Genomic DNA, 144,179 nt, shown 5'->3' on the forward strand with positions numbered 1-144,179 from the left:
GTATGTGTAACAGTAGTAGTGTGCAAGGTCAGCCCTACTGTACAGTATGTGTAACAGTAGTAGTGTGCAAGGCCAGCCCTACTGTACAGTATGTGTAACAGTAGTAGTGTGCAGGACCAGCCCTACTGTACAGTATGTGTAACAGTAGTAGTGTGCAAGGCCAGCCCTACTGTACAGTATGTGTAACAGTAGTAGTGTGCAGGACCAGCCCTACTGTACAGTATGTGTAACAGTAGTAGTGTGCAGGACCAGCCCTACTGTACAGTATGTGTAACAGTAGTAGTGTGCAAGGCCAGCCCTACTGTACAGTATGTGTAACAGTAGTAGTGTGCAAGGCCAGCCCTACTGTACAGTATGTGTAACAGTAGTAGTGTGCAAGGCCAGCCCTACTGTACAGTATGTGTAACAGTAGTAGTGTGCAAGGCCAGCCCTACTGTACAGTATGTGTAACAGTAGTAGTGTGCAAGGCCAGCCCTACTGTACAGTGTGTGTAACAGTAGTAGTGTGCAGGACCAGCCCTACTGTACAGTGTGTGTAACAGTAGTAGTGTGCAGGACCAGCCCTACTGTACAATATGTGTAACAGTAGTAGTGTGCAAGGCCAGCCCTACTGTACAGTGTGTGTAACAGTAGTAGTGTGCAAGGCCAGCCCTACTGTACAGTATGTGTAACAGTAGTAGTGTGCAAGGCCAGCCCTACTGTACAGTATGTGTAACAGTAGTAGTGTGCAGGACCAGCCCTACTGTACAGTATGTGTACAGTAGTAGTGTGCAAGGCCAGCCCTACTGTACAGTATGTGTAACAGTAGTAATGTGCAAGGCCAGCCCTACTATACAGTATGTGTAACAGTAGTAGTGTGCAAGGCCAGCCCTACTGTACAGTATGTGTAACAGTAGTCGTGTGCAGGACCAGCCCTACTGTACAGTATGTGTAACAGTAGTAGTGTGCAGGACCAGCCCTACTGTACAGTATGTGTAACAGTAGTAGTGTGCAGGACCAGCCCTGCTGTATTTGTAATAGTAGTAGTATTGTACCTGTAGAGAGAAGGTGAGCTGAAGGTCTGTCTCTGTCAGTCCCGCTGAAGACAACAAGATCTCATTGGACCTCAGGATACGCTTAGAACCCTGGGGGGGGAAGAGAAAGAAAGAAAGAAAGAGGGAGGGAGGGGAAGGGAGGGGAGGGAGGGAGGGAGGATCTGGTTAAAGATGATCATTGACGTACCACAGAGTCCAAACAAAATCAGCCTTTATCAACAGAGACAGACGGGGTGGATGGATGAGAGGGGAAAAGGATGGGGAAGGGAGAGACCAGGGGAGTGAGAGGGGAAGGACAGAGTATAAGAAGAACAAGAGACGAGTGATGGAGAGTAGAGGAGGGAGAGATGGAATTGAGGAATGCCGGGCATTGAACAGAAGAAGAGAAGAGGTGGGCGGGGAGAGAGACGGGTCGAATTCAATGAAAACCGTGCACGATAGGGATCTCGGGTCAGGCGGCACCTGTAGTTTGACAGCGATGACCACAGACGTCAGGTCTTTGTCCAGCTCCTTCAGCATGATCAGCTTTTTCAGGGTCAGGTTGAACAGCCTGGAATAAGACAGGAGAGAGAGAGAGAGAGACTGAGAAAAAATGCACCGCAAAGAACATTCTAGGTTATTCGAGAAGACACGGTCGCTACAAGGAAGGTACCGTACAGAAAACCACATTACATAACCTATACGTTCAATTAACCATTATGGTAATGACACATTGTAGCTGACTAGTCGATTTGTATTTATTTTTCCCGCTGACTAGAGAAGGACGGGACCTTTTCTTCGCATTTCCAATTGCTGTTACAGTCGATCACAGCTGAACAACAAAAAAAAAAATCACAAAGGGTAAATCAATAGTCCTTCAAATTGAATCCACCTCAGACACATGCATTGTGGGATGCTTACAGAAATCCCCCCAGAAACTACAGCACAGCTCAGACACAACCGCACCCACTGCTTCCAGAATATTACGTTAAAGACTGAAAATGGAGACTAGACCTCACCCTCGACCCACCCCTTCCCCGCTCCCCTCTGTTCCCCCACCTCCTTCCACCAACAGAACAGTCCAACCAGAAGGTCAGTGTGTTGAATTATTCACGTCCGGGGCCTCAGACACAACTTAAAACTAAAATAGGCCCGGGCAGAGAGATGTAGGGAGGGAGAGGGGATGGGAGTGAGGCAGGGGGAGAAAAAGAGAGATAATAGAGAGAGATAGAGAGAGATAAAGACAGACAGACAGCAGGGCTAATCGCTGCTCTGCTAATGTGGCCTGGACACAGCAGGGTAATGACTGCCATAAAGAACTAGTTAGTGGACAGGACAGACACCAACATCGGCTCCATTCCGGGGTAAAACTATGCCCCTTGGGGGTAAGGGGTAAATCTAGCACCTTGGGGGTAAGATTTTCATACCGTTTCTGTACCATATCGGGATATACGGCATTACCGGAAGTGCACACAGAGGGCACTATTACATTTTTTTTTTTTTAAACGCACAAAACTATTTAGGCAACAGGGATCTTGATCCAGGAGGGGATTGAATATCTCTGCAGTAACCAAGAAGCTTGATCTTGACATCTAGCCACTTAGCTAACAAGTTACAAACCTAAAGCATAGCTGGAGCCCTGAGCTGCATAGAATGACACATCTTAGATTTCTTATAGTTATACTCAACTTACTGTATAGTTATAAGCAGTGGCGTATTGAAAATCATACCGCTGGTATATCGAAATACCCCGGTATAGGAGACTGGTCATAAACGGTCTTGGGTGGATTTGGGAACTGGTTACAGAAGGGCTGGGGCCTTCCATTAGTGAGGTAGTAATGCTGATATGGACAGGAGGTTTGGATTTAGCGCGGATATTCCAGAAGAGAGAAATGTCTGAGTAAAAAAACATGACCCGGCCCTTAACGCCAGACGTTCGTTGTGCTGAATGGTGATGCTCCGTGTGTTAAAGTGCATATTCAACTTTTATTAAAGAAACGTGATGATGGATTAAGGATGACAAGGTAGGTCGTCAAGGACATGATCCTACCTGTTAATTGTTTTATTTATAAGTCCATATTTCCATACAGGAATTTGATACATACTGTGAATCTTCATAATCAATTTAGGAGTATCATGAAACATTTCCATTAATTGCTAATATAAAGTACCTCCAACACCTACATTTTTAGACCGTTCGAAACAAAAACATTAGTAAGCCAAATTCATAATAAAGTCTCTTGAATGGAGAGCAAGTCTACCGGACTGTCCAGTGCCTGACTGTATTCACAAAGTGTCTGAGTACAGTAGGAATGCTGATCTCGGATCAGGTCCTCTCTGTCCGTATCATCTTATTCATTTATGATTTTAAAAGGATAAACTGATCCCAGATCAGCACTCCTACTCAGAGTTACTTTGTGAATACAGGCCCAGTAACCTTCACTACCACAGCTCTCTCCTGCTCTGTGCTAGGCTGAGATAAAGTCTACCTCTCTCATGGACTGCCTGTCTCTTTATGAGGCCTCGACCTTAGAGACATCACTCACTGCTATCATAAACCCCCAGCTATAAACTGCCCCCCCCCCCCTCTCGGTCTCTCACAATTCAATTCAAGGGCTTTATTGGCATGGGAAACACATTTTAATATTGCCAGAGCAAATGAGGTAGATAATAAACAAAAAGTGAAATAATTTTTATTGTTTAACAGTCAACATTACACTCACAGAAGTTCCAAAAGAATATAGAACTTTCAAAATGTCATATTATGTCTATATACGGTGTTGTAACGATGGGCAAATAAATTACAAAAGGGAAAATAAATAAACATATGGGTTGTATTTACAATGGTCTGTCTCTCTCTGTGTCTCTCTACCTTCCTCTCACTTTTTCATGCTCTCTCTCTCTCACCCTCTCCACACAAGGGTCAGACAAGACTTGTAAAAACACAAAGAATCCCTGTCTGTCATAAAATGGTACCAATCAGTGTGAGTGTGTCAGGAGTGTTAGTCACTCGGCAAACATTTAGCCCCCTGCCTGTTGAAATACCACAGGAAAGAAAATACCATGGCGCCTTGACAAATACCATAATAAAAATGGTGACACATACTATAGTAGAGCCTACTATTCCAAAACACCCAACAGCTAAATGTATGCTAATCCAATTGCTCCTCTCACTGACATGTATTCTTAAGTCTTCGTCATCTGTCTGCAACAGCATAAATCACCTATTTTGACGTTCGAAGCGCGTGTCACTATGATCTAGTGCCGGCAGTGAAATGGGGCTTGCCAACTACGATACAACGCCTTTGCGTTCCTCACCATGGCTTCCAGTAGAGAAAGGAATGAATATGGGACGAAAATGTGATGTTTACGCACCAGGCTGTTGGAGGGGATTTCAAATCGCTGACTGCAGCTTTAAGAGGCAGTTGCAATTACGGTTCCCTTGGTAACAGAGACCATCATGGGACTTGTAACCTTGCTGTGTCATACAAGCTAGCTGTGTCCAAGACACATGATCACGCACCTCCCCACCTTTCAACTTCCCTCTTGTGCATTTTCTGAATCGTTCTAGCTGACCTTCAGGAAACCTCCCCCCTCCCTCCCCGTTTCTCCTCCTAGGTAGTGGTTCGGTGATCAGTAGTAAGGCAGGGAGAGTCATTGTCAGTAAGAGATAGTCCCCCACTCCTTTAACACATTCCCTCTCCCCTCTAGCTCTTCTTTGACATTCCCTCTCTCTCTTCCCCAGCTTATCATCTCTCTCTCACACACACACACCTCATTACTACCAGGCACTCACACACACAGCTATTCTATACCACGGACCGAAAAGAATAATCAACTGCACAAACACACACACACTGCTTTCAACCAGCAGATTCGTAACAAACATCACTGCGTGTCTGTCTGTCTGTATGGCGGCAAGCCAGCCTTCTATACAGTGTCTAGTTATTTATCACCTATCCCGAGTCACTTAATACTCTCAATCCAAAATGGTAACCTATTCCCTTTATACAGTATGGATGTATTGTTACACTCAGGCTTCAAACTCAACTACTACCCTCAGACTAGAGGTCGACTGATTAAATCGGCATGGCCGAGTTCAAGTTTTCATAACAAATTGGTAATCGGCATTTTTGGATGCCGATTATATTGCAATCCACGAGGAGACTGCGTGGCAGGCTGACCACCTGTTATGCGAGTGCAGAAAGGAGCCAAGTTAAGTTGCTAGCTAGCATTAAAACTTATCTTATTAAAAAACAATCAATCTTAACATAATCACTAGTTAACTACACATGGTTGATGATATTACTAGTTTATCTAGCTTGTCCTGCTTTGCATATAATCAATGCGGTGCCTGTTAATATATCATCAAATCACAGCCTACTTCGCCAAACGGGTGATGATTTAACAAAAGCACATTCGCGAAAAAAGCACATTCGCTGCACCAACGTACCTAACCATAAACATCAAAGCCTTTCTTAAAATCAATACACAAGTATATATTTTTTAAACCTGCATATTTAGTTAAAGGAAATTCATGTTAGCAGGCAATATTAACTAGGGAAATTGTGTCACTTCTCTTGCGTTCAGTGCAAGCAGAGTCAGGGTATATGCAGCAGTTTGGGCCGCCTGGCTCGTTTCGAACTGTGTGAAGACCATTTCTTCCTATAAAGAACGTAATTAATTTGCCAGAATTTTACATAATTATGACATAACGCGAAAGGTTGTGCAATGTAACAGCAAAATTTAGACTTAGGGTTGTCACCCGTTCGATAAAATACGGAACGGTTCTGTATTTCACTGAAGGAATTAGTTTTTTCCCAAAATGATAGTTGACCATATTAATGACCCAAGGCTCGTATTTCTGTGTGTTTATTAAATTATAATTAAGTCTAAGATTTGATATAGCAGTCTGACTGAGCGGCGGTAGGCAGCAGCAGGCCCGTAAGCATTCTTTCAAACAGCACTTTCCTGCGTTTGCCGGCAGCTCTTCGCAATGCTTGAAGCACAGCGCTGTTTATGACTTCAAGCCTATCCACTCCCAAGATTAGGCTGGCAATACTATAGTGCCTATAAGAACATCCAATAGTCAAAGGATATATGAAATACAAATTATATAGTGAGAAATAGTCCTATAATAACTACAACCTAAAACTTCTTACCTGGGAATATTGAAGACTCATGTTAAAAGGAACCACCAGCTTTCATATGTTCTCATGTTCTGAGCAAGGAACTTAAACGTTTGCTTTTTTACATGGCACATATTGCACTTTTACTTTCTTCTCCAACACTGTGTTTTTTATTAGTTCAACCAAATTGAACATGTTTCATTATTTGAGAATAGATTTTATTTATGTATTATTTTAAAAGGTAAAATAAAAGTGTTCATTCAGTATTGTTGTAATTGTCATTATTACAAATATATATATCGTCCGATTAATCAACATAGGCTTTTTTTGGTCCTCTTATAAATCAGTATCGGCGTTGAAAAATCAGAATCGGTCGACCTCTACCTCGGACGCACCAATCTCTGACCTCTGACTCGTGGTCGTGTGCTGGTGTACCGTCGCCTGGTTCCTTTGGTGTGGCCCCCTAAAGGGGTAGAGCTTACCCAAATACCTCTTTGGGGGTTGGGGGTTCAAATATCAAAAGGGCACCATGTGAGGATTTAAGCTATCAGTTCCCCCCAACACCCTTCACACACATCGACACACATCTTACAGTAAGGCTCCTTCAATCGGCATGGGGGAGGGTGGGAGGGAGGGAGATAAGAGAAAGGATGAGAAAGAGGGGGAGAGCGGAAAGAGGACATTAAAAAAAGTATTTATATAGCCCTGGTTCTGAGCCATTTCAAAGGGAAACTGACAGTCTTAAAATAGAACCGTTGGAGTGTAGAGTGACCAACGACTATCAAGGGAGACACACTGTGGAGATGAACGTCTATGTTGTTGTTAAGACAACAGTATAAACCTCGGCATAACCACAATGTTACACGTGTTTTCCTGTAAGGGCACAACAGATTGTATATTTAGTACAAGTACAGTACATGTCCAACTGAATTCTCATTTATTCTGGGATTCGTCAAATGAAAGGCAGATGAACTCAGTTTAGACAAAGACGTCATCACTGGTTGTGTTGCAATTCCGTTTAGACCCGGTTGGTCGTGATTGGTTGTGTTGTGGTCAAACAGAAACCGGGACCATCTTCGCTAGATGTACAGTCGAACAGAGAGAAACTGTCATCACTGGTTATGTTACGGTTGAGATGGAGTTTCCGTTGGCCGGGAATAGACGGCCTTTGGCCCATTTATTTTTTAAGCCGATAAATAAAATTGGCACCGGCCAATTGTCCAGGAGAAGAAGAATAAATCCCATTGCGAAAATAATGCTTTGTAATTTTGCAAGAGTGTACAGTATATTCGTTATGTATCTTATTTATCATGCGTACAGCATACAGATACAGAGCCATTGAGCGTAAAATCTGTCAGACAGCGCGTGAGCTGCTGCAACAGCATCTCAAACAGCAAATGCATAGGCAACGGAAGGCATGCTTCATCAACGGAAGGCATGCTTCATCAACGGAAGGCAGGCTTCATCAACGGAAGGCAGGCTTCATCAACGGAAGGCAGGCTTCATCAACGGAAGGCAGGCTTCACACACACCACTTCAAATCAAATTTTATTTGTCACATGCGCCGAACACAACAGGTGTAGCACCTTACAGTGAAATGCTTACTTTACGAGCCCCTAACCAACAATGGAGTTAAAAAAATACATCTAAAACTATAAGAATTAAAAGTAACAAGTAATTAAAGAGCAGCAGTAAAATAACAATAGTGAGACTATATAAAGGGGGGTACCGGTACAGAGTCAATGTGCGGGGGCACCGGTTAGTTGAGGTAATATGCACATGTAGGTTGAGTTATTGAAGTGACTATGCATAGATGATAACAGAGTAGCAGCGGTGTAACACCTTCCTCTGCAACTGGATCCTGGACTTCCTGACGGGCTGCCCCCAGGTGGTAAGGGTAGGTAACAACACATCCCCCACGCTGATCCTCAACACGGGGGCCCCTCAGGGGTGCGTGCTCAGTCCCCTCCTGTACTCCCTGTTCACTCATGACTGCACGGCCAGGCGCGACACCAACACCATCATTAAGTTTGCCGATGACACAACAGATGACACAACAACCAGACAGCCTATAGGGAGGAGGTCAGAGACCTGACCGTGTGGTGCAAGGACAACAACCTCTCCCTCAACGTGATCAAGACAAAGGACCGAGCATGCCCCCATTCTCATCGACAGGGCTGCAGTGGAGCAGGTTGTGAGCTTCAAGTTCCTTGGTGTCCACATCATCAACAAACTAACATGGTCCAAGCACACCATGACAGTTGTGAAGCGGGCACGGCAAAACCTATTCCCCCTCAGGAGACTGAGAAGATTTGGCATGGGTCCTCAGATCCTCAAAAGGTTTTACAGCTGCACCATCAAGAGCATCCTGACTGGTTGCATCACTGCCTGGTATGGCAACTGCTCGGCCTCCGACCGCAAGGCACTACAGAGGGTATTGTGAAAGGCCCAGTACATCACCGAGGACAAGCTTCCTGCCATCCAGGACCTCTATACCAGCCTGTGTCAGAGGAAGGCCCTAAAAATTGTCAAAGACTCCAGCCACCCTAGTCATAGAAAGCTCATTCAGTGCGGTCTTAGTGCCAGCATCAGTCTGTGGTGGTATGTAGACAGCTACGAAAAATAGATGAAAACTCTAGGTCGATAGTGTGGTCTACAGCTTATCATGAGATACTCTACCACAGGTGAGCAAAACCTCAAGACTTCCTTAGATATCGTGAACCAGCTGTTATTGACAAAAATACAGTCAGTCGCCCCTTGTCTTACCAGACGCCGCTGATCTCTCCTCTCGATACAGCGTATAGCCATCCAGCTGTATGTTGATAATGTTGTCGCTCAGCCACGACTCCGTGAAGCATAAGATATCACAGTTTTGAATGTCCCGTTGGTAGTTTAATCTTCCGTGTAGGTCATCAATTATATTTTCCAAAGACTGCACGTTTGCTAGCAGAACGGAAGGAAATGGGCGTTTATTCGATCGCCTACGAATTCTCAGAAGGCAGCCCGCCCTCTGGACCCTTTTTCGGGGATCTGGGCCTGTTCCCAGGAAAGCAGTATATCATTCACGTCGGGCTCGCCGGACTCGTTAAAAGGTAAAAAAGGATTCTGCCAGTCCCCGGTGAGTAATTGCAGTTCTGATACCCAGAAGATATTTTCGGTCATAAGAGACGATGGCAGCAACAATATGTACAAAGTTATAAAAATAAGTTACAAACAATGCAACAAAAAAACAAACAGAAAAAACACAATCGGTTAGGAATACGTAAAATGTCAGCCTTGTTCTCCGGCGCCATCTTGTTCACTTTGCATAGCGCTGGAGGCCGTATGCATTTTGAAAACATATACTTAATTGTTTGAAACCTGAAAGTTACTACACATTATGAGGCATTTCGAACCTTGCTTCAAAGTAGCCTAGCCAAAATCAGACCATATCCGGAGGCAATTATTTTATATAAACTTTATTTCATTGTCCAGTAGCCAAAGGCACAATCCTTGTCATAGTAGCAACCCATGGTAATTGTTGCATATTAGACCTCTCCTCTTTACAAATTCGAACGGATATTTTCATCTCTGTCGCTTGCATGTGCGGTGCGCTTTTGACAATGGTGTTTTCCCACTAGTTGCATTGTGGAACGAACTTTGTGCATAACCTACTGCCTTTGTGCGCATTGTTGGGCTTATAATGTGAAGAAATAATAGTTTATCAACATTTTAAGCTAAACGTTCTATAGTGTTGCATCAGACTCAGTGGGTCAACGTTTTTACATGTTTCATGTGGCTTAGGTTTACTGGTTGTACGAATTTGGGATCGATCATCCCACAACTGTCCTGAATCTGTTTGGAAAAGGCCATTTCTTTCTCGACATGCTGACCAATAGGTCTACTACTAATAGGTTAGTGATTTTGATGTTCGTTACTCTTCTTTTTTGAAGGTGGAAAAGTAAACGTGGACAGTTACTCTAACATCTTCAGAGTGCGCATCACAATTAGGACACCGCACATCATTGCATCCTGGACTTCCATGTTCTGTCCATATGAATTACCATAATCTAATAATCTGAGTTCTGTCATTCTGAGCACCGTGGTTGGGCGCCCTTATCAGGTCACGCACCCAATGCATTTTGGGTTCGGTGAATTTCTCAAATGTCCGGTAAATTGAAGTGCTGCTGCCGGTCAAATGTCCCGTGCCAAATTTTCCTAACAGAAACCCTGGGTTGAGGGAAACCAGCACAGTCACTCATCAATGGGTTGTTATTTTCGACCGAGTAGGTATCGGGGATTAGTAATAGCTCTTCACACTGTCTGTTGTAACTAGGACAGAGAAGCTGTGTGTGTGTGTGTGTGTGTGTGTGTGTGTGTGTGTGTCTGACTGGAATTGGGATTATGTGTGTGTGTGTGTATTTATTACGTGCACACTGTGTGTGGGGGGGTTGGTTCTGCTATCGTTGTGGGGACCTAAAATCCCCAAATGGATTTTAAAGAACAGTAAAATAAGAAAAATTCTCCCTCGTGGGGACTTTTCCCACATCCCCATGAGGACAAAGGATATTTTAAGCTTAGTGGTTAGGTTTAGGGTGGCAATTGGTTAGGTTTAGAAGTTAGGTTTAGGGTTATGGTTAGGTTTAGGGAAAATAGGATTTTAAATGGAAGTTAATTGTAGGTCCCAACAAGGATAGAAAAACATTACGTGTGTATGTGTGTTAGAGCTGGAAAGATTAACCAAAAATGATTGATACCGACAATACTGATCACCTACCGCAGGCTTTTTTCTGATATCGTTCATTACGACAAGTAGCCTATACTAGAATAATTTGACGTTTGAAAGGAAATACGTTTGTTAATGGGATAAATGACGGCAACAACCATCAAACTAGTAGTAGGAGTAGTTTAAAGGATAATAAAAAAAAAAAATGAGTTATGGTGGAGCACATTAATGTTTAACTTATCGCTCTATTTATCGTATCAATTCAGGCAATTTATCATCCAGCTCTAGAGTGTGTGTGTGTGCGTGTGCGTGTGCGTGTGCGTGTGCGTGTGCGTGCGTGCGTGCGTGCGTGCGTGCGTGCGTGCGTGCGTGCGTGCGTGTGTGTGGCGTCCTGCTGGCAGGGTTTTAGAGATTAGCATGCGTCTCACAGCCGCAGTCAGACACACAAACAGCTAGACTACAGAGGGACTAGGGATCTATCCGTACATTATAACACGCGCTTGTAAGCATTCGTAACACACCTATGAGCATTGATAGATTCTACTCAACTACTACTATAAGCATTCACACCACTTCATAGCAGACTTGACCAACCAATAACACACACATGCTCTAAAATGTATTATAAAATGTCTCATAGTAAATGTTGCTGATGTAGCATTAGTAGCGTTAGCGGTTAGCCTAACACACCACTTCATAGCAGACTTGACCAACCAATAACACACACATGCTCTAAAATGTATTATAAAATGTCTCATAGTAAATGTTGCTGATGTAGCATTAGTAGCGTTAGCGGTTAGCCTAACACACCACTTCATAGCAGACTTGACCAACCAATAACACACACATGCTCTAAAATGTATTATAAAATGTCTCATAGTAAATGTTGCTGATGTAGCATTAGTAGCGTTAGCGGTTAGCCTAGCAGCAGGTGGGCTGTGGAGATGGGCAGGCCCTGGCGATTGGGATCTTATCCATGTTTGTCTAACACCTGCAGTGTCAGACACAACAGACTTAACTATGGAAGGATTTACAGTACCAGTTGAAAGTTTGGACACAACTACTCATTCAAGTGTTTTTCTTTATTTTTACTATTTTCTACTTTGTAGAATAATAGTGAAGACATCAAAACTATGAAATAACACATATGGAATCATATAGTAAACAAAAAAAGTTTTAAACAAATGATATATTCTTCAAAGTAAGTAGCTACACTTTGCCTTGACAGCTTTGCACACTCTTGGCATTCTCTCAACCAGCTTCACCTGGAATGCTTCTCCAACAGTCTTGAAGGACTTCCCACATATGCTGAGCACTTGTTGGCTGCTTTTCCTTCACTTTGCGGTAAAACTCGTCCCAAACCATTTCATTGGGTTGAGGTTGAGTGATTGTGGAGGCCAGGTCATCTGATGTAGAACTCCATCACTATCCTTCTTGGTCAAATAGCCCTTACACAGCCTGGAGGTGTGTTGGTTAATTTTCCTTTTGATGAACAAATGATAGTTCCATTAAGCGCAAACCAGATGGGATGGCGTATCGCTTCAGAATGCTGTGGTTGCCATGCTGGTTAAGTGTGCCTTGAATTCTAAATAACTCACATAGTGTCACCAGCAAAGCACCCCCCCCACCCCCACCCCACCAACACACTTCCTCCTCCATGCTTCACGGTGGGAACCACACATGCGGGGAGATCATCCGTTCACCTACTCTGCGTCTCACAAAGACACAGAATTTGGAACCAAAAATTTCAAGTTTAAACTCCAGACCAAAGGACAGATTTCCACCGGTCTAATGTCCATTGCTCGTGTTGGCCCATGTAAGACTCTTCTTCTTATTGGTGTCCTTTAGTAGAGGTTTCTTTGCAGCAATTCGGCAATGAAGGCCTGATTCACGCAGTCTCCTCTAAACAGTTGATGTTGAGATGTGTCTGTTACTTGAACTCTGTGAAGCATTTATTTGACCTGAAATTTCTGAGTCTGGTAACTCTAATGAACTTATCCTCTGCAGCAGAGGTAACTCTGGGTCTTCCTTTCCTGTGGCAGCCCTCAGAGCCAGTTTCATCATAGCGCTTGACGGTTTTTGCGACTGCACTTGACTTGACCTCCATGTCTTAAAGTAATGATGGATTGTCGTTTCTCTTTGCTTATTTGAGCTGTTCTTGCAATAATATGGAATATGGTATTTGACCAAATAGGGCTATCTTCTGTATACCACCCCTACCTTGTCACATCACAAGTGATTGGCTCAAGCGCAATAAGGAAAGAAATTCCATAAATACGGTTAACAAAGTACACCTGTTAATTGAAATGCATTCCACGTGACGAGCTCATGAAGCTGGTTGAGAGAATGCCAAGAGTGTGCAAAGCTGTCCTCATGGCAAAGGGTGACTACTTGGAAGAATCTCAAATATACAATATATTTTGATTCGTTTAACACTTTTTTGGTTACTACATGATTCCACGCGTGTTCTTTCAGAGTTGTGATGTCGTCACTGTTATTCTACAATGTAGAAAATCGTCATAAAGAAAGAACAACCCTGGAGTGAGTAGGTGTGTCCCAAACCTTTGACTGGTACTGTATGGAAAGATAGTGTCTGCTCCCTCTCTGCTTCGTATGGATCGCTGCAAGCCGATAAATGAACACAGAGACACACCACACACACCAAGCAGATAATGACAGCGGTGCTGATCAGTATGCAAGTACGCTTGGCTGCACCCAGACTGGGTTGCGACTCTGCTGTTAGCCCCCGTTCGCCAGTGAGAGACGGAGGAATAGATGGAGCGCGGGAGAGACGGGTGGGAAAGACGGAGAGAGGGGAGAACGAGATGGGAGAGAACGCGGAGAGAAAGATAGAGAGCTTGAGAGAGAGAGAGGATAGAGAGAAAGGAGAATGAGACAGAGAGGGAGATGGAGGAGAGAGAGGGAGGGATACAGAAATACAGGGAGAGAGAAAGAGCGAGACAGGGAGAGAGAAAGATAACCACAGAAAGACAGACAAAGATATGGAAAGAAAGAGAGATGGAGAAAGAGGCAGACACAAAGAGGAGAAAGAGAGAGATGGGAAACAGACAACGAGATGAAGAGTGAGAGCTGGAGAGAGAACAGCAGCTTATAAACAGTCAGTCAGTATTGATCTGATCAGAGCCGATTCTCATTAGTTTTAACAGAGACACTGCTGAGTCCACTCACTATACTGCTCGTCTGAGTGTCCTTCTGCCGGTCTATAGTCGCTCAAGTCTGTTGACCTGTCAGCCTCTACTGAGCCTGCCTGCCTGCAGTGACTGATTTTGAGGTCCTTTTTTAATCTGCTCTAACGCACCCAGTTCCCCTAAAATGATCCCGAAGCTTCTGAAAACTTAATGCCGAGTGAGTGCATGTTCCTGTTCTGTCGGCCTGGCTTTCTGTTTGCCCCCCCCCCCCCCCCCTCTGTCTGTACGAGCGTACCGCCGTTCACAGATCCTGACATGGTTAACCCACAGCCTGAATAAAAATCGAGTAATCCCCAAAACGCAGAATGACATCACTTCAATATATAATATGATGAAAAGTCTCCGATGTCATTCTGGGGAAAGTATCTTCCTCTGTGTCATCCTAAATCGTCTTGTCTGACGGTCGAACCATTATTCTGTATTTTTTTTTACAGGGTGCTTGGAGCGCTATGCACGACAAGTGCCTTATGGGTTATTGCTCCCATTAAATCAGCTGGTGTACGGGCTTGGTGTATTCTCGCCGTGGATATTGCAATCTTTTCTGTCCTATTCTACGACAAAAGAGACATCATAGTACGCTCGGCCAAGGGAGATTAGGCGCCAAAATGAAGACGTCCGATCTGCCAGTCTCTCTTCCTCCGTGGCATTTCGCTTCTCCATTTTGTGTGTCTTTGTGTAACGGCCCGGCAGCTTGAGGCCCAGCAGCAGTGTCCATACTGTGTGTGGCTGGCTTCATGTCTCCTCCTATTGTCTCGTCGGGTGTCATTGTCTGCTCATGTTTCTCCATTTCCCTAATTCTTATCGCCAACGCAACATGAGCCGGGGATCACTGCCTCCGCATGTCAATCTATCTTCCTCCCCAGCCTCTCCCCTGTTCCCCTGTGCGTTCTCTCTCCCTCCCTCTCCCCTGCCCTCTCCCTCCCTCCTTCCTTCTCCCACCTCTCCTCTCCCCCCTCTCAACTTCTCTCTCCAATGCTGTCTCACTCCTCTCACCGCTCTCTCATCTTCCCCCATCTCCCCAACTTTCTCCCCCCAAGGCTCTCCTCCCCATTTTTCCCGCTCTCTATCTCGCACCCATCTCTCCCGCTCTCTCCTTCCCACGCTCTCTCCCTCCCCTACCCTCTACCCCCCCATCTCCACCGCTCTCTCTCCCCCATATCTCCCCAACTCTCTCCCCCCAGGTCTCTCTCTCTCCTCCCCATCTCCCCCTGCTCCCCCCCATCTCCACCGCTCTCTTTCCCCCATCTACCATGCTCTCCTCCCCCATCTCCCCCTCCCCTCTCTCATGCCCTCTCCTCTCCTATGCCCTCAACTTCTCTCTCTCCCCTGCTGTCTCACACCTCTCCCCGCTCTCTCCCTCTCCCCAGGTCTCTCTCCCCCATTTTCCCCGCTCTCCCCCCTGCCCTCTCTCTCCCCCCATTTTCCCCGCTCTCTCCCTCCTCCCCCTCCCCTCTCTCATGCTCACTCTCCTCTCCCCCCTCTCAACTTCTCTCTCCCCTGCTGTCTCACTCTTCTCCCCGCTCTCTCATTCCCTCCCTCTCCCCAGGTCTCTCTCCCCCCATTTTCCACGCTCTCTCTCCCCCACCAATCTCCCCCACTCTCTCTCCCTCCTGCTCTCCCTTCTCCCTCCTGCTCTCCCCCGCTCCTTCTCCCCCACTTTCTTCACCCTCTCCCCATCCTCTCCCTTCACCTCCTGCTCTCCCCCGCTCCTTCTCCCCATCCTCTCCCTTCCCCCTCCTGCTCTCTCCCCCCCTCCCCTGCTTTTTCCACCCTCCCCCCTGCTCGCTCCGCCCTCGCTCCGCCCTGCTCTCTCCACCCCCTCCCCTGCTCTCTCCACCCCCCCACTTCCACCGCTCTCTCCGCCCTCTCCCGATCCACCGATCTCTCCAACCCATCCCCGCTCTCTCATTCCCTTCCTCTCCCCAGGTCTCTCTCTCCCCCCATTTTTCCCCGCTCTCTCTCCCCCACCCATCTCCCCCACTCTCTCTCCCTCCTGCTCTCCCTTCTCCCTCCTGCTCTCCCCCGCTCCTTCTCCCCATCCTCTCCCTTCCCCCTCCTGCTCTCCCCCGCTCCTTCTCCCCTGCTCTCTCCCCCCCTCCCCTGCTTTTTCACCCTCCCCCCTGCTCGCTCCACCCTCGCTCCGCCCTGCTCTCTCCACCCCCTCCCCTGCTCTCTCCACCCCCTCCCCTGCTCTCTCCACCCCCCCCCCCCTCCACCGCTCTCTCCGCCCTGCTCTCCCTTCTGCTCTCCCCCGCTCCTTCTCCCCCACTTTCTTCACCCTCTCCCCATCCTCTCCCTTCCCCTCCTGCTCTCCCCCGCTCCTTCTCCCCATCCTCTCCCTTCCCCCTCCTGCTCTCTCCCCCCCTCCCCTGCTTTTTCCACCCTCCCCCCTGCTCGCTCCGCCCTCGCTCCGCCCTGCTCTCTCCACCCCCTCCCCTGCTCTCTCCACCCCCCCCCCCCCTGCTCTCTCCACCCCCCCCCCCCTCCACCGCTCTCTCCGCCCTCTCCCGATCCACCGATCTCTCCAACCCCTCCCCTCTCCCTCCGTGTCTGTGACTGAGTGTATGAACTAGCTCTCAATCACATCAAACTGCCAGCGCATTCCTTTTAAAGTCCCTGGATGCTTCTATCAGTGTGTGTGTGTGGGGAGGGGGAGATTGGTCAAAGTGGGTTATAAGTAATATGTATTCATGTGCACTTTCCACAATATGAATGCATGACTGAGTGTGTGTGTGTGTGTGTGTGTGTGTGTGTGTGTGTGTGTGTTCTGGCTCATAGTTAATCTGAAGGCAGTGCAGAAGCACGTCCTCCGCGATGTGCGTTTCTATGGGTTTCTCCCTCCGCTACAGCAAGTCTAACAAAGGTCATGACAAAACTCCGTTTCTCTTCCTGTGCTCGTCACAGACAGTCAGTAGAGAAACTGTGGTAGTTGAGAGAGAGAGCGAGAGAGAGAGAGAGAGAGGGGTTCCTGGGGGAGGAAGTTACAGTCTGTACAGTACATGTGGCTGTACACTCCACTTCTGGAGAAAGACAGAGCTCTTATCCAATTCTAATTTCGGTGGGAAATTCTCATTTAAAAATGTCCCGACCTCAACACAACCGAAACTTCCTAGACCTTAAAAACACTGTGGGACTGGATCAACAGTGAAGAGTGAAAAGAAATACCAAAAGATAGGTTTGAGTGGATTATTCCTTTCACTTTTCAAAATATCAATTACATAGCAACAGTGTGAGAACGATGCAAATACATTTAATACAGACCGGTTCCGTTTTTATCCTTCCTAAGGAAGAGAAAACATCTAGTGAAAAGGCGGTGTCCATAGTCAAGCGGTGCTCTGTCCAAACGGCACCTCTGACAAGAGGCAGAGAAACCCTTTAAAATGGCCGCTTCAAAACTTCTTAGCCAAGCTGAAATGGGTTTGGTTTTTGTCCCCCACGACGAAAATCGGACAGTGGACTATGGATCTGTCCGTTCATACGTACGCACGTTAGTACGTGCGTACGTCACACGAGATATCTCAAAAACAACTGGCCCGATTCTGACTAAACTTGGGTGAATGATGCGCCATGCCATAGAGATCTGGCATTTACAAAATGACACTGATTGGCTGAAGGGGGATGCTATCGCAATCAACTGAAATTCCAAACTGAGCTTGAATTGTTGCCACTAATTGGCCCAAAGGTGGGAGGAGGGGGGGGGGGGGCATGTTTACTGTTGCCTTGTTTAACATGAACACCTTTTACATACTTTGTTATTGAATTCCATTTCTCTCCACGACTGTTTGACTATACTCTGTAACCTTTCACTGCTTCCCTCCTGGTTTAACACGTAGCGAGACAAAGCAGCTTCAGAATAGCCTACTTTGCCTTGTGCAGTAGTGGCGGCGAGAGGTGTTATGCTGCCCGTGGCAATAACAACGAGGGCTGTGGTGGCAGCAGCAGGTGTGCGACAGAGAGCAGGCAAAAAAATAAATAGGTGCTGCTTTCTGAGCTACTAGTCGACAGAGAGAAAAAACCTTCCCTCCCTCCCACTTTCTCTGCAGGGAGATAGAAAAAGCAATAATCGGCCTCCCACACTCTCTACAACCCCCACCCCACCCAATCTTTTCCTCCGCCCTCCGTTGCCCCGCATATGCTCAATCTGTTGGGCGCAGTCAGTCGCCTGGCGACATGCGCCGACACCTGCAGTAGGAACACACACCGGTAACACACGGGCTCTCTCCAACCACTGATATTAAAAAGGCAGGATGACATGCCTTCGAAATATGTATTGCATTGCAGGTCCTTCACTCGTAGATGTCAACTCCGTGAATGGCCAGACACTAGCAAGGTCAATAGGAGCAGTCTCTCTCGCTCTCTCTCCGTAGACATGAACAGATGCAGACACGTGCACGGATAGGTGAAATAAAATAGCCGATTGAAGAATATTGTCTCTCCCTCTCTCTCCCCCTCTAAAACGCACGCACGCCCCTCTGTAAGTGTTGGGCATGTCTCTCACTAAATTAAAGTTAGAACATTTTTCAGAAGCAGCACAAAAGCTAACCACAGGACCAGTCGAACGTTTGAGCAGTCATTCCGGGGTTGATTATTTATTTTTTACTATTTTCTGCATTGTAGAATAATAGTCAAGACATCAAAAACTATGAAATAACACATGGAAATCACGTAGTAACCAAAAAAAGTGAAACAAATCAAAATATATTTTCTATTTGAGATTCTTCAAAGCAGCCACCCTTTGCCTTTGACAGCTTTGCACACGCTTGGCATTCTCTCAACCAGCTTCATGAGGTAGTCACCTGGAATGCATTTTAATTAACAGGTCTGTCTTCTTGAAAGTTTCGTCAAGAACAGTCGCAAAAACAATCAAGCGCTATGATCAAACTGGCTCTCATGAGGACCGCCACAGGAAAGGAAGACCCAGAGTTACTTCTGCTGCAGAGGATAAGTTCATTAAAGTTACCAGCCTCAGAAATTGCAGCCCAAATAAATGCTTCAGAGTTCAAGTAACAGACACATCTCAACATCAACTGTTCAGACGAGACTGCGTGAATCAGGCCTTCATGCTCAAATTGCTGCAAAGAAACCACTACTAAAGGACACCAATAAGAAGAAGAGACTTGCTTGGGCCAAGAAACACGAGCAATGGACATTAGACCTGTGGAAATCTGTCCTTTGGTCTGAGGAGTCCAAATCGCCGTGTCTTTGTGAGACACATAGTAGGTGAATGGGTGATCTACCATCCCATCTGGTTTTCGCTTAGTGGGACTATCATTTGTTTTTCAACAGGAAAATTACCCAACACACCTCCAGGCTGTGTAAGGGCTATTTGGCCAAGAAGGAGAGTGATTGAGTGCTGCATCAGATGACCTGGCCTCCACAATCACCTAACCACAACTCAATTGAGATGGTTTGGGATGAGTTGGACTGGCAGAGTGAAGGAAAAGCAGCCAACAAGTGCTCAGCATATGTGGGACTGTTGGAAAAGCATTCCAGGTGAAGCTGGTTGAGAGAATGCCAAGAGTGTGCAAATCGGTCATCAAGGCAAAGGGTGGCTACTTTGAATCTCAAATATATTTTGATTTGTTGAAAGAAAATTGGTTTCTACATGATTCCATGTGTGTTACTTCATAGTCGATGTCTTCACTATTATTCTACAATGTAGAAATTTGTATAAAAAAAAAGAAAAACCCTTGAATGAGTAGGCCTGTCCAAACTTTTGACTAGTACTGTACGTCATAGAATTTATCGGACATCACAACTTTGCTAAGTGGCGCTCTCGTGCGTTGGCGCCCGGTTATCCAACCCAGGACCTTGCTCCCTCACCCCTTGTTCTGGAGACACCATGTTACTTCATGTGTGGTACAGAGATAAGGGGAGGAGAGCGAGACAGAAAGAGAAAGATTCTGGCCCTTCATTAAAGCGATTAGAGATTAATGTCCAAAGCACACATCTAATCCTGTTTAGGGCTGCACTGTGTCTGTGTGTCTGTGTGTCTGTGTGTCTGTGTGTGTGTGTGTGTGTGTGTGTTGTATATCATGCCGGAGAGTTAGTGTAACAACTCAGTCCCCTCAGACTGTGTCACAGTGCTTCTTCTTCAGTGTCACTACTACTTAGTGTGTCAGTATCCCACTGTGTCGAGGTCAACCCCTATCAGCATCATAACAAAAACAATACAAATGGAGGGGCCTCCCGAGCGGCGCAGCGGTCTAAGGCACTGTGTCGCAGTGCTAGAGGCGTCACCACAGATCCGGGTTCGATCCCGGGCCGTGTCGCAGCCGACCGGGAGGCGGCGCACAAATTGGCCCAGTTTCGTCCCGGGCTTTGGGGATGGTTCCTAATGTTTTGTACACTCAGTGTGTTTCACAGTGTCCGTGGCCATAGCAGGATGTCTATCCTCTTTTCCACGTACACACTATAATACACACATCCCAGTGTTGGTCCTCTGCCAGATGCGAGGATAGGATTCCACAGCTATGAGATTGATGTCAGGGACAATTAACTGTGTGAACACACACACACACAAGACTCTGGTGAGGACAAGAACAGAAGTGATCTGCCACAAAACACCCTATATTGACAACCCAACATCTCAGGATTCAGCAGCATTACGATCCACATTCAACAAAGTCACCCAGACAGTCTCCTATCGCAATACTACTGTTCTCTAGGAGGCAGAAGACAGAGAGTAGAGACACGGTCCTGTTCTCCATCCTAGGTGTGTACACTTGTTCACTACCCCTCATAGATGTACTGAAACGCATTGAATTGGTGTCAGCCAGGGCTAGGGAGTCCATTCATTTTACATCCCATGAGTGGGGAGTGAACAAGTGCACACGCCGAGAAGAAGCGTAGAGAGTGTGGGCACGCGAGAAGGGTCGAGAACGGGGTCCCTCCATCCCTCCCTCCTGCTCTAGCTCGCTCTGTCTGCCATCACTTCTCCTGGCAGTGGGGCGCGAAGGGAAACTTCAGACCTCCCAGCCATTCAACTGAGCGGAAGAGTGAGCAGTGGCCCGATCCACGTGCCAGTCCTTCTTAAATTGGGTGTGTGTGTGTGTGTGTGTGTGTGTGTGTGTGTGTGTGTGTGTGTGTGTGTGTGTGTGTAGAGGGCAGGTTAGGCAAGGACAGACTATGTGGTATAGTGTAGCAGTGTGACAACCTAGTGTGGTGCGGATTGATTAAAAGCACAAGAGAGCAGCATACAGCATACAATCTGTGGGCTTCCTTCAGTCATAGCTAGTATTTCACATTAAGGAGGTGTATATCACTGCGATAGACTAACGTCCTGTCCAGTGGGAGTACGTGTACATCAAGCTGCCTCAGGCTCCAGCCCCATGGGCCGTTCTGGCTCGAGCGAGGTTACTGTATCACTCGTCATACACAGTGACAACCCAGACCTACTCAAGGCCCCGGCCCCGGCCAAGGCCCCGGCCAAGGCCCAAGCCCCGGCCAAGGCCCAAGCCCCGGCCAAGGCCCAAGCCCCGGCCAAGGCCCAAGCCCCGGCCAAGGCCCAAGCCCCGGCCAAGGCCCAAGCCCCGGCCAAGGCCCAAGCCCCGGCCAAGGCCCAAGCCCCGGCCAAGGCCCAAGCCACAACCAGGGACAAAGCCACAACCAGGGACAAAGCCACAACCAGGGACAAAGCCACAACCAGGGACAAAGCCACAACCAGGGACAGAGTTCAGTATAGCTCAGCATTAGAACTTATTTAACCGTACGTTCCATCCCATTCCTCTAGCCTAGAGTCACAGGACTTGAGTTTGGTTCCTGCCAGAGCCTCAAGCTCCAACAACGCAGTCAGCAGGAGCAGGAATTCCAACCCTCCCTTTCTGTCAACTCTCAGGGTGTCTCCCAAAAGGACCTCTACGACCTATATAGTGCACTACTTTTGTCCAGGGCCCATACTGTCAACCATTTAACACACCAACGTTCCACACGACTCCCAAGACTGACTCCAACTGACTAAGAAGCTTAGTAATGGGAATGTTTAATTATTTAAAATGCCACATACAGCAGAATTATATTAGCAGCAATATTTAATGGGAGGTAGTGATCAGATGATATGCATTGCAGATTGGAAATAAGTCTCATACATCGCATTCAGAAAGTATTCAGGACCCTTCCTGTATTCTACAATTTATTTTCTTTTTTTATCATCTTCAATCTACACACAATAACCCATAATTACGAAGTGAAAACAGTTTAGCAATGTTTGAGCAATTATTAAATATTTAAAAAACAGAAATACCTGATTGACATAAGTATTCAGACCCTTTGCTAAGAGACTTGAAATTGAGCTCAAGAGCATCCTGTTTCCATTGATCAGTCCACCTGTGGTAAATTCAATTGATTGGACAGGATTTGGAATGGCACACACCTGTCTATATAAGGTCCCTCAGTTGACAGTGCATGTCAGAGCAAAGCCCAAGCAATGAGGTCGAGGGAATTGGCTGTAGAGCTCCAAGACAGTATTGTGTTGAGGCACAGACCTGGGTAATGGTACCAAAAAATGTCTGCAGCATTTTCTGGGAAGTGACCAAGAACCCGATGGTCACTCTGAAAGAGCTCCAGAGTTCCTCTGTGGAGATGGGAGAACCTTCAAGAAGGACAACTATCTCTGCAGCACTCCACTATTCAGTAAAGCCACTCCTTGGTAAAAAAGGCACGACAGCTCACTTGATGTTCGCCAAAAGCCACCGAAAGGACTCTCAGTGCTCTGAGCATGTGCTGACCAACTGGCAAGTGTCTTCACTGACATTTTCAACCTCTCCCTGTCTGAGTCTGTAATACCAACATGTTTCAAGCAGACCACCATAGTGTTCTTGGGCACAGGGACTAAGGTAACCTGCCTAAATGACTACCGACCCGTAGTACTCACGTCTGTAACCATGAAGTGCTTTGAAAGGCTGGTCATGGCTCACAACACCATTACCCCAGAAACCCTAGACCCACTCCAATTTGCATACCGCACCAACAGCTCATAAGATGACGCAATCTCTATTGCACTCCAGGCTGCCCTTTCCCACCTGGACAAAAGGAACACCTATGTGAGAATGCTATTAATTGACGACAGCTCACCGTTCAACACCCTAGTGCCCTCAAAGCTCATCACTAAGCTAAGGACCCTGGGACTAAACACCTGCCTCTGCAACTGGATTCTGGACTTCCTGACGGGCCGCCCCCAGGTGGTAAGGGTAGGTAACAACACATCTGCCACTCTGATCCTCAACACGGGGGCCCCTCAGGGGTGCGTGCTCAGTCCCCTCCTGTACTCCCTGTTCATGCATGACTGCACGGCCAGGCACGACTCCAAAACCCTCATTAAGTTTGCTGACGACACAGTGGTAGGCCTGATCACCAACAACGAGGAGACAGCCTTTAGCAAGTAGGTCAGAGACTTGACCGTGTGGTGCAAGGGCAACAACCTCTCCCCCAACGTGATCAAGACAAAGCAGATGATTGTAGACTATAGAAAAAGGAGGACAGAGCACGCCCCCATTCTCATTGATGGGGCTGTAGTGGAGCAGGTTGAGAGCTTCAAGTTCCTTGTTGTCCACATCACCAACAAACTAACATGGTCTAAGCACACCAAGACAGTCGTGAAAAGGGCACAACAAAACCTAATCCACCTCAGGAGACTGAGAAGATTTGGCATGGGTCCTCAGATCCTCAAAAGGTTCTACAGCTGCACTATCGAGAGCATCCTGACGGGTTGCATCACTGCCTGGTATGGCAACTGCTCGGCCTCCGACCGCAAGGCACTACAGAGGTAGTGTGTACGGCCCAGTACAGCACCTCTATACCAGGCGGTGTCAGAGGAAGGCCCTAAAAATTGTCAAACACTCCAGACACCCTAGTCATAGACTGTTCTCTCTGCTACGGAGCGCAAAGTCTAGGTCCATGAGGCTTCTAAGCAGCTTATACCCCTGAACAGCTAAATCAAATGGCTACCCAGACTATTTGTCTTGTCCCCCCCCCCCCCCACTGCTGCTACTCTGTTATTATCGATGGATTGACACTTTAATAACTCTACCTACATGTACATGATTACCTCAATTACCTCGACACCAATGCCCCGCGCACATTGACACATTGTACCGGTACCCCCTGTATATAGCCCCGCTATTGTTATTTACTGCTGCTCTTTAATTATTTGTTATTCTTACAGTATCTCTTACTTTTTAGGAATTTTCTTAAAACTGCATTGTTGGTTAAGGGCTTGTTAGTAAGCATTTCACTTTAAGGTCTACACCTGTTGTATACAGCGCATGTGACAAATAAAATTTTATTTGAATGACCTTGAGTGGCCCATCCAGCGCCCGGGCGGGAACCCTGTTAAACATCTCTGGAGAGACCTGAAAATAGCTGTTCAGCGACGCTCCCCATCCACCCTGACAGAGCTTGAGAGGATCTGCAGAGAAGAATGGGAGAAACTCCCCAAATACAGGTGTGCCAAGCTTTGTAGCGACTCGAGGCTGTAATCGCTGCTAAAGGTGCTTCAACAAAATACTAAGTAAAGGGTCTGAATACTTATGTAAATGTGATATTTCCAGGGGAGTTTATTTACATTTTCAAAAATGTAGGGAAAAAAACTGTTCTTGCTTTGTCATTATGGGGTATTGTGTAGATTGATGAGTAAAAAAATGTATTTAATCAATTTTAGAATAACGCTGTAACATAACAAAATGTAGAAAAAGTCAAGGCATCTGAATAGTTTTACCGAATGCACTTTATAGAGCTTTTGAAGACACTTTATAACAGACCCCAAAACAGGTAGCCTGCTGGTGTCACTGGGATTATTTAGCTTGGGATTTAAAAAAAAATATTTTGTTAAAACATAAGTCAATGAAGCAAAAAAGCTGTGAGAACGAGATGGTTGGTGATGACGCTGCAGAAACATGGCAAATTGGAGAAAGTAGGTTACTGCATACTGATAGTTTCCCGCCCACAGAATAGTTAATGAAGGTCAAGTGTCCATAAGAACTGACCTTACAGAGGCACTCTCACTCTATGTAAACAACACACCAACAGCATTGTGGGTAGACGGGAAGTAGAAGAGGTTACAGCTACAAACCTCTACTGGGTGGGTGTTCACATGTCGACTTCCTGCAACAATAACAATAATAAGACACCCTGGGGCTGTTGGAATCCTACCCAGCAGCCATCACAATGTCTTGAGACACAGGTGAGGGCTGGGCAGGATACTTTGAAAATAAATCCCTCCTCACCTCCTCCCTTCCTTCAAGTGATCACATCTGACCCGATTGGACAGGTGAAACTCTGGGTTCTATAACACAGTCTAACAATCTACGTGGTGTCAGATCAGTGATTGCCTCCAGGAAGGAAGGCTGGATTTCTCAGCATTCTGGTTGGTTCTCCGTTTCTCTGCTGTGAAATGGAAGAAGGGGTGATGGACCGTGGCTTCTGCTAAAGCCCTGAAACTGTGCAGATCCAGCAAGGTGACACCCCCCCCCCCCCAAAAAAAACAAAAACAATTGAGACATTTCTATTCTTAGTAATCAGAGACAGGACGTCAAAGTAACGGAGATCTGAGTCCAGAACACAGACGAGATATTTTTAGAGCACAACTCATCTACTACAAAGCACTTGACAAAAATACTAAAAAGCATGTGTCAAAACACACTCAAAGGCTTTAGTACCAAACAGGCCAAGCTCTAAAGCTTTTTGAAAAGGAGCAGAAGTACAGGACTAAAGCCCATATGATGCGTTTACCCACCTTCTCATACAGTGGCATCTATATTCAGTGATTCTATAGTATGGTTATGATATGATTATTTTAATAATAATAATGTCATTCATTTACAAAGCGTGGTAGTAGCACTATTTCTTTAGGTAAGGGAGTGTAACTGTTTAACTTTAGTCTGTCCCCTCGCCCCGACCCGGGCGCGAACCAGGGACCCTCTGCACACATCAACAACAGTCGCCCACGAAGCATCGTTACCCATCACTCCACAAAAGCCGCGGCCCTTGCAGAGCAAGGGGAACCACTACTTCAAGGTCTCAGAGCAAGTGACGTCACCGATTGAAAGGCTATTAGCACGCACCACCGCTAACTAGCTAGCCATTTCAGATCCGTTAGAGCACAAAGAAAAATGTAAATGACGTCCGAATTTCCACAAAGTGTGTGCCAACAGATTAAGCCAATCATTATAGACTATGCATAAGAAAATGCATCCTCCAAATGCAACATCTGCCTATGCTCACAGTCATTTTTCTTTTGACGTGAACCTATTTTTAATACCCTCAAACCCCAAGTTAGGGATAGACTACCTCAATTCAAAAATAGGCCATCGCCACCGTTAATGGTGAATGATAATTCTTCATGTTTTACCGGTGAAAAGTCCCAGCTGCATCTCCACGGCGATCATTTGATTGATCACAATCAGTTTTGGCGGGAATATGCGTTTAGGTCTTCTTGAACTGTTCTGTGAGCGTATTAGAGAAGATCGGGTTAAACTATTAGCCTTTCTTGTGTTTCGTTTCAATCAAAGCGTCCATCTTTGACAATTCGGCTTCAGCTAACCATCCTAAAATCTCATTAGAAATGAGGTGTTTTTTGTGTAGCAGTAACGTTAAAGCCCCACTATGCTATTATATTCGGTTCTGTTACGTAACATGCAAATTAATCATTATATGATCTGGAAAAGACATTGATAACTTTTTCTAAACAAGCACCATTGTGAGAAGGATAATCTTCTATTTGTAATAAGAACAATAATAAGTGATGAGTATGACTACTATTATAGGCGACAGATCTTGATGAAATGTTATTTTAAGCGACAGGACATTTTAAGAGAACAGTGCCGAAATGACAGCGCCGGGATCGCGCAATGATGTTAATTAAAGAAGTTGAACCAACTTGTGGTGATAAAGGACAGTTGAAGGATAGCTCTGCCATTCGGCCAATTCAGGAACAAACAAGAATCATTTGCAGTAGGACTGTAACCTAATAGGTTACCACTGTGGTATAGCTGTTTTTGTAGGCTATAGCCGAATATACATACATATAGCTTAATATCATTGAACTGTTCGTGATTAGCTTGAACACACGGTGACGATATACCCTAATACAGGATAAAATAAAACAGAAGTGAACTATCAATTCATAGAATTTATGTGCATAGATTAAAAAATGTTATCAAATCAATTGCAGTGAACATAAACCATCACGGTGGCCACGAATGGTTTAGGTGTCCTGGGTAAAACGGCGTCGCCATAACCAAGTGGTCACATGTCGTTCTGTGTTCCACTGTGCACGAGGGCTCCGTGGAGTTTCGTGAACATCCTCAAGGACAAATTCTACGTTCTGATTGGCCAAAGTGGTCAGGACTCGGACAGGCCTCCGCAGTGCACACAGGTAGCCTAATAGTGCTTCATCAGTCTTGCGACAGCCAGAGAGAAGAAACCACCATTTACCTCTAGGTTGCTATAAATATTTATTTGGTTCGTCATTGAATTATTGTTGTAATTAAACATCAGTTATCAGAACCCATTTGACAGAAATAGTATCACAGCTCAGTGTATTCTCGAGTCAAATTGGAAAAAAAGTTAGGGAGCACCAGTCCTCCGGCTTCACTACACCCGTTTACTATGATACTTCTACAGGTGAATGTTGCATTAATATAGTACTGAAATAGTGCTGAGGTATCTATCGCTATTTGGATGGGGGGGAAGGTATACAGTGCATTTGGAAAGTATTCTGACGCCTTGACTTTTTCCACGTTGTTACGTTACAGCCTTATTAAAAAATATTTTTTCCCCCCTCAATCCACACAACAACCCACAATGACAAAGCAAAAACAAGTTAGTATACATTTTAGAAAATGGCCTCCCGAGTGGCGCAATGGTCTAAGGCTGTGCTACTAGAGATTCTGGGTTCGATTCCAGGCTCTGTCGCAGCCTGCTGTGACCGGGAGACCCATGGGGCGGCGCACAATTGGCCCAGCGTCGTCCGGGTTCGGGGAGGGTTTGTCCCATTGCGCACTAGCGGCTCCTGTGACCGGCCGGGCGCAGTGCACGCTGACAGTGGCCTGGTGTACAGTGTTTCCTCTGACACATTGGTGCAGCTGGTTTCTGGGTTAAGTGGGCATTGTGTCAAGAAGCAGTGCGGCTTGTTTGGGTTGCGTTTCGGAGGATGCGCGGCTTTCGACCTTCGCCTCTCGAGTCTTTACGGGAGTTGCAGCGATGAGGCAATTGGATACCACGAAATTGGGGAGAAAAAGTGGCAAAAAAACTCCCCCGGAAATATCACATTTACATAAGTATTCAGACCCTCTACTCACTACTTTGTTGAAGCACCTTGGGCAGCGAATAAAGCCTCGAGTCTTCTTGGGTATGACGCTACAAGCTTGGCACACCTGTATTTGGGGAGTTTCTCCCATTCTTCTCTGCAGATCCTCTCAAGCTCTGTCAGGTTGGATGGGGAGCATTGCTGAACAGCTATTTTCAGGTCTCTCCAGAGATGTTCGATCGGGTTCAAGTCCGGGCCACTCAAGGACATTGAGATTTGTCCAGAAGCCACTCCTCCGCGTTGACTTGGCTGTGTGCTTAGGGTCATTGTGCTGTTGGAAGGTGAACCGTCACCCAAGTCTGAGGTCCTGAGCAGGTTGTCATCAAGGAGCTCTCTGTACTTTGCTCTGTTCATCTTTTCCTCGATCCTGACTAGCCTCCCAGTCCCTGAAAAACATCCCCACAGCATGATGCTGCCACCACCATGCGTCCCCGTAGGGATGGTGCCAGGTTTCCTCCAGACCTGACACTTGGCATTCAGGCCAAAGAGTACAATCTTGGTTTTCGTGATCTGAGTCCTTTAGGTGCCTTTTGGCAAACTCCAAGCAAGCTGTCATGTGTCTTTTACTGAGAAGTGGCTTCAGTCTGGCCAATCTATCATAAAAGCCTGATTTTCCAGACTGCTGCAGAGACGGTTGTGCTTCTGGAAGGTTCTCCCACCTCCACAGAGGAACTCTGGAGCTCTGTCAGAGTGACCATGGGGTCTTGGTCACCTCCCTGACAAAGGCCCCTCTCATCCGATTGCGCAGTTTGGCCGGGCGGCCAGGTTTAGGAAGAGTATTGGTGGTTCCAAACTTCTTCCATTTAAGAATTATGGTTGCCACTGTGTTCCTGGGGACCTTCAATGCTGCAGACATGTTTTGGTACCCTTACCAGATCTGTGCCTCGACACAATCCTGTCTCGGAGATCTACGGACAATTCCTTTGACCCCATGGCTTGGTTTTTGCTCTGACATGCGCTGTCAACTGTGAGACCTTATATAGACAGGCGTGTGCCTTTCCAAATCATGTCCAATCAATTGAATTTACCACAGGTGGACTCCAGTCATGTTGTAGAAACCTCTCAAGGATGATCAATGGAAAAAGAATGCACCTGAGCTCAATTTCGAGTCTCATCGCAAAGGGTCTGAATACTTACGCAAATAAGGTATATGTTTTTTATATTCAATACATTTGCAAAAATCTCTCAAAGCCTGTTTTCTCTTTGTCATTACAGGGTATTGTGTGTAGATTGATGAGAAAAAATGTAATCCATTTTAGAATAAGGCTGTAACGTAAAACAAAATGTGGAAAAAGTCAAGGGGTCTGAATACTTTCCGAAAGCACTGTAAATAAACATAGCATAAACACATACAGTATCATATAGCATATGAACATACAGTACATTATAATACAACAGAGAATGGGGGGGAAAGTGGAATAGAACAATAAATACCACTGGCACTAACACACACACTAAGAGGGATCTTGAGAGCCTTTGTTCAGAATGACCATGGATGGGTGTCAGGTGTGAGATTTCCTGGCTACTCTTCCTACTGCTCCATTACATTGGATTAATACACTCCCTTCCAGTTAACTTCTATTACAGCAAATCTAACCTATCAATTGATATGCTAATGACCGTAGGACATTGCTAAAAAAAAACTGGCAACATTGGAAATCAAAATCAAATGATGGATCCTTGAGCTATGGGGAAATCCACCCAGACAGTCTGTTCGGTGGGTGGAACGAACAACTGGTTTCTGTATGCCACAATCTGAACGGCCAGCGGTGCATTTGCTATGATGGGTCTCCCCCCCAAAATACCACCACCGACCGAGAGATAAAATGCTCTATCGGGAAACATAGGCACAGGATACTATCGTGAGGGGTACGTGTACAAGAACGATACAGAAGTTGATTCTGTATTAGAATGTGGTAGACTAGCCAATAGCCTACGTGTCTGGGTTGACCAGATAGACAACAATAAAAGGTTACTGCAAGTTGAGAATGTCTTATTATGCCATTTACCCAGTCCCCTAAAAACAATGCAAACGCTACCTTTTATGTCTGTGTAACGGATGTGAAATGGCTAGCTAGTTAGCGGGTACGCGCTAGTAGCATTTCAATCAGTTACGTCACTTGCTCTGAGACTTAAGTAGTGTTGCCCCTTGCTCTTCAAGGGCCGCGGCTTTTGTGGAGCGATGGGTAACGCTGCTTCGTGGGTGACTGTTGTCGATGTGTGCAGAGGGTCCCTGGTTCGTGCCCGTGTCGGGGCGAGGGGACGACGTAAAGTTATACTTTTACATTGATGCTGTTGACCCGGATCACTGGTTGCTGCGGAAAAGGAGGAGGTTGAAAGGGGGGTGAGTGTAACGGATGTGAAATGGCTAGCTAGTTAGCGGGTACGCGCTAGTAGCATTTCAATCAGTTACGTCACTTGCTCTGAGACTTAAGTAGTGTTGCCCCTTGCTCTTCAAGGGCCGCGGCTTTTGTGGAGCGATGGGTAACGCTGCTTCGTGGGTGACTGTTGTCGATGTGTGCAGAGGGTCCCTGGTTCGTGCCCGTGTCGGGGCGAGGGGACGACGTAAAGTTATACTGTTACATCTGCCACAGTTATGTTAGAGAATTTAAGATCATGTTGGTAGTAAAAATAAACATAGCAAAGTATGACCCGTAAAACCCATTGTGGACGTCTTTAAATGGTCTGCACACAGTACTTATTTGTCTTGAACAAAAACCAGACAAGAACCAACGGATAGAACTAACGTTACTTCCCTTACTCGAAGGCTCTTACCTCGGAACACAGCTTGGTGAAGAGCGGTCCACTTCCCAGGTAGCGTATAGGTTCATGTGGACAGGGCGATTCGAGGTGATCGCGACCGGTTTGGAGGGTTGCAAGTGCGGGGAGGGGGCACCTCCAGTCCGCGGGAGCCCTCCTCGCTCCGACATCCTGGAGGTAGGTTCACTTAAAGGGTTTCAAACGAAGGGGTAGAATAGCCTTTCTTCTTTCCCTTCTGCCTCTTCGTTGCAAAAACCTACGGTGTGCCTGTCTAGGCTACACGTAAAAATGTTCGTCTGTGCAATTAAAAGTGAATCCGTATCTTCTATACAATTGAATAACTATTATTTTGGTCGTACTAAATTGTAACTTTACCGTCAATTTCCTTTCTTTCAGAGAGCACAGCGAGCAAACCCTCTTTCTCGCTCTCAACTTGTCCCTAGCCTGGTGCAGGAAACGGAACATTTCTCCACCAAGGCAAGGCGCACAATCAGAGAAGAGGCAAAGCGAGAGGTTCTACTCCCCCCCCAAAGTCTGCCCACGAAAACAATACCACGAAATGAGGAAATTTTGTATGGAGGTCAATGAGTCTCGAATTTGGTCAACAACAAAATTAATTGCAAATGTTCTACGTGAGGCTTCTTTGACCGAATATACGTTTTGTATTGGTTGGGTTGTTACAAATGCTCTGATATAAGTGGGCCACGTGGCATTTCGACAACTTTGAAAAAAAACGACTTTATATCAGCGTTGTGCCCTGTGATCACACTCGTATCTGCCCTCTCATTGGCTAAAATGGTCACACCTGATCTCGCCTCCTGGCGCCTGTCTTCCATCCTTGAGGACATGTATTTTCATTGTTACAGCAGTCACTCGACTATCTTGTCAATATAATGAAAATCTTGGTCACAATGCATGATCAACGTGCCTCTTGTTAACCCTTTAACTGTCTCTAAAAAAAAAAAAAAATGAAAAAATGTTTGCACCTATTACTAACAACTCAAATAAGAAATGACATTAGTTTATTTTCAACTTGATGTTTATTTGGAAATAACAGAGCTCTACCAGGTAGTTGAGATATTAAAATAAGCTCATACCAGCAATGCCATATTAGAATGGCAATTTCCATAGCATTTTGACTCATTTCAATATTATTTAAAAAATACTTTAGGTCTGCTTCAATTGCCTTTATTGGTAGGTAAGCATTGTTGAAGACTGTTACATGTTAACCTATAATGGTCATTTAGTATGTCCAAACATTAATATTCAGTTACATTGAAATTCATGTGTTTTCAGGTGGGGTATAGTGCAGTCCCTCAAAAAATAGTCCAATTTTTAAAATATATGACAAAGTGACATTCTTTATTACTATTATAGGCATTATTTGTATTAGTTGACCAATCAAGTTCAAGTGAAGATTTTTTTTTCTCATGTTCAGTAGTTCTAAATCCATTGTCAAAACATGCTCTACGAGCCTGTTGAGAATATGGTTGAAGGGTTAAAGAAGATTAATATTATTTTACATGCGAGAGAGTGTGAGATGAGGAAATCATCAAAACAGTGTGACAACATGTGGCCCCTTAATAACATTCTGTTTTTATAAAGGTTAAAAGTTGGTTAATTAAGAAACTATTTCAGGTAAAGTTTATATAAATAAATGGTAGGCTATGCTGTTAGAGATAAACAAACTCAATTGATTAATCAATGAGTCAATCAATGGGAATGGATTTTTACTCATAATCCACCTCATTCCGAGCTCATGCCTCAATTGCACCTCAGAAAGAAACGTCCTTTGGTGTGACTGATGATGCATTCCAGGAATTTCCACAAAGTGACATGATTAGAGGTGATTATTTAATTTTGAGATGTTTAAGTCCATCAGTCAGGACATAGGGGGGGGGGGGGGGGGGGGGGGGGCGTCGGGCGTCTGGCTCAGGTGTTTTGGAATACCATCCATGTTATTGTTGCTGTAACACTACAGGGAATTAATCGGCCCAGGTCAGGTTACTAGCCTACTTGGCTCTGACAGTAGGCGGTCTGTGTTCGGTGTGACTCACCGTCTTCCACCATTTATCTCTCACCCTGAGTAAAGATAGCTTATTAGGATGCAGAGCTGGTCACAGTCAGACGTTTGATTTAGCATATGAGCTCACCTTCGTTGCGTCACACGACCTTGGGGAAATGTTTGACTGTGCACATGTTGACTACGGGTTGCTTTCCCTTTCATTTACAATTGGTCTGCTACTTTCGGTAGTCACAGCCTATAACCGAGTTACTGATTCTTCATGGTGATAGTGATAATTAGGCTTATCGTGGGCGGTAACAATGTGATATGGGCACGTGAATAGGCTACTGCGGTTTGATGTAGGCCCTATGCCAAAAGGAGAAGTGGTGCGCATTTTATAGTCTGGCTACCGTCTGGCTAGAATATGAATCACTCAGATGTTGTCATTTGATAATCACAACACGTCACATGGCCTGAATAAAATACAACCAACGACTGTTTCCTTGTTGAGATTAAATTGGCACATAGCCTACGCGTTCGTGCTTTGTTGCCATTTTAGAGCAACAACAATGTGGAAACAGTCAGTGGTTGTATTTTATTAAAACTGTATTAAAAAGTATGGATTTCAGCAAATAAAGGCATGAAACAACAGACGACAAACATATATACACGGTATGGTTTAACAATGTACATGTTTGAAGTAGGCCTATCGACGCATAGCGACTCGAAGGAGTCAGAGGTTCATTTTTTAAAAACTAGTCTACACTCAATTCCGTGGAGGAGTTGAGTTACTTGGCTAGTGATAATCAATGCATACTTGTCATACATTAGTCATAACCGGCATTCACAGAGCATGTTTCATCTTCCTGGAGGCAACCGTTTATTGAAACAAACACCCTGCGCTCATAGCCGCGGGAAATAGTTTGGGAGTGCTGCGATTTTATTGCTGACTGGGGGAAATAAATTGCAAATGCAACCTATTTCTATGTGGAAGCTGAAATGGTCTATTAATTCATTTTCCATTTTAATAAACACTCTTTTCCAGAACAACTTACAGTAGTGAGTGTATACATTTTTATACTTGTCCCCGTCTCAATGTACACATTTACTGTATTGTGCATTGTTTTTCTTCATGGTGATGGAAAGTCTACAGGTACAAACCTAGATGACCAGCCTATATACAGCAATGTACATTTACATTAAGTGGTTTGTAAGGATGGCAAATTAATACTGCACAAAAATTGGCTGTTTTCCATGTTAGTTGATCAAGAAAAATATTACATTTGATGTGGATGTTTTGTGTTTTTGCCAATAACTTGGCACCCTTTGATGTAAATGTTTGAGGACAGGGTTTTGTTCTTTTGGATTCCATTAGAATGAATCTCAGAGAAAGGGACAGGGCAACAACTCTTACAATTCCAACCATTGAATCCTGCAAGATACTGTTCTTAATTATACAACTACCTTTCTTTTGCCAAAGCGGAGATGCTGAACATTTTCGCTAATACAAGTAAAGGCCCAGTGCACTACTTTTGTGGAAAAAATATTTGTTCAAAACATATATTTTTTTAATTCAGATTTTTCAGGGGGTGCTGCAGCACCCCTACTTCCCGTGGCTATGCCCGCACCTGTGAATAATATGCGTGCAGGCAGGCCATTTTATTTGTCTCAAGCCGCATAAGGTGTTGCTTGCTTCCTCCTTCCCGCCACTGCTGCTTGTTTAACGGATGTGAAATGGTTAGCTAGTTAGCGGGTACGCGCTAATAGCATTTCAATCGGTTACGTCACTTGCTCTGAGACCTGAAGTAGGGTTTCCCCTCGCTCTGCAAGGGCTGCGGCTTTTGTGGAGTGATGGGTAACGACGCTTCGTGGGTGACTGTTGTTGATGTGTGCAGAGGGTCCCTGGTTCGCGCCCGTGTCGGGGCGAGGGGACGGTTTAAAGTTATACTGTTACACTTGTGATGACATCCATGAAGAGATTAGGATGACACAGATTAAATGATGGCCATGGATGGACCCAGGGGTTCTAAACAGTGCTCTGGATCTGCCACGTCTCATTTTGTTCCAAGACGTCAACCCTGAGCCCAAGACGTCAAGGGAAGAAGATATCTTATTCAGACCAGCTATGGTCAAAAAAAATCCAATGTAATTTATGACCTTGTTACCAGTGACGATGCAACTTTTGGCTCGACTGCCAATTAGTGGTAAGGAAACAAGTGGCAAGGAATCAGTGGCTGAATAGATCTTATCAACGAGAACTGAGTATGGAAGACAAGGACATGTCTATTGAAGGGGCCCTTGCGAATCACTGATGATGGTATAATGGCCAAGCCTAGTACTTACAGTTAGGATGACATTCATTCATTAATGTGAGTGGCTTTACCGGTTTCTGAATCTCCCTCACACTGTGTGTGATCCAACTACGTGGTGTCTTCGACCGGATGATTCATGGCAGGGTTTCTCTAGTGTGGGCGGGAAATCATTCATATGCTGTTAAATGATGTCATGCCATCTCCACAACAATAGGCAATGTCTCGAGTCCACTTTGCCTTTCATGAAGATGTTAGCCTCATCACACACAGTAAAATACTTATTTGGTCCATCTCATCTGGGTTTAACACAATAGCTTAACCATATTTGAGAGATAATTAGTGTATATCATATGGTTATGTAGCAGACACCTCTTTTTTTTAAACAGGCTAATAAGCCTAATACATGGAATAGTTATTCTAGTATACAAAGTGGCCGAGAGGTTGTAGTAGGCTGCTATACGCGAGGCTGACAAATCCTGGAATGGTCTTGCAGAAAGCCTGCCAGACAGTGTGGTGCAGAGGGGCCCTCACAGGCATTGTGTTACTGTGTGTGTACTAGTGATCGAGTCAGCATGCGGTTACTGCAGTTATTTAGGTCACAGCGAGTGTTTCCTAGCCTCGTCCTGATCTCGCGAGCTCACATTCTGTTAGGCGAAACGGACTGCAAGCTCGCGAGATCAGGATGGTTCGTATGAGGGTACGTTTCTCAGACGTCAGGTGTCTTTGTCACACTGGGTCCTCTGTCAGCCCTTGGTGGACGAGTTTAGAACTACACCTTGTTAGTACGTCAGTCAGCGCCATGGCTCTAAGAGAGCCTTCTGACTTGGTCAGGGGGTATATTTCGGCGAGGCATGAGACCAGCTCATGGTTTTACATGCAAGGTTTGACTTCATATAGCCATAGGCACGTTGACAATGTTAAAAGGTGTAGATCACTAAAGTAAGGACTATAGCATTGTAGGGCCCAGAGTTTTTCCGCACCGTGTCTTGACTTGTTATTGGCGATCACTAACTAGAGACAATACTTTTCCTGGTCAGGTGACAGGTCACCTGGCCAGGAAAAAACAGTAAACCCTGAAAATATTAACCATATGGATCCATAGATTGGAATTGAGTCGTTTATTTACAAAAACAGAAAAGCAGTTACATGAACAAATAACAGTCACACAGGATAGAATTGATGGGTCTTACAAATGCTGCATACGGAGTAGGAGACCTGGCATTGCTTCTACCGGACACCAGTCTTGGGGTCAATTTCATTTCAATTCAGGAATTACACTGAACATCTAATTCCAATTATCTCCAAAGCTCAATAAGGAACATTGGGAAATGGAATTTGGTTTACTTTATGAATTGACTGGAATTGAAATGGAATTGACCCCAACACCGCCAGACACTTATTTACATTGTAATTTAAAGGAAAATAAAACAGTGATAATTGATGGTTTTGTGGTAGTGAAACAGTCTGGTTCCTTATGGTTTAAAATCTGAGCCCTGTTAGTCTCATTCTTCCTCTCCTCTCTTCCCTTACCATTTCCTCCCTGTGTGATTTTGTTGGTCTAAAACTTGAACTCTTTGTATTTCTTGGCACCACTTCGTGTGTCTTGGGGCTGGGCCTTCCTCTTCTTTTGCTGTGGGAGAGAGAGAAAGAGAAATGAGAGTGCGAGAAAAAAAAATAGGTCGTCAATATTGTCATACAACAGTGAAAACACTACTTTCCCCCCTTCTGCTAACCCCCTATCCCGGCACAACATGTTGACATAGGTCTCTGTGCTAATGAGTACAGAACAGCCGTTATGAGGCAGGAGGGGTTCCGACCCGCACGCACACATATTATCTCTACAGGGCTGATAAGAGGGAGAGCGGAAGGAGGGAGGGAGATAGCTGTGCATGTGCACGCCCCCTTTTCAAACACTGATATTACAGGAGGATGGCCATATTCACAAGCATAGAGATAACATTTTTTTAAAAGCAAGACCTAGCTATATTAGTTATTATGAAAGTAGATTTTAAAAACATTGGATTCCTGGAGCTAAAGTTGTAATAGGGATTTAGGTGTTGAAATCACTCATACTAGTAAAGATCATAAAAATGTCCCTCTAGTCTTCCCATCTAGTGTTTGTTTTTGCTTCCTGTTGAACTGAAAACTGGTAATACAAACACTCTTAACCTCAGCAAGGCTCTAGTGGTCTAATACATTTCGAAAACCGAGAATAAGATTTCCAGTACGCTAGCCTGCAGTTGGCTGCCACCTCTCACCTTCTGTTTGGCGGCGTGCTCGGCCACCATGTCGCTGAAGTCCTCCTTCTCCACCTGGGCCTCCTGGTTCCTGACGTGCTCTTCGTACTTCTGGGTCATGGCCATTGGGTCCAGCTCCAACTCCTCTGGGGCCAGGGCTACCTCCACCCCCTGGGACTCCTGGCCTCCACCCGCCTTACGACCAGCCATCGCCTGGAGGGGGATAAAGAGAGAGCGAGAGGGGGGTTCAAACAAAAGACAATCTGAAATGGCAGTAGCACCCTAATTCCCTAGTGTGTGTGTGTGTGTGTTTGTGTGTGGTACGACTGCGTCCAAATGGTTTGGAGACCTGGCCGAAAGTAGTTCACTATAGATCGGGTGCTGATTCGGGCGCAGTCGTAGTGTGTGTGTGTGTGTGTGTGTGTGCGTATGATCCTGAGGATGGATGTAGATGTGTTGACTACGCAATGCATTAGTGTACAGTATGTATCAAAACTTCCATGAACGCAGACGTGGTTCTTACCCCCGATACGTCGTAGATGTGTGTGGACGCCATCATGGCTGCCCCTCCAGAGCCCGTTCTCCTCTCTGGGAGCACCGTGAACAGCTGAGGAGTCTCATTCCTACACATAATTCCGCAGAAATAAATTGCGAGAAGATACAAACCCACACACTCACAGCCTAGGTAGCACAACGCACACAATAGAGAATACACAGACAGCTTAAGTATGGCCGCCACACACTCACCCGTCCATGGCCTCCTCAATCTTCTTCTTCCTCAGCTCGATGAGCTCTGGAGTCTCCATACCAGCAGGCACTGACGAGAAGCCTCCTGGTGTGATCAGACCACTGGGGGAGAGGCATATACAAAACACACACAGGTTTGGAGTTGGAACACTGATCAAGGTACTCAAGTCAACCAAATGCACATGTCATTTCGTGCGATCAAAGGCCAATTGATCCAACAGTATAAAAGAGACTGGTTCATTTCAAGTCAATGTCAACATGTTGTGTTTAAAACATCCGGGAAACAACATGTGAATGTCTACCTGTCTGCCGGTGTGAAGAAGCCGGTTTCGTCTGGTTTCTCCTCGTCGCTCTCATCTTCCTCCTCTTCCTCTGAAGACTCCTCATCTGAAGGCTCCAGCTCTCCCCACGGCGTACGATCCACCTCCTCCTCCTCAGCCTTAGCCTACACAGAGAGAGAGAGAGACACACACACACACACACACATCAGGGCACCAGTCAATACACCAATAGATTAAAAGCAGACTGGTTGTATGATATAGGCATATGTGGTAGTCAGTGTAGGGAAGTTTGGTGTTTGGTAGATATTAGGGGTATGAGGCAGGATTGTAGGGTATCCATCCGTGTATGAGGAGCATCTTACCTGGAAGTCTCCCGCGTTAGTCCCGAACACATCTCCGTACAGAGGCTTGCCTGTCTCATCTACAGGAGGCTTCCCCCAACCACCAGCATGGTAACCAAACGAACAGCTCTGAGAGGAGGGAGAGAGCGGGAGACAATCGTCTGTAATGAGCTTCACGATACTGCAACATTTCAATACAGTGTTAATACTTTTGGAACAAGTCAGTAAATTGTTAAAGAGCGTGTCTGTGTTAAAGTCGGGCTTTACCTCCGGGATGGGCGAGTTGAGTCCGGGGATCTTGAGGTTGGGATAGGAGGGAGGGGGGCCGTATCTCTGCATGGCGATCAGCCAGGGCGGGGGCACCTTGTGGGAGTTCTACACAGAGAGGGGATGGCGAAGCAATTTTAGTGACAAGACTATTGTGTATCGGTGTCATTCTGCTCTCAAAAAGACGATGATCACCAATACACTTATTTGAGTTCAAATCAAATAAAGCATCACTATAAAGCTGTCCAGCAACAATAAAGTTAGTGGCGCGATAACAATAACACGAGGTAGCGGTGGTGACGAGGATGAAGATTTACTCACCGGTCCAACTGGCATGCCCAGAGCGATACGCAGTTCATCTGACAGATCCCCTGGTTTCTTTTCCTTCAGCCTCGTCTCAAACTCTTTGCCCTGAAAGAGAGAGAGAGAGGTCAGTGTGAGAAATGGAAACCTACCAGAGCCATCGACTGGCGACCAGGATTTCATTCAAGAACAAGGAACTGTTGAAGGAAACCCAAAATCAACCACGTAGGAGAACTGGGCCATGTACACAATAATCCATATCGCGATAAATTCCCTAAATGTATGTGATAATGATAAATCGAGTGGTAAGCTTATAACATTCATGTGCCAGGGAAGTGAATTTGAAATAATATCATGACATTTTTGGGGGGTATCCGGATAGTCGAAAGAGATGGGTTAGCTGACAACGCCACAAAAAAAACCCCGGTGCGCATGCTTCAATGGTGCAGAAGTCCGTGAGTTGTTATGATTCTGGAAGGCCAGACGGCTACCAACAATGATAAGAAACTGCCATGCGGGGGAATCGTAAGTGACTCGTTTCAGCTAGGCCGTCATTGCAAATAAGAATTTGTTCACAACTGACTTACCTAGTTAAATAAAGGTTAAATAAATAATAAATAAATAAAAGCTCATTTCATCTTGTTTTTGATACCATGTCTTGTTCTGAGGTGTTTTGACTGATTTCATGCCAATATGGAAAAAATGTGCTAGCTAGCTAACCAACCACTGTAATGATGTATTTGAGACAAGAAGTGCTCTTTGTGCAAATGTATTTATGTTTTCAATAAACATACAACATAGTTTACATGTTGTCAACAATCTAAGCCAACCCTGTGTGTTTTGCCCCATAGTTGCGCACGCATCGGTTTTGTTGCTAAACAACCAACCTGTCTATACATGTAAAACTAATAAAACTTGGGAATGCTACCTGTGCCCACTGTAAAGTTTGGTGGAGGAGGAATAATGGTCTGAGGCTGTTTTTCATTGTTTGGGCTCGGCTCCTTCGTTCCAGTGAAGTGAAATCTTTACGTGAGAGCATACAATGACATTCTAGACAAACACCATTGGGATGAATTGGTACACAGACTGCGAGCCAGGCCTAATCGCCCAACATCAGTGCCCGACCTCACCAATGCTCTTGGCCGAATGGAAGCAAGTCCCCGCAGCAATGTTACAACATCTAGTAGAAAGTCATCCCAAAAGAGTGGAGGCTGTTATAGCAGCAAAGGGGGGCCAACTCCATATTAATGCCCATGATTTTGGAATGAGATGTTCGACAAGCAGGTGTCCACATACTTTTGGTGTAGTATATCTACCTCGTAGTAGAGGTCTCCATGGATGGAGAGTTTAGGCTTCATCTGCCACTTGAAGAAGGCGTCGTGGAGCTTCTGGTAGTCAATGTCGATCTTGCCCATCTTGGGACGAACCTTCTCCCTCATCTTGGTCTTCATGGTCTTGGCATCCTCCTGTGAACAGGGAACAGTGTTAAAGAGTTTACACAGGATAAAACAGATGCATATTAGATTGTGTCCTACTACAATAGAAATACATCAGGGTTCCCCAACTGGCGGCCAGTGGGCTGAATTTGGCACGCAGGTGATTTTATTTGGCCCCTCGAGTTTATTTTACTTTTTAGGGGGGACTGTAAAAACACTAGCAAATCAGCTCCAAGTGATTTTCATTTTGGAAATCTGTTCCAAAGTATAATAGAGAGATATACTGTATGTGATCAAACGCGGCACGTGCCCCATCAGATTTGTCCTGTTGTTGTTTTTCTGTAATACTACTAGCCACCTAGCAATTTTATAAAGTTGGTTTTAGCTAGCCCAGACAGGTTCCCGATCTCTCAACCTCAATTAGCTACCAAGAAGCCATTCAGGCTATCAATCAAGTTAGAGTAGCTAGCTTGTCTAATTATCTTAGCTGGCATGCCTGCTGGCAAGGTTGGTCAACTTTAGAAAAGCAAGCAATTACTAAATGTACTGAATAAGACTCACATTCCTTTCAAACTTTTACCCCGATTTTGGCAGAGATTCAGATTTAGTTTCTTAAAAAATGAATAACCACCAGTCAGGAGGATACAGACAGCTCAAGAGGTATGCCTAGATGTGCAGATTTTTTTTTTTACGTGATCATATACAAATGCAAGCAAGGTTTGAAATTATTATGTTTTAGTCAAATTTTATATCTGTGCTTCTTGCAGTCAACAAATTTATAATTATGTTCCGGCCCCGACCATCCGCTCAAGAAAAATCTAGTTGATGATCCCCGAAATACATGGTCCTTCCTTACTAAGTAATCACAGATAAAAGCAATGCCCCAACCACATTCTTACACCTATCTAGTCATGATGGATCCTTGTTTACCTCAGAGGAAAGCATTCAAACATGAGTACATCCCAAAATGGATCCACTTATATTGCCACCAGCTTGTGGCCCCCTGTACACACTCAACCCCAACCAGGCACCCACCTTCTCCTGCAGAGCCTCTCTCATCTCCTGGATGCCCGTCCTCTTGATGAACTCTGGCAGCTCAAACGGGGGCTTCTCTATACCCCTCTTGCCCTGAAGGTACTTCCTCTTGAAGCACCAGTGTCGGGGGACGGGGACCGTGTTCCTGGTTGCCTTCAGGTGTACCAGCAGCTTGGGCTCCTGGGCCGTCACATCGTGCATCTCCACCACGTCAGGACGCGCCACCAACTGGAGAGTAGGAGAGAGGGAGGGGGATGACAGGAGAGAAGGGAGCGAAAAAGAAAGGTAATAAAGTTGGGAGGTCACATGCTGACTAGACCTGGGACGCGCATGCGCCATCGCTCGCATGTTGATTTTGTCCATCCACACCAGACACGATCAGGACACGCAGGTTGAAATATCAAAACTAACTCTGAACCAACATATATACATTTGGGGACAGGTCGAAACGCATTAAACATTCATGGCCATTTAGCTAGCTTGCAGTAGCTAGCTTGCAGTTGTAGCTAATTTGTACTGGGATATAAACATTGGGTTGTTATTTCACCTGAAATGCACAAGGTCCTCTACTCCGACAATCCACAGAGAAAAGGGTAAACCTAGTAAGATTCTAGTAATCTCTCATCCTTCAGTCTTAGGAACAGTGGGTTAACTGCCTTGTTCAGGGGCAGAATGACAGAGTTTTACCTTGTCAGCTCGAGGATTCGATCTTGCAACCTTTCGGTTAGAAGTCCAACGCTCTAACCACTAGGCGTTGGACTAGTAACCGAAAGGTTGCAAGGTCGAATCCCCAAGCTGACAAGGTAAAACTCTGTCGTTCTGCCCCTGAACAAGGCAGTTAACCCATCGGGTGGCGCAGTGGTCTAGGGCACTGCATCGCAGTGCTAGCTGTGCCACCAGAGTCTCTGGGTTCGCGCCCAGGCTCTGTCGCAGCCGGCCACGACCGGGAGGTCCGTGGGGCGACGCACAATTGGCATAGCGTTGTCCGGGTTAGGGAGGGTTTGGCCGGTAGGGATATCCTTGTCTCATCGTGCTCCAGCGACTCCTATGGCGGGCCGGGGCGCAGTGCGCGCTAACCGAGGGGGCCAGGTGCACGGTGTTTCCTCCGACACATTGGTGTGGCTGGCTTCCGGGTTGGAGGCGCGCTGTGTTAAGAAGCAGTGCGGCTTGGTTGGGTTGTGCTTCGGAGGACGCATGGCTTTCGACCTTCGTCTCTCCCGAGCCCGTACGGGAGTTGTAGCGATGAGACAAGATAGTAATGACTAGCGATTAGATACAACGAAAATTGGGGAGAAATGGGGATAAAATGTATAAAAAAATAAAAATAAAATTTAAAAATAAAATTTAAAAAAGGCAGTTAGCCCACTGTTCCTAAGACATTCCTGCAGTCAGCATGCCAATTGCATGCTCCCTCAAATCTTGTGATATCTGTGGCATTGTGTTGTGTGACAAAACTGCACATTTTAGAGTGCTGTTATTGTCCCAGCACAAGGTGCACCTTTGTAATGATCATGCTGTTTAATCAGCTTCTTGATATGCCACACCTGTCAGGACAGGTACATTAGAGTGTCTAGTTTAAGAAACAGTTTAAGAAACAGACGCCTCACAAGTCCTCAACTGGCAGCTTCATTAAATAGTAAAATGTTAACAGTGAAGAGGCGACTCCGGAAGTTCTTGAAATTTTCCGGATTGAATTACCTTCATGTCTTAAAGTAATGATGGACTGTCGTTTCTCTTTGCTTATTTGAACTGTTCTTGCCATAATATGGACTTGGTATTTTACCAAATAGGGCTATCTTCTGTATACCAACCCTACCTTGTCACAACAACTGATTGGAACAAATGCATTAAGATTTAAGGAAAGAAAATCCACAAATTAACTTTTAACAAAGCACACCTGCTAATTAAAATGCATTCCAGGTGACTACCCCATGAAGCTGGTTGAGAGAATGCCAAGAGTGTGGAAAGCTGTCATCAAGGCAAAGGCTGGCTACTTTGAAGAATCTCAAATATAAAATATATTTTGATTTGTTTAACACTTTTTTGGTTACTACATGATTCCATGTGTTATTTCATAGTTTTTGATATCTTCACTATTATTCTACAATGTAGAAAACTGTAAAAAAAAAAAAAAAAACTTGAATGAGTAGGTGTGTCCAAACTTTTGACTGTGTGTGTGTGTGTGTGTGTGTGTGTGTGTGTGTGTGTGTGTGTGTGTGTGTGTGTGTGTGTGTGTGTGTGTGTGTGTGTGTGTGTGTGTGTATATATATATAGTCAGCACTTATAACATTAATGATACACGGCATTAATGACACCAGCTAGATCTTATATAACGACTATGTAATAAGAAAGTGGTTTACCTGTTTGAGTTCAGCCACAGTCAGTCTGTTCATCCTTCTCAGCTTCTTCTTAGACAGCTTGGGAACATCTGTTCTGATCTCCTGTACACAGAGAGAGAGAGATGGAGAGAGATCAAGAGATGGAGAAAGAGGACTTCCATGGTCAACAGTCCCAAAGAAGGAGTAATTGACAACAATGCACAGGAAGACACTATCCCCATGTCCCAATCCTCCAACTTTCTCCCTGAAAGTGCACTACTTAGGGCAGTAGGCTAGATAATTGAGACACTGAACAGTCCTGCTCGAGAATTTGTCTTCTTCATCCAAGCAAAGGAATGAAGAAAACATAGGATAGATAAATACTAACATCATCACTGTCATCGCTGTCTTTTGTCTCCTCCTCGAAACCCTTCTTCTTAAACATGGTAGGAGCCTCCTTTTTCTCCGGCTCCTTCTCTTTCTCTTTCTTCACATCGTCAGTCAGCTGAGGGATGAAAAAAAAAAAAACAGTGAGAGGGACGGAGACAAAGCCAGTTAAGTGAAGACATTTACTAAACACTCAAACAGAAAACCAATATCCAAATTGAACACCAATATATTTTATTTCATAAGTGGTCATCAAAACGGTAAATAATAAGGTCAAGAAGATTGCGGACAAATCTGTAGGATGTTTTGACTGATCATTTGTTAATTAAACAAATGATCAAAATGGAGCAGGCTCTCACCTTGAAGGCCTCAAAGATCCTCTTGAAGAAGATGAAGTTAGGATCGTAGATCTCCGGTTCCTCAGTGACGTACTCGATCTCCACCTCTTGCTCTGTCTCCTTCCCTCCATCCTCCTCTTTCTTCTCCACCGCCTGCTCCCTCTTTTCCTGCACACGCCTCTTCTTGTTCTTCTTCTTGCGGTTCCTGCGTTTGCGGTTTTTCTGAGAAGGGACGAGAGAAAATGTCAGGAAATGGCACCATTTCTTAATCCGCACACCAACTCAGTGGCCTTGTGGTTAGAGTGTCCGCCCTAAAATTCTACGCTTGTGAGTTAAATTCCCTGCTGAGTCGCATCCTTCTGAATTCGCATTGAAGAGGCGCCGAGGTTCTTCCCCTCTGTTGCCTTTTGAAAAGGAGGCAAGGAGAGGACGCGAGGAATCACGAAAATACAATTGAGATTCACCCACAGACAGCAGGCGAGAAGTTGTGAATGAGAACAATACTCACATCTTTCTTGGAGAGAGAACCGTCATCCTCTTCCGTCTCAGACAGGACGGGGGCGGAGGTGTTGTGCATCTCCATCTCCTGGCTCTCCTCCTCCTCTTCTTCTTCTGGAACAGGATAGAAAACACAGAACATTCACTGACCAGTTCAAGCTCCTACAAGGCTCTGAAGCCAGATAACAAGAACTAGGACTGCAGTGCTTAGAATAGAAAGATACCATCAGAGTTAGAGGTTTGGTTGATGTTAACTTACTGAAAGATATGCAGAAGCATTCGAGAAATATATTTTCTAAATAGAGTTAGCTTACTTTATTTGTTTAAGTCTTGATTTTGCCATTTGTTTAAGGATTTATGCATAATCCAACTCCAGTGTGTAGTTCCCTGTTCTGACCTGTGGGGGCGGTGCTTAGCTGCTCCTGTCTGATCTCCTTTAGCTGTAGAATCTTCTCCAGGGCCTGGGGGATCTTAGGGCCAATGCCCACCTCCTCTCCCTGCCACACCTGTGAAACACACGCACACTAGATTTTCTTAGGTCGGGTGTCTCCTGATCCTAAACATATCGCAAATCAATTTCTTCTAAATCTTACACCGAGCACTTCTATAGCAGCTGAATTCTTACCCAAGATAACTCGCTAAATGAAAACTTAAGTTGCAAGCATGCCGTTCAATTTACATGGGTGTTAAGTATTCGTCCCTTACGCTTAAGAGCACAAAGTAGACTACGACAAACAATATTTACAAGGAAAATGTCTATTAGTTTGACGTCGAGTCGTACCTCTCTGGCGTCCTCTCCTGGCGGTGGGGGAACTCTGTGTCTCTGGGTATGCATCATGGACATACCAGGAGGGGGTGGGTTCATTCCACCAGTATTTATTCCAGGAGGGGGTGGGTTCATACCTACAACACAACAAGACCCACATTTTGATTTACACCAACAATGTTGATGTACCGCCGTCGTGTTATGTAAGCGCGAAACAGAAGAAAATGAAACAGGGAGGGACTATCTGGAAATGTCCAATAAGAAACGCTTGTTATAATTTTCTGTAGGAAACGACCGATATGGGTTTTGAATGGAGAAAAATAGAAAAATGGCCAATATTTTATGGCGATCATACATATAATTACATTTGAACATTTTAATAATAAATGTTCCCATAGAAAGCCATATATGGCTTCAACAAATCAGTTATACAAGCGTACAATCAATTTGACTTTGTTTTTAACAATATAACTACTTAACATAATGGTACATTTCTTGATAAACTGGGTGAAGCAAGATAGCATAGGCCTACTCACAATACAGGTGAATTCATATTTAAGAGGACTGTCTTCATGGATAGATTTATTGATACTTTTGGGCCTGTTTCAATAGTCTATGGGGCAACAGAAGACAATTTGTTACCCTTTCATTTGAGACCACGTTAGGCCTACTAATCAACACATTTTTTTTTATAGAAGTAGCCCTTTGTCTTTTTAATAAAAAATAAATGTGTTGTCTCTTAAAGAGACATGACACCACTCCTGTGTCATGTAACCAAAGTATGTGAGCAGAACCTAGAGAGGAGCTTGCCGAATTTGACTGGAGCGCAGAGCGAGTTTCCCCAAAGGCTGGAGCAACGGCCTTCTTGCCAGCTCCAGTACCACTTATTTCACGAGATCAGGACATGCATTTGTAATCTACTTGTGTGCTGCTATAGCCCCTTGCTTTTAGCTACGGTCATGGAGTTTGCTAAATATTTTCATAAAGAAACTGAAAAAACACAGGTGCAAAATCAAGGTGACTCACAAAGATGAGGACCAAGAGCAAGAGAGGGAGTACGGTGATGTAGTGTCCAAAACGAAAGAATCATTGTTTAATCTGAAAAGACACGTACCCCGAAAGCATGATGATGTATTACATGCTAACAGAAAGGAACGAGATGGGTAGCTAGCTAAGTGTGCCATTGTATTTAAGTATTCATAAACAAAAAATCTGATCTCGTAAAAGTTTCCTTCATGTTCGTTCTATTATCTATACAATAGGCTATCATTGATTTTGGCTCAATAGGCCTAACATAACACATCTTTCAAGAGGCTTTCTATTTTGATAGGGTTATTTTTCCTAAAAACCTTTACGCCTACATAAAGAAAAACTCATCATCCCTGCCCAGCCTGGCAAGAGTGGGCCGAAGGGTGTTTAGCATCCCGTGGCTCTGCATTCGCGCAGAGGGTATTCTCCACTACTGGCCTACTCTCCAGGCACCATCACATGAGCCTGAAGCCACAGACTCTGGCCAAACTTGTGTTTATAAAAGATTATTCAAAGGCACTGTCATGGAGTTCACTAAATATTTTCAGAAATAAACTGAAAAAGCACACAGGTGCAAAATCAAGGTTAATTACTAAGATGAGGAGCTTAATAATACATTTTCCTTCTTAGGCTACCTGTCTGGCTCCTTGGAAAGGATGTGAACGGGATTTCCGATGCTCAACTCCGCTCACATTCTGCATGTAGTCAGGCAGTTCGGCTCGGACAGGTCGGCTCAGCAAGGGAAAGACAAGTCATTTAGCTTAACTGACTGAATTAACATTTTTGGTAGTGCTGAACAATTAGTGCCTTTTGAGGTCGGTTCAGTTTCGGTTGAATTACTAAAAATAATCTCGGTTTAGATTATTTGGGTTGAATGCTGTAACACCACTGAAAAATGTATTAAATGTACTTTAATAAAATATTTCAGTTGTGTATATTACATTTGTTTTATTGATTACTATTATTTCATTCCAAGTCATCATCAGCTGTTGCCTATGCGGTCTGACAAAATCACTATTTTGTAGTTCTTCAAAGTAAATAAGGCATACTTTTATGACTGCTGAATACCAACTATCAATAAATTTGATCATGTATTTTCAGTTAGAGATACCACGCAAAGCAACCGCTGCTCTCTATATTATTCCTTCACGATCATGCATTCTTGTCTCTTCTGTAGCAGGCGTGAAAAATAAACAGACCGGTCAAGTACACTGAGCATAAATATAAATAAACACAACATTTAAAGTGTTAGTCCCATGTTTCATGAGCTGAAATAAAAGATAACAGACATTTGACATCCCTGTCAGTGAGCATTTCTTCTTTGGCAAGATAATTCATTCACCTGACAGGTGTGGTATATCAAGAAGATGACTAAACAGCATGATAACCTTGTGCTGGGGACATTAAATGCCACTCTAAAATGTGCAGTTTGTTACACAAACACAATGCCACAGATGTCTCAAGTTGCGGGAGCGTACAATTGGCATGCTGACTGCAGGAATGTCCACCAGAGCTGTTGCCAGAGAATTTAATGTTAATTTCTCTACCATAAGCCGCCACCAACGTTGTTTTAGAGAATTTCGCAGTACGTGCAACTGGCCTCACAACCGCAGACCACTTGTATGGAGTCGTGTGGGCGAGCGGTTTTCTGATGTTAATGTTGTGAACAGAGTGCCATATGGTGGTGGGGTTATGGTATGGGCAGGCATAAGCTATGGACAACGAACACAATTGCATTTTACTGATGGCAATTTGAATGCACAAAAATATCGTGACGAGATCCTGAGGCCCACTGTGATGCATATCTGTATTCCCAGTCAGGTGAAATCCATAGATTAGGGCCAAATGTATTTATTTCAATTGACTGATTTCCTCATATGAACTGTAACTGTAAAATCACTGAAATTGTTGAATGATGCGTTTATATTTTTGTTCAGTAGAGATGTGCAATGGATTATGATCATTGTAGTTTAATTACCACATTTTATGCACTAGACTATGTAGAATATTGTTCTATTGGAAACTACAACTCTTAACTACATCACACAGTTCAGGCTGAATATGATTTATCTCTAGAGAAACTGCAATGCGCGCATTGAGCGCACAGAAAAAAAACGAACTAAATGGAATTCAAATAATTGAACCAACTACGCAATTCTTTTTTTTACTGAAAAATAACTTACATTTTGGTTGATCGATCAGCACAAACACAGCTTTATAGTTAGCAGACCTTGCGTTAGGGTTTGCATATTAGCAATCACAAATAAAGTTAGTGTAGTGAATTGACGTTAGCTAGCATCCCATTCTCAACGACGGGGCTGCAGTGGAGCAGGTGGAGAGCTTCAAGTTCCTTGGTGTCCACATCATCAACAAACTAACATGGTCCAAGCACACCAAGACAGTCGTGAAGCGGGCACGACAAAACCTATTCCCCCTCAGGAGACTGAAAAGATTTGGCATGGGTCCTCAGATCCTCAAAAGGTTCTACAGCTGCACCATCGAGAGCATCCTGACTGGTTGCATCACTGCCTGGTATGGCAACTGCTCGGCCTCCGACCACATGGCACTACAGAGGGTAGTGCGAAGGGCCCAGTACATCACTGGGGCCAAGCTTCCTGCCATCCAGGACCTCTATACCAGGCGGTATCAGAGGAAGGCCCTAAAAATGGTCAAAGACTCCAGCCACCCAAGTCATAGACTGTTCTCTCTGCTAACGCACGGCAAGCGGTACCAGAGCACCAAGTCTAGGCCCAAGAGGCTTCTACCACCAAGCCATAAGATTCCCGAACATCTAGTCAAATGGCTACCCCAAATATTTGCCCTTCCCCCCCCACTCTGTTGTCATCTATGCATAGTCACTTTAATAACTCTACCTACATGTACATACTACCTCAACTGACCGGTGCCCCCGCACATTGACTCTGCACCGGCACCCCCCTCTATATATTGTTATTTTTTAATGCTGCTCTTTAATTACTTGTTACCTTTATCTCTTTTTCTTAGCCATATTTTTGTTGTTGAAACTGCACTGTTGGTTAGGGGCTTGTAAGTAAGCATTTCACTAAGGTCTACTACACCTGTTGTATTCGGCGCAAGTGACTAATAAAATTTGATTTGATTAGCTAGCAAAAGTTAGCTCTGTGCTGAATGTTGTTTACCTAGCTAGCTACTGGTATGTTGCTTTCAGGGTTTTCGTAAAAATTCGCCGCCGGACAGTGTGACCGGAAAGATTGTAATTTACCTGAACACTAACGCTTTAGGGTGTCCACCCACGGTGATCAAAATCACATTTAGATGATTGTAATTCATCTTAACTGAATAGAAATGTACCTGTAAAGGTAATAAAACAAAGTAGAACGATGTTCTTATACCAACATGACAGGTTTTATTGAACAGCAAAACATTGCCCGTTGCGTCTTCCTCCCTGCTGTAAATCATAAATGAATATATATAAATTTTAAAAAACATTACGCCTAGAAGAACAAGCCGCCTACACAGTAATAAAACTTCAAAATATAATAATGTGTATAATATAACTTGCGAACGACCTGTCCTACAGACTATTTGTATGAATATTTGTTATTAATAAATAACAAAAACACAGCTGTCTTAAAATACACTCTAGGCCTGAGCATTTTAATTAGGCCTAATAAATAACACAACATGGCAGTCTATGAACACCAGGGCTAGCCCGCCCCACACCCGATGCTAAAGAGGCCACTCTAGGAGGCCATAAAATGAAGAAACTAACAAACTGATATTGGACAATCAAATCCGATATGTAAATAAACAACATTCGTTAAGGCTGGCTCATGGAGAGAAAGCTTATTTTACAATGGTCCTGTAAAACGAGGCCCGCGCCATGCATTTATGAAAGCACCGGTTACCATAACAAAAATGATATCTCTTTTTACACATCTACTGGATGTTAAGAAATGTTATGTTATAATTTGAACTATCGTGGGGTCGTGACTCGTCATGTGTGATATACGTGGCTTATTGATAAACAACTCTGTTTCATACTATATGCCGTCGGCTGGCTAATGATCGCAACTCTCCGATGTGAATTAGTTGGCAACGATGTTTCGTTTCCAAGAGCTACTGAATAAGCTCAAATGAAATGCACCAATTTCATATGATAAGCCTACACATAATTACTCTCCTCTCTCAACCCATTCCAAATCTGTATACTATACATGACACAAGGGCGGGATATGTTGATCTTGCCTAGGGCGGCAGCAGAACTGTTAGGACTGGGCCTGACGAACACAATTTGCCTCTAATTTATTTGCGTTTGCGGTGGACCTTAACATGCTCAAAGTGAACCGCTGCTGTTGGGAAGTCAAAACTGTCCAACTCCTTGGAGCAGCTTGCAATGTGCATCAGCCTCGTTACTTTCTCCTTGAAAAAGCGAGATCTTGAGGCAGTCTTTACTGTTTTGGAGAGAGAATCCCCTCGGTGGGCACACTGAACACAGAGATAATCAACACAATCGTTGCCAATTTTGCCCAGTTGGGGTACACTTATCTGGAGGACCTTGAGTCTTCTGCGTGGGTAAAAATAGAAACACTTCATTTCCAAGCAGCTTGAGGATTTATTAACCTATGAAGTATATTTGACTTTGAAGTTGGAGCACGCCATCAATGAATAAAAAGCATTATATCGCAATCAATTGTTTTTCTTCTACCGGAAACCCCTGGTTGCTTTTTAAGTGCTGCAGCCTGTATAGACATTGTCTTGCCTAAGAGTTAATCAATTATCACCTTAAAAATATCTACATTCCGTGTGGCATTATTAAAGTGTGCAGAATGTTTATGCAGCATGAAAGAACTAGAGTGGGTAGCTAACAAGTAGCCCAGAGGTTCCTCAAGGACAGGCTAACTAGTTAGCAATGGCGCCGGATTGCAGGAGTTTCACACGAGAGGCAAGTGTGTTAACGTGCTATAAAGGGGAAAATCGGCAGTGCCGATACTCAAGGACCGATTGCCGATAACTAAGGGCTAATATCGTCCCGACCAATTACCAGTCGTTCTCTAGCGGTGTGCACTACTGACCTCTCATCATGGGGGGCATCATGCCAGGGGGTCGTGGCCCCGGGTCAGACATCCTGGGCCCTGGTCCCCCATGCTGCATCTTAGCGAGCTCTTGCTGCCTCTCATGCTCCATCATCACTGCCGCCTGACAGAGAGAGGAGATATGAGGAGGAGGGAAGTAAGTGGACAGGGAAGGAAGAGAGGAGGGAAGGAAGGAAAGAAAGAAAGAAGAGCGAGAAGGGAGGGGAGAGATGGATGAAGGGAAGAGCGGTAGGGAAGAGCAAGAATTAGAAGATGTGATATATTTCAAGCAAGTAAAGGGACTGTACCATTACTATGTGATTGGTTGTGAAACAAAACTATTAATAAATTACAGCAAAATCATTTAGATGGGAGAAAGACATGAACAGCCTCCAGTCCTCACCCTCTTCTGCTGCTCCAGAAGCTCCTGCTCCTTCATGTGCTCTTCCATAGCACGGGAATCCCCCTGAACACACTCACAAAATGTCAACTTTTGAAACTATTCATCCCCAACTGAACATCATACCAGAACCCCTCTACAGCCACTGCTTCCTTCCCATCGCAAGAGAATACAGACTACCTTACAACTAGGGCCTAGTGTGTTTCCTAGCCAGGTAAAACTCAGGGGGCCTAGAGAAAACCCTCTCCGGTGGTTTGGTCTTACCTGCTGCTTGGCCCTCTCCTCATGCTGCATCATCATGGCAGCCCTCTGCTGCACCATCTTCAGCTGGTCCTCCTGGGAGAGGCCGGGGGGCATGCCTGGAGGCTCCATTCCCATACGCATCCCTGGTGGAGGGGGTCCACCCGCCATCATGGTCATCGCCTGGAGCATACCCATACCAGGTGGCATGGGCGGCATGGGCATCGGGGGCATGGGGGGGATGCCTGGCATCTGGGGGACAAAGGTAGAGGAGGAGGGAAGGGTGGTTGTTGGTGAGGTTGTTTTTGATTTGGGTAAGTAGTTCTTCCGGCACCATGTGACTTAACCAGGAAAACTCCCCTTAGTTTTTACTGGTCAGGTCACACGGTAAAGGTAAAACTCCTGGTCCTGTTCATGACAGATTGATGACATGCTGCAGAGTGTATGGCTAAATAATCATCGTGATGAAATGTAAGAATGAGAGGAATTAGATTGGACTGTCTAAAAACCTTATAGGGTCGATTGGCGCTGACCTGCGGGGTCATAGGTTTGTCATCACCCCCTTGGTTGGGCTTGCTGAGCATCATTCCAGTCTGAGTGGAAAAACACAGATGCACACAAAGATAAATGGATCACATAAACGCATAAGATGCAATACACTCTTCCACTCTCCCCCTCACTGGCACACACTGACCTGCATCATGTATCCCTTGAGCCTGTCCAGCATCTCCTCTCTGGGGCCTAAGGAAGGAGGAAAAGACAACTGTAAACCAACAATGAACAATACAGCTGGGACAACAACAACATTTCATTACAAATGGATGGAATGAAAGCATCGGAGCATGCGTGACTTGCTATTAGATCATTTATCCCTGACCCGAAAATGTGGTCCGAAGGTTTGGGGGTGCTGCAAAAAAAATTCTTGGAGGGAGGACATTTCCCCCCGTGCTGCAGATGGCTATATCGGTCCTATAATATAGGACTATTAAAGGCCCAGTGCAATACTTTCGTGGAAGAATATATTTCTACCCGTTTTATATTTTTTTTATTCCGTTTTTTTCAGGGGGTGCTGTACCTCAGCAGCCCTTCTTCCCGCGGCTGTGGTCGGGGGTGCCGAATGGATGATGAGACGCAAATGCGTAGCCTCAGGAGACCACATTTTGTAAATATGCGGCGGGCTCAATATAGCTCTGTATTGACCTGATTGGTTGACCGTGGGTATTGTATAAACACAAACATTGACAACTTCCTTCACAACAGTTCTGCGCTGCTGCATGGTCAATCCGATATGTGCATTGGCCGTGCAGCATTTACAGTGATACAGCCTTTACAGAAGTCAGGGAACTCATACGTCTAGCCACTTCGCTGAGCAGCGCAGAGCTGTTGTGAAGAAAGTTGTCAGGGAAGTGAGTTTGTGTTTATACAGGACCTCCCGCCCTCACCTACCCTCAACAAATCATGTCAATGCCGGACCTATATTGAGCCATCCACATCATTACACATTTTGAGAGGGGCAATGCAATACTGAGCTCTGCATGCCTCTGGAGGCTTCGCTATTGCGTCACACTATCCTTAAGGCGCCTCCGACAATATTTTCGGATCAAGCATAAATTGGCTTTAAATGCTGTACAGCAAATGCAAACAGATTGACCATGCAGCGCCTTTTATCAAACAAACACCCAACCAAAACAACAAGTTAAGATTAGCTGTTAGCTATCAACCATGATGACTCACTAACGTTAAGCAAAATACAATGCGTAGAGGTGTTGAACATGAACTTGTAGCTAAAATGTATTGTTTGTGTAGAGAGCGAGTTAGGATAACGTTAGTTTGCACTCTCCATTACTTCCATGAGGGCCTGCTAGCTAACTTTGCCGCGGAAGTACATTAGTATGGATAGCATGTTAGCGGCTAGCTACTGCTACACAATTCATTCAATTCAAAGCTTGCTGCTCATCGGCTTCTAATCATACCCATGTTGGGTGCGCCTAGCTCGCCTAGCTTGGCTTGAAGCTCCGGATTGCTCCATGTATTCAGGGCCGCTACAGAGCTCCCCAAGTCGGAAGGCATGGGTTCAGTCCCCGGCGGTCCGTCGGAAGCCATGTTGAAGTTCTACTGAGCAGTGGGACTCAACAGAAACAACAGACACGAAAACCTGAGAAATCTCGCAAAGAACGATGGGGAAACCGGAAAAAGCAGTTGGAGATATCTGGGTAATGTAGTTTGTGGTAGGAGGATTAATATTATCCATGGGTTTCCAAATTACAACCACTAGGTCGCAGTATTTAAATAAGAAAAACACAATGCTGATTCATTGCCAAATTGACATGCCAATGTGAAGTAAGAGGCAATTTATGCTTGATCCGAGAAATGTGGTCAGAGGCGCTGTTTGGATGGTGTGACACAATTGTGGAGCCTCCAGAGGCCTGCAGAGGCCAAATTGAGCTCCATACAAGGCGCTGTATGGTCAATCTGTCACCTGCATGGGCCTTGCAGCATTTCCCTTACGACAAAAAGATTTCAGTCAGTGGAGTATAACTGCAATTACTGCATCCAAAATACCACAGTCGACTGCAGTTACTGGACTTTTACTGCAGTTTCAAAACGGCAATCTTTTTTTTGTAAGTGTTATGATGATACTGCCTCTGCAGATGTCAGGGCATTCATACTTCTTGTGCTTCGCTGAGCAGCGCAGAGCTGTTGTGAAGCAAGTTGTTAAAGAAGTCAGTTTGTGTTTATACAGGACCTCCCGCCCTCACCTACCGTCAACCAATCATGTCAATGCGGAGCTATATGGAGCCCTCCGCATTGTTACAAAATTTGAGAGGCGCAAGGCGATGCGGTACTGAGCTCAATTTGGCTTCTTTGGGATTGTTGACGGATCGCATCCAATTTTAAGGTGCATACACCACCACCTACTCTACTGGAGTGTGAGGCCATTCACAGCCTACCTACATACATTAAATTATTTGTGATATGGTACTATACAATTGGGGAAAAGGAAAAATGACCCTGCCAACTATTAGCCCTAAAAGAATTGCTCTAAAAGATTATAATAAAAAACGACATCACCCCGTTCCACCATTTGCCCTATCTAATCCTACTCCAGATCAACGGTCTGAGAAGACATAACACTACCACTCAACACCCCCTGCAACTGTTCTGCAATAAAACATCGCAATCTCAAGTATTTGGGTCCTCAGAACCTCAAAAGGTTTTACAGCTGCACCATCGAGAGCATCCTGACGGGTTGCATCAATTCCTGGTATGGCAACTGCTCGGCCTCCGACCGCAAGGTCCCCCCATAATTGGGGGAACATTTGTAACCCCAGCGTTTGAGCCTGCCGCAAACACAATGTGTGTAGGCCCCATGCCCTTACTTGGCATGGTTCGAACCTGTAGTGCAGGGGCCGTAGAGCATATGACACAAGAGAGCATATGCAAGTATGTGGTATAGGCAGGTAGCATACTGGTTAAGAGCGTTGTGCCAGTAACAGAAAGATCACTGGTTCAAATCACCGAGCCGACTGGATGAAAACTCTGCCCGACGTGCCCTTGAGCAAGGCACTGAACCCTAATTGCTCTGGATAAGAGCGTCTGCTAAATTACTGAAATTTAATGCAAAAGCTGTTTTACTATACCTGGAAGGGTAATCATTGCTGACCGCACGTATGTGTGCTGAGACGACCAGCACTTATAGTACAGGAAGGGAGGGGCCGAGGACGCGAAGGACCCACCGTAATAGAGAGAGGAGGGAGCTACTTTTGAGGTTGTCTGACGATTATGGAAATAGCTTATTTTGTGACTATGTCAAGAATAAGAAAATCTTTATTTGACAACCAATAAACAAACAAGTCTCTCCTCCCTTCAACAGAGGGGGAGAGCGTGCAGAGAGGAGGCATAACGACAGAACAGTGGGTCACTGAGTCCTTGACACACTCTCCCGGGTCTCGGGGGCTCCTGTTGTAGAAACCTTGAAGCGCATTCTGCCATGTAGGGGCCGCAACCAGCTATGAGTTGACTGAGGGCTTGGCCGTAGAGGCGGCTGGTGGCGTCAGAGTAGGAGTAGAGGTTTTCACAGGTATGACGACGACGTGCCACCGCTCCAGGTTGGGCCCGCGATGAGGTGGAGGCGTGGGGAGCCGAGTCTCGGTGGGCAGCTACAGCTCTGGCTAGAGGAAGGTGCTAAGACAGCTGTCACATATCTTCCTCCATCTTCTAAAAGCTCTCCATAGCCTCCAATGACGGTGACTCCCAAGACGCTGTCATCAGAGATGGGAGCATTCAGTAGGAGCGTTATGTCAGCTTCTTTGATGGCTGTCAAAGAAAGCCTAAGGTGCCTCTGTGTAACTACAGAGATGGCCATAACTCGTACCGAGCACACAGCCAATGCCTGGTTAAGGTGGAGCACGTCACCAGACAGATGTGACACCTCCTCGACTTCGGCCTTGGAGAAGGATGTCTGACAGGTTGACATTCGGAACAGGGCCGCAGTAAGCAACGTGACGTTGTTAGCTGCTGCCACAGCTTGCCAGCCGAGGGTATAGCTCGTGTCTGTGCCAGTTGCGCAGTGAAGCGGTCTTTGAAGGGGGGCAGGGAAGGCATCTTTGCATTCCATTGGCTGCAACCTGGAACGAAGTGGGCAGCCAGCGTCTTCTCCAGCCGAGGGATACCACTAGTGATGGGTTCTTGCCATCCATCCACTGTGGTAAAGGGCAAATATGATTTTGCCGGTGCCCTTGCCCTTTGTCCCATGAGCACCTGTTGTGGAAATATTGGTTCAATAATATCTCTCAGATACAGGAGCCTGGGAATTCAAATAGACTTTATTACAAAGTAACAAGCAGAGTTGGTCCATGGAGCAACTGCCAGACTCGGTCTCAGCCCACTCCTTTTATACAGTTTCATGCTTATACAAGTTTCATAGTCCCTCCACTTTATGCTAATAACCATATCCCCTTGGCTTTACTCCACCATTGTTTCCAAATCTAAGTTCTTTCCTCTAGGCGAGGTTTCTCCCCCCCTCTAGTTCCTTGACTCAATTATATTGCTGGCGCGCCTATACATTATTTCCCAAAAATAATAAGTAGATTACTACAGGCAATTATAAGATTGCTACATGCTATTATTGGACTATAATATTACTATGGGTCATTATAGAATTAAGTACAGATAACTATAGGACATTATAGAATTATACCAATAAGTACACTCAATCCCAGGATTACACATAGTGCCTTTGCTTTCTTAGTGCTATTCAGGCTTTTAACAAACACATTCTCTTAACAGAAAACACCCATACCCCTTGCATACTTGTCCAGCAAAGTATGGCGGGAGCCATAGGTTCCGCCACTTTCCGTCATTGAGCCCAAGGCCCACCCACCTTCATGTTATGATCTCTGGCCGGGGGTCAGGAGAGGAGGGGGGTTCCAAGGCGTCTGGCAGGTCCCTCAATAAGCCACGGAAAGTCAGGGCATAGGGAAGCTGGCAGAGTGGATGATTGTCCCGAGGAGAGGTCGAAAAACTCTTCCATCTCCTCGTTGTCACCACCCCACTCACCCTCCCCAGAGGGGGAAGGGGGCCCCTGAATTTGTGTCAGTGAAGTCGGCTTTTTGAAAAGAGAGTCCTCCATATCCCCATTGTTGTCCCAATGTCATCATCATCTGGAAGAACCCCCAGAACCAGAGATTGTGGAGATAACGATTTCGAGGGGGATCTCCACACCGGAAAAACGGCAAGCATTCCTGCAAGCGTCCCCGTGGAAGACAGCAGGGCGCAGCTGACACACTGCAGGGTTCCTGGATGCTGTCCCTGGTGTGTTTTGGGCCCAAGCAAACAAAACACGTGTGAGTCCGGAGCCTCCAGCGACGGCCTCCAGTCCGGAGCCTCCAGCGACGGCCTCCAGTCCGGAGGCTCCAGCGACGATCCCCAGTCCCGGAGCCTCCAGCGACGGCCCCCAGTCCGGAGCCTCCAGTGACGATCCCCAGTCCGAAGCCTCCAGCGACGGCCTCCAGTCCGGAGCCTCCAGCGATGGCCTCCAGTCCAGAGCCTCCAGCGACGGTCTCCAGTCCGGGGCCTCCAGCGACGGTCTCCAGTCCGGGGCCTCCAGCGACGGTCTCCAGTCCGGGGCCCCCAGCGAGGGTGCCCAGTCCGGGGCCCCCAGCGAGGGTGCCCAGTCCGGGGCCCACTACGAGGGTCCCCGCACCAGAGGCGCCACCAAAGTGGGGGGAGCCAGAGGTGGAGGGGGATCTACGTCCCGCACCAGAGCCGCCGCCGTAAAGGAAGCCCACCCGGACCCTCCCCTTTAGAGTCAGGTTTTGTGGCCGGAGTACGCACCTTTGGGGGGGCATACTGTCACACCTTGGCCATAGAGAGGCTTTTATTCTCTATTTTGGTTAGGCCAGGGTGTAACTAGGGTGGGCATTCTAGTTTCTTTATTTCTATGTTTTCTATTTCTTTGTGTTTGGCCGGGTGTGGTTCTCAATCAGAGGCAGCTGTCTATCGTTGTCTCTGATTGAGAACCATACTTAGGTAGCCCTTTTTTCCACCTGTCTTTGTGGGAAGTGAACTTTGTTTGATGGCACATAGCCTTAAGCGTCATGGTTTGTTTCTGTATTGTTTATTGTTTTGTCGGCGACATCTACTATTAAAAGTATGTACGCTCACCACGCTGCACCTTGGTCCTCTTCTTCCTTTAACGGCCGTGACAGATACCCTTTGGATTCATCATTTTAGAATGTCAGTGTACTACCTAGTGCAGGTTTTAATCATGACCAGAGGAACCACCTAAGGGCCAAATTATCCTAGGTAGATTTAAAACAGCATAATTCTGCGGTTCTGGTGAGAACTGGCAAAATGTTTCACAAACTCATCCATGTTGAGGGAGCGTGTCCGTCTTGACTCAACACTGAGAATTCCGAGGTGACTTAACCTGTCATCAACCATTGTTGTCCTAAGGTGGGTTTTAATCAGTTTTAAATCTGAGAAGCTTCTCTCGCAAGAAGCACTGCTGACTGGTGTAACAACAAAAACTTACAAAGTCGAAATAGGTCATGGAAGACCTCTTTATAAGGTTCTAGATACACAACAAAGTCAAGGAGAGTAGACGGTCTGTCCCTTCCACTTTTCTCTCTCCTATCAACAAGCCGCTTGGTTTGATGAACCTCGTGTTTGAGGCCCTCTAAATCTGACTCAAAGGTCTGAGCAAAGGCAAATAGAGGCTCCTAATTCAAGAATGTTGTACTCTTTGGGTTGAGAGACTGGACCCCTTGCATTATCTCACAATTCTTCTTTGAAAGATGCCTTTGCAGCTCAGCTGTGAGACTGTCAAGCACCTGATAAAAGATCTTGGAAGCTCTCAAGAGATCTTGGAAGCTCTCAAAGATCTCTTTGGAAGGTCTCAACATCACTTTGGTCCCTATCTGTCCTACAGTGCTCATCATCAATGAGTCATGAAATCCTAAACTTGTTTTAGGCTGTCTTTTACACACTGTTTGTACACTTATTTTGCAGTGCTCTGCAATCTCTTCAACCTCGTTCCAAAGTTCTCCAAAGTAACCCTCACTTCTGTAGTCCTGTAATGTGTCTGCCAAGGCACCTACTAGATCCACAGCTCTTGCTAGGTCAAGAGAGCTTGATTGGAGTATGTCAGAAAGACATTTGGCGTCACCAAGCACTTTACAAAAGGTAACCAAAATCCCTATGAAATGTAAATCTATCTGAGAAAGAAGGCCCCTTGCCTCCACTGATCTATCACCACTATTTTCAAGTGTGATATCCTGTAGCACTCTCAGAACTGCTGGAAGCCTGTCCCTCAGTTTACAGCATGCCATGTATCTGCATGCCCACCTTATATCCGTAAGTCTCTGTAGTTCCCTGGGCTGCTGCTGTGGATACAGCTCTTTCTGAACCGCAAGCCACTTGAGATGAATGTACGAGCCAGATACAAAGTTATGAAGCTTCTGCAGGAGAGCAAAAAAGTTAACTACCTCAGGCACTGATTTTACAGCATCGACAAGAACCAAATTCAAACAATGTGCATTACAGTGCACATAAAATGCTAATATTGCACTGTTTTTATTCCATGCAGACACACCAGAATGCTTTCCGCTCATGACGGACGGATGCACCATCATAGCCTTGCCCCACAATATTATTTGTAGTCCAGACCATGTTTTTCAAGGCAATAAATTATAATTTTTGTGAGACCTGCTGCATCTAAGCTTTCAGCTGACTGAAAGTGTAGAAAGCTTTCGTGGATGGCCCTGTTGTAACAGTACCTCACAACTAAAGACATTTGTTCTTTTTTCTTTAAATCTTTGGTTTCATCTGCAATTACACTAAAAACTTAATTTTCTCTTATTATTTCACGTTGCACCATCTCAGCTAAGCCCTCAAAAACGTTGTTCTAGAATTGGTGGCTTGTGTACTTAGCATTGCCACATGCATTCATCTTTTTCTCTTTGAGAGGGTCATGATTTGCTATTTCTTCTTACCCTTGTTGTGAGAGTCATCAGACTCTCGATGACCTCTCTACGCATTATTTTGAGTGGCTGTTAATAGGAAAGGTATAATTAAGGGATCCACAAGATTAGATACTAACAGCTGCTGACTAAAATGTGTAGTTTAAAGTATAGGCCTGGCCTACCATTGGGTCCTTTTGGAACAGCATATCTGGTGCTTGATGCATTTGGGAGGGGCTCGATGACATCTCCTGGCAGGTCTGGCTCACTGTCTTGCTCACAGCCAAGGGTCTCTGTGTTATCCCATGATTCATCTATTACATTAAAATAACAGAAGAACCATTAGTGTATAATCACAATAAAAATGTGATGAATGAAAACTAGTTAGAAAATTCAAACATTTATTTAATGGAAAATGGTTCTTTCTGGACTGCACCATGCTACCTTGTTGACAAAATGGCCGAGCGCCACAGATTACTGTTCGATTTCAGAATTGCGCTCCTCCCTCCCCGCTTTCGCCCGATGACGTGACGGGTCTTTTCCCGGTGGCCAGCGGCTATGCATAATCGAATCCAACCACTGGTTAAACCCATGCGCTTCACGCTGGGCTGTGGATGGAACGGGGCTAAACATAACGGAATAGAGAACAGAGAGAAAAACATATTGAACCGATAAACAACCACCAAAAGGTAGGACATTTCTTTAACTTTTCTTAAAATAAGTCACACGTGTAACTTCTTTTTACTGATTAGGGCAATTACTAGTTTACTATGAAGAAGGGCGACGTCATTACATTGGAGCTTTCTTCTAAAGACAACCCACAATGCTGCTTAGTACTGTAAAATAATTGTATTTTACTGTAGGTATTTCCCTGTAAATGTACAGCATTATACTGGCACCACAGGCTCCAGCTTAATACTGTAATTAAATGTTCTGCATCTGGCTCGCAATGAGTTTGAGAACATAAGCGGACGTAGTTTTGAAACCATGTAACATCATGTAGTAGTTGGCTGTAGCAAGCAGTGTCGTAACAGTGCTTTGACATCTTCCTATTCCAGTGAGGATTTAATGTGTGTTAGGCTACTTTTATATTTGTTTTAGACCGACCAATTCTTCAGTTTCTTCTGAAGGCAGCGGGTGTTAAGCACATTTCGAATTAATTAACTAAATAGCTTAGCCTCTCTGTCCTCTCAGATACTCAACAAAGAGACTAGTATGGTCGGACTTGTGGCTTGTTTATTAAAAAGCCACAACGAAATCCAAATGGGGTAACTGTCAATTGTGTGAAAGACATGGGCGGCGTGATGAGAGGATATGTTCTTCAACTCTGCTTGTCCAGCTGTTCACTGTCACCTCGATGAGAGCATGCCTTTGACAGCTGGCCAGCCCATCAGTTGTGTTTTGGGGGAAACTTTCCTGACCTTCAGAATTGAGTTTTTCCTATTTGTGTCTGCTTATAGCCTACACTGTAAAACCTTTCCCTGTACATGTACAGCCTTATACTGGCACCACAGCAAGGATGCTGTAATATGTTTTACAGTGAGGAAAATAGTACTGTATACTATATTACAGCATCTCTGCTGTAAAGCAAAATCAGGTATTAAGCTGGTGACTGTGGTGCCAGTATAATGCTGTACATTTATAGGGAAAATCCTACAGTAAAATACAATTATTTTACAGTACTAAGCAGAATTGTAGGTTGTCTTTAGAAGACAGCTCCCTGAAATGTAATATTTTAAGAAAAACAATATGTGTAGGAATATTTATACAGTACCAGTCAAAAGTTTGGACACACCTACTCATTCCAAGGTTTTTCTTTATTTTTACTATTTTCTACATTGTAGAATAATAGTGAAGATATCAAAACTATGAAATAACACACATGGAATCATGTATTAACCAAAAAAGTGTTTAACAAATAGAAATATATTTGAGATTCTTCAAGGTAGCCACCCTTTGCCTTGATGACAGCTTTGCACACTCTTGGCATTCTCTCAACCAGCTTCATGAGGTAGTCACCTGGAATGCATTTCAATTAATAGGTGTGCCTTGTTAAAAGTTAATTTGCTGCATCAGATGACCTGGCCTCCACAATCATCCGACCTCAACCCAATTGAGATGGTTTGGGATGAGTTGGACAGCAGAGTGAAGAAAAAGCAGCCAACAAGGGCTCAGCATATGTGGGAACTCAAGACTGTTGGAAAAGCATTCCTCATGAAGCTAGTTCAGAGAATGCCAAGAATGTGCATAGCTGTCGTTTTTACACCTTTATTTAACTAGGCAAGTCAGTTGAGAACACATTCTTATTTTCAATGATGGCCTAGGAGCGGTGGGTTAACTGCCTTGTTCAGGGGCAGAATGACATATTTTTACCTTGTCAGCTCAGGGATTCAATCTTGCAACCTTACGGTTAACTAGTCCAACGCTCTAACCACCTGTCTTACATTGCACTCCACGAGGAGCCTGCCTGTTACGCGAATGCAGTAAGAAGCAAAGGTAAGTGGCTAGCTAGCATTAAACTTATCTTATAAAAAACAATCAATCAATCAATCATAATCACTAGTTAAATACACATGGTTGATGATATTACTAGTTTATCTAGCGTGTCCTGCGTTGCATATAATCGATGGGGTGCGCATTCACGAAAAAGGACTGTCTTTGCTCCAATGTGTACCTAACCATAAACATCAATGCCTTTCTTAAAATCAATACACAAGTATATATTTTTAAACCTGCATGTTTAGTTAATATTGCCTGCTAACATGAATTTATTTTAACTAGGGAAATTGTGTCACTTCTCTTGCACCAGTCAGGGTATATGCAGCCATTTGGCCGCCTGGCTCGTTGCGAACTGTGGGAAGACTATTTCTTCCTAACAAAGACAGCCAACTTCGCCAAACGGGGGATGATTTAACAAAAGCGCATTTGCGGAAAAAAAGCACAATCGTTGCACGACTGTACCTAACCATAAAAATCAATGCCTTTCTTAAAATCAATACACAGAAGTATATATTTTTAAACCTGTATATTTAGCTAAAAGAAATCCAGGTTAGCAGGCAATATTAACCAGGTGAAATTGTGTCACTTCTCTTGCGTTCATTGCATGCAGAGTCAGGGTATATGCAACAGTTTGGGCCGCCTGGCTCGTTGCGAACTAATTTGCCAGAATTTTACCTAATTATGACATAACATTGAAGGTTGTGCAATGTAACAGGAATATTTAGACTTATGGATGCCACCCGTTAGATAAAATACGTAACGGTTCCGTATTTCACTGAAAGAATGAACGTTTTGTTTTTGAGATGATAGTTTTCGGATTCGACCATATTAATGACCTAAGGCTTGTATTTCTGTGTGTTATTATGTTAGAAGTAAGTCTATGATTTGATAGAGCAGTCTGACTGAGCGATGGTAGGCAGCAGCAGGCTCGTAAGCATTCATTCAAACTGCACTTTCGTGCGTTTTGACAGCAGCTCTTCGCAATGCTTCTAGCATTGCGCTGTTTATGACTTCAAGCCTATCAACTCCCGAGATTAGGCTGGTGTAACCGATGTGAAATAGCTAGCTAGTTAGTGGGGTGTGCGCTAATAGCGTTTCAAACGTCACTCGCTCTGAGACTTGGAGTAGTTATTCCCCTTGCTCTGCATGGGTAACGCTGCTTCGAGGGTGGCTGTTGTCGATGTGTTCCTGGTTCGAGCCCAGGTAGGAGCGAGGAGAGGGACGGAAGCTATACTGTTACACTGGCAATACTAAAGTGCCTATTAGAGCATCCAATAGTCAAAGGTATATGAAATACAAATCGTATAGAGAGAAATAGTCCTATAATTCCTATAATAACTAAAACCTAAAACTTCTTAACTGGGAATATTGAAGACTCATGTTAAAAGGAACCACCAGCTTTCATATGTTCTCATGTTCTGAGCAAGGAACTTAAACGTTAGCTTTCTTACATTGCACATGATACACTTTTACTTTCTTTTCCAACACTTTGTTTTGCATTATTTAAACCAAATTGAACATGTTTCATTATTTATTTGAGGCTAAATTGATTTTATTGATGTATTAAATTAACTTAAAATAAGTGTTCATTCAGTATTGTTGTAATTGTCATTATTACAAATAAATGTAAAAAATCGTAAGATTCGTCGGTATCGGCTTTTTTTGGTCCTCCAATAATCGGTATCGGCGTTGAATAATCATAATCGGTCAACCTCTAGTAGTTACAGTCTTGTCTCATCGCTGCAACTCCCGTACGGACTCGGGAGAGGCGAAGGTCGACCCAACTAAGCCGCACTACTTCTTGACACAATGCCCACTTAACCCGGAGCAAGCCGCACCAATGTGCCGGAGGAAACACCGTACAACTTGCGACACACTCAGTGTGCACTGAGCCTGACCCGCCACAGGAGTCGCTAGTGCGCGATGGGGCCAAACCCTTCCCTAACCCAGACGATGCTGGGTCAATTGTGTGCCACTTCATGGGTCTCCCGGTCGCAGCCAGCGCGACAGAACCTGGACTCTAACCCAGAATTTCTAGTGGCACAGCTAGCACTGCGATGCAGTGCCTTAGACCACTGCGCCACTCGGGAGGCCACCCAACTCTAATGAACTTATCCTCTGTATTAGAGGTAACTCTGGGTCTTCCATTCCTGTGGCGGTCCTCATGAGAGCCAGTTTCATCATAGCGCTTGATGGTTTTTGCGATTGCACTTGAAGAAACTTTCAAAGTTTTCCACATTGACTGACCTTCATGTCTTAAAGTAATGATGGACTGTCGTTTCTCTTTGCTTATATGAGATGTTCTTGCCACAGTATGAAATTGGTATTTTACCAAATAGGGATATCTTCTGTATACCACCCCTACCTTGTCACAACACAACTGATTGCCTCAAATGCATTAAGGAAAGAAATTCCACAAATTAACTTTTAAGAAGGCACACCTGTTAATTGAAATGCATTCCAGGTGACTACCCCACGAAACTGGTTGAGAGAATGCCAAGAGTGTGCAAAGCTGTCATCAAGGCAAAGGGTGGCTACTTTGAAGAATCACAAATATAAAATATAATTCTATTTGTTTACCACTTTTTTGGTTACTACATGATTCCATATGTGTTACTACATAGTTTTGATGTTTTCACTATTATTCTACAATGTAGAAAATAGTCACAATAAAGAAAAACTCTTGAATGAGTAGGTGTGTCCAAACTTTTGACAGGTACTATATATAAAAAGAGCAAACTATTAACACAATAAAGCAACGAATGCGCAAGAATTGGTTGCATTCTGGAGGGCTGAGCACATTCGGGAGAGAGAAGTGCCAACATCTTCGACACACACCCTTCCCCTTCTTCTTGTCTCAATGTGTCTTGAGTGTGATTAGACATTTTTATCTTCACACATATTTTTTTAGATGCATTGCTTTTCACTGCCAGCAGCATCTTAATAATAAACCAGGCCTATTGCCACAGTGCGCAGACCAAATTGCGGGCTTCGTAGCTTGGCATATTAGCCTCCAAGCTTGTGATTTCAAACAATCCACAGATAAAAGAAGCATTTGATTATCTGTGGCTAAGTCATGCTCTCTGGTGAAGTATTTTGAATGATTCTGTAGAGTGTTTTTTGGTCGCTTGGCCTTCGTCAGAGCTTTAAAACGAAATACTTAAACCATCTTTTGATTACTGAATGTGTCTGCACCGGGGTCTCGGGATGTGGCTGCGTTATTTATATCATGTTAATCAGACCTTTTGATTTGAACATGGATTGTTTTAGTTTTGTAGGCTAGGCAACCTATTTCCTTATTTCATTCATGGATCAAGGCTTAGCAGTCTTTCTGATCTTGTTCCCAATGATCAGTGCTTTAGTTTATTGTGTTGCTGTCCTGCATTACTGAATTTGCGATGTACCCAACAGCGGTTCTGAATTTGCGATGTACCCATGTGTTCAGTCCTGTTTAAATAGGATAGATGGGCTACGGTATATGTTGAATGTGATTGTCTGCCTAAAACCAGCCTGAGTAGGCATTGAACTAAATTCCTATTCTATTAATTCCTATTTAGAGAAATTAATTGAATTGGAAATGAGCTATTATCAGGCAAGTTAATGCAATACATGTCTGTTGAATTTGCAAAACTCCACCCGCAGTCGACCCCGCCCCACCTACTCAGCCAGTCAGGAGTTGCTACTGCGTTGCGGCGGTGGCATACAGCATAATTATTTTCTTAACGGTACGTGCTAAATAGTATGGACGATGAGTACATAGTATGTAGTTTAAGTATGTAGTACGCTAGTATGGGTGTTCGGACAGAACCAGAGGGTGGTTGAAATGTGAGCTCCCTGCTATTTGGAAGGCATGCAGAATTGCAGTTTCCAATGCTTTATCACGAATAATGGGGGTTATTAAAACAGAGTAAGGTTACTGTAATATTGTAAACTGTCTCTCTCTGTGTGTGAGTGGCCTATACAGTACAGCAGTGCTTTCAGATGTGGTCTAACTGCCTGTTTGTGGTAAATCCTTTCTTTGTACGAAACAATAGTTAGGCTACACTACACCTTTAGTAAAGCTTTAATTACCGCAATTGATACAGTATTACACTGTCTAGCTGTACACACCGTCCATGTGTGAGTGGTAGGCTGTTTCCAGCACAGGTAGGCTCCAGAGGGGTTTATCTATTATCTCAATTAGTCTTCTCTCTCTGCCTATATAGAGCTCACCAGTTGTAGTTTTAAAAAAAACGTAAATTAAACCTCTGGTTCGTTCAGCCGTTCCTATGGGGGAGATTAATGCGGTTTTGGAGTAAACGCGGAAAATAAGGTCTGAGGTTAACGCAGGTTTAGGAGATCTGATACGTTTTGTTCCGTGAGATAACGTCAGTCAGTTGACATGACCTTTATGAATTGTGAAGCCTTTGTGTGCTTTATGTGGTTATGATGAAGATTATCTGATAGAATAAAATGTATAAAATCTCATAACCTGTGTTTACCACAGACCTTATTCTCTGGGCTTATCCAAAAACGCCATTCGTTTCCCCATAGGCTTTGGCCAACGAGCCATGTCAGTTGGCCTACATTAGTGTCTACAAAAAGATGCCACTACTATTGCTCTCTATATGCAGTAGCAGTTAGCCTGGGGATAAGGTTATCTCCCATGCGCTACAGATGTCAATAGTGACAAATTGTCACTTCATTGCTTAATTGTTTTAAGTTTTAGGCTATTTGATGAGCAGTAATCATACAATAGTGATAGGCTACAGATCAGTAAGAGACAATATGTCTTGAATTGGGCACACCAGTGGGGCCGATCATGATGTGTCTGGACTTCTAATCTGTCATTTCACGTCAGTGAAACTATTTGCAGTGCTATTCGCACACAGAGAAATATTCCACGTGAGGAACATCAAATATTCATTTGAGTTGAAAACCCTACTTGATGAGAAGATTACTGACTACACGCACACTCCCCTGTCTGTCAACCCAACCCACCACAGTCACAGAAATGTGAACGTTCTACCCAGACGATGTGTAGGTAACTGACATGCATGTATAGGGGTTGAGTAGGTATTCGGTACGTGCTGAAACTGTCCCAAAATATGGTATTTTTCTACTAAAAGAGATTTGTTCAATTTCCACTTTGTTCTCTTCCATCTAAGACGGTAGAACTTCATTCCATTATTTTCCCCCCATGGTATTATCCTTCAGACTCTAAAGGAGTGGTGAAAGTCAGTTAGAAAGTCAACTCTGACCAGTGGGAAAAATCTTTGAGTCAGGGAACAACAGGCAATAGCGATGGGTGTGGCAAGAGGAGTGGGTGGCAGCTGTGCCTGACCGGGCTCTCTCTCTGCTCCAATGAGAAACGGACAAGGCTTAGGGTTTGTTTTTACTGACAGTTGAGGGGTAGAACAAGAAGAGAGCTCAGTGTGAATAAGCGTCAGCATTTGTGAGTGAGTGAAAGTGAGAGGCTGAACGAGAGAGAGAAAGAGGTGAGGTAAACTTAACTTCAGAATGTGAGTAAAGGTTTAAAATAGATTGGAAGCAATTGTGTGCCTCAAACTTTCTCTCTCTCATTTTTTTGTTTGTTGTGGGAGAGCATGAGTGGGAAAGCGGGAGAGAGAAAAAATAGAGTGATTGTGATGTGAGGAAACGGGAAAGAAAGAGAGGTTGTGGAACTATGAAAGCAAACTCAAACAGGCAACATCTCCCTTTCCCCCGACTGTGCAGTAGTTACCAGAGAGCCTGAGAGTCTTTTGCATGTTCTTGGCTGTGTTCCCTCCCATTCTGCGCTGTTTACACTGTGTCACACACACACACACACACACACACACACACACACACACACACACACACACACACACACACACACACACACACACACACACACACACACACACACACACACACACACACACACACACACACACACACACACATATACCAGCTACAACTTTACCTTAGTCTCTGCTCATGATTAGTAGCTGTCTCTTCAGTACAAATCAGTGGAGGCTGCTGTGGGGAGGACAGCTCATAATAATGGCTGGAACAGGGTATATGGAATGGCCTTGTTTGATGTATTTGATACCATTCCACTGATTCCGCTCCAGTCATTACCACGAGCCCGTTCTCCCCAATTAAGGTGCCACCAACCAACTGTGGTACAAAGTCCATGCAAAACATTCAGAGAGTTTTACATTTGCAGAATAGAACCCAGATAGCACATTTAGTTTCTTGGAACATTTGGTTCTGGGAATGAAGCCATATATTTTTTTTTTTAACATTTAGAGAACAGAAGTGAAAATTTTGCCTGTTCTGGGAACGTTCCTTTTTTAGGTCGCAGGGAGGTTATGAGAACATTTTACTATGGTTCCTTGAAATTTTTCCTGGGAGGTTTTATAAATGTTCTGAAAACAGAAATGATAGGTTATTTGACGGTAATTAAATACTGTTCTGAGAACGTTTTAATAAGAATTTTAATAACACTGGTAGCTTAGTTTGGGTTAACTGTTTTGAACTCCAAGCACAGATAGGACACACGGAAATTAATTTGCTTAGGCATTAATTATACAAACACATGCATTTTTTTTTTATTCTGGGAGAGATTCAAACCTGTAATGTTCCTTATCCATGGAATTAGTCCACTGCGCCACCAGGAGGAGCTAGCATGGGATGTTTTTTTTTACTCGTACTAAGCTATTTAATTAGTCTATTCAAACCCCATTTCAAAGTTAACAAGCACTCATTAAGATCAGGTGTGGCCAGTTAGTGGGCGCAGACAACACACCTGAACACACTTAACAGGATCGAGAAGAAGAACGTTGTTTCTGAACGTTCTCTGAATGTTTTGAGAACATGACTTGAAATAGAACCATGATGAAACCTGCAGAAAAAACTATGCTGAAATCCTGAAATTCTCACAGGAGAACATTATTTTTGAACGTTCTGAGAACATGACTTGAATAGAACCGTGAGGAAACAAAGAAAACGTTATCATGAGGTAGTGATATTCGTACAGGAAAAACGTTGTTTCTTAATGTTCTCTGAACAATTGGAGAACATAACTTTAAATAGAACCACGAGGAAACCTGTAGGAAACGTTATGCTGAAGTACAAAAATTCACACTGAACAACGTTGTTTCTTAACGTTCTCTGAACGCTCTGAGAACATGACTTTAAATAGAACCGTGAGGAAACCTGTAGAAAGCGTCATCACGAAGTATTGAAATTCCCACAGAGGAACGTTGTTTCTAAACAGTTTCTGAACAATTTGAGAACAGTACTTCAAATAGAACCTAAAGGAAACCTGTAGGAAACGTTATGTTGAAGTACTGTAATTCCCACCTAAGAAACCTATGGTTCTCAGAACGTTATATGCTAGCTGGGACTCCCCAAGACAAGCACTTATGACTCAACTTTGATCACAGTGAGTAACTATGTTATTCACTAGAGAACTGAACTGAAGTCAGTTCGACTATTATTGTGAGTAATCCCAGTGCAATCCTCTGCTAGCTAGCGTGCATGGCGGGTTGACAATTTATAGGAGGCGGGGGGAGGGGGGCAAAGTGCTATTTGCTAACTCTCTCATGCTATGCGTATCTTGTTTCTTTTGTCTGTGCTGCACAGAGCTGTACAGGCTGTATTTGAATGAAGTATACATTCTTGCAGGAGTTAAGCAGATATTTACAAAACACAAAATTGTGTTTTGAATTTCACTAATTTCCTTCTCTCTCTCGCTTTCTTCTCCAGGGGCTTTTGGTGGGACAACAAGGTACAGCCAACTCGCTGAGTCTCACCTCATTCTATTGGCTTCTGAGCCCTGTCTGCTAAAGGAACAGCCAGCCAATCAGTGAATTGTTGCCGTGACTCTGAGATCTGCCTGGTGCTGTGAAGAAGACGTTTTCCTTCTGAGCCCATCCTCCAGTCCCCAGTCTGCCACTTTTTACACGACTAGGACTGTCACTTGCTCTCCATTAAGCCGTCTGCCTGTCACAGCCTATTATCACCAGCTCATCTACAATTTTAACCTCATCATTGGCTGTTGCTGTTCTATGTCTGATTCCGAATTGAACGTCAGCCATTGACCTCCTCCCTGACTGGCTCCCTAGATTAGCTTTGACCTTTGACCACTGCCAAATACGACTACGGCCAGGTGAGAATGGAGCAGGTGTATGCGTCGGGGATGGCCGCCAAGTTGCGCAGCCAGTGGGACCGGGACGAGGGTCTGGGCCAGAACCATAACGCAGTCAAGTTCTTAGGCCAGGACTTTGAGTCGCTGAGGGCCCGGTGCCTCCAGAGCCGCAGCCTGTTTGAGGACAGCCTGTTCCCCTGCGCCTCCTCCTCTCTGGGGTTCAATGAGTTGGGACCACGCTCCTCCAAGACCAAAGGAGTACGCTGGATGAGACCTACGGTGAGATGGGACTGCCTGTTCCTTATACTTACTGAGCCTCTTGTAGTTTTTCCCGACCATGTTACCTGACCAGGAAAAACTCACCTACTGAACCTAGACCATATCTGAGCCTTACTGAGATGAATCTTAGACCCGATCCTTAAAGGCCCCCTATAAGTATTATATAAGACTATTCTCAGATGACTCTGACATAATTATTTGTCTTTGGCAATAGTTTGTGTGTGTGTGTGTGTGTCTTATCCCGCGTGTGTGTGTACTAGCTGGCGTGCCTGTCTATCCTAATGCTCTTCACACTCCGTCTCTCCTCATTCCCTTTCATAATGCATCTCCTCCAGCAACTCGCCCCTCGCAACTGTAATATCGACATCCCTGGAGGGAACACACACCATGCTGCTCTGCTCCTCAGCTCAAAATGCGGAAAGAGCTTTTTATAGCTTAGCTAACTAGCTCTCACGCCGCTCGTGCCTTGAGTTATCTGTGGATGAGCGATGGTTGGGAGTCAGAGAGAGGAGATGCAGTATTCGGTAGTTTTGCATGACTGTCTCAGCCATTTTCGAATGTATTCTACGAGGCACTTGTGTGATTGACGGGGATGCCGTTCGCCATGACAACAAGGACGACAGGCTTTATCAGTGCTGCAGTGTCAACACTGTGGTGAAAGGAAAAGTGAAATGTCAGCCTACCTGTCACTGCTGTGTGTGTGCATGTTTGTGAGCAACAGCAACACCAATCTGGCATATCTTACCTCTCTCTTTCTTCCTCTCTCCCCCTTTCTCTCGCTATCTCTCTTTTTCTTTCTCTCTCCCTCTCTCTCTCTGTCTACAGGAGGTCTGTACCCGACCTCAGTTCATAGTGGATGGAGCCACTCGCACGGATATCTGCCAGGGAGCTTTAGGTGAGTCGAGGTCTCAGAAGGAGGTTTGGTGGAGAGCCTGAGAGCCCGATGGAACAACCACTTAGTCGAGAGAGAGAGATTTGATTGCAATCTTGGTACTCTTGTGTTTTCCTCTAAAAACACTGTGTGGGATGCATAATTTATACTCTGCTCTGCTATCTCACATCTTTAAACAAAGTAACAACCTCCCTCTGGCTGAGATGCACTGGTACTATACCACCACTACAGTAAACATAGGAAAGGTATACACGTTGCCTGGTACTGTATCGCAAACTAACTCTGAGCTGAATGGTCGATTTGAAAGTCTTCTCATCTCTTGGTACTGAATCAAATGGTGCGTGAGCTGGGAGAGAGCTGCCTACCCCTCTCTTAAATACGGGGCACGCCGAGCCCAGAAAGAGGAAGTGGCGTGCTCAACTCTAAAGTGTGTAGTAGCAAAAAGTATTTGGGTGCCGGGCTTAAAAGGCGTACATAAATCCTGCACTCACTGGAGTAGTCTTTAAAGTTTGAATGTATTTTTAGCAGTAGCATACAGCCTTCGTCTGCGTTTGCATAACAATAGGCACTCACCCCTATTTATAGATGATGTCACATTTGTAGTACTGCTTCCCCTTCTTCTTCTTTTTTCAGCATGCCGAACCCAACCGTGGTGTCTTCTGGGGGCTTTTCAGCCTATGCCTCTACCCTGCATGCGCATTGTGTTATATGGCCTCTTCTGTTCGAGTTACAGTAGATCTAGCTATTTAATCAGCATACTGTAGGTCCGGACAGTTCAAATTCGAACACACTCCTTGGAGTTTACATAGGGTCAGGATGAAGTGTGTGTTAACAGATTCTCGGACACCTCTCTCTCGTTACGGTTTCCTTATAAGGCGCATTCCAGTATTACACGGTTTCACCACTCAAGCCTGAAGTAGTCCGTTCCCACAGCAGTGAGAAACAGACCGCAGTATCTGTCTGTAATTAATAAGTCTAACCAGAGCGGGAGAGTTTAGTCAGTTAGCTTCACCTAGCCTTGAGGCTAGAAATTATTCAAAGGATGAACAGTTGGGAACTTTTGAAGAGATGAATGATGAACAGGGCCAGGAGTTTTTTCTTACCGTGTTACCAGATCAGGAAAAACTCTGGGCGTTACTTGTATGCTATGACTAACGGCCAGAGTATTTCCAGGTGGTCAAAACAAAGAATACCGACTAATGAATGTTTGGTGACTTTTTTTAAGGGACTGATACAATGCATTGCTATCATTAACATAGTCTACCTATGACGGATGTAATATGTTGTGTGTGTGCCTGTCTGTGTACTTGTGTGTACGTGTGTGTGTGTGTGTTTCAGGTGACTGCTGGTTGCTGGCAGCCATAGCCTCGTTGACTCTGAACGACAACCTCCTCCACAGAGTGGTGCCTCATGGACAGGACTTCGGAGGCCAGTACGCTGGCATCTTCCACTTCCAGGTCATCACACACTCACTTCCTGTTTCTGATTTGACTGTTTATCCCATCTATACGATAATATATACTAATATACAGTAATACAGATATTCAGCTACTCTTGAGGTGAACTCGAAGTTGTGGCGGGGAGTGAGCTGGCAACCGGAGGCAATCTCAGGTGCCACCTACCGCCGACGTTCCCTCGAGCAAGGAACTTCACCCCCTAAACTGCTCATTGGGTGCAGTATTTGTGGCTGCCCTCTGCTCCAGCACCTCCAACCTAATATGTGTTAGTGTGTATGTATATCGGGAGGGAGGGGTGGATGGATGGGGGGGTGGATGAAAGCGGAAAACACATTTCCATCTCATGTGGGCTAATAAAAACAAAAAATGTATCTTAATTCACTCCCAAGGCACGCTTCCTGCTTCTTGCCAGGCCTTATCACGATGACCTTTGCTTTGTACATAAAACCAATCCTCTGACACACAGACACACCTATCATTCTCTGTATAGGACCTTAAAGCGACACCACAGTTGCCCTCTAAATGGACGTCTCCATGCATGGGCGACCAGGTGGTGCTTGCGTGTCCGTGTCCAGTGCCCACTGTAGCGGCCCTCACTTTCACTCAGCTTTCCTCTCACTGAACCGTTTAATGGCAGCCAGCCGCCCACATTAATAGAGTCCGACTCAGCTGGGTGCCAGGACAGAGACGGAGAGACACACACACAGAGACAGGGGCCAATACGGAGCCTGCTAGCCTAGTGCTGACCACTGCCCAGTCACTCAGAGTAACCATTACTGCTTGCTACACTGAGCAGCAGGCAGCCAAGCTAAATACAGCACATCCACCATGAACACGTTCATTAATGAGAAACGCAGTACTATTACATTTGCATTCCACACAGAAGTAACACTACTAACACACTAACTGGAATGTACACCCCAGCCCTCTGCCAAAAGGAAGTGACTACAGGAAACCCCTATTTAAAAATGATGATTGACTGATTGCAGAAGTATTGCAACATGTTTTCATTGAAACATTTATTTCTACAGTCGTAGCCTACTTATTTATGTCCTAAACAGTTTCCCTGCTGGCATGAGAGGAAATAACATAGCTATGTGTCTATGAACCTACTGGCATATAAACTCATTCATGCCTTAAATACAGTTGAAGTTGGAAGTTTACATAGACTCAGGTTGGAGTCATTAAAACTCATTTTTCAACCAATCCACACATTTCTTGTTAACAAACTACAGTTTTGGCAAGTCGGTTAGGACATCTACTTTGTGCATGACACAAGTCATTTTTCCAACAATTGTTTACAGACAGATTATTTCACTTATAATTCACTGTATCCCAATTCCAGTGGGTCAGAAGTTTACATACAGTAAGTTGACTGTCTTTAAACAGCTTGGAAAATGACAGAAAAGGGTCAGGATGAATAATTTGACATAATTTGAGTCAATTGGATGTGTACCTGTGGATGTATTGCAAGGCCTACCTTCAAACTCAGTGCCTCTTTGCTTGACATCATGGGAAAATCAAAATAAATCAGCCAAGACCTCAGAAAAATAATTGTTGACCTCCACAAGTCTGGTTCATCCTTGGGAGAAATTTCCAAACGCCTGAAGGTACCACGTTCATCTGTACAAACAATAGTACGCAAGTATAAACACCATAGGACCACGCAGCCGTCATACCGCTCAGGAAGGAGACGCGTTCCGTCTCCTAGAGATTTACGTACTTTGGTGCGAAAAGTGCAAATCAATCCCAGAACAACAGCAAAGGACCTTGTGAAGATGCTGGAGGAAACAGGTACAAAAGTATCTATATCCACAGTAAAACGAGTCCTATATCTACATAATCTGAAAAGCCGCTCAGCAAGGAAGAAGCCACTGCTTCAAAACCGCCATAAAAAAAGACAGACTACGGTTTGTAACTGCACATGGGGACAAAGATCGTACTTTTTGGGGAAATGTCCTCTGGTCTGATGAAACAAAAATAGAACTGTTTGGCCATAATGACCATGGTTATGTTTGGAGGAGAAAGGGGGAGGCTTGCAAGCTAAAGAACACCATCCCAACTGTGAAGCACAGGGGTGGCAGCATTATGTTGGCATCATGAAGATGGAAAATTACATGGATATATTGAAGCAACATCTCAAGACATCAGTCAGGAAGTTAAAGCTTGGTTGCAAATGGGTCTTCCAAATGGACAATGACCCCAAGCATACTTCCAAAGTTGTGGCGAAATGGCTTAAGGACAACAAAGTCAAGGTATTGGAGTGGCCATCACAAAGCCCTGACTTCAACCCTAGTGAAAATTGCAGAACTGAAAACGTGTGTGCGAGCAAGGAGGCCTACAAACCTGACTTAGTTACACCAACTATGTCAGGAGGAATGGGCCAAAATTCACCCAACTTATTGTGGAAGGCTAACCAAAATGTTTGACACAAGTTAAACAATTTAAAGGCAATGCTACCAAATACTAATTGAGTTTATGTAGACCCACTGGGAATGTGATAAAAGAAATAAAAGCTGAAATAAATCATTCTCTCTACTATTTTTCTGACATTTCACATTCTTAAAATAAAGTGGTGATCCTAACTGACCTAAGACAGGGAATCTTTACTTGAATTAAATGTCAGGAATTGTGAAAAATTTAGTTTAAATGTATTTGGCTAAGGTGTATGTAAACTTCCGACTTCAACTGTTTGTGCATGTGATCTAATTCACCATATATCCCTTCCTCCATTGTGTGGTCTGTGTGTTAGTTAACAGTTGAAGGTCTAAACCCAATAATACATTGTTCTGTTGAGATCTCCCTCTACACACACACACACACACTTTGTTTTACTATCCTTGTGGGGACCATTCAAAATCCTATTTTCCCTTAATCTAACCTTAACCCTAACCACCCTAAACCTAACACCACCTCCTAAACCTAACCCCTAACGCTAATTCTAACCCTAACCCTGATTGTAACCTTAACCGTAAACCTAACCCTTTAGCCTAGAAATAGCCTTTTACTCTGTGGGGACCCGGCAAAATGTCCTCACATGTCCGAATTTCCCTTGTTCCACTATCCTTGTGAGGACTTCTGGTCCCCACAAAGATACTAAGAACACACACACACACACCGTCTAAACCCAATAATACAGCGAGTGTTCTGTTGAGATCTCCTGATCCTGTGTCAGATCTCGTACGCCTGGGTGACTCATCCTCCGCAAATGTCGTTGGATGTTCTAATTGGTTTAGCCAGACAAAGGGGGAGCTGTGCTGCAGATTCGGGGAATGCGGTATGTAGCTTAGCTAGGTTGCAGAGATGAGCCGTGAGACTCAGCATATCCTGTATTGTAAAACAGCCTTCAGTATCCCTGTAATTTTCATTTTGGAAATCTTTAGGTTGCTGATAGGATATTACTATCAGAAGGCGAAAGGAACTGCACAGTTGAAGTACTGCGGCTCTGGGACAGACGACACTCCCCCGAGCTTGCTACGCAGATGTGGATATTTGGTTTACTTTCCTTGTAGCCAGACACGGGTGTGCTTATCTCAGATATCGTTGTGATAGCGTTGGGGTCAATTTTGGTTCAATCCTCCTGTCCGTTGAACTAGTATGCAATTCAGTTCCAAAATTGATTGGTATTTATACGGAACAGACCTCTGCTAAATAGATAGTGTAAGAGATAGTTATGATAGGGTTGAATAACTTCCACCTACATCAAATGTTCACTTTTTCTCCCATTTGACATCAATGCATGTCTAGGGGAATATTCTACTTAACGTGGAAGTTAGGATTTGCCCCATAAAGGCTAACAGGGTAGACAGCGGCTCATAGTTTGGTTCCCCCTCTGTGTGTGTTGGTGGGGTTAGGGGGTGTTGCGACACTTCTGTGTCAACCCAGACGATCATGTGATCCTGTTCTGCGGTCGACCGCACAGTCCCAGCAGTCACTTTAGCCCTGCGGAGCATGCAAAATTAACCATTTTACTCTCTCTGTCTCTCTCACCCCCCACCCCTCCCCCCCACCCACCCACCCCCACACACACACACACACACACACACACACACAATAACAGCTCAGCTGTGGCTCTCTGCTCTACATCCCCTGCCACTGTTTGCTGGTTTTGACACTTCAGTATTGTTACATTCATGTATCCCATAGCCACATACCTCAAACTCTATGTAATGTTCTGGTGTCCCTGATGTGATTTTGTGGTGGTGGATCTATATTGCCTTGCCGTAGGTCTGCATCAGTTAACTAGGTGCGGCTGAGGAGAATGGTACATACATTATTGGACAGCCTGTATTTGTCCCTCTAAAAGCATACTAACGTCACAGTGGTGTAGGCCGGCTACATGGAACCCATATGTATTGGAAGGACGATAGCGTGATTGCTCAAGATCTTGCCATAAATTCCTGTGGTTGTCAGTCTTAGGTCCTCCCTCTTCCCTGTTGAGCCCTATGATGATCTTGTTCTAATGCCACTTCTGCCCCCTGGTGGTCATTGGATGTAAGTGACTAAACGCTCCGCTCTGGTTAGAAGTTACCCCTGGGCACAGTTCTGCCATCAGCTCACCCTCACCACTAGAGGGGAAATCAGAGCTTGTCTTCAATGTTGAATGTATTCGTTCTTGGTGCTTTGTGCAAAATAAGGCACTACGTGTCAAACTGACATTAAATCAGTGCTTAGCTGCATCTCACTTCATCCTACCCCTATTCAGATTGCAGTGGAGAGTGGGTAACGGTAGTGATATTGAGCTCCCTACTATCTGTGTGTTGTATTTCTACTGTCTGTGTGTTGTAGTTCTACTGTCTGTTTTGTAGTTCTACTGTCTGTGTGTTGTAGTTCTGGTAGTCTCCCTAATATGTGTGTGTTGTATTTCTACTGTCTGTGTGTTGTAGGTCTGCTGTCTGTTTTGTAGTTCAACTGTCTGCGCCTTGTAGTTCTGATAGTCTCCCTACTGTCTGTGTTTTGTAGTTCTGGCAGTACGGGGAGTGGGTGCAGGTGGTGATTGATGACAGGCTGCCGGTGAAGGATGGGAAGCTACTCTTTGTCCACTCTGCCGAGGGAGGAGAATTCTGGAGCGCCCTGCTGGAGAAAGCCTACGCCAAGTAAGGAGGGATGAGGGATGGGAGGAGTTTAGTAAAAGGAGGGAAGAGGGTGGCTAGAAGGATTCAAATGTATACATGGGCTTTGCATTTATTTCACTCTGTACATGTTGGTATGGGTTATGATATCTGTAAGTCGCTCTGAATAAGAGCTTCTGCTAAATGACCAAAATGTAAATACAAAATGATGTACAATGATGTAAAATTCTATGTCTATATGCATATGTCCTGTGTGTGTACATTGTACAGAAATTTAGGTTTTTTAAATAGTCTTTTGACACAGAATTGTCCACCCTCGTTGCAGGCTGCATGGCTGTTACGAGGCCCTGTCGGGAGGCAGCACGTCCGAGGGTTTTGAGGACTTCACAGGAGGGGTAACGGAGATGTATGAGCTGAGGAAAGCGCCCTCTGACCTCTACAGTATCATCAGCCGGGCCGTGGAGAGAGGATCGCTGCTGGGCTGCTCCATAGACGTCAGTACTCAGATTATGTGTTCGATTATGTCATAGAAAACACTGCCTATTTTAATAAGCTTAACGCGGTGCTAAAACCAGGATGTTTCACAGACGTCATCATTTTCACAGACTTTGTCATATCATGTCCCTGACTGGAACACGTAACAGTGTGTCAAGAGTCCCTGCGTGTGTAGCCTCTCAAATCAAATCAAGTCAAAGGTTGCCACGTGCACCCGGATACAGCAGGTGTAAACAGTACAGTGAAACGCTTACTCTGACTTTGTCTTCTGTCCCCAGATCACCGGTAGTCAGGACATGGAGGCTGTGACCTTTAAGAAGCTGGTGAAAGGTCACGCCTACTCAGTGACCGGGGTCGACGAGGTGAGCCAATGACTGCTCTGGTTTGAGTGGCACTAAGGGGTCAGTTCCCCCAATCGCATCATGTGTTGGTGGAGTTCTGAACAGTCGGACACGAAAGACAGCATTAAAACAAATACAAATGTGTCTACCTTTACCTGTACAGCAATCAGATTTGGATTGACAGAAGGGTGGCCATTTTCCCAGCTACTATACATGTGTGTAATGCAGTATCCCTCTCCATCAGGTGGTGTACAGGGGGAATATGACCAAACTGGTCCGCATCCGCAACCCCTGGGGAGAGATAGAGTGGACTGGTGCCTGGAGTGACAAGTAAGAGAAGGAAACACTGTTATACATATATATCTCATATTGCCTATCATATAACTAGTGTGATACTGCAGGTGTCATATTACATATCATACTGTGTAACTAGTGAGAGTGGTTTTCTATCCCTTTTGATATGGAATACAGTCGGTAATGTATTTTCATTTGCAAATATTTTAGCTCCAGAGAGTGGGAGAGCGTGGACCGGTCAGTCAGAGGGCGACTCCAGAACCGCAGCGAGGACGGAGAGTTCTGGTGAGTGTGCGGGAGTGTGTATTTGTGTCACCAAGCCTGATGGCCTCTGGGTATGATACTCGAGAGTATGTGTGAGTTATTGCATCATATACACAACAGACTGTCCCTTCTTCTCCCCTTCTCCCTCCCTTTCCACCTCTCGCTCTCTCCATCCCTCCTCTCAGGATGTCATTCAGCGACTTCCTGCGTGAGTTTACGCGTCTGGAGATCTGTAACCTCACAGCAGACGCCCTGGAGGCCAACCAGCAGAAGAAGTGGAGCTCAGCCGTCTACCAGGGGGAGTGGAGGAGGGGCAGCACGGCCGGGGGCTGCAGGAACTTCCCCGGTAAGGAGGGAGGGAGGATATAAAGAAGTGGTACACAGTTGATTAGAAAATGTCTTCCGATAACTTTCCCCCCCACAATCCTTAGCCACATTCTGGATCAACCCACAATTCAAGATCGCCTTGCAGCACCCCGACACAGCCGGCCAATCAGATTGCAGCTTCCTGGTGGCGCTGATGCAGAAGGACCGGAGAAAGAAACGCAAGGAGGGCAAGGACATGGAGACCATCGGATTCGCCATTTACGAGGTGTTGCGGTGTAATATGTATGAATATGCCTATATAAATTCTTCTCTATCTCCTTTCAGTCCTTTTAAACAACAGTGGGTGATACTGAAATCCTAATTCTACTCTCACATACTCCAGGCTATAGTAAATGGTTCTACTAAACTCAAATATATTTCACACACGGGCCTCACATAGACAACCGCATGCTAGACTTCAATTCCTAATATTATATCTTAAGGGTGTAGAGTAACAGTAATATATTATTGGACGGTAGCGTCACAAAGTAATCTTCTATGGAAATCTCTACAGAACTCAACTTCCTTGTAATACTTTTATTGGTATACTAAGGGCTGTACATTTCCTATACTATCCTATGGTAGAAAAGTGTCACTAACAAATACGTTCAATCTTTTATTCAAGTAACTTCTGTCCTAACTTCCTAACTTTTTATTCCACCATTGGGCCATTACCTAATAAAAAACCCTTTACAGGCCTTTGCAGACATGGCGAGCATCAGTTTGGTTTTATTTGACAGTCAGCCACGTAATGATAATGGTGTACTATTTTAGCCTTTCTATGTTAGCCTTTCCTACCATTATCTAACTTTCAATAAGGTCAGTGGGTGTTGTATCAGTTTTAACTCCATTTCCTCCACTGTCTTCTCATATGCCCATAAAACACAACCTCCTCTCCACCAATTCCACTTAAAAAGCTCCTTAACTATCCTTCTACAAGTAATTATAGGTTCTATTTCAACTAATACAAAATATGTTGAGGGTATTACTAGTTCCTCAGGGTGTAGGGTAATATACGTCTTATAGGTATTATCTTTATCATACCCGCTTTTTCTTATACAATGACAGAACTCCTTCCTGCCGTCCTCACTTCCAAAAATCCCTTTCTTATACTCTTCCTTTATCTATATACTGTTCCTCATCCTCCTCTTTATCAAAAATCCACTTATAACAGCTCTCAGACCAAATAACCAATTCTCGATTCGTTTATCTCCCCATCCACTGCACATTTCACTCACACCAAACAAACACATAAGGACAGACAACAGTTTATTTCTATCTTCCGGGTGCCCCATAGGTTATCGCCTGTTTCAGAACTTTCACGCTAGATACAGCTTCTGCTTGCTAACTACTATTGAGTACCGTTCCGGAAGTTACCCCAGCACCCCCAACACGCAAGAAGGCGAGCTACTGTTCTTAATGCATATAACATATAACACACATTGACATACAACAATTACCACACATTCATTGACTTATACATGCACATTTTAGGTTCCTTTGTTTTTATAATTACAAGAGGGAGGCGGTGCTTTTACATACCAGCGTTGCACTCACTCCCTCCTGGCAAGCTCGGCAAATGTTTGGTTCCGTTTTTCTGTGCTCCATTTTTTACTTAACAAACCAGGAACGCTCAAAATGTGCACTTATAAATCATAACAATTTGAATCAAAATACAGCTGTAGACAGAAGTCAAAGATCAAACATCACACATACAACTGATGTCTCTCCTAAGTTCTGCAAAATAGGAAAAGTCCAAGTTGCTTTTATCATCCTTGTAGTCAACCCCCTGTGATGTCACTGCCTACGTCATTACCTTCTACTCATGAGACCAAGCCCATGCATCCACAGCTATACAAACAAGAGTTTCAGTGTTACCTAAAGGCTCAGCAGTAAATGTCCACTCCCCCAAGTTGATTTATAGTGGCATGTCTGACTAGTCTCTTATCTTTTTCACTCCCCTGCAGGGTTCTGTGTTTATCTTTCAGGCGCTTTTCCCACAGACCCCCTGTTATGACTTCGATAATTCGCACATTTCTCAGACCGTTTCTTTATAAGAGGCAGAGACTAGAAAAGGCTGTGGAACAATATTAAAACCTTATAATGAATATATATTGTTAATCTGTAGTCTAGGACCCTATAAATGTGGAGGGGGAGGGTCTTATAGCCCTTCCCCTTCTATTAATACAACATAAGCATAATCAATTATTATAATACATCAAACATTTGATGCAGCCCCTTTTATGATTATGGCAAGAGACGTTTTCTTCTTTTCCCATATTTTGCAAGGCGGTACGATTGTTCGTCAAGACAGTGTTTTGAGTAACTAGTAATTGACTGTATGTTTCTATCTAACTCTTGTCTTTCTGTGTCTTTCTACAGGTTCCTAATGAGGTATGTCTTTTCTGCTGGCCAGTATTATTTTACATTGTGTTGTGAGGTAACTGTGTAATAATGATAACACTTGTTGGACAGCATAGCTGTATTTGAGAGATATTTAGTGCATTAAAAACCTGTTGGACAGTGTATTAAAAACCTGTTGGACAGTGCATTAAGAACCTGTTGGACAGTGCATTAAGAACCTGTTGGACAGTGCATTAAGAACCTGTTGGACAGTGCATTAAAAACCTGTTGCACAGTGCATTAAAAACCTGTTGGACAGTGCATTAAGAACCTGTTGGACAGTGTATTAAAAACCTGTTGGACAGTGCATTAAGAACCTGTTGGACAGTGCATTAAAAACCTGTTGGACAGTGCATTAAGAACCTGTTGGACAGTGCATTAAGAACCTGTTGGACAGTGTATTAAAAACCTGTTGGACAGTGCATTAAGAACCTGTTGGACAGTGCATTAAGAACCTGTTGGACAGTGCATTAAAAACCTGTTGGACAGTGCATTAAAAACCTGTTGGACAGTGCATTAAAAACCTGTTGGACAGTGCATTAAAAACCTGTTGGACAGTGCATTAAAAACCTGTTGGACAGTGCTTTAAAAACCTGTTGGACAGTGTGTCATAGCTGAAGTGGAATGTAGCCAAAAGGCCTATATTGACCTGCATGTCTCAAAGGTCAATGTAGCTTGTGCTTAGGCTCACAGCCAATTGTCTCATATGGAGACTCATGGTAGCATTCTCCTAATTTCTATGGTAGCATAGACATAAAGTCAGGGATTAGAGGTCAGAGGTGCTTTCCGTTTGTCTCTGTCCTCTCAGTATGTGGGCGGGACAGGGGTTAGAGGTCAAGGGTTAGAGGTCATTAAACAAATTCACACACAGAGCTTTCCCTTCTCGCCATCCTATCAGTACATGGGTTAGGTTCACCTAGTTTAACTAACTCGCTCATACTGCTTTCCCGTGCCCTCTGTCCTTAGTATGTGGGCAGATCAGGGGTTAGAGGTTAGAGTTCAGGGGTTAGTGAGTTCACCTCACAGCATTTTCCCCCTGCTCTCTCTGTCCTCTCAGTACGTGGGTAGATCAGGCATCCACCTGAAGAGAGATTTCTTCCTGACGCACGGTTCCAGCGCCCGCTCTGAGCTCTTCATCAACCTGAGAGAGGTGAGCTCTCGCTTCCAGCTGCCCGCCGGGGAGTACATCATCGTCCCTTCCACCTTCGAACCCCAGAAGGAGGGAGACTTTGTCCTCAGGGTCTTCTCTGAGAAACCAGCTAACTCAGAGTGAGTAATAGGGAAACAGAGTGGTGAACAGGACATATGAGGGGATGGAGATTATGGACGGTAGAAAGGCAATGAATTCAATGTAATGACATTGATACTAGTGTTCTTTTCTGTCTGTAATAGGGAGCTGGATGATGACGTCACAGCTGAACTTCCTGCAGAGGTGAGGAGAAGAGACAAGAGCTGAAATGGCACCCTATTCCCCATATAGTGTGTTACGTTTGACTAGGGCTCTTGTCAAAAGTAGTGCACTATGTGGGGAATAGGGTTCCATTTCAGATGTAGACCATGGAGAACCCTGTTTGATAAACAAGCCCATACTGTAACATGCCAACACCAGTACTACGAACAAGAAAGAAGAGTTGACGTTCCTCTGTATCTCTGTTTCAGTCTCAGCTGGACGAGAGCCAGATTGACGCTGGCTTCAAGAGTCTGTTCAGACAGCTGGCTGGGGAGGTGAGGAGACTAGGGAGGGGAAGTGAGGGGACAGCAGGGCGAATGGGCTGATGGGAAATGTACTATTTCCTCATGTTCTGTTTCTGTGTGTACAGGACATGGAGATCAGTGCCACAGAGCTGCAGACCATACTCAACAGGATCATCAGCAAGCGTGAGTCCCTAGGAATAGAATTAGAACATAGTATTGTGCTTTATACAGCGCATTCGGAAAAGTATTCAGACCTCTTGACTTTTTCCACATTTTGTTACGTTACAGCCTTACTCTAAAATTGATTAAATCGTTTTTTTCTCGTCACGAATCTACACAAAATACCCCATAATGACAAAGGCAAAACAGTTTATTTTTTATTTTTGCACCTAACCCTAAAAACGGAAATATCACATTTACAGACATTCAGAGACTTGTCCTGAAGCCACTCTTGCGTTGTCTTGGCTGTGTGCTTAGGGTTGTTGTCCTGTTGGAAGGTGAACCTTCGCTCCAGTCTGAGGTCCTGAGTGCTCTGGAGCAGGTTTTCATCAAGGGTCTCTCTGTACTTTGCTCCGTTCATCTTTCCCTCGATCCTGACTAGTCTCCCAGTCCCTGCCGCTAAAAAACATCCCCACAGAATGATGCTGCCACCACCTTGCTTTACTGTAGGTATGGTGCCAGGTTTCCTCTAGATGTGATGCTTGGCATTCATGCCAAAGAGTTCAATCTTGGTTTCATCAGACCAGAGAATCGTGTTTCTCATGGTCTGAGAGTATTTAGGTGCCTTTTGGCAAGCTCCAAGTAGGTTGTCATGTGCCTTTTACTGAGGAGTGGCTTTTGTCTGGCCACTCTACCATAAAGGCCTGATTGGTGGAGTGCTGAAGAGATGGTTGTCCTGCAAGGTTCTCCCATCTCCATAGAGGCACTCTGGAGCTCTGTCAGAGTGACCATTTGGTTCTTGGTTCCCTGACCAAGGTCCTTCTTCCCCGATTGCTCAGTTTGGCCGGGCGGCCAGCTCTAGGAAAGCTCTAGGAACAGTCTTGGTGGTTCCAAACTTCTTCCATTTAAGAATGATGGAGGCCACTGTGTTCTTGGGGACCTTCAACGCTGCACACATTTTTTGGTACTCTTCCACAGATCAGTGCCTTGACACAGTCCTGTCTCGGAGCTCTATGGACAATTCCTTCGACCTCATGGTTTGGTTTTCGCTCTGACATGTACTCCCAACTGTGGGACCTTACATAGACAGGTGTGTGCCTTTCCAAATAATGCCCAACCAATTACATTTACCACAGGCGGACAACAATCAAGTTCTAGAAACATCTCAAGGATGATCAATGGAAACAGGATGCGCCTGATGTCAATTTCGAGTCTAATAGCAAAAGGGTCTGAATACTTAGGTTTTTTATCGAACCTTTATTTAACTAGGAAAGGTGTTTTTTTTTATTTGCAAATCATTTATAAACATGTCTGAATACGTTCTGAAAGCACTGTATCTCTGTATATGTGAGTCTACTCGAGATCTTTCACAATCCTTCGACCTGAGACCCACACTGTCAGTCCTTCCAGGCAGATTTGTATTTTACAGATGCGTATAAATCTCTTGTTCTCTGTCTCTCTGTCTCACACACACACACACACACACACACACACACACACACACACACACACACACACACACACACACACACACACACACACACACACACACACACACACACACACACACACACACACACACACACAGACAAAGATCTGAAGACAGATGGATTTGGACCAGAAGCTTGTCGCACTATGATCAACCTGATGGATGTATCCTTGGTGTACTTCAATCAATTCTTTATACAGTACTAGTCCCATCTGTCTGGTCTTTCGGCGTCTGTCTGGTCTCTCTGTCTGGTCTCTCTTTCTCTGTGACTGTCTGTATGAACAGGGTTCCTTGACTGTGTCCTTCAGACTGATGGTAGTGGTAAACTGGGACTGGCCGAGTTCCACGTGCTGTGGGAGAAGATTAAACGATACCTGGTGAGCCGAGCTGAAAATCCTGTTCTCCTATTCACTTACTTCATTCACTTGAACTGAGCCATCGCTCTCGTCATTAGTTCCATGTTCAGTCTCGGTAGAGCATTTCACTCGTTTCTCTCGCAATCTCTGTCCCTCTCTGCCTTTGCCTCTCTCTCTCTCTCTCTGTCTCTCCTTGTCTCGGTCTCTCTCTCCTCGTCTCTCTCTCTCTCTGCCTCATCTCCCTCTCTCGCTCTGTCTCTCTTTCTCTCCTTGTCTCTCTCTCTCTCTGTCTCCATCCCTCCACCAGACTGTATTCCGTCAGTATGACCTGGACAAGTCAGGCACCATGAGTTCCTATGAGATGAGGATGGCCCTGGAGGCGGCAGGTACAGTACCTCTTTCCCTTAACTTCTCTGGGATATGTGGGACAGTAGCGTCCCACCTAACCAACAGCCAGTGAAATTGCAGGGCGCCAAATTCAAAACAACAGAAATCTCATCATTAAAATTCCTCAAACATACAAGTATTATACACCATTTTAAAGATAAACTTCTCGTTAATCCAGCTAAGGTGTCTGATTTCAAAAAGGATTTACGGCGAAAGCACACCTTGCGATTATGTTAGGTCAGTACATAGCCACAGAAAAACACATTTTTCCAGCCAAAGAGAGGAGTAACAAAAAGCAGAAATAGAGTTAAAATGAATCACTAACCTTTGATGATCTTCATCAGATGACACTCATAGGACTTCATGTTGCACAATACATGTATGATTTGTTCGGTAAAGTTCATATTTATATCCCAAAATCTGAGTTTAGGCGGGACGCTACTGTCTCACTTGGCCAAAAGCTAGAGAAAATGCAGCGTGCCAAAATCTAATAAAATACTATAAAAATCAAACTTTCATTAAATCACACATGAAATATACCAAATTAAAGCTATACTGGTTGTGAATCCAGCCAACATGTCAGCATTCAAATAGGCTTTTCGGCGAAAGCAAACAATGCTATTCTCTGAGGATAGCAACATTGTAAACAAAGAGAGAAGCATATTTCAACCCAACACAAAACGCATAAATAAAAATATAATTCATGCCTTACCTTTGACGAGCTTCTGTTGTTGGCACTCCAATATGTCCAATAAACATCACAAATGGTCCTTTTGTTCGATTAATTCCGTCGATATATATCCAAAATGTCCATTTGTTTGGCGCGTTTGATCCAGAAAAACACCGGTTCCAACTTGCTCAAACGTGGCTACAAAATATCTCAAAGGTTACCTGTAAACTTTGACAAAACATTTCAAACTACTTTTGTAATATAACTTTAGGTATTTTTTTACGTAAATAATCTATAAAATTGAAGACGGGATGATCTGTGCTCAATACAGGATTAAAACAAACTGTAGCATGCTTTCTGGTTACGCGCCTCAAATAAAAAGTACACTTCACTCGACTCTTGTTCTGAACAGGGCTACTTCTTCATTACACAAAGGAAAAACCCTCAACCAATTTCTCAAGACTGTTGATGTCCATTGGAAGCGGTAGGAACTGCAAGAAGGTCAATTAGAAATCTGGATTCCCAATGAAAATCCATTGAAAAGAGAGTGACCTCAAAAAAAAAAATTCTGAATGGTTTGTCCTCGGGGTTTCGCCTGCTAAATAAGTTCTGTTATACTCACAGACATGATTCAAACTGTGTTTTCTATCCAAATATACTAATAATATGCATATCTTATCTTCTGGGGATGAGTAGCTGGCAGTTGAATTTGAGTACGCTTTTCATCCAAACGTGAAAATGCTGCCCCCTATCCTAGAGACGTTAAACCTCAATCATTTTTGTTTTGTAGTGCATCATCACTACTTTGATTTAGCCACAGTAAGGACACCGACAATAACTGAGAATAGAAATTCATACGTTTGACCCATTGTTCTCTACGAAAGCATATCTGTCTGGTTTAACCCCTTTTTAAATGGTTCCTGCCTTTGTCATTTTTCTGTCTGTGTCATCAGGTTTCAAGCTGACGAACCACCTGTTCCAGCTGATCATTCTGCGCTACACTGAGGCTGACCTGACAGTTGACTTTGACAACTTTGTTACCTGCCTGGTTCGGCTGGAGACCATGTTCAGTGAGTGCAGTCAAATCAGATCACATCGTATTGGTCACATACACATGGATAGCAGATGTTAATGCGAGTGTAGCGAAATGCTTGTGCTTCTAGTTCTGACAGTGCAATGCAGTAATCTGCAGTAATCTAACAATTCCCCCAAACTGACCTAATACACACAAATCTAAAGGGATGAATGAGAATATGCACATATAAATATATGGATGAGCGATGGCCGAGCGGCATAGGCAAGGTGCAATAGATGGTATAAAATACAGTATACACATATAATATGAGTAATGTAAGATATGTAAACATTATTAAAGTGGCATTATTTAAAGTGGCATTGTTCAAAGTGACTAGTTATCCATTATTTAAGTGGCCAGTGCTAGTGATGGCTGTTTAGCAGTCTGATTGCCTTGAGATAGAAGCTGTTTTTCAGTCACTCGGTCCCAGCTTTCATACACCTGTACTGACCTAGCCTTCTGGATGGTAGCGGGGTGAACGGGCAGTGGCTCAGGTGGTTGTTGTCCTTGATGATCTTTTTGGCCTTCCTGTGACATCGGGTGCTGTAGGTGTCATGGAGGGCAGGTAGTTTGCCCCTGGAGATGCGTTGTGCAGACCGTACCACCCTCTGGAGAGCCTTGCGGTTGAGGGCGGTGCAGTTGCCAAACCAGGCTGTGGTACAGCCCGTCAGGATGTTCTCAATTATGCATCTGTTAAAGTTTGTCAGGGTTTTGAGTGCCAAGCCAAATTTCTTCAGCCTCCTGAGGTTCACCACACTGTCTGTGTGGGTGGACCATTTCAGTTTGTCTGTGATGTGTACGCTGAGGAACTTAAAACTTTCCACCTTCTCCACTCCACTACTGTCCCTTCGATGTGGATAGGGGGGGGGTGCTCCCTCTGCTGTTTCCTGAAGTCCACGATCATCTCCATTGTTTTGTTGACGTTGAGTGAGAGGTTGTTTTCCTTACACCACACTCCGAGTGCCCACACTTCCTCCCTGTAGGCTGTCTCATCATTGTTGGTAATCAAGCCCACTACTGTTGTGTCATCTGCAAACTTGATGATTGAGTTGGAGGCATGTATGGCCGGCCACACAGTCGTGGGTGAACATGAAGTACAGGACGGGGCTGGGCACCCACCCTGGTGGGGCCCCAGTGTTGAGGGTCAATGAAGTAGAGATGTTGTTTCCTACCTTCACCACCTGGGAGCAGCCCGTCAGAAAGTCCAGGACCCAATTGCACAGGGCGGGGTTGAGACCCAGGGCCTCCAGCTTGATGATGAGCTTGGAGGGTACTATGATGTTGAATGGTGAGCTGTAGTCAATGAACAGCATTCTTACATAGGTATTCCTCTTCTCCAGATGGGATAGGGCAGTGTGCAGTGTGATGGCGATTTCATCGTCTGTGGACCTATTAGGGCGGTATGCAAACTGAAGTGAGTCTAGGGTGGCTGGTATGGTGGAGATGATATGATTCTTGACCAGTCTCTCAAAGCACTTCATGATGACAGAAGTGAGTGCTACGGGGTGCTACTAGTCATTTAGTTCTTCCTGTACCCTTCTTGGGGAACAATGGTGGCCATCTTGAAGCATGTGGGGACAGCAGACTGGGATAGGGAGCAATTGAATATGTCCGTAAATACACCAGCCAGCTGATCTGCGCATGCTCTGAGGACGCGGCTAGGGATGCCGTCTGGGCCAGTAGTCTTGAGAGGGTAAACACGTTTAAATGCTTTACATTTACATTTAAGTCATTTAGCAGACGCTCTTATCCAGAGCGACTTACAAGTACATACATTCATACTTTTTTGTACTGGCCCCCCGTGGGAATCGAACCCACAACCCTGGCGTTGCAAGTGCCATGCTCTACCAACTGAGCCACACGGGACCCTTTTATTCATGTCGGCCACGGAGAAGGAGAGGGGGGGGGGGGGGGTGCAGTCCTTGTTATCAGGCCACAACGGTGGCACTGTATTATCCTCAAAGCGGGCAAAGAAGGTGTTTAGTTTGTCTGGAAGCGTGACGTCAGTGTCCGTGACGTGGCTGGTTTTCTTTTTGTAGTCCGTGAGACTACGTCTTGTGTCTGAGCCGTTGAATTGCGACTCCACTTTGTCCCTGTACCGGCATTTCACTTGTTTGATTGCCTTGCGGAGGGAATAACTTCACTGTTTATATTCGGCCATATTCCCAGAACTCTTTCCATGGTTAAATGTGGTGGTTCGGTCCCTCAATTTTGCGCGAATGCCACCATCCATCCACAGTTTCTGGGTAGGGTAGGTTTTAATAGACACAGTGGGTACAACATCTCCAATGCACTTCCTTATAAACTCACTCACCGAGTCAGCGTATAGATCGACGTTATCCATCATCCATACGATGTCCTGTATAAGGTATATTTTACACTGATGTTTCAGATTGGCCAATGATGTATGATCTTGAGCCCAAATGTTCAGAATAGTGAATGTCATATTCATATGGGTGCTTTACATTTTTAACTGACTTTCGTAACACTTCTGTACCTACAGAAACCTTCAAGACGATGGACACAGATTCTGATGGAGTCATAGAACTCAACTTCTTCCAGGTCCATTTCTATCTCTCATCTGTTACGTTTTGTTGTTGTTGTTCAGTTGATCGGAGTATAAGAGTGTTGTCTCAGTCAAAGCTAGCCTACACAGTTGAACGGGGTTGCTTGTTATGCGATTCTTATGTCACTATTCATTATGAGCAAAGTTCTGATGACGTAAAAGTCAAATCAAATCATATCAAATTTTATTTGTCACATGTACCGAATACAACAGGTGTAGCACCTTACAGTGAAATGCTTACTTACGAGCCCCTAACCAACAATGCAGTTTAAAAAAAATACAGATAAGAATAAGAAATAAAAGTAACAAATAATTAAAGAGCAGCAGTAAAATAACAATAGCGAGACTATATACAGGGGGGTACCGGTACAGAGTCAATGTGCGGGGGCACCGGTTAGTTGAGGTAATATGTACATGTAGGTAGAGTTATTAAAGTGACTGTGCTCTCTCCCCCTCTGTACTCTCTCGCTGCATCTCTCTCTACCTCTCCTCCTCCTCTCTGTCTACAGTGGATCACCCTGACCATGTTTGCCTAAAGATGATGGACTCACTGATGTTATTGCACCAGACTACACTAATGTAATTTCAGAAGTGCCTTTCTCTGGCTCTTCCTCTCTGCACTGCAGAGATCCATGGATAAAAAAAAAAACTTGAGTAATGTTTACAACATTTAATATGGGGATCATGTGCCAAAGCATTGCCTGTTACCTTAGAAACAGAGGGAGACAACTCTACTCACATGGCGCCACAACATAGAGGAAGACGGCAGGGAATTTTGATACGGCCTCCTATTGGATAGGAAGGAAACTTCCTAAAGTTTTTGTTTTACATCTTGTGCCAATTTTCACAATTGCCTTGTCATATTTTCAACGTTCCTTTTGGAAGCCATTTTGGGGCCTGTGTTTCAGGAATAGGCAATGGGGGTGTTGGTATGGAGTTTAGGTCGAAAGGATTTTCTCTGCTGAGAAAGAAGGCAAAGTGCTGTTGTAATTTGGAAGTACATCATCATCCTTAGAGGATCGAATCACCAGCATGACATTTTTTTGTAGAAGTCGTATATGTCAGTACTTTTCAGTGGGAAAACCCCCACAATATCCTTGTAATGCCGCATACTCAAAACTTGATATCCTCATTTTTAATGGATGCCAAAGACACTTCAAGGATATCCCAGCTTTTTTTTATTTTATTATTGTTCCAAGGGGAACATGAAACTACCCAGTGGGCACAGACGTCAATTCAACGTTGATGCAACTTAATTTCATTGAAACAACATTGATTCAACCAGTGCGTGCCCAGTGGCTATTTTATTTTTAGTATTTGTGATGTATGTTATTAGCGATGACTGATTTGATTGGAATAGCAGGCATCAACCTGATCGCATGTAATGTCAGATGTATTCATGGATTGAGGGAGGTAAAGTACAGTTGGAGACATTTTGCCAAATAGACTGAGGGAACCAGAAACAGTATGACACTCTTATTGCCATGACATTCAATTCTATAGTTGCCATTTTTCTGTGTAGATTGACAATAAAATGTCTTATATGCATTATGCAATCACGACTGTTGTTTACAGTGCACACTCTGTAATTGTGTTATGCTCTTTCTTATTATGGAATTATGTACCTTCTCCATTTCTATCTATACAAAACTTCAATAAACTTTTCCGGGAACACACGTATATTCATGTGGTTATGTCATCATTTGGGTTTTGAGCAAAGCTAACATCTTTTCTAAAGATCAATATCAGACTCATGGAATGTGTCCCATTGTAAATATATAAACCCATGAAGAATACTCAAGTTTCTTCCTCAAACTTTTCGGGAACTTGTGTGAATTATAAGTGAGTATTAGAGGGGAAAAAGGCGAAGCGAGAGGATTTACTCCACCCCAAATTTGTCTGTGTGAGATAAATAGACCCAAGTGGGGATTTTTGTATGGAGGTCCATGAGAGTGTGTCGATTTACATTAAGCGTATTTGATCGAATAGAAGTTTTATAATGTTTCGGCTGTTACAAATGTACTGATGTAAGTGGTGGCATTCAGGCAACTTTGAGAAAAACTACTGTTGTTCACATGCGTATATGCCCTCTCATTGGCTAGAATGGTCCCACCTGATCTCACCTCCTCCCGCCTGCCTTCCATCTTTGAGGACATTTATTTCCATTGTTAGAGCGGTCATTTGACTATCTTGTCACTATAATAGACGATCTTTGGTATCATTAACCAATAAATCCTCCAATCACAGGAATAAATATAAACTTTAGTAAGCACATTCATATAAAAAAAAAAAACAAGAACAGAAATAATACTTTACGTCAACAGCTAATGTACATTATAGACGGGATACATACGTTAAAAGACATGTACAGCAGATTCATAGCTTTCTCATTGTTAAGTTAAATCAAGACATTTACACATGCAGCTCAATATTAAGTAAACATGATCAACTTATAATAGACAATAATAATAATGATAACATTTTTTGAGACAGCCTGTAGAGGCTCTCATGACAGAAATGTACACCTTCGTCTTGAAAATGGGAAGAATGTTTTAAAAAGAGGGACTGTGAGGGTGAGAGGTCAGCCAGTAAGTGACTGTTCCACACAGCTCTCAGATCAGGCAATGTTGTGTCAAAAGCAGGTCATTGGGTTTCATAACTTCAAGGCGGTCGGTTTCTACTGATCCAGAGCCAGTTTTACCATAGAAATTGAATTCCTAGAATGGGTTTTGCACCTCAGACCAAGGCAATTTCACTTACACTTCATTGGTACACTCAAAATGGCCGCCAGTCCACCCATTGTCTTAAATGGGATTCCCATTGTAGGAACTCTATTTTGATGAGTTTGGTGGTTGGTTCCATTCGTTCATTTAGGCGTTGGTGTTGTTGTATTCCATGCGGGTGACCATGGTAGAGACCAGTTTCTCCAGCTGGATGGCGCGGTGCTGGCCTGTCTCCAGGACTTCCTCATGGTTGGCCTTCTCCTCACTGTCGTAGTCCATCACAGCCTTGTTGGTAATCAGGGATAGGGCGAACACACGCATGCCACAGTGACGCGCCGCGATCACCTCGTGAGCCGTGCTCATGCCTGAGAGAGAGGGAGAGAAAGAATGCTAGACCAGTGCAGACATAGGGAAAATACGTTTGATAACCGCATCAGTTATGTTTCCTCAATATAAGGGAAGATTTTGAGTTCAATCTGTCAAATGCAATGAACGGAGGATTGCGACGGTCTTGTGGTTAAAACTAGGGGAAGGCACGGTGGAGGTGAGACTTACCGACAGCGTCAGCTCCCAGTTTGTGCAGCATGCGACACTCCGCGATGGTCTCGAACGAGGGCCCGCCCAGGACGCAGTATACGCCCTCACGCAGGAAGTCACCGTAGCCTAGTTCCTGTCCCACATCCACAGCCAGCTGCTGCAGCTCTCTGTCGTACGCGTCAGACATACAGGGGAACCGCACACCGAACCTAGGAAAGCAAGAGAGGGAGGGAGGGAGAGATGGTTACACCTCAATGCCACAAAACTAGAGATGCACGGTATATAGGTAAGCATATTGGAATGGGCCGAAATTAGGTAAAAATGCCAACATTGGAATGTTTAGTTTAACGCCAATGTGCAAAACCGATGTCAAAGCTGACGTGCCTACCTTTATAACGTAGGTAGATGAGGTAATGACGCCATGAAAAATACAGCGCTACACGTGTAACACAGCATTCCTAACCTAGCCCACAATGTCTGCTGTGTGGATCTATTTTGGTGTTTCAAAGGAAGATAACAAAAAGGCCATATGCAATGTTTGTGCTGCTATTATTTCCCGAGGAGCGGAGAAAGTGAAATCCTTCAATACCACAAACCTAATTACTCATTTGAAAGTGCATCACCCCCAGACATTCAGCAACTACTTAGAAAAAAAGCAGAATTAAAACAAAGTGCACACTACCAACAACTAAACAAGTTCAAGTCAAGCAGTCATTTGAAAGAGTAAGAACATTTCAGCGAGACAACTCAAAGATGAAATCCATTAACGCCAAGATAATGGGATTCATTGCCCTTGACAGTTTTATTTTTTTTATTTTACCTTTATTTAACCAGGTAGGCTAGTTGAGAACAAGTTCTCATTTGCAACTGCGACCTGGCCAAGATAAAGCATAGCAGTGTGAACAGACAACAACACAGAGTTACACATGGAGTAAACAATAAACAAGTCAATAACATGGTAGGAAAAAAAAGAGAATCTATATACAATGTGTGCAAAAGGCATGAGGTAGGCAATAAATCGAGTAATTACAATTTAGCACATTAACACTGGAGTGATAAATCATCAGATGATCATGTGCAAGAAGAGATACTGGTGTGCAAAAGAGCAGAAAAGTAAATAAATAAAAGCAGTATGGGGGGTGAGGTAGGTAAATTGGGTGGGTAGTTTACAGATGGACTATGTACAGCTGCAGCGATCGGTTAGCTGCTCGGATAGCAGATTTTTAAAGTTGTTGAGGGAGATAAAAGTCTCCAACTTCAGAGATTTTTGCAATTCGTTCCAGTCGCAGGCAGCAGAGAACTGGAAGGAAAGGCGTCCAAATGAGGTTTTGGCTTTAGGGATGATCAGTGAGATACACCTGCTGGAGCGCGTGCTACGGGTGGGTGTAGCCATCGTGACCAGTGAACTGAGATAAGGCGGCACTTTACCTACCATAGCCTTGTAGATGACCTGGAGCCAGTGGGTCTGACGACGAACATGTAGCGAGGGCCAGCCGACTAGGGCATACAGGTCGCAGTGGTGGGTCGTATAAGGTGCTTTAGTAACAAAACGGATGGCACTGTGATAAACTGCATCCAGTTTGCTGAGTAGAGTATTGGAAGCTATATTGTAGATGACATCGCCGAAGTCGAGGATCGGTAGGATAGTCAGTTTTACTAGGGTAAGTTTGGCGGCGTGAGTGAAGGAGGCTTTGTTGCGGAATAGAAAGCCGACTCTAGATTTGATTTTGGATTGGAGATGTTTGATATGAGTCTGGAAGGAGAGTTTGCAGTCTAGCCAGACACCTAGGTACTTATAGATGTCCACATATTCTAGGTCGGAACCGTCCAGGGTGGTGATGCTAGTCGGGCGTGCGGGTGCAGGCAGCGAACGGTTGAAAAGCATGCATTTGGTTTTACTAGCGTTTAAGAGCAGTTGGAGGCCACGGAAGGAGTGTTGTATGGCATTGAAGCTCGTTTGGAGGTTAGATAGCACAGTGTCCAAGGAAGGGCCGGAAGTATACAGAATGGTGTCGTCTGCGTAGAGGTGGATCAGGGATTCGCCCGCAGCAAGAGCAACATCATTGATGTATACAGAGAAAAGAGTCGGCCCGAGAATTGAACCCTGTGGTACCCCCATAGAGACTGCCAGAGGTCCGGACAACATGCCCTCCGATTTGACACACTGAACTCTGTCTGCAAAGTAGTTGGTGAACCAGGCAAGGCAGTCAGTAGAAAAACCGAGGCTACTGAGTCTGCCGATAAGAATATGGTGATTGACAGAGTCAAAAGCCTTGGCCAGGTCGATGAAGACGGCTGCACAGTAATGTCTTTTATCGATGGCGGTTATGACATCGTTTAGTACCTTGAGCGTGGCTGAGGTGCACCCGTGACCGGCTCGGAAACCGGATTGCACAGCGGAGAAGGTACGGTGGGATTCGAGATGGTCAGTGATCTGTTTGTTGACTTGGCTTTCGAAGACCTTAGATAGGCAGGGCAGGATGGATATAGGTCTGTAACAGTTTGGGTCCAGGGTGTCTCCCCCTTTGAAGAGGGGGATGACCGCGGCAGCTTTCCAATCCTTGGGGATCTCAGATGATACGAAGGAGAGGTTGAACAGGCTGGTAATAGGGGGTGCGACAATGGCGGCGGACAGTTTCAGAAATAGGGGGTCCAGATTGTCAAGCCCAGCTGATTTGTATGGGTCCAGGTTTTCCAGCTCTTTCAGAACATCTGCTATCTGGATATGGGTAAAGGAGAAGCTGGGGAGGCTTGGGCGAGTAGCAGCGGGGGGGGCGGGGCTGTTGGCCAAGGTTGGAGTCGCCAGGAGGAAGGCATGGCCAGCCATTGAGAAATGTTTGTTGAAGTTTTCGATTATCACGGACTTATCAGTGGTGACCGTGTTACCTAGCCTCAGTGAAGTGGGCAGCTGGGAGGAGGTGCTCTTGTTTTCCATGGACTTTACAGTTTCCCAGAACTTTTTGGAGTTAGTCAACCGTTCTCTGTCGTGGATGATGTTGGCTTTCGCCGAATAGTCAAGCACCTCGAGACCCGGTACACACTACCAAGTAGCCACTATTTTTCAGATGTTGCCCTACCGGAGTTACACAGTATTGTTAAAACGCACCTCCATGAGCTACTTGCTATGGGCGTCACTGCTATTAGCTTCACGACTGACATTTGGACGAGCGATGTCAGACCCATGAGCATGCTGAGTCTGACAGCACAGTGGGTCAACGAGGATTTCGTACTGAGCAAAGCAGTATTGCATACTCAAGAATGTCCTGGTTCTCATACCTTGTCATTTCAATGGCATTTGAGAACATGTTTGAAACATGAACACACTCCTAGCTCCATTCGAACAACTGACTCGAGAAATAAGCTCATCAACTGCGTCTGCAGCAGACGTGATGTCTTGGCATTGAAACGCCTGCTCAACAAAAGTGCAGACACACCGTGGGGTTAAAACTTGGAAAAGTACTCTACTAGAGGCTGTGATGAAGCGATTAGGTGGCATTCTCTGAGCCTCTTTACTGTGTCGCCACCATGCTCGATGCTAGGTACAAGGACCGCTACTTCGATGCAGACAAGAAACAGGGTTTACGTGAAATGTTAGACACAGCTGGACAAGATGGAAACGGACACAGTGACAGTGCGCACTGAGGAAGAGAGACCACGGACAAACAGAGCTGAAACTTCACTGCTTGACATGTACGATGAAATCCTGGTTGAGAATGAAACGACAGAACAAATGAACAACGAAACAGCACAGCAAGTAAGTGAAAAAAATTGCTTTTGATTATGTTTTACTGGTAATGGGGACATAGGTAAATGCCAACAAAATAACTTTTTGGTTAGTGTATGTGTGTGTGTTTCAACTATTTAACTGTACTAGAATGCTTAAAAAGGCCACTAAAAATGTTAAATATCGGTTATCGGTATCGGGTGTTTTGACAAGGAAAATATCGGATATCAGTATTGGCCAAAAATGTCATATCAGTGCATCCCTACACATAACTATTGTCAGTGTAAAGAAGTTCAACAAAATTCTCTTTGTCACGCACACACACAGACACACTTGCCAAGCCTACCTGTCGTCGTTTGTTCCAGCAAGTGGGTTGTTGCCAGCAAAGCCGGGCATGTTGATGTGATCTTTCATGATCATGATGTCTCCCACTTTGAAGTCCTGGTTGAGACCGCCAGCAGCGTTGGTCAGGATGACCGTCTCTACACCCAGCAAGCTGAAGATACGCATAGGCAGGGTGATCTGGAACACGCATACATTCCCAGTCAAAAGTTTGGATACACCTACTCATTCAAGGGTTTTTCATTATTTGGAATCATGTAGTAACCAAAAAAATAAAGTGTTAAACAAATCAAAATATATTTTAGACTCTTCAAACTAGCCACCCTTGCACACTCTTGGCATTCTCTCAACTAGCTTCACCTGGAATGCTTTTCCAACAGTCTTGAAGGAGTTCCCACATATGCTGAGCACTTGTTGGATGCTTTTTCTTCACTCTGCGGTTCAACTCATCCCAAATCATCTCAATTGGGTTGAGGTCGGGTGATTGTGGAGGCCAGGTCATCTGATGCAGCACTCCATCACTCTCCGTCTTGTTCAAATAGCCCTTACACATCCTGGAGGTGTGATTGTCCTGTTGAAAAACAAATGATAGTCCCACTAAGTGCATACCAGATGGGATGGCGTATCACTGCAGAATGCTGTTGTAGCAATGATGGTTAAGTGTGCCATGAATTCAAAAAAAAAAAATCACTGACAGTGTCACCAGTAAAGCATCCCCCCACCATCACACCTCCACCTCCATGCTTCACAGTGCGAACTACGCATGCGGAGATAATCCGTTCACCTACTCTGCGTCTCACAAAGACAGATTTCCACCGGTCTAATGTCCATTGCTCGTGTTTCTTGGCCCAAGCAAGTCTCTACTTCCTATTGGTGTCCTTCAGTAGTGGTTTCTTTGTACTAATTCGACCACGAAGGCCTGATTCACGCAGTCTCCTCTGAACAGTTGATGTTGAGATGTGTCTGTTACTTGAACTCTGAAGCATTTATTTGGGCTGCAATTTCTGAGGCTGGTAACTCTAATGAACTTATCCTCTGTAGCAGAGGCAAGTCTGGGTCTTCCTTTCCTGTGGCAGCCCTCATGAGAGGCAGTCTCATTATAGCGCTTGATGGTTTTTACGATTGCACTTGAAGAAACTTTCAAAATTCTTGAAATTTTCCGCATTGACTGACCTTCATGTCTTAAAGTAATGATGGACTATCGTTTCTCTTTGTTTATTTGAGCTGTTCTTGCCATAAAATAGACTTGGTCTTATACCAAATAGGGCTATCTTCTGTACACCACCCCTACTTTGTCACAACACAACTGATTGGTTCAAACGTAATAAGATAAAGAAATTCCACAAATGTACTTTTAACAAGGCACACCTCTTAATTGAAATGCATTCCAGGTGACTACCTCATGAAGCTGATTGACAGAATGCCAAGAGTGTGCAAAGCTGTCATCAAGGCAAAGGGTGGCTACTATGAAGAATCTCAAATAACATATTTTGATTTGTTTAACACTTTTTTGGTTACTACATGATTCCATATGTGTTATTTCATAGTTTTGATGTCTTCACTATTATTCTACAATGTAGAAAATATTAAAAATAAAGAAAAAACGTTGAATGAGTAGGTGTGTCTAAACTTTGACTGGTTCTGTACATGGTCAACATATCACAAATATACTGGTATTACACATTACAACATACAGCTAAAATGTGGATATTCTAATATAGGCTAGTTCAGTGGTTCCCAAAGTTTTTATAGTCCCGTACCCCTTCAAACATTCAACCTTCAGCTGTGTACCCCCTCTAGCACCAGGGTCAGCGCACTCTCAAATTTTGTTTTTTGCCATCATTGTAAGCCTGCCACACACACACTATACGATACATTTATTAAACATAAGAATGAGTTTGACACTTCCCACGAGCCGGGTTGTGACAACAAGCTCTTATAGGACCAGGGCACAAATAATGATCTACAATCATTTTTCTCTTTATTTAGCCATCTTACATATAAAACTTCATTTGTTAATCGAAAATGTTGAATAATTTACCACAGGTTAATGAGAAGGGTGTGCATGAAAGGATGCACATAACTCTGCAATGTTGGGTTGTATTGGAGAGAGTCAATTTTTAATCATTTTCCACACACAGTCTGTGCCTGTATTTAGTTTTCATTCTGGTGAGGGTCGAGAATCCATTCTCACATAGGTACGTGGTTGGAAAGGGCATCAGTGTTTTAACAGCACAATTTGCCAAGGCAAGAAACTCGGAGCGCAGCCCTATCCAGAAATCTGGCAGTGGCTTCTGATTAAATTAAATCTCCACAGAACCGCTTGTTGCAATTTCGATGACGCTCTCTTGTTCAGATATCGGTAAGTGGACTGGAGGCAGGGCATGAAAGGGATAACGAATCCAGCTGTTTGTGTCATCCGTTTCGAGAAAGTACCTGCATAATTGCGCACCCAACTCACTCCGGTGCTTCGCTATATCACATTTGACATTGTCCGTAAGCTTTAGTTGATTTGAACACAAAAAAATCATACAATGATGGAAAGACCTGTGTGTTGTCCTTGTTAATGCAGACAGAAAAGAGCTCCGACTTCTTAATCATAGCCTCAATTTTGTCCCGCACATTGAATATAGTAGCGGAGAGTCCCTGTAATCCTAGATTCAGATCATTCAGGTGAGAAAAAACATCACCCAGATAGGCCAGTCATATGAGAAACTCCTCATCATGCAAGCAGTCAGACAAGTGAATATTATCGAGTCATCTCTCAATTTTAAAAAAACGTGTCGATACTTTGCCCCTTGATAACCAGCGCACTTCTGTATGTTGTAAAAGCGTTACATGGTCTCCGCCCATATCTTTGCATAATGCAGAAACTACACAAGAGTTCAGGGGCCTTGCTTTAACAAAGTTAACCATTTTCACTGTAGTGTCCAAAACGTCTTTCAAGCATCACCTGGAAGCAAGAGCCTCTCATGGATGTTGTAGTGTACCCAAGTAGCGTCGGGAGCAACTACTTGCACGCGCGTTACCACTCCACTATGTCTCCCTGTCATGGCTTTTGCGCCATCAGTACAGATACCAACACATCTTGACTACCAATGTCCATTTGATGTCACAAAGCTGTCCAGTACTTTAAAAATATCCACTCATGTTGTCCCGGTTCCCAGTGGTTTGCAGAAGAGGATGTCTTCCTTAATTGACACCCCATAAACATAACAGATATCAAATCAAACTTTATTTGTCACATGCACCGATTACAACAAGTGTATACCTTACCATGAAATGCTTACTTACATGCCCTTAACCAACAGTGCAGTTCAAGAAGAGTTAAGAAAATATTTACCAAATTAAGATAAAAAGTAACACAATAACAAGGCTATATACAGGGGGTACAGGTACCGAGTCAGTTTGCGGGGGTACAGATTAGAGGTCATTTGTACATGTAGGTAGGGGTGAAGTGACTATGCATAGATAATAAACAGTGAGTAGCAGCAGTGTACAAAATGTAATAGTCCGGTGGCCATTTGATGAATTGTTCTACAGTCTTATGGCTTGAGGGTAGAAGCTTTTACTGAGCCTTTTTGGTCCTAGACTTACTGCTTGCCGTGCGGTAGCAGAGAAAACAGTCTATGACCTGGGTGACTGGAGTCTCTGACAATTTTATGGGTTTTCCTCTGACACCGCCTATTATATAGATCCTGGATTGCAGGAAGCTTGGCCCCAGTGATGTACTGGGCCGTACCCACTACCCTCTGTAGCGCCTTACGGTCAGATGCCGAGCAGTTGCCATACCAGGCGGTGATGCAACCGGTCAGGATGCTCTCGATGGTGCAACTGTAGAACTTTGAGGATCTGGGGACCCATGCCAAATCTTTTCAGTCTCCTGAGGGGGAAAAGGTTTTGTCGTGCACTCTTCATGAATGTCTTGGTATGTTTGGACCATGATAGATCGTTGGTGATGTGGACACCAAGGAACTTGAAACTCTCGACCCACTCCACTACAGCCCTGTTGACGTTAATAGGGGCCTGTTCAGCCCGCCTTTTCCTGTAGTCCACAATTAGCTCCTTTGTCTTGCTCACGTTGAGGGAGAGGTTGTTGTCCTGGCACCACACTGCCAGTTCTCTGACCACCTCCCTATAGACTGTCTCATCGTTGTCGGTGATCAGGCCTACCACTGTTGTGTCGTCAGAAAACTTCATGATGATGTTGGAGTCGTGTTTGGTCACTCACGACACCAGGCGGTGTCATAGGAATGCCCTAAAATTGTCAAAGACTCCAGCCACCCTAGTCATAGACTGTTCTTTCTGATACCGCACGGCAAGCGGTACTGGAGCGCCAAGTCTAGGTCCAAGAGGCTCCTAAATAGCTTCTAACCCCAAGCCATAAGACTCCTGAACAGCTAATCAAATGGCTACCCAGACTACTTGCATTGCCCCCCCCCCCCCCCGGAACGCTGCTGCTACTCTGTTATTCTCTATGCATAGTCACTTTAATAACTCTACCTACATGTACATATTACCTCAATTACCTCGACACCGGTGCCCCAGCACATTGACACTGTACCGGTTTCTTAAAACTGCATTGTTGGTTAAGTGCTTGTAAGTAAGCATTTCACTGTAAGGTCTACTACACCTGTTGTATTCGGTGCATGTGACAAATAAAATTTGATTTGATTTGACTAAGTACACACCCCTGAGGGGCCCCAGTGTTGAGGATCAGCGTGGCAGGCGTGTTGTTGCCTACCCTTACCACCTGGGGGCGGCCCGTCAGGAAGTCCAGGATCCAGTTGCAGAGGGAGGTGTTAAAACCCAGGGTCCTAAGCTTAGTGATGATCTTCGTGGGCACTATGGTGTTGAACGCTGAGCTGTAGTCAATGAACAGAATTCTCACGTAGGTGTTCCTTTTGTCCAGGTGGGAAAGGGCAGTGTGGAGTGCAATAGATAATCTGTGGATCTGTTGGGGCGGTATGCAAATTGGAGTGGGTCTAGGGTATCCGGGAGGATGCTGTTGATGTGAGCCATGACCAGCCTTTCAAAGTACTTCATGGCTACCGGCGTGAGTGCTACGGGGCGGTAATCATTTAGGCAGGTTACCTTCCCTTCATTTGGCACAGGGACTATGGTGGTCTGCTTGAAACCTGTAGGTATTACAGACTCAGTCAGGGAGAGGTTGAAAATGTCAGTCAAGACACTTGCCAGTTGGTCCGCGCATGCTTTGAGTACACGTACTGGTAATCCATCTGGCCCCGTGGCTTTGTGAATGTTGACCTGTTTAAAGGTCTTGCTCACATCGGCTACCGAGAGTGTTATTACACAGTCATCCAGAACAGCTGGTGTTCTCGTGCATGATTCAGTGTAGCTTGCCTCGAAGCGAGCATAAAAAGGCATTTAGCTTGTCTGGTAGGACAGCTCGCGTCTGGGTTTTCCTTTCTAGTCCGTAATAGTTTTCAAGCCTTGCCACATCCAACGAGTGCTAGAGCCGCTGTTGTAGGATTCAATCTTAAACCTGTATTGACACTTTGCTTGTTTGATGGTTCGTCTGAGGGCATAGCGGGATTTCTTATAGGCATCCATTAGTGTCCTGCTCCTTGAAAGCATCAGCTCTAACCTTTAGCTCGATGAGGATGTTGCCTGTAATCCATGGCTTTTGGTTGGGATATGTACGTACGGTCACTGTGGGGACGATGTCGTCAATGCGCTAATAGATGAAGCCGATGACTCCTCAATGCCATTGGATGAATCCCGGAACATATTCCAGTCTGTGCTAGCAAAACAGTCCTGTAGAGTTGCATCCACATCATCTGACCACTTCCGTATTGAGTGAGTCACTGCTGGTACTTCCTGCTTTAGTTTTTGCTTGTAAGCAGGAATCTGGAGAATAGAGTTATGGTCAGATTTGCCAAATGGAGGGCGGAGGAGAGCTTTGTATGCATCTCTGTGTGTGGAGTAAAGGTGGTCTAGAGTTTTTTTCCCTCTGGTTGCACAAGTGACATGCTGGTAAAAATTTGGTAAAACTGATTTAAGTTTGCCTGCATTAAAGTCCCCGGCCACTAGGAGCGCGGCTTCTGGAGCTGTGCCAGGCCCGCCACGTCTGTTGACTCATCCAGCTGTAAAGAATATAATTCACTGGCTTGTATGCGAAGCAGTAATTGTTTCAAAACATCTCCTGCCATGTCACTGATGCGTCGTGAAACAGTGTTGTTTGATGAAGGCATTGTCTGTATAGTTTTTTGGGCCTTTTCCCCCAGCATTGTCCCAGCCATATCCACAGCAGCAGGAAGAATTAAGTCCTCCACAATAGTATGGGGCTTGCCTGTCCTAGACACTCTGTAGCTCACCATATAAGACACTTCTAGCCCCTTCTTATTAATGGTATCTGTTGCTTTTATACATATCCTATTACTCAAAAGTCGTCTTTATTTTCACTCCAAAAACTCCTGTGGCTTATTTTTCAAATGGCCATGTTTCGTTTCTAAATGTCTGCGCAAGAGTGAAGGTTTCCCGCGAGAGAGTAACGGTTAATGTGATTGGATGTTAATTATTTGACTAGGCTACCTGTATTTGCCATTGTGTTGTTATTTCGCTGAATTTCGCTAGATGGTTTAATTTTATTTTTGGCAGTGAAATGAGGCTACTCAGGCAAGAAAAAAAACTCACCCAAATCTATAGCCCCGTTGGAAAATGTAAATGTACTGTTTAAAAATGTGAAGAAAAAAATATATATACTGTATATATATATATATTTGACGTACCCCCGAAAGCATTGTGCGTACCCCAGTTTGGGAATACCTGGGCTAGTTGATTTCATTCTATGTGTTTTTATTCTCTTTACTTCTATGTACTGTATATTTAATATTTTACCTGTGTATTTGACTGACTCATCTTAACAAGACAATTGCCCTGTAATTAAGGCATAATAATGAATCTATCTTCTCAACCTATCATTTAAAGTAATGCAGAAGAGCACCATATGTCTGAATCCTACAGTAGCCACATGGTATGTTGGTAGACAGGCATACCTTCTGAATGGCGTATCCCTCGTACAGGTGGAAGCGTCCCTGCATGCACACGCATGGCCTTCCCTTCAGTGTCCCAAACACCAAGCGTCCAGCATGGCCGTGCACTGTAACACACAACAACCAATTAGAATGCACTTGACGACGCACAGCAACCAATCAGAAAACATCTTATAGATCCACACTTAGAAGAAAAGGTGATTTCCATGTAGAACCCTTTTCGACCCAAAAAGGGTTCTATTTGGAACCAAAAAGGGTTCTCATATGGAGACAGCCAAAGAACTCTTTTGGAACCCTTTTTTTTCTAAGAGTGCAGCTGTTTTTCATAGGCTATAATCTGAGCCCAGAATTCTCCCTGGTTAGGTAACATGGCCAACGTAGGCCCCATATACCTTGCCCTATACATCTGCAATGCAGATTCACCAAATAAGAAAAGAAGTAGACAGATAGATATACACTACTACTACATACCTGTGCTCTGGGGGAAGTTGGGGATGTCCTTGTAGTTGAAGGCCACTTGGTCTTTCAGCATGTCAGCCAGTCCTCCCATTCCTGAACCACACACGATGCCAACCACGGGGCGAACGGAGGTCTGGGCCAACAGCCAGTCTGCTGTGGCCTTGCAGTCCTCGTAGCTGTACCTGAAACACGCAGAAATAAGAGAGACATACGTTAGAATATAATTGACTTATACTAATGCTTTATAATAAAACAAAATGGATGTCATGGTCAATGCGATCACGACACATAGCTGATGTGCCACGGGGTGTTTCAGAGTGTCTATGGGAAGTTGAAGTGTGTGTGTCCTTATTAAACAGATGTTTTCTGAGCAATAATCTTAAGTCTGTGTATTCATGAGTGTGAGCCTCCATAGTGTCGAATCTCCCAAGGACACAAACACAGACACACTGGAGTCATTCTTCTCCTCTGCCTTTCACAAAGGTCAACACACACACACGGCCCATAGTTTTAGCTTATTATAACACCCTACTGTTCAAGCCTATATCAGTGTGTTATGTTATCTTATCTGAGTATCAACTTTGACCTTAAACTCTTAGACTTAAACTTCTAAGAACCATCGTATTATGAAAACAAGTCCATATGGTGTTATTGTACACTCTGGGCTTCATCATATAGCCTGACCATAACCATGAATCTGAGCCCACCTCATATATGAGGCTATTGCCTACGTAGCCTCTCTCAAGTGAAGTTGCATTACTAAATTGTCAAACACCTGCTTACAGAATAACTGTGAATAAAAGTTTAAGATACACACATTATTTAATCAAATATTATGCTACAATATATAAGAGTAAATTGAGTGAATGGACTATTATGCTTTTCTGAACAATTTATTAGAGCCCACAGTAGGTTTTCTTTTTATTTATTTATTTATTTTCAGGAACGATGTTAGCCAATAGGCGCGCAACCCTTTGCTATTGAGATTCCCACATCTGTCTTGTATAATAAAAAATCCTGTTCGGCAGCCAAGGTCCTGCTATTCAGCGTATATAGAGTTTTTTTGAACGGGATGATATTTTTTTTTCTTATTCGATAATATGATTTAAACTATCATTTAATCTCAATGAAAATATCAAACTCTTATCTGCTGCATGTGAATCGTCCGATCCACATAAATCTATTTCTGGTGTTATCTAAAATTACACACACGACTATGTCCCCCACTTGCACAGTTGACCATGTGTGATACGCCGACAGTAGCACCACATTGAATACAAGTTGCGGATGAGTACTGTTAGTAAATACAATGATAGATTGATGCAATTCCTTATTAGGCTACGCACTTGCCTGCATAACAATGTGAGAAGCGCGTCCAGAACATGAAAGGAATTAATGAAATTTAGCTAATAGTCTATGCCACTCACCCGGTGCTTGAGTCTGGAAACATGCTGAAGTAATGTAATGTGCCTTGAATCCTCTCAAAAGCAACGATTTATCAATTGGCTTAATGTAAAGTAACTGCAGCAGATAGACTTGACTGGCGGCAAAACGTCAAGGAAAATCTTAAAAATGTAGACTTAAAATAAATACCTTAAAGTGATAGGCCTATTTATAATAATGTTATATCGTTTAAACGGTCAAAATCTTCAGTTGAAAACCGTTGAGCTGTTTAGTAGTCTTTCAGTTAACTGTTAAAATGCCTAGGCGCTCGTGTCGCTGATCATTGTTCAGTCAGCGGCGTAATTATAGACCGAGCCCCTCTCTGTTATCCCTCCCCCTGAGTGACGCAAATAGATCCACAGGTTTGGATTGGTCTGCACAGCACACCTCCTTAAACAACGCGATTTTGGACAGAAATGATGCACTCTGACTGGTGGAAATTAGTCATATATCAGTTTGAGTTTATTCTAGGGCAAATCCCGAGACGCCTCTTCAGAATGGTCAACACATCAGAAGCTTCAAATAAATATTTAACAATAATAGGGTGTAGCCTAGGGCCTAGGCTACTGATTGTACCACACTTATTTCATATGAACCATCTGCTGTTGATCATTTGAAAAAGCACAAGTTTAAAAAACGTATCTTGCTTATTTTTCAGCATTTGAGGTTTTGACAAGATTTAATATGATGATGGGATTTCACATAAGGAAGTGACTCAACAGCCTGGACATGAATGATGCTATTGTTTTGAATATCACGCGTGACTCGATATACTTCTCTCATCACAACCCACCGATGATTATTGCATTATTTGGGTTATAGGCACCGACAGACTCAAAGAAAACACATAGAGGCATGCGCAAAACCCATGTAAATATTATATGTTGCAACCTGAACTTTGGCAAAAATTAGCAAAGACAGAGAAAAGTAGCTCAGTACTTTTTAAATCTTTGGATCTACCAGTTCTTCCAAATATAAGAAAGAAGCTCTAAAATGAGTGAAATGGTCCATGTGTGATGGACATCACATCCCTCTTTCCTCCATTTTTTTGTGTAGGCTACCACCTTGAACATAGTGTAAGAGCAATAAACATAGTTATTTGACACTTGACACTTGAGATAGTGTGCCTGATAGTAAGATTATATAACTTCCTTATAGGCGGCAGGTAGCCTCGCGTTTAGAGCGTTGGGCCAGTAACCGAAAGGTTGCTGGATCGAACCCCTGAGCTGACAAAGTAAAAATATGTAGTTCTGCCCCTGAATAAGGCAGTTAACCCACGGTTCCCCGGTAGGCCGTCATTGTTAATGAGAATTTGTTCTTACCTGACTGGCGTAGTTAAATAATGGTTAACAAAAAAAATTGTCTCAGTGCCTTGACTTTTTCTACGTTTTGTTATTCTAAAATGGTTTACGTTCTTAAAAATGCTCAGCAATCCTCAGCAATCTACACACAATGACAAAGCGAAAACAGGTTTTTAGAAACGTTTGCACATGTTTACAAAATAAAAAACAGAAATACCTTATTTACATAAGTATTCAGACTCTTTGCTATGAGACTCGAAATTGAGCTCAGGTGCATCTTGTTTCCATTGCTCATCCTTGAGACCTTTCTACGACTTGATTAGAGTCCACCTGTGTTAAATTCAATTGATTTTATATGAATTGGAAAGGCACACACCTGTCTACAAAAGGTCACACAGTTGACAGTGCATGTCAGAGCAAAAACCAAGCCATGAGGTCGAAGGAATTGTTCGTAGAGCTCCGAGACAGGATTGTATCGAGGCACAGATCTGGGGAAGAGTACCAAAACATTTCTGCAGCATTGAAAGGTCCCCAAGAACACAGTGGCCCCCATCATTCTTCAATGGAAGAAGTTTGGAACTACCAAGACTGTTCCTAGAGCTGTCCGACTGGCCACACTGAGCAATCGGAAGGAGAAGGGTCTTGGTCAGGGAGGTGACCAAGAACCCGATGGTCACACTGACAGAGCTCTAGAGTTCCTGCCAGAAGGACAACAATCTCTGCAGCACTCCACCAATCAAGCCTTTATGGTAGAGTGACCAGGCGGAAGTGACTCCTCAGTAAAAGGCACATGACAGCCTGCTTGGAGTTTGCCAAAAGGCACCTAAAGACTCTCAGACCATGAGAAACAAGATTCTCTGGTCTGATGAAACCAAGATTGAACTCTTGAATGCCAAGCGTCATGTCTGGAGGAAACCTGGCACCATCCCTACGATGAAGCATGGCAATGGCAGCATCATGCTGTGGGGATGTTGAGAGATCCTTGATGAAAACCTGCTCCAGAGCATTCAGGACCTCAGACTGGGGCAACAGGACAACGGGACAACGACCCTAAGCACACAGCCAAGACAATGCAGGAGTGGCTTCGGGACAAGTCTCTGAATGTCCTTGAGTGGTCCAGCCAGAGCCCGGACTTGAACCCGAAGTTAACATCTCTGGAGAGACCTGAAAATAGCTGTTCAGCGACACTCCCATCCAACCTGACAAAGCATGAGAGGATCTGCAGAGAAGAATGGGAGTAACTCCCCAAATACAGGTGTGCCAAGCTTGTAGCGCCATACCCAAGAAGACTCGAGGCTGTAATCGCTGCCAAAGGTCTTTCAACAAACTACTTAGTTAAGGGTCTGAACATTTATGTAAATGTGATATTTCCGTTTTTTCTTATTTTATACATTTGCAAAAATTTGCAAACATTTCTGAACACTTTCTAAAGGCCCTGTATAACACCTTTACACCCTTTGATAAGAAGCTGCACGTTATCAATAGATGGGAATGTAATTTAGTGAGTTATAAATAACACATTCTTATTGTTTTTTATTTACTTATGACACACTGTTACATGTTCCTGGTTCCACTATAGTCAACATGAAGGATGACAATGACCTACTAAGTCTAAAAGTAAAATAATGGAATTAGGAAATATATAAATATTCGTTTGAATAATGTCAGAGTGGCATTGACTAAAATACAGTAGAATAGAATACAATATATATATATATATGAAATGAGTAAAGCATTATGTAAACATTATTTAAACATTTATTAAAGTGACTAGTGTTCAATTATTAAAGTGTCCAGTGATTCCAAGTCTATGTATAGGGCAGAAGCCTCTAAGTTGCAGGGTTGTGTAACAGGGTGGAAGCCGGCTAGTGATGGCTATTTAACAGTCTGACGGCCTTGAGATAGAAGCTGTTTTTCAGTCTCTCGGTCCCAGCTTTGATGCACCTTTACTGACCTCGCCTTCTGGATGATTGCGGGGTGAACAGGCCGTGGCTTCGGGTGGTTGATGTCCTTAAAGATTGTTTTTGGCCTTCCTGTGACATGTAGGCTGTAGGTGTCCTGGAGGGCAGGTTGTTTGCCCCCGGTGATGCGTTGGGCAGACTGCACCACCCTCTGGAGAGCCCTGCGGTTGCGGGTGGTGCAGTTGCCGTACAAGGCGATGATGCAGCCCGACAGGATGCTCTCAATTGTGCATCTGTAAAAGTTTGTGAGGGTTTTAGGGGCAAGCCACATTTCTTCAGCCTCCTTAGGTTGAAGAGGCGCTGTTGCGTCAATGTGGAAAGGGGCGTGCTCCCTCTACTGTTTCCTGAAGTCCACAATCAGCTTCTTTGTTTTGTTGATGTTGAGTGAGAGGATATTTTCCTGGCACCACTCTTCCAGTGCCCTCACCTCCTCCCTGTAGGCTGTCTTGTCATTGTTGGTAATCAGGCCTACTATTGTTGTGTAGTCTGTAAACTTGATGATTGAGTTGGAGGCGTGTGTGGCCAAGCAGTCATGGGTGAACAGGGAGTACAGGAGGGGGCTGTGCACATACCCTTGTGGGGCCCCTGTGTTGAGAATCAGCAAAGTGGAGGTGTTGTTTCCTACCTTCACCACCTGGGGGCGGTGCGTCAGAAAGTCCAGGACCCAGTTGCACAGGGCAGGGTTCAGATCTAGGGTCCCAAGCTTAATGATGAGCTTGGAGGGTACTATGGTGTTGAATGCCGAGCTATAGTCAATGAACAGCATTCTTATATAGTTATTCCTCTTGTCCAGATGGGATAGGGCAGTGTGATGGCGATGGCATCGTCTGTGGATCTATTGGGGCGGTAAGCAAATTGAAGTGGGTCTAGGGTGTCAGATAATGTAGAAGGGATATGATACTTTTTTAGCTTCTCAAAGCACTTCATGACGACAGAAGTGAGTGCTATGGGGCGATAGTTACTTAGTTCAGTTACCTTTGCTTTCTTGGATACAGGAACAATGGTGGACATCTTGAAGCAAGTGGTTCAAATGTTTTTTTCAGCGCGAGTACTACAGTCAATGTGTTGGTAGAACTTCGGTAGCGTTTTCCTCAAATTTGCTTAGTTAAAATCCCAGCATCAATAAATGCGGCCTCAGGATATGTGGTTTCCAGTATGCATAAAGTCCAGTGTTGTTCTTCGTGTGACTATAACCGAAGAGAATTCTCTTGGGAGTTAATGCGGTCGGCATTTGATTGTGAGGCATTATAGATTGGGTAAACAAAAGGACTTGAGTTTCTGTATGTTATCACAATCACACCATGAGTAGTTAATCATGAAACATACACCCCCGCCTTTCTTCGTACAGTCAATAACACAATAGAAAAATCTATGTAAATGTTTTTCCTCATAATCCTGGACTATCGGACCACCATCTTGTTACGTTTGTAATCGCGACAAATAATCTGCATAGACCCAAACCAAGGATCATTAAAAGCTGTGCTATAAATTCTCGGGACAACCCAAAGATTCCGAGATGCCCTTTCAGACTCCCTCCATCTACCCAAGGATGTTGTTGTACAAAAATTGGTTAGCCATTAACTGAGGATCTAAATGTAACCTTTCATAATACCCTAGATGCAGTCGCACCCCTAAAACAAAAAACCTTTGTCACAAGAAATTTGCTCCCTGGTATACAGAAAATACCCGAGCCCTGAAGTTAGCTTCCAGAAAATTGGAATGGAAATGGGAGAAGAAGAAGAATCCAACATGTATTTTGATACTGTTGCAAAGCTAACTAATAAGCATCATTCTACAAGAGAGGATGGCTTTCACTTCAGAGGTGATGAGTTCATGAACTTCTTTGAGGAAAGATCATGATCGTTAGGAAGCAAATTACGGACTCCTGCTTGAACCTGGGTATTTCTCCAAAGCTCAGTTATCCTGAGTCTGCACAGAACTGCCAGGACCTAGGATTAACGGAGACACTCAAGTTTTTTAATCCTGTATCTCTTGACACATTCATGAAAATAGTCATGGCCTCTAAACCCTCAAGCTGCATACTGGACCCTATTCCAGCTAAACTATTGAAAAAGCTACGTCTTTTGCTTGGCCCTCCTATGTTGAACATAATAAATGGCTCCCTATCCACCGGATGTGTACCAAACTCACTAAAAGGGGCAGTAATAAAGCCTCTCTTGAGAAAGCCAAACATTGACCCTGAAAATGTAAAAAACTGTTGGCCTATGTCAAATATCCCATTCCTAAAAAAAAAAATACCTGTTGCGCATATACTAAATGCTTCAGTCTGGTTTTAGACCCCATCATAGCACGGAGACTCCACTTGTGAATGTGGTAAATTACCTTTTAATGGCGTCAGACCAAGGCTTTGCATCCGTCATGCTCCTAGACCTTAGTGCTTTTGACTTCATCGATCACCACATTCTTTTGGAGAGATTAGAAACCCAAATCTACACGGACAAGTTCTTGCCTGGTTTAGATCTTATCTGTCGGAAAGATATCAGTTTTTCTCTGTGGATGGTTTGTCCTCTGACAAATCCATTGTACGTTTCGGCATTCCTCAAGGTTCCGTTTTAGGACCACTATTGTTTTCATTATATTCTACCTCTTGGTGATGTCATTGGGAAACACAATGTCAACTTTTGCTGATATGCAGACAACACACAGCTGTACATTTTGATGAAATATAGTGAAGCCCCAAATTTTCAGACAGAAGGAAGTGGATGGCAGATTTTTTTTTACTTTTCAACTTCGACAAAACAGAGATGCTAGTTCTAGGTCCCAAGAAACAAAGATATCTGCTGTTGGATCTGACAATTAATCTTGATGGTTGTACAGTCGTCTCAAATAAAACTGAGGGACCTCGGTGTTACTCTGGACCCTGACGAACATATCAAGAATATTTCAAGGAAAGTTTTTTTCCATCTTTGAAACATTGCACAAATCAGAAACTTTTTGTCCAAAAATGATGCAGAAAAGCTAATCCATGCTTTTGTCATTTCTAGATTAAACTACTGCAATGCTTTCCTCTCCAGCTACCCAGATAAATCTCTTCATTCAAAGACTCAATCATAGACACTCTTACTGACGGTTGTGGCTGCTTTGCGTGATGTATTGTTGTCTCTACCTTCTCGCCCTTTGTGTGTTATCTGTGCCCAATAATGTTTGTACCATGTTTTATGCTGCTGCCATGTTGTTGCTATGTTGTTTTGCTTCCATGCTGTGTTGTCTGGTGTTGCTTCCTTGCTATGTTGTTGTCTTACGTCTCTCTTTATATAGTGTTGTGTTGTCTCTCTTGTTGTGATGTGTGTTTTGTTTATATAGTATTTTTATTAAAGTTTTTATCCCAGTACCCCGTCACCGCAGGAGACCTTTTGCCTTTTGGTTGGCCGTAGGTAGGCCGTAGGCCGACGGTAGGCCATAGGCCGACGGTAGGCCGTCATTGTAAATAAGAATTTGTTCTTAACTTCTTTGGGATATAGGGGGTGCTGTTTCGACTTAGCGAAAATTGATCTCCAAATTAAACTGCCTAGTACTCAATTCTTGCTCGTACAATATGCATATTATTATTATTATTGGATAGAAAACACTCTCTAGTTTCTATAGCCGTTTGAATTATGTCTCTGAGTGGAACAGAACTCATTCTATAGCACTTTTCCTGATATGGAGTGAGATTTCAGAAATCTTGGCCTCTGGTCCCAGGTCAGTTTTAATGTCCCTGTAAATGCTATGAGGATACAAACACTGCCCACGCCTTCCTCTAGATGTCAGTAAGTGGTGACAATTTGAATGGAGTCGATTGCGCAATCAGGGCCTGTATAAAAGGCCAAAGACCGGATGTACCGTTCTTTTGCTCCCTGCGCCTGGCGCACGATGGACGTCGGACCTGCTCTCTTTCCAAGCTGTTGTTTAGCCAGTAATATATCGCCGGTCATGTTTTTACTCATTATAGGTGTTAAAAACATCATAAGGTAGTTCATTTAAACCGTTTTATAGCAATTTATATCCGTTTAGTGCGATTTTGAGGCATTGCTTTGTGATGCACTTTGAAGCGCCGGGCACGTTTCGGGGTCCCGGTCGAACGTTAGTGGGCATTTCGACGGACAAGAGGACATCTTTCGACCAAAAGAAGATTAGACCCAAGAAAGGATACATTGCCCAAGATTCTGATGAAAGATCACCTCATAGTAAGAAATATTTAAGATGATAAATCGTTGTTCTGTCGAAAAATGTTAAACGCATATTCCGCCATTTTCTTTGGTATAGCTTCGCTTGGCGAACCCTGTATTGCACAGTAAGGATAATTTTAGAAATGTAATTCAGCGATTGCATTAAGAACTAATTTGTCTTTCGATAGCTGTCCAACTTGTATATTTTTAGTCAAGTTTATGAATAGTTATTCATGAGACAAGATCACTGTCAAATATGGCGCCCGACATTTTCAGGCTAGTTTTGCTAGTATTGTCATTGTATAACCACGTTTTTTTGTGGCTAAATATGCACATTTTCGAACAAACTCTATATGTATGTTGTAATATGATGTTACAGGAGTGTCATCGGAAGAATTCTGAGAAGGTTAGTGAAAAAATTAAAATATTTTGGCGATGATTACGTTATCGCTCTCTTTGGCTTGATTCAATGCTCGGGTAACGTTTGCACATGTGGTATGCTAATATAACGATTTATTGTGTTTTCGCTGTAAAACACTTAGAACATCTGAAATATTGTCTGAATTCACAGGATCTGTGTCTTTCCATTGCTGTGAGCTGTGTATTTTTAAGAAATGTTTTATGATTAGTAATTAGGTAATACACGTTGCTCTCTGTATTTATTCTAGTCGAGTTGTGATGGTGGGTGCAATTGTAAACTATGATTTATACCTGAAATATGCACATTTTTCTAACAAAACCTATCCTATACAATAAATATGTTATCAGACTGTCATCTGATGAGGTTTTTTCTTGGTTAGTGGCTATCAATATCTTTATTTGGTCGAATTTGTGATAGTACCTGATTGAATAAGAAACTGATGGAGTTAGAAAAGTGGTGTCTTTTGCTAACGTGGTTAGCTAATAGATTTACATATTTTGTCTTCCCTGTAAAACATTTTAAAAATCAGAAACGATGGCTTTATTCACAAGATCTGTATCTTTCATTTGGTGTCTTGGACTTGTGATTTAATGATATTTAGATGCTACTATTTAATTGTGACGCTATGCTAGCGATGCTAATCAGTGGGGGGGGTTGGGGGTGCTTGTCAAGTGGGACGCTAGCGTCCCAACTATCCCAGAGAAGTTAACTGACTTGTCTAGTTAAATAAAGGTTAAAAAAATAAAAAAAATAAAACATATTCAGTTAGTGCTAAAGATGGCTGCTAGAATCTTGACTAGAACCCAAAAATGTGATTACATTACTGCAATGTTAGCCTCTCTACACTGGCTTCCTGTTAAGGCTCGGGCTGATTACAAGGTTTTACTGCTAACCTACAAATCATTTCATGGGCTTGCTCCTACCTATCTCTCCGATTTGGACCTGCCGTACATACCTACACATATGCTACGGTCACAAGATGCAGGCCTCCTTATTTTCCATAGAATTTGTAAGCAAACAGCTGGATGCAGGGCTTTCTCCTATAGAGCCCCATTTTTATGGAATGGTCTGCCTATCCATGTGAGAGACGCAGACTCGGTCTCGACCATTAAATCTTTACTGAAGAATCATCTCTTCAGTAGGTCCTATGATTGAGTGTAGTCTGGCCCAGGGTTGCGAATGTGAACGGCAAGGCACTGGAGCAACAAACCGCCCTTGCTGTCTCTGCCATGCCGGCTCCCCTATCTCCACTTGGATTCTCTGCCTGCTTAGTCACTGGCTTACTGGTGCTCTTCCATACCGTCACTAGGAGGGGTGGGTGTCTCGGGGGACACTGTGGCCCCCACTTGAGTGGGTTGAGTCACAGACGTGCTCTTCCTGTCTGGTTTTGCGCCCCTTCGGGCTTGTGCGATGGAGGAGATCTTCATGGGCTATACTCAGCCTCGTCTCAGGGTAGTAAGTTGGTGGTCTGTTGATATCCCTCTAGTGGTGTGGGGGCTGTGCTTTGGCAAAGTGGGTGGGGTTATATCCTGCCTGGTTAGCTCTGTCCGGGGGTATCGTCGGACAGGGCCACAGTGTCCCCCGACCCACCCCTGTCTCAGCCTCCAGTATCTATGCTGCAATAGTCTATGTGCCGGGGGCTAGGGTGAGTCTGTTATATCTGGTATATCTGGTGTCTTATCTGGTGTCCTGTGTGAATTTAAGTATGCTAATTCTCTCTCCCTCCCCTCCCAAAGGACCTGAGCCCTAGGATCATGCCTCAGGAATACCAGGCCTGATGACTCCTGGCTGCCCCCATTCCACCTGGTTGTGCTGCTGCTCCCTGTTTCAACTGTTCTGCCTGCGGCTATGGAACCCTTAACTGTTTCACCGGACGTGCTACCTTGTCTAGGACCTGCTGTTTTCGACCAACTCTCTTTTTCTCTCGCTCTACCGCACCTGCTGTCTCGACCTCTGAATGCTCGGCTATGATAAGCCAACTGACATTTACTCACGAGGTGCTGACCTGTTGTACCCTTTACAACCATTGTGATTATTGTTTGACCGTGCTGGTCATCTATGAATGTTTGAACATCTTGAAGACCAATCTGACCTTAATGGACTCTTGTAATCTCCCCCCGGCACAGTCGGAGGAGGACTGGCCACCCCTCAGAACCTGGTTGCTCTCTAGGTTTCTTCCTAGGTTCCTGCCTTTCTAGGGAGTTTTTCCTAGCCACCGTGCTTCTATATCTGCATTGCTTGCTGTTTGGTGTTTTAGGCTGGGTTTCTGTATAGCTCTTTGTGACATCTGCTGATGTAAAAAAGGCTTTATAAATACATTTGATTGATTGATTGATTGATTAAACAAGGCTTACCTAGGCCTAAATAGCCTTTGACATTATAGAACATGATCATAATCCCAAAATGTATATGGTCTCTTTTTTATGATTTAGCATTAAAAACTTAGTGTCAAGAATCTCAGGGAGAAGTGTTGTACAGTTCCAGTTAAAGCAACTTGTTACGCTCGTTGACAGAAGGAGACCAAGGCGCAGCGTGGTAAGTGTACATCTTTCTTAATTTTAGATGAACACCAAAAAACAACAAAAAGATAAACGAACGTAACGTTCTGCAGGCTACACCGGCACTGACAAAAACAAGACCCCCACAAACTAGGGTGGAAAGCAGGCTGCCTAGGTATGATTCCCAATCAGAGACAACGATGGACAGCTGCCTCTGATTGGGAACCATACCCGGCCAACAAAGAAATAGAAAACTAGAATGCCCACCGAAATCCCATCCTGACCTAACCAAATAGAGAAATAAAAAGGCTCTCTTAAGGTCAGGGCATGACACAACTAGTCTGGAACACAGTAAACGCCACTGCACAACAGTGTGGTGAGGTAAAGCTCGAACGTACATTGGCCTTGTTGGGGTTGTTTGCCTTTGACACCCATCATGAAGTACTGTATTATGTTGCTCAGACAGAGATTGCCCTGATCTGTTTGGGTGCCTTTCCATATGTGTTATTGCTTTTTGAGGGGAGGAAGAGTCACCCGGCCTAAAATACATACAGACAGATTCTAACTACACAGGGCCCTTTTCCACGGCACTCGCTGGTACGCCTTTCACTTGACCAATAAGGGAGCTCAGTGATGTCACATTCCGACCTGTTTGTTCTTTTCCCCGTTTGCCGGTGTTTACAGCCAAATAAAGATCAATAGAAATGTTCTAGAGCCTTCTAAAGCACCTGTCACCTTGCCCCTCTTCTGTTCCCTTGTTGCATCAGATCTCAGACGGGATAAAAGGTCAGCACAATATTTATGACTATCTGACCGGCTGACGACGGTTGTGTGTGTTTCAAGTTTTAATGTCACATGCACAAGTACAGTGAAATGCTTTTCTTGCAGTAATCAATAACAATGTAATACTAAAAATAGCAAGGTTTTAGCAAGAACATGATAATGTAAGCAAGCATATTATATACGGGGTCAGTTCCAGAACCATATTTACAATGTGCAGGTATACTGTATTGATAGAGGTAGATATGTATAGGGTTAAGGTGACTAGGCATCAGGATATACAATAAACAGAGTAGCAGAAGCTTGTATGTGAGTTAGTGTGTCTGTGTAGATTCAGTATAAATGTATGTGGGTATTATGTGTGTGTGATGGAGTGAGTGTTTGTATGTGTTTTGGAGTATCAGTGTGTGTAGTGTGTAGGGCCCTGTGAGTGTGCATAGAGACGGTGCAAAAAATAAGGTAAACTCAGATAGTCCTTGTAGCCATTTTGTTAGCTATTTAGTTAGCTATTTAGCAGTCTTATGGCATGGGGATAGAAGCTGTTCAGGAGCCTGTTGGTGTCAGACTTGACGTTTCAGTACTGCTTGTCGTGCAGAAGCAGAGAGAACAGTCTATGGTTTGGGTGGTTGGAGTCTTTAACGGTTTTCTGGGCCTTCCTTTCACAACGCCTGATATCAAGGTCCTGGATTGCAGCAAGCTCGGCCCCAGTGATGTACTGGGCTGTCCCCACCACCCTCTGTAGTGCCATGCGATCGAAGGCGGTGCTATTGTCATACCAATCAGTGATGCAGCCTGTCAACATGCTCTCAATGGTACAGCTCTAGAACATTCTAAGGATTTGAGGGCCGATGCCAATCCTTTTCAACCTCCTGAAGGGGAAAGGCTCTGTCGCGGCTTCTTCAGGACTGTGCGTGTGTGTGGTCCATTTAAAGTTCTTAGTGATTTGGACACCGAGGAACTTTAAGCTCTCGACCCACTCCACTACAACCCCATCGATGCACTACAACCCCATCGAGGGTAGGCAACATCACGTGGGTAGGCAACATCCCCCCCCCGTTTCCTGTAGTCCACAATCATCTCCTTGGTCTTACTGATGTTGAGGGAGAGGTTGTTGTTCCAGCCCCACATTGCCGGGTGACTGACTTCCTCCCTGTAGGCTGTCTCATCCTTGCTGGTGATCAGGCCTACCACCATCGTGTCATCAGCAAACTTGATGATGGTGTTGGAGTCGTGCGTGGCCACGCAGTCATGGGTGAACAGGGAGTTAAGGAGGAGACCAAGCACACACCCCTGTGGGGCCCACGTGATGTTGCCTACCCTCACCACCTGGGATCGGTCTGTCAGGAAGTCCAGGATCCAGTTGCAAAGAGAAGTGTTCAGTCCCAAGGTCCTAAGCTTGGTGACGAGCTTTGAGGTGACAATGGTGTTGAACGCAGAGCTGTAGTCAATGAACAGCATTCTCACATGCAGTGCATCCGGAATGTATTCAGACCCCTTGACTTTTTCCACATTTTGTTACAGCCTTATTCTAAAATTAATTAAATCGTTTTTTCCCCCTTCATCAATCTACACACAATACCCCATAATGACAAAGCAAAAACAGGTTTTTTGAAATGTTTGCAAATGTATTAAAAATGTAAACAGAAATATCACATTTACAAAAGTATTCAGTACCTTTACTCAGTACTTTATTGAAGCACCTTTGACAGCGATTACAGACTCAAGACTTCTTGGGTATGACGCTACAAGCTTGGCACACCTGTATTTGGGGAGTTTCTACCATTCTTCTCTGCAGATCCACTGCCTCTGTCAGGTTGGATGGGGAACGTCGGTGCACAGCTATTTTCAAGTCTCTGATGTTCGATCGGGTTCAAGTCCGGGCTCTGGCTGGGCCACTCAAGAACATTCAGGGACTTGTCCCGAAGCCACTCCTGCGTTGCCTTGGCTGTGTGCTTAGGGTCGTTGTCCTGTTGGAAGGTGAACCTTCGCCCCAGTCTGAGGTCCAGAGCGCTCTGGAGCAGGTTTTCATCAAGGATCTCTGTGTACTTTGCTCCGTTCATCTTTCCCTCGATCCTGACTAGTCTCCCAGTCCCTGCCGCTGAAAAACATCCCCACAGCCTGATGTTGCCACCACCATGCTTCACCGTAGGGATGGTGCCAGGTTTCCTCCAGACGTGATGGTTGGCATTCAGGCCAAAGTGTTCAATCTTGGTTTCATCAGACCAGAGAATCTTGTTTCTCATGGTCTGAGAGTGCTTTACGTGCCTTTTGGCAAACTCTATGTTTCTTTAACTAAGGAGTGGCATCTGTCTGGCCACTCCACTATAAAGGCCTGATTGGTAGAGTGCTGCAGAGATTGTTGTCCTTCTGGAAGGTTCTCCCATCTCCACAGAGGAACTCTTGAGCTCTGTCAGAGAGACCATCTGGTTCTTGGTCACCGCCTTGCAAGGCCCTTCTTCCCCGATTGCAAAGTTTGGCCGTGCGGCCAGCTCCAGGAAGAATCGTGGTGGTTCCAAATTTCTTCCATTTAAGAATTATGGGGGTCACTGTGTTCTTGGGGACCTTCAATGCTGCACACATTTTTTGGTACCCTTCCCCAGATTCATGTCTCGATACAATCCTGTTTCGGAGCTCTACGGACAATTCCTTCGACCTTATAGCTTGGTTTTTGAGCTGACATGCACTGTCAACTGTGAGACTTTATGTAGACAGGTGTGTGCCTTTCCAAATCATGTCCAATCAATTGAATTTACCACAGGTGGACAGGATGCAGTCCTGTCTCAGAGTCTCAGAGCAAAGGGTCTGAATACTTAAGTAAATAAGGTATTTCTGTTTTTGTTTTTTTATACTTTTGCAAACATAAAAAAAACTGTTTTTGCTGTTTTTTCATTATGAGGTATTGCGTGTTGATTGATGAGGGGGAAAAAAACTATTTCATCCATTTTAGAATAAGGCTGTAACGTAACAAAATGTGGGAAAAGTCAAGGGGTCTGAGTACTTTCCGAATGCACCGTAGGTATTCCTCTTGTCTAGGTGGGTGAGGGCAGTGTGCAACGCAATTTAGATTGCGTCGTCTATGGATCTGTCGGGGCGGTATGCTAATTGGAGTGGGTCTTGGTCTAGGACGTCTGGGATGACGGAGTTAATGTGTGCCATAACCAGCTTCTTGATTACAGATGGGAGTACTAGAGGGCGGTAGTCATTGTGGCATGAAGCCTTAGAGTTCTTGAGAACAGGAATGACGGTGGAGTGTGTGTGTGCTGCGGAGATTGGCGGGTGGAGGTGAATCATCATAGACGAGACAGATACCAGTGAATAATATGATAGTAATGTGATATTATCCAGTTAGCATGCGTGTTATTGTGTTTTTTTGCTTCATATTTTTCCTACCTTGCTACTCAAAGTACATCCTTAGATGTAGGCCTAATGCCCGGTAAAGTACTAGTAGACAGACACACAGCAGGAATGATGAAAGGGGGATGTAGTCTAACAGGGTTACAGACCACATAATACTGTTATCCAGCGGAGAAATGTGCCTGCTGAGGACACACACTTCGTGATGGGGACCAATGTCCTCCCGGGTCAACTGTCGACGCCTGTCTGTCTGTCTGCTTGTCTTTATGTCTGTCTGTCTAATTGCTTGTCTGTCTGTCTGTCTGTCCCAGGAATTGTATGATGAACGGGTGATCTAGTTTAATGGGGTTAGCGACCAATGTCATCCCAGGTCAACTGTCATTGTGTGCGTGTGGTTGTGTGTGTGTCTGTCTCTCTGTCTCTCTGTCTATCTGTCTGTTTCTCCGTCTGTCTGTCTGTCAGACTGCTTGTCTGTTTGTCTGTCTGTCTGTCTGTATGTCTCTGTACATGCTGGTTGTAACCTGATTGCATGCCCACCATGTGAATATAAAAACTATGTTTTCTGTGTCTGAAACAGTATTAGACTTGGAATACACCACACTGGTATATCTCACATGGTACCAGATTTCCTCAAGCAGGTCTCTCATCTGATGAAGTCACATGCCACATCCCAAGTTCCATGGTTCCACTAGATGTACTAATTCAATCTTACCACAGTACACTACTGATAGGCCTGGTAGCTAACCTGGTGTAACAATATCTGTTCTGTCTGTTCAGAGCCAGATCTCTACTCGTGCAGTGTACTGTATATGGCTCTTATCAGGGTGGCCATACACATCCTTCTGGAAATCGGTCAAGGTCGGGGTGTGTTTCTTTTCGCCCCTGGATGCACAGTGCATTTGGAAAGTATTCAGACCCCGTCTGTATTCAGACCCCGTCTTTCCACATTTTGTTAAAGTTCAGCCTTATTCTTAAATGGATTAAATTGCCCCCCCCCCCCCCCCATCAATTTACACTAAATACCCTATAATGACAAAGTGAAAACAGGTTTTTAGAATTGTTTTATTTACATAAGTATTCAGACCCTTTGCTCCAAGACAGGATTGTGAGCATCCTTGTAGGCATGTGTGTGTCAGGGAGAGAGGTAGGCCATAGACTAGACAGAGATACCGGTGGTCAGTGTTTTGTCATTTTATGTGTTGTCGATGTGTGAAACAGATAGTCAGCCATGCAGCGGTGTGGTGGACAGACAGGGTGGTGTAACGTTATGTTACCAGTGGCTGTGGGAATAGCTGCTGATCCATCAGTGTGTGCTGTGCTGTGGCCATGTTGACTCAGAACAAGGCTGAGGCTGAGAGCCAATCGAAAGAGAGGTTAGGTGTATCCGAAATGGAACCCTTTTCACTATAGTGCACTACTTTTGACCAGAGTCTTATGGGGCCTGTCAAAAGTAGTGCACTATATTGTAAAAAGGGTGGATTTCAGACACAGCCGTTGTGCTTGGTATTTAGCCAGCCAACCAGGCCAGGGGTATGGGCTCCTTTCTCCTATCCTTCTGGGTTACCGCCCCCACCACATTTCAGTCTACTCAAAATGGAGCAGAATGTCCAGAATTACCTTAGCTTAGGGACATGGGTCTCAAACATGAGTTGCCTTAACTTAGGGACATTGCTTTCAGACATGAGGACAAGCCGCCCTGATGTTTGCTTGGTTGTTGAGGGATCAAGCATTGAAAGTAGAATTTCACAGGAATCCTCAGAGCATGCATAAACACCAGTCATATGAAGGGTTCAATGTGACACAAGATCACCACGATGATAAGCACATTATCACTTGACGTATGCAAAATGAGGTCAAACTAGGGTCAAAGCAAAGGAGTATCTATGCTATTATTCCAGCTACTGCCGACCTCCCTGACCTCACTGTCCTGTGCTATAAAGGTGACCTCCTGACTCGCTCCTTCAAAGACATTTTATTTATTTATTACGTTTATTTGGACAGGGACAGTGTACAACCAAAAACATACATCTCAGAAGTGAGAAGTGATGCGTTGCCCCAGATTTAGATAACAGCTCATCTACATCTTCTGTCCCTGGGGCAGGTAAATATGTCAAATGTAACACATTATATACTAAAAGGACAACATACGTACATCAGACATTTTAAAAATAGCAGACAGGACATACAGACACGTTTCAAAACAGAGATGAAGACATTATACGTAAAAGTCACTGCAAACGTTGCTGTTGGACCTGATCATATTTGAGTTGTAAAACACATAACCACGTAGTCAAATCGGAATATTTCACAGAGCCCAGTGATTGCACCTAATGAAAATGCACGTGTGTGTTTTGATGTGTATTTTGTTGCATTAAAAAAAAGTCACCGTGGCCTTTTAGATTAAAATCATTGTGGGCATGTCTGATTGGACTTAATCCATTTTTGGGCCTCGGACGAGAACGTTTGGAAGCTGCTAGGAAACAATATTGTGTGTTACGTACAGTATGGATCAAATAAGTAGTGTGGGCTGCTGACACTCACTAAATATTGGACTATAAATTGTGCATTCCTGTGCCAGGCCTATAAGAAAGTAGTTATACATAACACACTGTCTGGATATGAAGTATGTGCTGTGCTTTGGACAATTATTTCCGGGCCTTGTATAGCCATGGCTGAACAGTGTTAAATACAGTGTGGACGTGAGATGGGTCTTTATGAGAACAGAGGCCTTCCTGTGTGTGTCTGGCTGATCCAACAGGATGGCGTCACAGAACGTTGACAAGCCGTTACTATGTCACACGGACCAGAACCTTGCCGTAAAACAGCAGCACATAGCATAGGATTGTGAACATTCGAGAGAGAGAGAGAGAGAGAGAGAGAGAGAGAGAGAGAGAGAGAGAGAGAGAGTTCACAGTTAACTTCTGTTTGTATATTTTACACTAGTAGATTTTCTTTTTCGCTTGCTTTGGCAATGTAAACATATGTTTCCCATGTCAATAAACCCTTTGAATTGAATGTAATTGGGAGAGAGAGAGAGAGAGGGGAGAGGGGTTTATGTAACCTGAAGATCTACTGGACAAGATAAGACAGACATACAGCCGTACAGAGGGAAAGAGATGTGAGAAATGAGAAGATAAGAACGGAAACACTTTCATGTTTTCTAGGCTGAAAGGTCAAAGGTCAGGCTTTATCGTAACCATTAAATAAATACCTAACTAGGGGTTTAGAAGCCCATCGATCATTGTTTTTGTGACCAACGGTGTGTTCCTTACGAAAACCGTTTAAGAACCAACCAGAAGCAAACAGAGCAGAGTTTCTCTTTAACAAATTCAGGTAGCTCCCTCCCCGTTTCTTTCCGTTTGCTTCCGTTTAAGAAACGGTTTGCAACAGAATATGCCCCAGTGGACAGCTTGTGAAAAATGCACACTTTCGCTCCTCCCATCTAAAGTTTGAGTTCCTCCCTTCTAAACTCCCCCGAGTTTAATTTAATAAGACAACGAGCGGGGCTTTAATTGTTCAGTCAAAGTCGTGCTGATTAAAAAATAATAATAATCCATAGGCCTAACGTACACATGCTCAAACTCGCGCACGTTTGAAAGACTTAACAGCTGCAAATGATCGAGATATCAAAGTGTTACCAACAAAACGTAAACAACGGGCCTATAGCAAATGCAGCATATGGAATTCATTTTTCATGTAATTCCGAGAGCTGCATTTATTTTTCAACTCGAAGCAATGAGCCCAATCAGTTGTCCATGACAACAAATCATGAACAACAGAGTAGGCTAATTAGTCCTTAATTTTGGGTTTATTCTTAGGTAAAACAATTTGGCTAATCTATATTTCCATATTTCCAAGTCCTATTTTTTTTTTTATCAAGTTAAATTAATTGGAATGACAAAAGTAAAGATATAGCCTAATCATATTATTATCTGTAGTAGAAAGCAATGAAGCCTACATAACCATGGCAAGCTATGTAAACTCTAACATTGATTTATTCTGCAATAGATGTTCAATTTGTAATATACATTTTTCTTCTTCTAATGCCTCTTAAGCAGGTTGAGCTTTCTTAGGATGAGTCTGGTCCTTGAGGCAGAACTGAGTGATTTACCGCTAGATAGGCCAGCTGCAAAGTCAAAATGTGCTTTATTGTAAGAGTTAATGAAAACAAAAATGAAGGTTAGGGTTAGGCATTCGGGTTAGCATTGTGGTTAAGGTTAGGTTTAAAATCAGACTTTGTGGCTGTGCCAGCTACTAGTCCTTTGGGTGATGGACCATTCTTGATACACACACAACTTTTGCAGTTCTTGACACAAACCGCTGCCCCTGGCACGTACTACAATACCACGTTCAAAGGCACTTAAATCTGTTGTCTTGCCCATTCACCCTCTGAATGGCACACATACACATTCCATGTCTCAATTGTCTCAAGGTTTAAAAATACTTCTTTAACCTGTCTCCTCCCCTTCATCTACACTGATTGAAGTGGATTTAACAGGTGACATCAATAAGGGATCATAGCATTCAGCTGGATTCACCTGGTCAGTCTGTCATGAAAAGAACAATAGCAACCTCCCGCGAGGCGCAGGGGTCTAAGGTACTGCATCTCAGTGGTAGAGGCGTCATTACAGACCCTGGTTCAATTCCAGGGTGGCGCACAATTGGCCCAGCGTCGTCCGGGTTAGTGTCTGGCAGGGGTAGACCGTCATTTTAAATAAGAATTTGTTCTTAACTGACTTGACTATTTAAATAAAGGTTAAATAAAAATAAACTCATGTTTTGTACACTCAGTGTAGAGAGAGAGAGAGAGAGAGAGAGAGAGAGAGAGAGAGAGAGAGAGAGAGAGAGAGAGAGAGAGAGAGAGAGAGAGAGAGAGAGAGAGAGAGAGAGAGAGAGAGAGAGAGAGAGAGAGAGAGAGAGAGAGAGAATCCTACAGTGTTATAGACCTGTCACCATACTTCATGAATGATGTAGACAGGGACGTGTGAGTTCTCAGGTGGAGATCCCAGACCTACCTACCTCCCACTCCTCACAGGTGCACAGGATTGTGGAACTAGGATATAACTAGAAGACAGGGTGTTAGTGTGTGCGGACAGCGGTATCGGCCTGTCCCCGAGCTTGTAACCCAAGTTCTAACTTTTAGGGGGTAGCTACAGATCCATCCAAGGCTAAAATGATGAGGGAGTGGCCAGTTCTCCAGACTATGAAGCAAGTACGGTCCTTTCTTGGCTTTGCTAGTTATTACCGGCATTTCATCCAGGCTTCTCCGATGTGGCTGCACCACTCAACACTTTGTTACAGGAAGTCCCAGTCACCTGGACACAGTCACACAGGCCTTTGACCGTTTGAAGAAAGCCTTGTTGAGTGCCCCTTTCCTGGCCTAAGCAGACTTCTCGCTCCCATTCCGACTGTACACGGATGCCAACCTTGAAGGACTGGGGGCTGGTTCAAGATGTTGGGCTGGTTCAAGATGTTGGGCTGGTTCAAGACGCACAAGTTCAAGATCGCCAAGAACGAGTAATTACTTACGCCAGCTACAACATGCATCCAACAAGGAAGAAAGACCGGAACTATAGCTCCTTCAAACTGGAGCTCTTGGCTTCCAAATGAGACACAACTGGTACTGGCAGACCAGCAAGGGTACGCTCACAATATCAACAGTTTAACTTTGTTACATGTGTGTGCAAGTGTGCATGTTCGTGCGTGAATGTTTGTCCTTGCGTGCATCTTGCGTGCATGTGTGTGTTTAGTGGACTATGACTGGAGGACACCCCTTCTCCCTCCGTGAGCCTGCCAGCCAGCCCGGTTATCAAACTCCAGCTCATTCCCCTGTTACATTATATAACAGCACAGCGTCCTGTTCTTTCTTTCTGCAAGTCATCTGGCACTGACCTGCTGTTGGAGCTCTGTCTGGAGCTCACACAGGCCTGTACAGACATAGGCTAAGCACAGTATGTACAGTGCCTTCAGAAAGTATTCACGCCCCTTGACATTTTTGTGTTACAGCCTGAATTTAACATTTTATTGAGATTTTGTGTCACTTGCCTACGAAATACCCCATAATGTCAAAGTTTAATTATATTTTTCAAATTGCTTACAAATGAATAAACAATTTAAAGCTGAAGTGTCCTGAGTCAATAAGTATTCAACCCCTTTGTTACGGCAAGCCTAAATTAGTTCAAGAGTAAAAATGTACTCAACAAGTCACATAATAAGTTAAATGGACTCACGCTTTCTGCATTAATAGTGTTTAACATGAATTTTTGAATGACTGCCTCATCTCTGTACCCCACACATACAAATATCTGTAAGGTACCTCAGTCGAGCAGTGACTTTCAAACACAGATTCAACCACAAAGACCAGGGAGGTATTCATACCTCGTAAAGAAGTACACCTATTGGTAGATGGGTAAAAAAAGCAGCATACTATAAGGGCACAAGGTGAGACCCAAATGCAGACACAGGAGGCAGATGGTAGAGCGCCGATATTTATTATAACAAAGGGAGTAGGCAAAGGCAGGTCGGGGTCAGGCGAGAGTTCATAAGCCAGGTCAGAGTCCAAACAGTACCAGACGATAGGCAGTCTCGAGGTCAGGCCAGGCGGGTCAGAAACCAGATCCGAGTCCAAAACAGTACAAGGGGATAGGCAGGCTGGTAGTCAGAACAGGCAGAGTGGTCAGGCAGGCGGGTTCGGAGTCAGGACAGGCAAGTTTCGAAACCAGGACTAGAAACAAACAGAGACTGGAAAAAATAGGAGCAAGGAAAAACGCTGGTTGACTTGGCAAACAAGACAAAATGGCACAGAGACAGGAAACACAGGGATATAGTAAGCGACACCTGGAGGGGGTGGAGACAATCACAAGGACAGGTGAACCAGATCAGGGTGTGACACAGACATTGAATATCCCTTTGAGCAGGGTAAAGTTATTAATTACACTTTGGATGGTGAATCAAAACACCCAGGCACTACAAAGTTACAGGCGTCCTTCTTTACTCAGTTGCCGGAGAGGAAGGAAACCGCTCAGGGATTTCACCATGAGGCCAATGGTGACTTTACAAAAGTTAGAGTTTAATGGCTTGATAGCAGAAAACTAAGGATGGATAAAGAACAATACAAACCTAAATGACAGAGTGAAAAGAAGGAATAAGACAAGTAAAACGGCAAAAATTGTGGCAAAGAATGAATACAAAGTGTCATGTTTGGGGCAAATCCAACACAACACACCACTGAGTACCACTTCATATTTTCAACCATGGTGGTGGCTGCATCATGCTATGGGTATGCTTGTCATTGGCAAGGACTGGGGAGTTTTTGTAGGATAAAAAGAAACGGAATTAAGCTAAGCACAGGCAGAATCCTAGAGGAAAACCTTACCCAGTCTGCTTTCCAACAGACACTGCGGGACAAATGAACCTTTCAGCAGGACAATAACCTAAAACACAAGGCCAAATATACAATGGAGTTGCTTACGAAGACGACATTTAATGTTCCTGAGTGGCTTAGTTACAGTTTTGACTTAAAAAAGGCTTGAAAATCTTTGATTGACTTGAAAATGGCTGTCTAAGCAATGATCAACAACCAACTTGGCAGAATTTTGTTTTTTTTAATCAATAATGTGCAAATATTGTACAATCCAGGTGTGCCCAGAAAGGCTCACAGCTGTAATTGCTGCCAAAGATACTTCTAACATGTATTGACTCAGGGGTGTTAAAAAACGCATGTTTTTACTTTACCATTATGGGGTATAGTGTGTAGATGGGTGAGATTTTTTATTTATTTAATCATTTCTGAATTCAGGCTGTAACACAACAAAATGTGGAATAAGTCAAGGGGTTTGAATACTTTCAGAAGGCACTGAATGTGCACATACCTACATGCACAGGCACAATCATGTACACACACACACACACACACACACACACACACACACACACACACACACACACACACACACACACACACACACACACACACACACACACACACACACACACACACACACACACACACACACACACACACACACACACACACACACACACACACACACACACAAAGTCTACTATTTACCAGGTATTGTTACTTTAAAATAACATAGTTATGCAGTAATTACATAATAACTACCCTTTGGATTCTGTGAAATCTATTGTAACAAACAGTGCTGTGTACCTAATGCATATAGGCTTTTGTATTGGTGAATAGCTACCCCTCAAGTATAGGAGACCAGGGCGCACAAAGTCAACAACGACTATACCGTCTACACTCTGAAAAAAGGGTTTCTAAAAGTGTTATTCTACAAGTACAAGGGTTCTACACAGTACCTTTTTCATATAGATCCATCTCCATAGACGGGTGTGCTGTCTAGCAACAAAACAGGTGAGTGCACATCTTCAGGGCAAAACAGACGGGGTTGGCTTAGAATCATAGAATTGTTGACAACATGTAAACTATATTCAGTCTCCAAATGTTTATTGAAATCAAATACATTTTCACACTAAGCACCTGTTGTCTCTCAAAAACATTGTTACAGATGTTAGTTAGAATTTTTTGCCATATTATTATAGATGTGGTTTAAGTCAAAACAAGACATAGTATCAAGGACAAGACACAACTAGTGGAAACAAGCTGCCTACGATTCCCCATATGGCAGCTTTTCATTGTTGATGGCTATCTGACAGTTCAGAATCATAACAGCACACGGCCTTCTTCCCTGTAATGCACATGCATCATTTTCGCGATGTTGTCAGGCAACCTGTGTCACGCCCTGACTTTAGTTATATTTGGTTTCTTTATTATTTGGTTAGGTCAGGGTGTGAAAAGGGTGGTTTGTTTCGTTTTTGTATTGTCTATGGGTTTTTGTCTTGTCTAGGGTTTTTGTTATCTATGGGGATTTTGTATTGTCTAGGGGTAATTAGGTTGATGGTGGCCTGGATGGGTTCCCAATCAGAGAGAGCTGTTTATCGTTGTCTCTGATTGGGGAGCCTATTTAGGTTGCCATTTTCCCAAGTTGGTTTTGTGGGTAGTTGTCCTTGTTAGTTGCCTGGATGCGCTACGTTGGCGTCGTGATATTTATTGTTTTTTGTTGGCGGCATCGGTAAATAAATAAGTATGTACGCTCAAAACGCTGCGCCTTGGTCCACTCCTTTAAACGGCCGTGACAACCTGGCTATGGAAGACAGAGTTCTGAACGGCTTCTTTGTTGGGTGGAAAGGTTCTACCTGGAACCATATTGTGGTTTTTCTGGAGGGAACCATTTTCTCTAACAGCGTACGAGACCAGGTCTGTGTACCAAATGGCTCTGTATTCTCCTAGACCAGAGGGCATACGAGGCCTCTGAGTCAGAGGCGAATCACGCGGCAATGTGTAGATGTAAAGATCACGGTCATTGGACCCATTGTTTGAGGTTAAGTGCAGACCTCGTGAAAAGGAAAATTAAACGATCTATTCCCAGAAGGCTCTAAAGACATACTGCCTCTCATTGACAATTAAGGAGTGCAGAATAGAGCTACTTGTGGCATACACGGGATCAACCACACATAGAGGGAGGGGAGACATACTTTCAGGATTGACCCCTTAAAATGATCCCTTAGCTTCAAGGGTTCCGTTAACTATGTTAGATAGTATTGACAGCTTTGGGTAGCTGTCCTTAAGCACATAATGTGTCTAGGATCAGTTTTCTTTCCATTGCCAGCCTTAACCATCAGGGGAAAAAAATACTTACCTTAACTTAGATGTCTAGAGCCCTCAAATTCCACTCTGGACCTCGAAGCCAGTCCCACTGCTTTTTTTCATTGTTCTCCTCTAATCAAGGACTGATTTAGACCTGGGACACCAGGTGTGTGCAATGAATTATCAGGTAGAACAGAATAGCAGCAGGCTCCGGACCTCGTAGTGTAAGAGTTGAGCAGGGTTTCCCAAACTCGCTCCTGCAGTGCTCGGGTTTTTGCCGTAGCACTACACAGCGGGTTCAAATAACCAACTCATCATCAAGCTTAGATTATTTGAGTCAGCTGTGTAGTGCTAGGGTAAGTGGGGGCCAGGACCGAGTTTGGGAAACTGTGGTCTAGAGGCTCACATAAACGTGTGAAGATTTCTTCATGCCAACCTCTGAGTCCCCTTACTGGTAGAACTGAGAACTCAGAGCCAACTTCAACCAAAGATGATGGAAAAATGAAGATAGTTCACTCAGGCCGTTTACCTTACACTGACATGGTCAGTTCCATGTCTTCTTAAAGGGGGTGGATCTCCCATAGACACCCATGCAACAGAAGCTGGGTCTGGTCTGCTTATATCATTGATTTTAATGTAACCAGAAAACATCAACTTGAGCACGCACATTAAATTCAACCTGCATTGTCCACCACTGTGGAGGTTTGCTAATGATGACCGCTAGATGGCGATGGAGCTTAGCTGTTGACTGGTATAGGCGTTTCAGACCTCGGAATGATGCCAACACTAAATATAATCCAGTACCAAAATACTTGACTGAAAACAAGGATTCATGTGTGTATTCTGCTATAAACATATTATTATTTACTTAAGAATATTACCTCAGAGCGCAAAATGTATGTAAAAACTGTGAGAAGGGAATATGTGTTTGTCTATGTTTGTTATCTTCCTTTTTCAGGTCCAGTGACGACCAGTCATTCAGAGCAGGAACCTGTTTTCATCCCAACCTGTTTAGCTAAAATATATATATATACAGTTGAACTTGGAAGTTTACATACACTCAGGTTGGAGTCATTAAAACTCGTTTTTCAACCACTCCACAAATTTCTTGTTAACAAACTATAGTTTTGGCAAGTCGGTTAGGACATCTACTTTGCGCATGACACAGGTAATTTTTCCAACAGTTGTTAACAGACAGATTATTTCACTTATAATTCACTGTATCACAATTCCAGTGGGTCAGAAGTTTACATACACTAAATTGACCGTCCCTTTAAACAGCTTGGAAAATTCCAGAAATTGATGTCATGGCTTTAGAAGCTTCTGATAGGCTAATTGACATCATTTGAGTCAATTGGAGTTGTACCTGTGGATGTATTGCATGGCCTTCCTTCAAACTCAGTGCCTCTTTGCTTGACATCATGGGAAAATCAAAAGAAATCAGCCAAGACCTTAAAAAAAACAATTGTAGACCTCCACAAGTCTGGTTCATCCTTGGGAGCAATTTCCAAATGCCTGAAGGTACCACGTTCATCTGTACAAACAGTAGTATGCAAATATAAACACCATGGGCCCATGCAGCTGTCATATCGCTCAGGAAGGAAACGCGTTCTGTCTCCTAGAGATGAACATGATCGGCTATGATCTGAATGATCAGCTATGAAAAGCCAACTGACATTTACTCCTGAGGTGCTGACCTGTTGCACCCTCTACAACCACTGTGATTATTATTATTTGACCCTGCTGGTCATCTATGAACATTTGAACATCTTGGCCATGTTCTGTTATAATTTCCACCCGGCACAGCCAGAAGAGGACTGGCCACCCCTTCATCTTGTGCACATCTACCATTCCAGTGTTGAATTGCTATATTGTTATTTCTTCGCCACCATGGCCTATTTATTGCCTGGCCTCCCTTATCCTACCTCATTTCCACATGCTGTATATAGACTTTTTCTACTGTATGTTTGTTTATTCCATGTGTAACTGTGTTGTATGTGCCGAACTGCTTTGCTTTATCTTGGTCAGGTCGCATTTGCAAATGAGAACTTGTTCTCAACTAGCCTACCTGGTTAAATAAAGGTGAAATAAAAAATATATATAAATAGCCTGGTTCCTCTCTAGGTTTCTTCCTAGGTTCTGGCCTTTCTAGCCACTGTGCTTCGTCACCTGCATTGCTTGCTGTTTGGGGTTTTAGGCTGTGTTTCTGTACAACACTTTGTGACATCAGCTGATGTAAGAAGGGCTTTATAAATACATTTGATTGATTGATAGATTGATAGTTGGGCCGTGATTGCCTCAGTGTTTTGTCCTCATGGGGACACCACGTCACCGCAAAATCTACGGGGAGAGCTAAAAAATGAAAGCAACTTGGTTGCTGCCATAGATTTACATTAAAAGTGCCGATCCAAGAAAGCTCAAGGTCAATGGCCACAGATAAAATTACGTCAAATCACATTATATCTACCGTAGCTTTTATTGGACTGATCATGTCAACATCATACTTTCAAAGTCTTAGCTAGCAATCTAAACAAGCAGTCATCATGACTGAAGTCGACAATCTACTGGAAAATCCTTTTCATATGAAGAGAAATTATAGATAAAACTTATTGGTGCTCATCGGCCATTGGACATAAACATTACACAACAAGTTGGAAATCGCAAATTCAACAATGAGTGGTTTGGAAGGAGTCAGTGGCTAACTGCAAGCGTTGCAATGCAATCACTAGCCTGCTATTCAGTTGAGTGGGTGTGTGGTCCAAGTCTGGGTTGAAGGGACTCTTTTTCCAAGCTTAAAAGGATAAACATTCACATGCCATGGTCCAGAAAAGGTTGAATACATTGGCGATGATTTCAATCCAGTATGACTTATGCCATGTTTAAAACAACTGAAAACTCGGAACTGTCACGTTCCTGACCTGTTTTCTGTTATTTTGTATGTGTTTAGTTGGTCAGGGCGTGAGTTGGGGTGTGCATTCTATGTTTTGTGTTTCTATGTGTAGGTCATTTGTAATTAGCCTTATATGGTTCTCAATCAGAGACAGGTGTTTGACTTTTCCTCTGATTGAGAACCATATAAAGGTAGGCTGTTCACACTGTTTGTTTGTGGGTGGTTGTCTCCTGTGTCTGTGTATGTGCACCACACGGGACTGTTTCGTTTTGTCGTTCGTGTATGTAGTCTGTTCCTGTTCGTGAGTTCTTCGTGTATTTATGTAAGTTCCATGTTCAGGTCTGTCTACGTCGTTTTGTTATTTTGGTAATCCTTTCAAGTGTTTATCGTGTTTCGTCTTTTCTTTAATAAATTCGTTATGTCAAACTTTCATGCTGCGCTTTGGTCCAATCCCTAAACCTCCTCTTCGGACAACCGTTACAGAACCACCCACCAACCATGGATCAAGCAGCGTGAGACGAAACAGCAGCAGTGGCCAAAGAACCAGGACTCGTGGACTTGGGAGGAAATATTGGACGGAAAGGGACCCTGGGCTCAACCAGGAGAATATTGCCGCCCCAAAGCTGAGCTGGAGGCAGCGAAAGCAGAGAGGCGGCGATATGAGGAGGCAGCACGGAAACAAGGCTGGAAGCCCGTAAGTCAAACCCCAAAATTTCTTGGGGGGGGGGGGGGGCTCTCGGGTAGTTTAGTTGGGTCAGTCGGGAGACGTGAGCCAACTCCTCCTGCTTACCGTAAGGAGCCGGTGAGGGCGGATTTAGAGGTGAGTGACGCAGAGACAGTAAAGGAGTTAATGGAGAAATTGGAGGTTTGGTTTGGTGCATGAGGCACGGCATCCGTCCGAATGAACGTGTTGGTGAGTTAATGTCACCGGGAACAGCTCTCCATACTCGTCTTGAGGTGCGTGCTAGCCGTCTGGTTAAGACAGTGCCTACAGCACGCACAAAGCCTCCTGTGCGTCTCCAGAGTCCTGTGCGTCCTGTTACTGCTCCTCGCACTAGCCCTGTGCGTGTCCCCAGCCCAGTACCACCAGTGCTGACACCACGCACTAAGCCTCCTGTGCGTCTCCAGAGCCCTGTTCCTCCTCCACGCACTCTCCCTGTGGTGCGTGTCTTCAGCCCAGTGCCTCCAGTTCCGGCACCACGCACCAAGCCTCATGTGCGTCTCCAGAGCCCTGTACGCACTGATTCTTCTCCCCGTACTCGCCCTGATGTGCGTGCCCTCAGCCCGGTACCACCAGTGCCGGTACCACGCACCAGGCCTATAGTACGCTTTGAGAGTCCAGTGTGCCCTGTTGTTGTTCCCCGCACTAGCCTGAAGGTGCGTATCTTTAGCCCGGCACCTCCAGTTCCGGCACCACACACCAGGCCTACAGTGCGTCTCAGCCGGTCAGAGTCTGCTGTCTGCCCAACGGCGCCTGAACTGCCCGTCTGCCCAACGGCGCCTGAACTGCCCGTCTGCCCAACGGCGCCTGAACTGCCCGTCTGCCCAACGGTGCCTGAACTGCCTGTCCGCCCAACGGCGCCTGAACTGCCTGTCTGCCCAACGCCGTCTGAACTGTCCGTCTGCCAAGCACCGCATGAACTGCCCGTCTGTACTGAGCTTTCAAAGCCGCCCGTCTGTACTGAGCTTGCAAAGCCGCCCGTCTGCCATGAGCCTTCAGAGCCATCCGCCAGACAGGAGCCGCTAGAGCCTTCCGCCAGACGGAGCAGCCAGAGCCATCCGCCAGACAGGATCAGCCAGAGCCTTCCGCCAGACAGGATCAGCCAGAGCCTTCCGCCAGACAGGATCAGCCAGAGCCTTCCGCCAGACAGGATCAGCCAGAGCCTTCCGCCAGACAGGATCAGCCAGAGCCGTCAGCGAGCCATGACCAGCCAGAGCCGTCAGCGAGCCATGACCAGCCAGAGCCGTCAGCGAGCCATGACCAGCCAGAGCCGTCAGCGAGCCATGACCAGCCAGAGACGTCAGCGAGCCATGACCAGCCAGAGCCGTCAGCGAGCCATGACCAGCCAGAGCCGTCAGCGAGCCATGACCAGCCAGAGCCGTCAGCGAGCCATGACCAGCCAGAGCCGTCAGCGAGCCATGACCAGCCAGAGCCGTCAGCGAGCCATGACCAGCCTGAGCCGTCATCCAGCCATAACCAGCCAGAGCCGTCATCCAGCCATGACCAGCCAGAGCCGTCATCCAGCCATGACCAGCCAGAGCCGTCATCCAGCCAGGATCCGCCAGAGCCGTCATCCAGCCAGGACCCGCCAGAGCCGTCATCCAGCCAGGATCCGCCAGAGCCGTCATCCAGCCATGACCAGCCAGAGCCGTCATCCAGCCATGACCAGCCAGAGCCGTCATCCAGCCAGGATCCGCCAGAGCCAGCCAGCCAGGATCCGCCAGAGCCAGCCAGCCAGGATCCGCCAGTCAATCTGGTGTTGCCCCTCATTCTGGTGTTGCCCCTCATTCTGGTGTTGCCCCTCATTCTGGTGTTGCCCCTCATTCTGGTGTTGCCCCTCATTCTGGTGCTGCCCCTCATTCCGGTACTGCCCCTCAGTCCGGTGCTGCCTCTCAGTCCGGTGCTGCCCCTTAGTCCGGTGCTGCCCCTTAATCCAGTGGGGTTAATTTGGAGGGTGGTCATTGGGAGGAGGCAAAAAAAGCGGGGATTTATTATGGTGGGATGGGGACCACGCTCAGAGCCTGAGCCGCCACCGTGGACAGATGCCCACCCAGACCCTCCCCTAGACTTTTGGTGGTGCGTCCGGAGTTCGCACGTTGAGGGGGGGGTTCTGTCACGTTCCTGACCTGTTTTCATGTTCCATGTTCAGGTCTGTCTATGTCGTTTTGTTATTTTGGTAATCCTTTCAAGTGTTTATCGTGTTTCGTCTTTTCTTTAATAAATTCGTTATGTCAAACTTTCATGCTGCACTTTGGTCCGATCCCTACTCCTCCTCTTCGGACAAAGAGGAGGAGGACAACCGTTACAGGAACGGGGAAATCTCAGACTTCAGTGAGTTCAAGACAACTGGGAACTGGGAAAAAAACGAGCTTTGACTGGGAAAGTACGTTTTTAATAGTGATACAACTTCGAATTCATATTTTAGGAATTCGGGCCTCTTTCTAGAGCTCTGACTTGAAGATAACCGACGTTGTTTTTTTCCCCAGAGTTCCCAGTTGTCTTGAAAGCACCATAAATCAAGAGAATGCCTGACTTTGATGACAAAGATTGATGGCAAAATTTGCGCACGAGAAGGACCACCGCGCCACTTTCCTGTTCAGGTGAGCACAGCACAACAATTTGAGTCCAAAAACGTATTGTATGCTGCTGCATACATGATGTAATATGCCAGGGAGATATGTATTCTTTAGATAATAAAGTAATACTAAGTGTATGTTGTGTAGTAAGCTATTAGTAGCCAATGTGCCTTACCCTAATAATGTGGTCCCTTTCCCCCTCATAACTTAGCCTACTATTGGTGGTGCACTTGGTGGTGCACATGTAGTCTATAGGCTGTTTTAGAGAAATGAAATCATTGAATATTGTAAAAGCTTTCATTGTCTGCTTATATACCCCTTCATTTTTCCTTCAGTTCTGACTTGTTGTACAGGGAGAATACTGTAAGAACGCCCCATGTTCTGAATTCTGTGGCTGTACATTTAAAAAGTGCTGAGCAAATAGTTATATTGACTACGTCAGACCTAGCTCCTTCATTAATGTCTTAATCGAAATTACGGATTGCCTCTTATCCGCTAGTCGTTCCCTTGTGCCATAGTTTGTACATCTCAATTGTCAGTAGAAACCACATTTGTTTAAGCAAGTCAGCCATAGTAAATGAGCCCCAGTAAATGAGGCTGAATGAACTGTTTCGCTGCCAGACAAGGCTCCGATGATAGCCAGGTGTAGCAGTGGTAAGGATTCACTCCATGGTGCTGAAAAGAAGGCTCTGCGGTTGTGGCAGCTTGATGTAGGCCCTAACAGTTTGTGGTCACCGTTTGTCACCATTATAGTGCAACTAATGTATTGTTTAGTGTTGTGTGGAGGCTTTGCTGGCATTTCTCTAAAACTTTTTGCGGGAGTTTGCCCCACCAAGATTTACATGCTAAAATCCCCACCGACAAGGTCATTAAGGACTCTCCAGGCTACTACTCCTTTTTCTTTTCACTCTATATTCAAGTGAGCAGTGCAGCCAATGAAAGAAGAAAGGAGACATGGATGAGAGAGGGAAAGAAAGAGAAAACATATGTAAACAGTTGTTGCCCATGCCAATAAAGCCCTTTGAATTTAATTGAAAGAGAGACAGAGTGTCTGTGTGTGTCTGTGCGTGTGTGTGTGTGTGTGTGTTTGCGTGCTTGTGTGTTTGTGTGTGAGTGGGTGGGTGGGTGAGAACCACAGGGGGCTTTTCCATTGAACCTTTAAACCAACAACACAGAAAGAGGTGTCAAGAAGTAGAGATGGAAGAAAGTGGAGAGAGAGAGTGAGAGTGAGAGAGAGAGCGAGAGAAAGAAGGGGGAGCCCTGTGACAGAAAAACAAACCGAATGCATCGCCAGAGAAAATGTTCAACAAAGCAAGAAAGGAGGAAACAATCCTTCCATCCTTCCGATGGACCAGCACCACGCCAACAAGTGGTCTGTCATGCTGTCACTTCTTCCCCCTCCTCTCCTCCCCATTTCTCTCTCTTCTTCACCCTCCTCTCCTCTCCTCTCCCCGTTTCTCTCTCTTCTTCACCCTCCTCTCCTCCCCCTGTTTCTCTCTCTTCTTCACCCTCCTCTCCTCCCCCCGTTTCTCTCTCTTCTTCACCCTCCTCTCCCCGTTTCTCTCTCTTCTTCACCCTCCTCTCCTCTCCCCGTTTCTCTCTCTTCTTCACCCTCCTCTCCTCCCCCTGTTTCTCTCTCTTCTTCACCCTCCTCTCCTCCCCCCGTTTCTCTCTCTTCTTCACCCTCCTCTCCTCTCCCCGTTTCTCTCTCTTCTTCACCCTCCTCTCCTCTCCCCGTTTCTCTCTCTTCTTCACCCTCCTCTCCTCCCCCTGTTTCTCTCTCTTCTTCAACCTCCTCTTCTCCCCATTTCTCTCTGCTTCACCTTCCTCTCATGCCTCTCTCTCCTGCGCTCTCTCCCTCCCTCCCTCTCACCTTCCTTCTTCCCTGCTCTCTCCATCTTCATCCCTCTCTCCCTCCCTCTGTCTCTCTCTCTCTCCTTCGCCCTCTTCTCCTACCCCCCTCCTCTCTCTTTCTCTCAATTCAATTCGATTCAAGGGGCTTTATTGGCATGGGAAACATATGTTAACATTGCCAAAGCAAGTGAAGTAGATAAAATACAAAAGTGAAATAAACTAAAATTAACAGTGAACGGTCCCGTGTGGCTCAGTTGGTAGAGCATGGCGCTTGCAACGCCAGGGTTGTGGGTTCAATTCCCACGGGGGGACCAGGGTTCAATTCCCATGGGGGGAGCAGGATGAATATGTATGAACTTTCCAATTTGTAAGTCGCTAAATTACGTAAATGTAAACATTACACTCATAGAAGTTCCAAAAGAATAAAGAAACTACAAATGTCATATTATGTACAGTATATATACAGTGTTTTAACGATGTGCAAATGGTTAAAGTACAAAAGGGAAAATTAATAAGCATACATATGGGTTGTATTTACAATGGTGTTTGTTCTTCACTGGTTGACCTTTTCCTGTGGCAACAGGTCACAAATCTTGCTGCTGTGATGGCACACTGTGATATTTTACCCAGTAGATATGGGAGTTTATCAAAATTGAGTTTGTTTTCAAATTCTTTGTGGATCTGTGTGGATCTGTGTAATCTGATGGAAATATGTGTCTCTAATATGGTCATACTGTGATTTGGGGTGGGCATTCTATGTTTTGTTTTCTATGATTTTGTGGTTCTATGTTTTGGCCGGGTATGGTTCTCTGTCAGGGACAGCTGTCTATCGTTGTCTCTGATTGGGAACCATACTTAGGTATCACTTTTTCCCTCCTTTCGTTGTGGGTAGTTAACTTTGTTTGTGGCACTAATGCCCTGTAAGCTTCACGGTTGTTTTTTGTTTGCTGTTTTTGTTGCCGTCATTTTACTCAAATAAAAAGGAAAATGGACGCTCACCACGCTGCACCTTGGTCTTCTTCCAGCTACGGCCGTGACATATACATTTGGCAGGAGGTTAGGACGTGCAGCTCAGTTTCCACCTCATTTTGTGGGCAGTGTGCAGATAGCCTGTCTTCTCTTGAGAGCCAGGTCTGCCTACGGCGGCCTTTCTCAATAGCAAGGCTATGCTCACTGAGTCCGTACATAGTCATAGTTTTCCTTAAGTTTGGGTCAGTCACAGTGGTCAAGTATTCTGCCACTGTGTACTCTCTGTTTAGGGACAAATAGCATTCTAGTTTGCTCAGTTTTTTGTTAATTCTTTCCAATGTGTGAAGTATTTATCTTTTTGTTTTCTCATGATTTGGTTGGGTCTAATTGTGTTGCTGTCCTGGGGCACTGTGGGGTGTGTTTGTGTTTGTGAACAGAGGCCCAAGACCAGCTTGCTTAGGGGACTCTTCTCCAGGTTAATCTCTCTGTAGGTGATGGCTTTGTTATGGAAGGTTTGGGAATCGCTTCCTGTTAGGTGGTTGTAGAATTTATTGTCTCTTTTCTGGATTTTGATAATTAGCGGGTATCGGCCTAATTCTGCTCTGCATGCATTATTTAGAGTTCTAGGTTGTACATGGGGAATATTTTTGCAGAATTCTGCATGCAGAGTTTCAATTTGATGTTAGTCCCATTTTGTGAATTCTTGGTTGGTTCTCTATCTCTCTCTGATCCTCTGCTTTCTCCCTCCTCTCTATACCTCTCTCTCCCTCGGTCTCTCTCATTCTTTTACTCCTTTCTTCATCCTCATCCGCAGGACATTTACAATTTTTACAGTGTTAAAAATGTATATATATTTTGTATATTTATTTATGTTCTTTATTATTACTTTTATTGTTTTATTTCACTTTGACCTGCATTGCTGGAGCTTTGAATTAAAAATGTTCACTGTACCGTATGATTAAACCTGAAACCGTGTACATGTGATTATTAAAATTCAAATGTAATCAAATCTAAGCATTCTAAAAAATTGCTTACTAAGGAGAGAGAGAACATTCTTTTTTTTATAATGACACAACAATACATCTGCTATCAACCACCGCCCCAAATAATAATCATGTTTGTGTTTTTAACCTGAGAAAATCCTAAACATGCTTCCATGTGCAGTAACACCTCTATCTCCATGTTTGCCTCCTGATAATGCAAAATGTGGTGTAATATTAACCAGTCTTTCTTGACAGTTCACTGCAGAAAACACAGTCAAGCTCATCCCCCAAATATTGGGAGGTTCTTACCCATCTCTCCCAGAGAGCTTCTCATCTGAGCTCCGCGACCTCCTGTGTGACATCTTCCAACAAGACCCGACCATTAGTCCAGTCTCCAAGGTGGCTTAGCAGTTCAGACGTCTTTTCCGTATTGTCTTGTCGTGTCCTGTATATATATATATATTTACACCTTTTCTTCACATATCTTTTATTTATTTTATTATCCAAGAACTCAACTACAAAAGCTTTCCTGCAAAAGCTTTCCTGCAACCCGCTTCACCAATTACAATAAGTATTATTTACCTCAATCTGAAAATCCATCGTGGAAGATAGCCAGGGGCTAATTCAGAAGCTAGCCTGAAAGCTAACCAGAAGCTACTCCGATAGCTAGCCAGAAGCTAATCTGTAGCTGCCCCGAAATTAGCCGGTTTGCTAGCTAGCGTTGGTGTTTCAGCTGCCCACGTTTTGCGGTCATCAGCTATTTCTTTAGCTCGATAATCTACCGGCACTTTTGTGCAACGCGACTCGGACCGGAGCATTCCGGGACTTTTTTTCTCTCAGTTTCCCCGGATTCCAACCGCAGGCTCTGGACACTTGCACCTTGATTTCGCAGCTAGCTAGCTGCATACCGTGTGACTATTGGCTTACGTCGACCCCGGAGCAAACTCAAATCATGCTGGAGCTAGCCAGCTGAGGAGTTCCATCACCATCCGGACCCGTTTCTTTTGTTGCTGCTGCAGATACGGAACCCCACCGGGCCTTCACGACTGACTGCCGACGTTATCTGCCCGAGGGATTTATCCAACCGGCAAATCCGTCCCGACGTTACCTGAACGCTCACCTGAGGCCCGCTAATCGTTAGCTGTCCTATCGGCTGCTATCTGAACAAAACCCCACTACACGGAACCTACCGACGGAAACGCACGAGGTATCTACAAACAGACCTCCATCCTATGCTGCTACCGATAGCCATATACCCGGCCAGCTGTCTGGATCGCCACGACCCCAACCAACCTCTACTCACTGGACCCTTACTGATCACTCGATTAAGCATGCCT

At 44.4% G+C, this 144,179-nt stretch overlaps 5 protein-coding genes across 11 annotated transcripts in view; 1 reads left to right on the plus strand and 4 right to left on the minus strand.

Annotated features, from left to right (window-relative positions):
* Positions 1 to 31,637, minus strand: part of LOC129865518 (phosphofurin acidic cluster sorting protein 1-like) — a 55,451-nt gene extending 23,814 nt beyond the window's left edge. Inside the window, exons 1-3 of the mRNA XM_055938376.1 lie at positions 31,136 to 31,637; positions 1,496 to 1,583; positions 1,034 to 1,123 (exon numbers count right to left, since the gene is read on the minus strand). Of these exons, the coding sequence (XP_055794351.1) occupies positions 1,034 to 1,123; positions 1,496 to 1,583; positions 31,136 to 31,290 (333 nt within the window). The 5' untranslated portion in view covers positions 31,291 to 31,637. The remainder of the gene's footprint in view (positions 1 to 1,033; positions 1,124 to 1,495; positions 1,584 to 31,135) is intronic.
* Positions 31,638 to 36,540: 4,903 nt separating this feature from the next.
* On the minus strand, positions 36,541 to 55,288 carry LOC129865519 (splicing factor 3B subunit 2-like). 2 transcript variants are annotated; one of them, XM_055938378.1, is made up of 22 exons: positions 55,088 to 55,288; positions 53,809 to 53,855; positions 53,648 to 53,707; positions 53,139 to 53,366; positions 52,878 to 52,940; positions 52,475 to 52,598; positions 46,407 to 46,528; positions 46,023 to 46,131; positions 45,636 to 45,739; positions 45,149 to 45,349; positions 44,791 to 44,907; positions 44,445 to 44,525; positions 42,085 to 42,312; positions 40,930 to 41,079; positions 39,632 to 39,721; positions 39,311 to 39,418; positions 39,065 to 39,172; positions 38,724 to 38,866; positions 38,422 to 38,523; positions 38,198 to 38,297; positions 37,696 to 37,887; positions 36,541 to 37,067 (listed from the first exon to the last, which is right to left on the minus strand). In XM_055938378.1, exons 1-22 carry the CDS (start codon positions 55,215 to 55,217, stop codon positions 36,996 to 36,998), a joined length of 2,679 nt encoding a protein of 892 aa, XP_055794353.1. In that variant the 5' UTR covers positions 55,218 to 55,288; the 3' UTR covers positions 36,541 to 36,995. The 2 variants fall into 2 exon arrangements, with proteins under 2 accessions (XP_055794353.1, XP_055794352.1); XM_055938377.1 differs by having other exon boundaries at positions 53,624 to 53,707; positions 55,088 to 55,287.
* Positions 55,289 to 57,270: 1,982 nt separating this feature from the next.
* On the minus strand, positions 57,271 to 62,110 carry LOC129865521 (ATP-dependent RNA helicase glh-1-like). Of its 2 annotated transcripts, none has more exons than XM_055938383.1 (2): positions 62,021 to 62,110; positions 57,271 to 61,890 (listed from the first exon to the last, which is right to left on the minus strand). In XM_055938383.1, exon 2 carries the CDS (start codon positions 61,247 to 61,249, stop codon positions 60,338 to 60,340), a length of 912 nt encoding a protein of 303 aa, XP_055794358.1. In that variant the 5' UTR covers positions 61,250 to 61,890; positions 62,021 to 62,110; the 3' UTR covers positions 57,271 to 60,337. Both variants share the same exon structure in this region, with proteins under 2 accessions (XP_055794358.1, XP_055794359.1).
* Positions 62,111 to 62,126: 16 nt separating this feature from the next.
* On the plus strand, positions 62,127 to 94,131 carry LOC129865520 (calpain-1 catalytic subunit-like). Of its 4 annotated transcripts, none has more exons than XM_055938379.1 (22): positions 62,130 to 62,265; positions 71,810 to 72,470; positions 73,296 to 73,365; positions 74,701 to 74,819; positions 79,782 to 79,915; positions 80,217 to 80,385; positions 80,665 to 80,748; positions 80,972 to 81,057; positions 81,232 to 81,306; positions 81,471 to 81,631; positions 81,717 to 81,877; positions 84,034 to 84,045; positions 85,112 to 85,323; positions 85,447 to 85,486; positions 85,714 to 85,779; positions 85,875 to 85,932; positions 87,497 to 87,561; positions 87,706 to 87,774; positions 88,061 to 88,139; positions 89,764 to 89,880; positions 92,389 to 92,447; positions 92,961 to 94,131. In XM_055938379.1, exons 2-22 carry the CDS (start codon positions 72,219 to 72,221, stop codon positions 92,985 to 92,987), a joined length of 2,115 nt encoding a protein of 704 aa, XP_055794354.1. In that variant the 5' UTR covers positions 62,130 to 62,265; positions 71,810 to 72,218; the 3' UTR covers positions 92,988 to 94,131. The 4 variants fall into 4 exon arrangements, with proteins under 4 accessions (XP_055794357.1, XP_055794354.1, XP_055794355.1 ...); XM_055938380.1 differs by lacking the exon at positions 62,130 to 62,265 and adding an exon at positions 69,452 to 69,552; XM_055938381.1 differs by lacking the exon at positions 62,130 to 62,265 and adding an exon at positions 69,475 to 69,576.
* A 561-nt stretch (positions 94,132 to 94,692) lies between these two features.
* LOC129865523 (purine nucleoside phosphorylase-like) lies at positions 94,693 to 108,988 on the minus strand. 2 transcript variants are annotated; one of them, XM_055938385.1, is made up of 6 exons: positions 108,680 to 108,985; positions 107,265 to 107,434; positions 106,797 to 106,900; positions 99,782 to 99,957; positions 95,730 to 95,920; positions 94,693 to 95,539 (listed from the first exon to the last, which is right to left on the minus strand). In XM_055938385.1, exons 1-6 carry the CDS (start codon positions 108,700 to 108,702, stop codon positions 95,322 to 95,324), a joined length of 882 nt encoding a protein of 293 aa, XP_055794360.1. In that variant the 5' UTR covers positions 108,703 to 108,985; the 3' UTR covers positions 94,693 to 95,321. The 2 variants fall into 2 exon arrangements, with proteins under 2 accessions (XP_055794360.1, XP_055794361.1); XM_055938386.1 differs by lacking the exon at positions 94,693 to 95,539 and adding an exon at positions 100,138 to 100,348 and having other exon boundaries at positions 95,793 to 95,920; positions 108,680 to 108,988.
* Positions 108,989 to 144,179: the final 35,191 nt, after the last annotated feature.

Source organism: Salvelinus fontinalis, chromosome 11 (genome assembly GCF_029448725.1).
Source record: "Salvelinus fontinalis isolate EN_2023a chromosome 11, ASM2944872v1, whole genome shotgun sequence".
Lineage (NCBI taxonomy): Eukaryota > Metazoa > Chordata > Actinopteri > Salmoniformes > Salmonidae > Salvelinus > Salvelinus fontinalis.

What these genes read in the sequence shown, in the direction of transcription:
- LOC129865519 (XM_055938377.1), bottom strand. Translation starts at nt 55,217, where the DNA reads ATGGCTTCCGACGGACCGCCGGGGACTGAACCCATGCCTTCCGACTTG. An exon ending in TCAACTCGCCCATCCCGGAG is followed by an intron (nt 39,173 to 39,310) that starts GTAAAGCCCGAC and finishes CCCTCCTCTCAG; the next exon opens with AGCTGTTCGTTTGGTTACCA. An exon ending in CTAACGCGGGAGACTTCCAG is followed by an intron (nt 38,867 to 39,064) that starts GTAAGATGCTCC and finishes CTCTCTGTGTAG; the next exon opens with GCTAAGGCTGAGGAGGAGGA.
- LOC129865521 (XM_055938383.1), bottom strand. Translation starts at nt 61,249, where the DNA reads ATGATGGTGCATCCGTCCGTCATGAGCGGAAAGCATTCTGGTGTGTCT.
- LOC129865520 (XM_055938379.1), top strand. Translation starts at nt 72,219, where the DNA reads ATGGAGCAGGTGTATGCGTCGGGGATGGCCGCCAAGTTGCGCAGCCAG. An exon ending in CAACAGGATCATCAGCAAGC is followed by an intron (nt 85,933 to 87,496) that starts GTGAGTCCCTAG and finishes ACACACACACAG; the next exon opens with ACAAAGATCTGAAGACAGAT. An exon ending in TCGGCTGGAGACCATGTTCA is followed by an intron (nt 89,881 to 92,388) that starts GTGAGTGCAGTC and finishes CTGTACCTACAG; the next exon opens with AAACCTTCAAGACGATGGAC.
- LOC129865523 (XM_055938385.1), bottom strand. Translation starts at nt 108,702, where the DNA reads ATGTTTCCAGACTCAAGCACCGG. An exon ending in TTTCCAGACTCAAGCACCGG is followed by an intron (nt 107,435 to 108,679) that starts GTGAGTGGCATA and finishes TGCGTGTTTCAG; the next exon opens with GTACAGCTACGAGGACTGCA. An exon ending in AGGGATACGCCATTCAGAAG is followed by an intron (nt 99,958 to 106,796) that starts GTATGCCTGTCT and finishes TGCGTGTTCCAG; the next exon opens with ATCACCCTGCCTATGCGTAT.